This window comes from Stegostoma tigrinum, chromosome 19, assembly GCF_030684315.1.
Source record: "Stegostoma tigrinum isolate sSteTig4 chromosome 19, sSteTig4.hap1, whole genome shotgun sequence".
Lineage (NCBI taxonomy): Eukaryota > Metazoa > Chordata > Chondrichthyes > Orectolobiformes > Stegostomatidae > Stegostoma > Stegostoma tigrinum.
The window spans coordinates 29,049,512-29,171,407 of record NC_081372.1 but is presented as its reverse complement, the minus strand read 5'-3'; the positions used below and the strand labels follow the sequence as shown (position 1 = coordinate 29,171,407).

Sequence of the window (121,896 nt, the reverse complement as noted above, 5' to 3'; positions counted from 1 at the left end):
ATCTGTTAAAAGACATTCTAGTGATTAAACAGGAACAATGCAGCATTTCACTATGAGAAAACAGCCACTTGTGGGTATTGCTAATACAGGATTTTATGTCATCCAAAACAGAAGTCCTTGTACTGTCACAGATATTTAAATTTTAAAAAATGACTGACATGATTCTTTAGAAGTGCAGATTCCTGAGATAGAGCAAACTATGGTTCTCATTACATTAATCCAGAGCGTCCAGTAAATGATTCCATGTAGAAAATGGCTTCAATTTTCAAAATGCCTAAATTGAAACAATGGATTCAAAGTCACCTTTTTGCATTAATATAAATGCATCAGTGTGTAGATCAGCAATTTAGCTTGCACACGAGTATAATGTAACTGAAACAAAGATCAGTGCAACAGTAGAACCATCATGATACAAGACAATCCTTCATTATTTTACCCTGTGCAAATTCTACAGTTTGCAGTTTGTCAACAATTGTTATGTTACGTATGCTGTCAAAAGCAGTGCCTTATGACCACTCGTATAAAGGTATACATATGGCACTTTCATCGGCTCTGTATATTTTAGGGAATGTACTGCTCACATTACAGAAAAGCTTCAAAACGAGCAGAGAATTGGTTTGCTTTGGCAGCACTTCCCGGTTTATTTAAGATTGATTCGGGTGTGAGTATATCCAAGCTATTCCCAGCACATGAACTTTAGGCAGACCTTTGGCATGCCCAAGATACAGAAAGCATAATCACCTAAAAAAATGTAATTACTACATTTACAGAGATCAGTACAATGCACAGTCATCTTCTCCCACTACTCATAACTAACTCTGAATATTAAACACATCTTGAATACAAACACAGGTTTTATAATTACAAAGTCAGTATCATATAGAATAATATTCCAAGCAGAGAAGATTTCAACAGCTTTAAGCACTTTTAACAAATCCAGCTGAAAGCATGTTGAAAAAAAATAAATATATGAGAGCATACTCACACAGCACTCTTAAAAACTTTCATCAGGCAAAACTCCTAATGTAAAAGGCAGAAATCGGAAATACAATATAGATTTCTAAAAAGTAACCACAATTATGGCTTAATTTAGTAAGGATTTGCACGTTACCACTAACAAGCCAAAACATGATAAGATTTGATTTTCTGAAATATATTGAACAATTCCAGTTTTTTTTGCATCTTCTAAACGATAAACAAAAATTATCAGTAAAATATCCAAAGTAAATTCTATTAAAACATATAATTTGGTATATATTCAGTATTTAGTGTATATTATAACTAATAAAAAAGCATGTGCTACCTTTTTTCAATGCAACAAATAAGTTAACTCCTTACTTCCTTGTCTAAAGAGCAGAGAGATCTGGCACAGCTTTGAAATTTGTGAAAGCTTCATGTCATGACACAGCCAAAAATTAATCTCCACGAGGTCAAAAATATAGACATTGAAATGTTAAAAGAACAACGCAGCACATGACTCACACCCGCCACAGCCAAGCCCATTATGAACATTTAAAATGCACTAACTCAAAACTAAACCTATGGTAAAATTTGTGTGCACAGAGACGTTACAGAATGAAGGAATGTCTCATCAGTTTGCAAAGTGGAGAATCTTTTGTTTGGGAATGTACACCTTTCTTGTTTTAATGCATTAATTGTCAGTAATGGCTAATCTACCAACGCATATAATGATAGGATTTTCACAGCAATTTGCACTTTGGGCTGCCGGAGGGAATGATAATTTGCACTATTATGGATTGATAATTATGAAGCAAGTAGTTAGATAAAATTTTTGTTGCTCAATGGCTGCTTCATTATCTTGCAACAGTTAGCAATATGCTTTGGATCCTGTATACATAGTGGGCAATCTGGATCCAGATCCAGATAATATTTTAAAGGACAACAACAGCTCACAAAATGATTAGAAATTTCTAAATTTCCCAACATTCTTCAAAAATATTATGAAATTTAAGAAAGAAAGGTGTATAGAACCACTGGTAAAATGCCCCAGATTTTAACATCTAATCCTAAATTTCACAAGTGGACAATGAACCTGAAAAATCACTGGTGTAAATATCTTTCTGAATAGTATTCTTTGTAAATATAATGTTCTTGTAAAACTGCCCGACTACAATTTAACATGTACATTAGTGAAACAGCTAGCACTCTAAAGAACTATGGTGCACTCTAGAATGTAAAAGTAACCCAAAAGGTTACATTTCCTGCGAAATCCATCCAAAATCTTTATCATCTGTCACAGGAATTTCTTGATTCTCTTGGTCTTGCTGGGAATCAATCACCTCCTTATCATCTTCAATAACTATATCAGCCTGGGGAATAACATCGTCATCCTTCCACTTCATCTCCTCACCATCTGCCATTTCTTCATCAACCTCCCTTTCTCTGTCCTCATGATCATCAGGGTACCGATTTTCCCCATGGTCATCAGGGTACTGATTTTCCCCATGGTCATCGGGGTACTGACTTTCCCCATTCTCATCGGGGTACTGACTTTCCCCATTCTCATCGGGGTACGGGCCTTCCCCGTGATCGTCGGGGTACGGGCCTTCCCCGTGATCGTCGGGGTACGGGCCCTCCCCGTGATCGTCGGGGTACGGGCCTTCCCCGTGATCGTCGGGGTACGGGCCCTCCCCGTGATCGTCGGGGTACGGGCCCTCCCCGTGATCGTCGGGGTACGGGCCCTCCCCGTGATCGTCGGGGTACGGGCCCTCCCCGTGATCGTCGGGGTACGGGCCCTCCCCGTGATCGTCGGGGTACGGGCCCTCCCCGTGATCGTCGGGGTACGGGCCCTCCCCGTGATCGTCGGGGTACGGGCCCTCCCCATGTTCATCAGCATACTGCATTTCCCCATGTTCATCTGGGTACGGATTCTCTGCAGCAAACAATCCATCTGGAGACTCATCTGCACCATCCTGGTCTAGCTGAGACATCAAACTTCCGCCTGCACAATCCACACATATTCCATGGCGTCTAGAGCCGTGCTTAATGCCAACGCTGGCTGCTGACATAAAGACTCGGTTGCAGACTTTGCAAACATACTTTTTGTCTTTACTGTGGACCTAAAGAAATGAAACAAATTGTGTTTAGTTTTTCCTTTAAAAAATAATTCTACCTAAAATGCCTTTAGTGGAAATAAAATCTTGAAATTTACTTTTTTGAGTGACCTCCTAAACCTGATTGGAAAGAAAATTTCAGAAACTTTTTTTGCTAAAAGTTTGCTGCAGTGTGGTTTTACAGGCACCTTCCAAATCCCACAGATGCGGTAAACATTTAAATATGTCACTCAGGACATGTGCCAGCAGATTACTTGATCTCCTTGCCCTCAACATCCACAGGCACACTTAAGCAGGGTCATTAGATAATAGAATGAAGACTGGCTATTGTCCCACTCTGTAACCTAGATACAAGATCTGATTCAGCTACTCTCAGTATATTTTTTTGAACCACTGGATAAGGTGATAGCATTTAATAGTTGTAAATCTAAGCTGAGAAATACAATTTGTTTATCATCACTGAATGCAGCCCAAAAAAGAAGTGGACAAATCATAAAACGGCACCTACTGACCCTACAAGTAGTTTCCACAACTTGCTAGTAGTAGCAGTGGGCATTATAGCCAAATTGTTTCATCCCAGAATAGCCAGAATGATGGTGGGAGAGGGGAAAAGAAGAAAAAAAAATAAATAAGAATTCGGTTTCCAGTTTCATTAAGAAATATTAGTGAACAATGCATGTTGCTGTCAAATGATTAAAAACAAAAAAAAATGCTGGAAATACTCAGCATTTTAGGTCGTGAACATCTGTGTGCCGAATCTACCATTTGAATAATCCACCATAAATTTCCACATGAAAAACATGGAACAGGGAGGCAATGGCCTAGTGGTGTTATTGGTGGATTGTTCATTCAGAGACCAGCTTAACATTTTAGGGACCCGGGTTCGAATCCTGCCTGGCAGATGGTGGAAGTTGAATTCAATAAAATGTATTTAAGAATGTAATGATCGGAAAAACCCACCTCGTTCACTAATGTCCTTTAGGGAAGAAAACTGCCCTCCTTACCTGGTCTGGCCTACATGTGACTCCAGACCTACAGCAATGTGGTCAAACTCTTAATTATCCTCTGGGTGATTAGGGATGGATGACAAATGTTCATCCCATTAGTGAATAAAGAAAAACAAACCTTGGTTGGGTCAGTCCAATGTTCAGTTCTGGTCTCCTCACATGAAGGGAAACAGAGGCTCAGAGAGGTTTTAGAGGGCCACTGGAATTATACTCATTTTGAAAACTCCTGACTTTTGGCATTGATTCAACCAACTGGGTTCTTTTACTCTAGAATTACAAAGACGTTGGAAGACTTCATACATTTAAAATGATTAAGGGATTAAGCTGTTTATAGCTGACAGAATACTTGAATTAATAAGACTGGAGGATAAGTACCTGTTACTTAAGCAAGAGGTTAGGTTGGACACAATGAACCTTTATTTCCAGAGTCGGCGATATTTGAAACATTGCTGGCTTTTCTTTTGAGGACAAACTGACAAAGCAACACTCTAAAAGGGGAACTGGACATGCTCCGGGAGAACGCCTATCTCCATAGCAAGGTGGACAGAATATTGAATAACGTGCCCTGTAGTCACTATTATCTTGAGATCATGTTTGTTTTTGATCACCTTCCTGAGGGAAGAAGGAAATGTCTAGTTTTATTTTCCCCGAATTAGCACAATTTAAAAAAAAATTTATTCTCCATCAGGAGATCACATGGCTGATGGGTGAGGGTACAGTGATGCTTAGTTACAACATGCCTGAATGATATAGCTATAACACAGTGTGGAGCTGGAGGAATACAGGAGGCCAGGCAGCATTAGAGGTAAAGGAAAGCTGACATTTCAGGTCAACTTCCTTCATAACAGCAATGAGTGTTTCTACACACAAGGAGTGCAACACTTCAAAAAGGTACTATCTCCTCAAGGACAATCAGGGACAGGCAATGAATTCTGACTTTGTTCACAGCCCATAACAGAATGAAACAAAAGTATTGATCCAAAAGTAAACTACAAAATATTTAGTTAAAAGTTCTTGCAGCTTGAATTTTAATTCGAGACGCAACATAATTCACACATTTTACCATGAATCATAGACTCAGGTCATTCTTCCCAACTTATTTTGTTGATTTTACTTTCGATAACATGGAATTGAAGACTTTGAGCTAGTAGGGAGAGGCTGAATAGGCTGGGGCTATTTTCGCTGGAGCATCAGAGGCTGAGGGGTGACCTTAAAGAACTTTGTAAAGTCATAAGGGGCATGGATAGGGTGAATACTCAAGGTCTTTTGCCCAGGGTAGGGGTGTCCAAAGCAAGAGGGCATAGGTTTGGGGTGAGAGGAGTAAGATTTAAAAGGGACCTGAGTGGCAACTTTTTCCACGCAGAGGGTGATAAGTGTATGCAACAAACTGCCAGAGAAAGAGGTGGAGGAAGGTACAATTACAATGTTTAAAAGGCATCTGAACAGGAAAGGTTTAAAGGGATATGGGCCAAATTCTGGCAAGTGGGACTAGATTAATTTAGGATATCTGGTCAGCATAGACAAGTTCGAACTAAGGGTCTGTTTCCATGCTGTACATCTCTATGACTCTATGAGTTGTCTAGCCTAATCTGCAGGTTTAACAAATAACTTTAATTCACTATTCTTAAATAATATCTCAAGGTGTGAAAATGCTTAAGTGAAGCCAAAGATTGCAATATCTTAGTGCAAATTTAACCATAAACATTTTTTTTCAGGATTCAAATTTAATCTGCACATTTAAAAAAAAATAGCAAACATGAAAATTTCCCATGAAGTGGATGCTGTGTTTAATGTTCAATAGTCTAGTTTTGATCAATGCAAGCAAATGTTGAACATTTAGGCATAGCACCCATTTCTTTTAATAATTACTGGTTTTGTAATTTCACTGGATCAAAAATACCAAAATTTTTCAAATAATTCCCTGTGGCCACGCTCATGTTCTTGTAACACATCTGAATAACCTTAGAACTAATTTTAAAACTTTAATTATATAATCTGCACCTCATAAATTCAGTGCTGATGAAGAAGAATAATGCTTACCAAGGTGTGCCTTTTCATATGTTCTCGCCGTGTAAACTTCTTGCCACAAATTTCACAAGGGTATGGCCTTTCACCTGTGTGAGAGCGCATGTGCCTCTTCAGGATACATTGATGCATAGCAGAGAAGCTGCAGTATGGGCATTTGAACTTCTTTCTTATCACAGTAAATTCATTAACTGTAAAATTAGGAGAAAAAAATCATTTTTTGGACTTATTTGTAAGAAACATTATTAGGTTATTACTTTAGTCATTTTTGTAGAATGGGTTATTCATTGTTTCTAATTTGTAGGCAGTATCAAAATTAAATTGAAAGTAAAATTACATTTTCAATTACACTCACAACATTACAGATGTAAATTTATTTTCACAGCGACCTTTCTATTTCGGCTTTTAAGAAACTATAGGCAGTTCTCCTATAACACTATAGTTGCATTCTTTGCAACCCTGTGCTACAGAAAATCACCACTGAAATATTGCATTAAACGGAAATCGCAAGAGGAAAAGAATTGCTATATTGTACAGCAATACGTTCACATAATCCGAACAGCATCCACTATTCAATCGTGTTAGAGCCCATTTGTGCTACCAAAACATGCATTATAACAGAAATACCTGTACTGTTTAAGCACTGATGGGAATTTACATTGAAAAGTACAATTCCTCAAAAAAACTCCTTATTTGAACAGTAAATCCAAGGGTTACAGAACTGGCAGTGACAGGCACCTCCTCAAAAAATACACAAGTATAAAAAGTCTCTCTGAACAATTTCTAGTTGTTTTGACATGAATAACTGCCTGAGAGGAAACAGAACAAAAATCAACAAACTAAATTTCATATTAAGCACCTGCTTCAAATGAAAACTAAAAGCACAGAAATAATTCACGAAGCACGGGGAGCTGTTTTTTTTCCAGTTCAAAATAGAGCTAGTTTAGCATAGGCAAGGGGTAAATTGCTGCTGACGCAATCGATGCCCACAGTAGCACTGATAGATAATAGCCAAAGCCGAAAAGAAGGTTGAAGTAATTCATCTCATTTTTGGATAAACAAAACAACCCAAAAAATTGGTGCCAAAATGGGTCTTGTGGTACAGTAACAGTGTCCCTATGTTTGGGCCAAAGGCCTGAATTTGAGACCCTCCAATGCACTTAACTTATAATACTGAACTTACTGTGTGAAAAGTTACCTTGAATTATTATGCAGTATATTTGTTAAAACAGTTGCCGAGTGAGCGCCAACATTTAAAATGAAGTTTTGTACTGAACAGATTCTGTACAGTTTGGGCTCTCTCAGAGAATACGCAAGAGTAATTTTTTGGACTACATTAAACCAATTAGCTCTAAACTTGGACAAGGTACAATCCCTTAAGCATCTTAAACTTAAAAATGTTAATTAACATACTGTACAATAGAAACAAAAGTGAAAGGGAGACCTTGCATCAACAAAGCCTGTGTCCCTCAGGCATTCTAACACATTGCACATTATTTTGAAATTTTTTGTTACCAAGTTACATTTTGCTGCTTATGGCTGCACGATCAATTTATGCAAATTAAAGATTCCACATAGAGCAAATGAGATGGCCAACCTGTTTGTTTTATTTCGTAGTCTGAGGGAGGATTTTCATAAAATCCCAGAAGAAATTCAAACCCCTGCTTTAACTAGTACCAGTTGAACATTAACTTCTCATGTGAAGACGGCACCCGGGATATCTTGTGACACAGTGGTAGTGTCACGACTTGCGCATCAGAAGGCTCAGATTCAGGTCCCACCTATCCACAGGTGTGTCAAAGCACATCTGAGTAGGTTAATTAAAAATATTACCAAGACGGCAGCACACGTGGGGCTGCAACTAACTGTCAGCATTTACTGAGGTCCAAGAATCACAGAAGTACTGTTGCCAACAGAGCCAAACATACATCACGTATACATAACAGTCCATTGAAAGGTTGAAAGTAACAAAGTAAGTCAAGTAGAATTTTTGAAGCATTTAATCAATTCAAAACAACAGATTTGAAGATAAACTGCAAAGGATAATTACAGCAGAAAATTTATACTAGTTTTAGTACTCCCAGATTGTGCACATCAGCGCATAAATGTTGTGTGTGTACATGGGTACCTACAAAGGAACATGAATACAAGCTAGAAAATTATGAACTGCATATATAGTACATATTGTTTGTGGGAAAAAATAAACCTTGCAGACAATTCTAATACCATGCTCACATTCTAATGGACATATTTATTAAAATCAATCATGTCAGTCTCATTTAAATACTTGATTTTAGGTTGCAAGACAGACAGATTACAGGCTGCCCCAGAACTTTCATATTGATTCAGACATTCAATTATGACTGACAGAAACTTAGGAACATAAAGTGCGTGAAATCTTTGTGGGAGGTGGTGTAAGATTGGGTGGATAGATGGCTAGATAAATAACAGATTCATCTAGATATTCAAGACAAAAGGACAGTAACTATCTAACATGGAATAGTGAGGCAGACTAGAAGGAACAGGTGTGTAGAAAAATATCATTCATAACAAACAGAAGTGTCACAAGTACTAACTTCATTCGCACAACTTGACGGAGATGAACTCGTCAAAAAATGACGATACAGAAGAGGAAAAGCTCTTGAAAGGCTGTTGAAACACAGCCATGGTTTATTTCTCCAATTGACTTTTGGCTTTGATTCTATTTCCTTGATATTGTTGGATTTTGGCTTACTCAATGGAACAAAGTCCACCCTACTTTGGTCCCAGTGTAGTGTACTGGCTCAACAATTGTAAACGTTGTTAACAGATGTTAAATGACTGCTGCAAAGATGTGTTCAATTATTATCATGACAATCTGAAATATCTATCTTAGCACATGAACCCAAATGATTGCTTTAGGAACAGTGAAATTTGAAGATTCTTTGATACCAGATGTTTCAAACCTGAAATGATGCAGTTATGATCACAGCTGATGGTAATACTGGACAAGTCAGATTCCAGAATAAAAGATTACTTAATTTTTGCAGTTATTCCTGTGGTGGTGAGCCACAAACAACAAACCTGTCATGTTTATCAGGCAGTTGGAAAGATCTTAATAACGACAACAAAACCAAAATTTCAACCAGTTTCCCAACAATACGCTTTTACAGAGACTACAGGAGTTCTGTTATGCCCTTAACTGAGGTACATGCCTTCTTAGAACCAACACACTTAAATCACTGATACGAATGAATATCTGACCTGTATGTACGAGAAGTATCTTTACAGAACTGACCCACGTCTATCCACTCCAACTTTAAAACTCAAAATACCAAAATATTTTTAATACACCTTTCAATTTGATGGAAAACAAGACATATCAAAAAAAGTATTATTCTACTACACTTGGGAGACAGTTGGTCACCAAGTGGTTGAATTCACTATTTTATAGTTTCAAGAAACAAAAAGAATCAATTCATATTTTGCAACTACCACATCAAATCTGAAAAATAAACACTAATGATTTGTAATGCACAAGACAGAGGTATACGAGAAAAGATTCGTTACACTCGGAGAAGTCACAGCTGATGGAAAATAGACAGTAAAAGGCAAAAGGAGAAAAAAGCTTTCGAAGAAAATAATCCAAAACTATATTCCCTGTCAGCAGTAAGTTGAGAGTCAGCCTGTTGAGCGTGCTGCTCAAAGTGTTAGCCTTTATCACTGAAGCAGAATAACTTATTATGGACAATCCAGTGTACACTCTTAACTGTTGGGGTCGAGGCTAATGTTCTTCAATCAGCTTTCAGGGTATCTTTGAAACATTCCTGCTGACTGCTCCATTACCTTTGACCAGTCACAAACTGGGAATAAAGTACACTTCAAAAGGAAAGTGTTCGGCATTCTAATGCAATGACCTGACTGTTGCAGTTGCCGTATGAGACAGATCACTTGTATAATCAGGGCCCTTGCTTCCTAAAGGATGCTTAGGTACTTGTGCAGCAATCCATCTTGATTATGCCTGTAGAATTTTCCACGGTCAATGCTGGCAGTATGTTTCAAGCTTCCACAGAGTCAGCAATACATCACCTCAATTCTGCAGCCACAGGAGACTACCGGGAGGATGACTGGAGACTGTGCCCTTTCCTCGGTGACACTAAGTGAAGGCACTTCTAAGAAGTTTCCCAAAGGAGAAGCTCATGCACCAAATCTTGTGTCGGGTCTCCTGTTTATGGGTGCTAACTCAAATGGCTATCAAAATAGCTGAAGTATGTGACTGCCTCCAGGAACAATCGTAACCATGATACAAGACGTTATGGAGTCAAGATATTTTGTGCAAGCACTGGTTTTGGTTAGAGGACGACATACATCTTATTGGCATTCAGATGTAGTACGGAATGGGCAGTCAAGAGTTTTTGTAAACATCAATTACTAAGGGACGTGTTTAAGGTTACAGGGGAAAAAGTTCAAAGATGGCACGAGAGGCAAGTTTTGTTTCACACAGGGATGGTGAGTGCCTGAGGTGCACTGCCAGAGGAGGAGGCTGAAGCAGATACAATAGCAACATTTAAGTGGCATCTTGAGAGATGTGAGAGCAAGCAGGGCATGGAGGGATATGAATTGCACAGAGGCAAAAGTTTTTAAGTTTAGCAAGGTGACATGTGTCAGTTCAGGCTTTGTTCTGTTCTTTCATTTTTTGTACAGCTTGATAGGCTTCTTGTAACAGATCAAGGGACACTCTTTGGAGGTTGAATAACTTGCATCCAACTTGTAATAAATACAGACCTCAAGACAAAGGGCACCCTTGACTGTGCAGTACAGTCACTAGAAAGACTGAGACAAGGCAGAAGCACACATCTGCTGAAAAAGTTAAATTCCAATCCACAACCAAGACAATGGAAGTTACTTGGTCATGAACAGGTTGCACAACCCGATGTATTCACCAACAGAAGCCAGGATCTTCTGCAGAGCTTCCCACTGACTGAGGCAAGTCTTGATCAGATTACTGAAGATCATGGACAGAGCCTGGTTTTGTTTACAGCTTTTCCCTTAGATCTACTGAACTGTAAGTATATCTGCAGTTTCCCATGATACTTTGAACGCGCATTGTAATTCCTGCAAAACAGTTTACAGATTTGAAAGGAGGTAATCCAGTGACACCCCAGCAAAGATCTTGCTTGTGATAGATCGTAAATTTATAATTCATGAGTTGTCACAAGCTCACTTCCTTTTCAAGATTAATAAAATTTTGGTATCACTTTTATCTCCTGCAGGCTCACTTCCCAGAAAAATATAGGCTCTGCACAGCCAAGTATTCGTGGATCTTATTGGCTTGCTCTTGTCAGAAAGTGTTCTTGATCTCTCAGATCACATTCTGTCTTCAGTATTGGGTTGCCAATGGGAATTTTTTTTTAAAAAAAAGAAACTGTTTCTGGGTCACTTCGTCAAAGGCAGGAGGCAGCTTTCTTCTGTGTTCGCACTTATTGAACGGCAGTGTTGTTTCATTCAAACCAGCCTGGAGGCAGTGCATTTGAAGCCCACTATTTCAGTACAGGCTGAAACAGATGCTAATCTTTAGGCCAAAGGAGACAGGCCCACGAAATCCACTAGCAATGAGGAAGGTGATGAGTTTGGAAAGCAATGCCTGCTGAAAGAGCCATCAGGTAGTCTATTCATATTCAATCGCCCACAGGTGGTGTTCACCTGTGTTACAGGTGACGCTGGATGGCCCAGAAGACTTGTTGGTATCTGTATGTACCTAATACTTCCAATGATGCCCACCATGGACATTTCAAATTTGAAAATGTGTCACATAAATTGAAGCATTGGTCAATGGCAAATTTGAGATAGTTTTAGGGTTGGAATAAATTTTGAGTGCCACTCCAAAAAAAACAGGATTAGATTGTAATTCACTAACAAAAATCAGTAATTACCAATTAAAAAGACATACACACCATTGCTGCTGTAAAATATGTTCAACTTCATTAAGGACCACTACACTCAGAGGTTAGCAGTGCTGCTTCACAGTGCCAGGGATCCAGTTCGATTCCACCCTCGGGAGAATGCAAATTCACTCTAAGCCTACATGGGTTTCCACCCACAGTCCAAAAAGATGTACAGATTAGGTGGATTGTCTATGCTTAATTGTCTATGGTGTCGAGGATGTGCGCAGGCTAGGTGGACTAGCCATGGGAAAGACAGGGTTACAGCGATAGAGTAAAGGTAGTAGGTCAAGGTGGAATGTTCTTCGGAGGGTCAGTGTAGAGCTCAACGGGCCAAATGGCCAACTTCCACATGATAGGGATTTTATGATGATTCTATTCTGGCGAGTACATTGCTTAACTTGTAGTCAATTTTTATGGTTTGACCAAGTAATCTTGAAGCAGAGTACTTTTAAAGTTTCTGAGACTTGTAGCTCAGGTTGTGAATGGGGTGTTGATTTGTTTGCTGAGCTGATAGGTCGGTTTGCAAACATTTTGCCACCAGAGGTAACATCAGCAGTACGCCTCTGAAGAAGCATTGCTGGTCTGTCCAGCTTGTTAGTCGCATGGTCCAGTTTGATGTGGTCGTTGGCCTTATTTCTTGTTCTGCTTCGTAGTGGTTGGTGTATGATACATGAGCACCAACTAGCTACCAAGAAATGCAACCAACCATTATTTGTTTCCACACACTCAGACTAAGAAGACCACCAATTCGACTGGGACAACATAACCATCCTAGGGCAACAACCAAAGACATTTACTGGAATTCCTGGAGGCCTGGCACCCAAACTGGAACTCCATTAACAAACACCTAGTGCTAGACCCCATATACCAACCACTATGAAGTAAATTAGGAAATAAGGCCAATCACCACATCAAAATGGAACACATAAATAACAAGTGGGATAGATCAGCAATGCTTCATCAGAGGCGCACTGATGATGTTACCTAGTATGGTGACAAAACGTCTGCAAACCAACCTAACAGCTCGGTGAACAAAATCAACAACCCCAGTACTTTTAAAATTCTACCACTAAACAACCTGAATACAAATGTACCATAGTGACCACTCCATGGGCCTGACCTTTTAAAATTCTACCACTAAACAACCTGAATACAAATGTACCATAGTGACCACTCCATGGGCCTGACCTTTTAAAATTCTACCACTAAACAACCTGAATACAAATGTACCATAGTGACCACTCCATGGGCCTGACCTTTCCCAATGGTTGTGATCAGTAGTAGTTAGCAACTTGCAAATAAATAACACTAACGTACTGATTTTCCTTGTGAGAATGAGACAACTCATTCAGCAAAACAGCAGATGGCATTTTGGGAGAGCATAATAATTGTGGCATAACAGCATGAAGCATGAGCTGATAGTGGCTGGGTGTGCGAAAGATAACATCTGGGAACTTAGTAATCAAAAGTGTCTTCCTTAAATTGAAAAAAAAAACAAACATCGAAAGAATCAGGTTACCACGGTGGCTCAGTGAGCACTGTTGTGTCACAGCACCAGAAATCCTGGGTCAAATCCAGCTTCGAGCCACTGTCTGCATGGGTTTCCACTAGGTGCTCCAGTTTCCTCCCACAGTCCAGAGATATACAATTTAGATGGATTGGCCATGTTAAATTGTCCATTGAGTTCAGGGTTCGGTGCATTAGCTACGGGAAATATAGCGTTAGGGGATGGATCTGGGTGGGATGATCTCCAGAAGGCCTGTATGTTCTTGTTGTGCCGAATGGCCTGTTTCCAGGCTGTAGGAATTTTATGATTCTATGACAATGACACAGCAGGATGAATTAGCAGTCAAATCAGATACAGAAATAAACAAAGTGAATTAAATGAAAGTTAGACAAAGACAGATAAAGAAAATTCTGTCTATCATTCAAAATCTCCAACAATTGATAGTATGTAGAAAGGAGATTGAACATTTGGTGAGCTGTTATTTGTGCAAAGAAAACACAAGCTGCGAAAAATCGACCAACAAACTGTGGATATTCAAAACTCTCAGCTATCTCAACTCCCCCAGCCCAATAATAAAACTGGCTAGTTGTGACAATATGCATCATGAATCTAAACACTGGAAAAAGGAGAAACAAAGTGTGTTGTCAGTTGAGCTTTTCCACATGAGATCCACTTCGTAATGAGGTATTTGGGAGAGCAAACACCTTAGCTTTTTTCCAACCAAGAGTTGAAAAACAGGATGCATAACATGCTGATTTATTGAAATTGTCTTCATTTAAGCTACAACTGACTACAGAAAACTGATACAACAGAAAAAACATTTGGCAACACAAGTTGGACAAGTGGACATAATCTTCACAATCCCCGTCAAAAACTTAGGAAAGCAATTAAAAAAATACAAAAATGATTCCTGTCTCTGTACATATGCAGTACTTCAAACCAGAATACCAACAATACAGGAACTAATCAATATAACAGACAGGTGGGACTGATGACACTAACATGCCACACCAGTTGGAGATGTTGCCAGTTGCTAAAATTTGGGAAGGGATTAAAAAAAAAATGCCATCTTCACAAGCACTTCACAGCACACTGTGCTCATTTATTTACCACCAGCTGCACAATCAATGCCTACGATTCACCTCTGCCCTGACAGTGATTTGGAGATTTTTTAAAAATCCTTGCATATTTCACTTAGGTGACTACATATTGCATATATTCTTACTCAAACAATATTACAGCTTTATCACAGCAAAGTCCATAACTGGGAGAAAGTTACCCAATGTTTAAGCTAATTTATTACTAAGTATTTCAGCAATAGACAGAAGTTCTCAGGCAATCCGTTCGCGGTATCCAGTTAACTGATCTCATCTGTGATGGGGATAAAAGTGCCACAGTAGTCTTCTGTACACTTGGGTCAGGAAGGCATGGGTAGATAAACAGAGTCAAAACATAAAATTAGCCAGTTCTAGTTACTAACTAGCATCCCTTCCAGAAAGGGATGCAAGGGGATCTTGGGTTATTAAAACATTTGATTGCGATAAAAAAGTGTCCTTCCTGAAGTTCAACCAAAATCAACCACCTTTGACTGGAATTGTTGACCAACAGAACATTCTTAATTATCTTCCCCTTTTTTGACCAAGAATGCAAAGAATCTTTCTTGAATACATAAATAAATAAAACAACTACCACTGGTTCCTTGCTCTTTCATAGCCAACAGCTGATATTGACTGCTTATTACAGGACTATTATCTCAGCCCTAAGAACATCACTGGAGTTCTTCAGGGTAGTATCTTAGACCAAATCATCGGCAGCTACTGGACAATGATTGCACGGTATTCAGCATCATTCATAATTACTCAAACTTTAAACACTCTACATTCATGCGCAGTTAAGACCTGCAGAACATCCAGCATTGTGTTGATACGTGGCCAGTACCATGCATACCACACAAGTGTCAGGCAATGACCAGCTCCACAGAGAGGATCTAACAATATACCCTTGACATTGAAAACAAGGTTACCATCTGTGCAACATCCAGGGAATCAACTGAACTGAACAGCCAATGAATATCACAAGAGCAAGCAGACACTGGCAACTCACCTCCTGCAATCCCAAAGCCAAACACCATCTACGAGGCTCCAACAACCCAAGAAACTCAATGCTGTTCAAGGCAAAGCAGTCTGTTGATTGGCACCTTATCGACCATCTTAAACATTAACTCCCACCAAGGCACTAGGAAGTTTACCTTTTACAAGATACACTACAGGACTCGCCAAACATGCTTTGACAGCAAATTCCAAACTTGCAGCTTTTACAACCTATGAGGGCAGCAGGCACATGGGAATACCACCACTTACAAATTCTTCTCCACACCAAACACCAGTCTAACTTAGAACAATTTCACTCATCCTTCATTGTCACTAGGTCTAAATCCAAGAATGCCTTTTCAAAAGCAGCACTGTGAAAATACAGACACAATGGCACTCTATGGCAGCTCACTGTTACCTTCAAGGGCAATTAGGGGTGGGCAACAAATGCTGGCCTCACCTTTGATGCTCATGTCCCATGGAAGAAATTAAAAGCTTTAGCTACACTTCATAATCAATGGTGCTACATTATTGTTGCCATGTCAACAGTTTAAGATAACTTAACACGTTAGAAAAATCCAGCCTAAACTTCCAATTGTTGGTTTAGACAAAAAAGTTGATGCCATTTATAGACCACTGATGGAAGGAGGAGGAGGAACAGGTCATGAAAAAAAAAACACTAAGGCCAAGCCATGAAAACACAAAAAATATTTATTTGCAGTATGTCCTTGTAAAAAGTATATTTGTGATTAAGTTACAGATATAGACTGAAAACCATTACAGAAGTTAGGTTCAGGAAAGTTGACAAGGGAGTAGGAGGCAGCCAGAGAAAGATTTTTGGATAAACACATATATACAGGGAAATAAAAGTGAATGAAAGCAGACTTGTTTCATTTTTTTTTTAGAAAAAGGCTTATTTAACCCTGAAGCTGATTCAACAAAACAGACCAAATAAATTGCAACAAGTTTATAGGATGATTTATGAGTACAGTCATGCAATGACAGTTCTAAAGGAGGTCACTGGACCCAGAACATAAATTATACTTTCTCTCTCCAGGTGCTGAAGGACCTGCTGAGTTTTTCTAATCATTTCTGTTTTTGTATCAGTGACAGACTGGTGACCTATTCCAGGAATAACCACGATACAGAAACAAATGTAAACGCATGTTTGTCTACCTCATGTGTCAATTGGTCTAATATATTCTATGCAACTGACTTTCTGCTTAAGATGAAAATGTGAATTTGTGCACTCTAAATTGCATAGTTAGATGACACCATGCCTTAAGTTTCTGCAAAACCATTTTTTTGCAAATATCAAATTCTTCCATGATGCTGCAAATTGACACAGCCAAAATAGAAAACCAGAGTTTATTTCCTTCTATTAAAAATGTACCGCATATAATAGAAGCCTCAGGAGATCTGGTGTATGACTGAATGGGTTTATGACAGAAAGAATAAGCTTAGTGTCCAATAAACACACGTGCAAGGATTCATTTTCATGAAATTGCATTAAAAACATTGTGATTCATTTATTTCCTTAACTGGTGTGCATTAATTTATTCAATACTAAATAAAGTACTTCTTTGGATATGATGAGACTTTTAATGTGTGCTGCTATCTGTGCACCAAAGAAAATGAGTGAAGAGCCTTCGCCAGAACAACCTACAAACACACATCTGACAGGAGTGATTGAATCTTGAGAGCAGGGCACAACTGAATAATGAACATATGGAAGTGATCACAACAAGTACAAGAATTTTATTGGTAGTGCTCATTGGGCTTTCAATTGCCTCACCTTTTCTACTGATTTAAGGAAACAGCAGAACTGAAGGGGCAAAAACTCAAACCCGCTGTTTAACAAACTGACTGACAAGTTAATATTAGCTCTTAATGTTACATGTTGAACATGAAACTTTAAAATGGCAACTAATTTTGCCGTTTTCAGATATTAATGGCACTGTTAGGTATTTCCAATTTCAATTTCAATGGGTTAATTCACAAGGATCCTGTAAAGGAGGAAAGCACAAACTTGGTCACCTCAACAACCTCATTCCCACATACTGCAAGGTGGTAACGGCTACACTTTTCCAATCTCACTTTAAAATAAACCACTAACTCATCTTCAGTGAAGGTCCCTCGCAGACAAGGATGACTGCCAGCAGGAGTCCATACATGGTTTTTCAGTATCATGTGGCTTTTAAAGACTGTCACACTTGGGGCAAAAGTTGGTCGCGGCAAGGGGTAGTGGGGTATTAGAGTGAAAGTGTGCTCCTTATGCAGTTTTCACCTGGCTTCCACCTTTTTCCCCCACTGGCAAGTCTTGGAATGCTTGATACTTTCCCAGATGCTCCTCCTCCACTTCGGAATCACTGGCTCAAGAAGTTCAAAGTGTCGGTGAGAATGCCGCATTTTGCCAGTAAGGCCTCGAGGCTATCACTGAAGACGATCCTCTGTCCACCTGGCGCTCACCTGCTGTTTTGGAGCCGGGAGTAAAATGCCTCTTGGGAGTCTCGTGTTGGTCACGTGGACAGCCCATCACAGCTGATCAAAGATGGTCAAGTGCCTCGATGCTGGGGATGTTGACCTGTGGCATCTCTGAGCTCTCCTGGGATCCTCTCCTCCTTCCAGATAAGGTAGACAAAAGGTGTAGCTGCAGCAGGAACTCTTTGCCTCGACACTTCAATGCCTCATCAGGGATACTGCCAGCTCCAGCAGCTTTGTTGTTCTTCAGCCGGTGGACAGCCTTCTCTACTTCATGCAGGGATGGAGTGCTGCTGAGCTCATGGCAAGCAGCATACTGTGGGATGCAGTCAAGGACACTCAGATCGATGACACAGCCTTGGTTAAGGAGGTCTCTGAAACAGTTAACTATTGCACCAACAGCTGCATAAAAAACAAATGACTACAAAAAAAAATTCAAACAACCCAAGAGGAAGGAAAGTTCAAGTTTTTTTTTAAATATTGAAGCTCCATAAAGACTTGACATAGGACATGGAAAACATCGATCTATATTCCAACTAGGTAAAGTACCTCTCAGGTCACCGATGCTCAAAGATCATGACATTTTAATTCAGGCATTTTTCCAACATGAACATAACTGTGCCAAAAATGGCTTTTACCAAACCACATGGTCCTCAAAGTGCAAATGAGGACAACCCAGCGAATTAGAAATATAATGGTGCAGTGTCTACACTCGCCTCCCTACTTTGCACAATATAATTTATTTTGAAAAGCAGATAAATGACCTCGATAGTTGTTAGTCTTACTGACTTGGTTTAGTTCTTTAATCTAGTACAAATATACTACTAGAGGATGAAAGAAACAATCTTGTTTTCATGTAGTGCCATTCACAACATCAGAATGTCCCAAAGCACTGCATTTGTCTTGAAAAACCTAAGTGCTATTGAACTTTCTTTTTATTTTCTGTCAACCTGATTTAAGGGAAATTAAATTATTGCCAAGTGCTCCTAACAAATAATTTGTTCAAAACAAGACTAAGCAAAAATACTGTGCCACAGAGTACAATAACAAGCATCCTGTAACTAACAGTAGCAGGTAGTTGAATCTATGAAATTATTGGCGTTACTTCAACCTGCAGAAAACAGAGATGAACATACATATGTCAACTGTGTAGAAAACATCAGTAAAACATCAACAACTTCATTCCTATTTCATAAATCCAAATGTCAGGCTGTACCAACGCACTGAACATAATGTTAACTTGTAACATAAACAGCATTACTGCCAACATGACATAGTCAAATCCTAATAAAATACCTGGATGCAGTTAAAATCAGTTGCCCTGTTAAGAAACAAACAATTTAGGGAGGACAAGAACTGGAACTCATTACATTCAAGAAATTGTTGATTTCTAAATTTTATTGAATTCAAAGCAATTTAAAACAGCATGATCAAATATATCAGTGTACAGCAAGATAGATTTTGCTATTTCTACCAAAAAACATGACATTCCTTCCGTGAAGATAGATAGAGAATTTCATAATGTACATGTAACAACTTAAAATGCTGTGGCAAACACCACAGTCAAATATAAATTCTAACTTTTGTTGCCTTGCCTTAATTGCATAGCTATAGAAACAGCCATGTCCAGGTCACATTACTATTGCAAATAACGGACTAAAAATTAACTGCTTGGCTAAATTGTGGAAATAGACTGCAGTTCACAATAATAAAAAAAGTTAGCATAAACAGTTCTAGAACAAAACATATGACAGTCAACAAATTTACAAAACTTGAAATGCTGTCAATTACAAATACTCATTAATGTAAAAAAACTGTTGACATAAATGGCACAAAGTCAACTACTAGTTCACAGTTAATCAGTTTGGGGCCCAAAACACCATTTTCCAGCAAACCAACTCTAAAGTAGAGATTAAAGCAGAATCCTTACTTTGGTGACACTAAACAAAGGCAAGAGCTTAACGACAGAGATATTAATAAATTTAAATCTCAAATCACATTTACGAAAGGATCTGCACTAATAGGAAGATTGAACTTTGTGGATATCCCATTGAAGAAAACACAAAGAAGCCCCTGAATGTCAATGTAGCTAATGGTGAGCTTTACAAGAGTTTAAAAAAGAGATCACTTATAAATAACTAGAAACCACATTACATGGGATAAATATTATTCAACTAATGTACTGACAGCTACGTTAACAAACTGAACATATATTATACTCACTATTGAATTAAATTTACAAATTCTTCCTGCACATAATGTAATTTTTAGTCAGGAATTTGTGTACTGAATACCAGACTTATGCACTGGGTAAATATGCACTGAGATCAAAATTAAATATTTCAGAAAACCACTTTTTGTCCAAAACTTTGCATTTAAACAAGAAAGATTAACCAACTATTTAAGTGAATAAACAATATGAATAGTGAGGCAAAACATTATGCGATGCCCTTAAGTGCCATTTAATTAGGACAAAGATAAAACATGAACAATTCCTAACTACATAGTTAAAACCTAATAAAATATATCCATCTATTTCCAGCCATTATATAAAAGTGCTTAACAATTAAAAAATTACTTTGCTCTGCAAAGTCGATGTGCTGCAAGTACAAAGTGTACAATAAGAAAAGAATAATCTATTTCTCTTAAAATGATTTGTAAAGACCTCATTTTATGTCAAGTAACAAAATATAATAAGCATACACATGTTGAAGTCTTATCCAAATATTGACAAAGCAAAAAAAGAAATGCTAGAACAAAATTTAAGATATTATATATTAAGTTACTCTGAAAATTCAATTTCACTGGACTGTAAACTGGGCAGTTGCTGGAGAGACTCAAGTACCGCTGTATCATTGTAACATTCAAGCTGCTCCTCAATTTTTAGGTCATTACTAACCAAAGGTTGGTCAGGAAGTTCAATATCTACCTGGGTACTGTCCTGATGGCAAATTCTAATGTGATTCATTAAGTTTTTCTGTATACAAAAACTCTTTCCACAGTTACTACAAGCAAAAGCACGTTCACATGAATGTACAGATGTTACATGACGATTTAAATCAGTTCTGTCACGAAAAGATTTCAGGCAAAATGAACAGTGCAAGTTTTTGCGTTTGCAGTGGACAGTTTTCTCATGACGTTCAGCATTTGACTTCAATGTGAAGCTGGCAGGACACCTTGGGCACTGATACCGCAAAGCTTGCCCAGGAAAGATATGGATACCTGCAGTTGTAAGGGTTGGTCTTATATAACCAGAGGTATCAACTGATAGCATTATTAATGCATGCTGATACTCATGCTCCCTATGCTTTTCAGGACTGTCAAACCCTAATTTGCAGAATCTACAGGTTAGCTCTTCTTGATGCCAATCTGTAATTGGCAATGGGAAAACGAAATCCTTTAAAACCTTGTCTGGAATAAAGCTGCTCCCTATTTTTAAATCTTCACCTTTCAAGAAATCTGTTGCAAAGTTGACATCAAGGCCTAAGAAAGGAAATTCATGTATTAGACTGAAGTAATGTTTCAAAGGGAAAAAATGTGCAAGCTTAAAGCAATAGCGACTTTACCGGAATTGGAAAGTTCGTAATACTTCGATAATGTTATGATTCCCCCTGTGCTATCCATCTTGATCTGCAATTGCAAAATAGTGCAAATTAACAATATGAACCATGATTTATATTAATGAAAATAAATGCAGAAAGATGATATTACTAAAAATAATAATTCTTTGTAAAAAACCGAGTGCAATCTTACAGATTTTCCAAACATGCACATATTTACAAAAATTTGGGTACCACTAAGATTATTCGATGCTTACAAAATCTCAGTCCTCTCCCAAACTTCTTTACATTTTAATAACTCTTTAATCTAAAGAAATGTTTTGGTAACTCAAATACGTATTGACTCTTACCTGAGACGGTCCATCAGTTGAGTTACACGACATTTGTTTAAGTAACATTTCATCACATTGCAATATCCTGGGAAGACACTGTTCTGAAAACTGGGAAGTCAGTGGAGACAAGTCTCTCCGTTGGAAATCATGTGCATCTTCTGTGAGATTCAAGCTATTTCCGGGCCCTGAGGAACACAGGAAACGAGTCTCACCCACGTAAACTAGCACCAGCTGGCTTTCCACAAAAAGAACCACACTGCAGTAAAGTGTTTTTCAGTTTCTCTTCTGTCAGTAAGAGGAAAGGAGATCCTAAAGTTTGAAAGGAATTGCCCATAGCTTCAAAAAATACTAAGTGTCTTACAGCAGTCGAGGTGTTAAACTGTTATGATTAGAAGAACACAAATTGGCATGTTCAGTTTGCCAATACAGTCAAAAATACAACTATTCTTAAAATATTATATATTCCTTTTAAAAATTAGTTACCTAGATGATGCAATGACTTTTGAAGTAAACTTTGTACACTCAAGCATACAAATTTGACATTTCAACTTGGCACACAAATGCTTACAACAAATCTTTAGACGGCATCTAAAAGCCATGCTTAATTTTCATAATTTAAGAAAATGTTATGCAAATTCCAGCAGTAACCTTTGCCCAGCAGCCTAAATTAAAAATCACAAACTGAATGTTTTATCTAATAGATACGCTGTAGGAAACGCTAACAAAAGTTAGGGACATGGCCCAAATGTCAGTTATCAACCTGTGAATAGGAGAGTTAGCATTCAAAATTTCTCAACTGCCCTTGTATTCTTAACATAATAGAAAACATTCCCGAATAATGTGATCGGTCATTCAATTGCCACTAATTTATCTTTAAGATCCAATTGGTTAAACTATTAAAAGAGATGACAGATCAGGTTTTAAAAAACCACAGTTCAACAGAAGTGGTAACACGAGTCAGGCATTTTGGCCAGAGGAATGTAAATAGTACATACAATATGAGGTTTGAAATTGCTGAAAAGGTGTCAGTACGAACTTAAGCTAAAAGTTCCCTCATCTGAAATCAGAAAATGCCAAATACTTCCACACAAGAACATAATACAAAGTCTCATCAGTCTTTTATTTGTTACTTGCCAAAGTCTCAGCTCCACACAAATACATAGATATCAAACTGAGTATAGCTAGCATATTTCAGCCGAAAGATAAAGCTTCTGTCCTCAAGTTTCAAACAGATTTTCACAAAGGTCTTCAATAACAACCTGTATTAAAACATGGCCAATATACACATACATAAAATCCACTGCAGAAGAGCTTTAAGGCCGGGGAGGGTGAACTCAGCTGATTTAGCAACAACATTCCAGAAACGCTTTAATATATTTCAAATTTTGAAATGAGAATAATACTTTTTGACTATCAGCCAAATTGTGTGGACATTGTGCAACTAAGGAACATGAATAAAGATATTTTAGGCAATCTGCTAACACACTGTTTATAACAGTACACAAAACCATGTGCTTTTTGTAGATAAAGTTGAATTTAGACTGATATTGACAGTTGTCCTGAAAACGCTTTCATAAATTTAGCTTAGATTGCTTGAAGTTCACGTAAACTATGATCCACAGGATTTCAAATACTCCAATTCAAAGCAACTATTATATTTGGTTTGTGCACCTCAGTTTAGAAGTGGTTGTATATTGAAAAACATCAGAATAATACAATGATGGAAACTCCATTTGGAACATTAGTCAACGGTGTGCCACAAAGCAAATCTAAATGCCTCGTCCCAAATAGGAACGCCACCATAACAATTCATACTAAACACGTGACTTAATTTTTGTAACTTGCTTTTACCAACAAAAAAAAAATGCCCTGCCAGTAAAAGATGTTTGTACTAAAAGTGACTTGCAAAGAGAAAATCCTTTTGGCTTGATGTAACTGCATTTAACAATATTAATGGATTTAGTACCCTAAAGACAAAATCATTAACTTGAGAATTAGTTTCTGCCACTTGTTGTTTGCAGCAAAGCCGACCAGGAGATCTGCTGTCACATTTGCCTGTCTTGTGCCACCCTCACATGTCCACTGTAGCACATCTGCAACAACTCTGTGACATTTGTCATCCAACTGCACAGAGCTTGAGCCCTCTTTATTCTGCTCCTGACTTTGCCTTCCAGAAGACATGACTGCAGGTTTCTAACTCTGCAACCAAATGGTCAAAGTCCTTTTCTCTTGTCGTGTCACATTTTGTTCAATCTTGGGAGTTCTTTTTGCTCTTGTAAACTCAGGCATCTTTGTTTATCTTCGAAAGATCTGCAGAACTTTTCACAAATGACTACACAATCTACATTTCAAAAGCTTTTTTTTGTTCCATAGTTCTAACTTATTGTCTAGATTTCTGACAAATACAGTAAAGTCACCAATTAGTCACCTGGACTATAACCTACATTCTTATTTTCTGAAAAGGTTGTAGTATTCAAAACATTGATGCAAAGCTAGCTATTACCTATAATCAGCTGAGCTTTGTTTCGATCTGACTTTTACATGAAGAATGCTGATAATCAGACACACAATATGTCCAAGGAATGCATATACCAAAAGACACTTGTACACAGCTGACTTTTTAGAAATATGAACTGAAGATAGATTTACACACTTTGATATCAGCATAGTTGCAATCAACACAATGAAACACTAAAACATCATGAGGCAAAGTCTTCCACTCCTGTTTGCATGACAGTGAACTTCTGATTTGAGTATTTTCTTTTCATCGTTACACCATAACATGAAACTTCCTTCAAGCTGTCTTTCAAGTAAAGTATGCCTGTTAACAAATGACTCTAGTCCATTCCTGTTTGCACGTATAAGCCATATGTTGACCAGTACAAGCAATGAACATTTTCTAAGTTGGTCAAATAGTTTTTAAAAAGCCTAGAGCTCTTGACTAAGTACGATAAATAATTTGTCTCTAATATTTTTCAGTGGTTACAAGTATGGTGTAAGTGTTATATGCTACATTTGTTGATCAAAATCAAAGCTCCAATACAACTTCTAGTAATACAGTAGCTTATTTAAACTACCTTAGTGCGATTCAAATTATCACAAATTTGGGAGAGCTGTCGGTAATCATGGCAAGGCATTTAACAGGACAATGGCACCAAAACATTCAAGTAACCTGGTTTGATATTGTGGACAAGTTATGGTCCATTTTTACAAATTTGTCAGCAATGGTTGGAAAAATAAGACTTCTTCAGTCTCAGGGCAGGAAGACATTTTCAAAGTGACAGTATGGAATTAAGTTTTTAAAACTAGAAATTATATTTGAGCTGTAAATTTTAATCACTGAATGTAACCCAATCTCATCTATTCAAAATCAACAAAGGGCTATTATTCTGAGTATACTTCTCAGCTTCTTGTCTCTAACCCTATAGATAAAGGTATTTCAAGTCTGCATCCAAATGTTGAAAAACAATGGCAGTTTCTGTCCCTACCATTCTTTCAGGCACATAGTTCAGTATGTTTCCAGTCTTGGCGGAAAGTTTCTCCTCAACCCATTTTTTCTTTAACTGTTCGCTTGAAACCTATGATACCCAGTTATTGACCCTCCTTAAAGCAGCGAAAATTTTTCTTCCTTACCTATACCCTCAATTTTCAACAAAATTGAAAATTCTCCAGCAGCTTACAAAATCTTTCCTTATTGCTAGAACATCCCATTCTTGACAGTATCTTGCAAATCTCATCTGAAATGTCTCTTATCGCTCCTTGCTATAATGCATGACCAGAACACACTACACAGACTTCTAGCTGTGGCTTAATAAGTGTTTTGTCTATGTCCGGCATAAAATACCTGCTCTTCTAAACTATTACATGGCTTATAAAATAAAGCACCCCATAACCACCTAATCTGTCCTCTGACCTTCAGGGTTAACTCGTTAAAGGAATAAAAAGGCTTCATGCTGCTATTATCCAAATGACTACACGAATGATAGTAAGATGCTACCAGTCTAAAAGGGCATCTTGCCTACCATACAAAATCATTCATCAATGCACGTATAAATTTCAGTCACAGCATGATGCCAAGTGCATAGGCCACAAGTCTCAGCAATTTTCAAGTCAAACTTGTACCTTTAATTGTTCGGAATAGGCAGGATACAGATGATAGTCAACTGACCCAAGCTGGCAATAATCAAAACAACCACCTGTTGGGTGTTACTGTATGAATGGGTGACACTTGCTTGTGTATCATGCATGTTAGAATAACACTAGCAACTAATACAAGATAATACATTTCAAAGGTGGTTCATTTATGTTACAATTGACATGCATTCATACCACGCGACCCATTCTATGCAATTAAAAGGAATACGCTTTTGTACTATTTTACAGCTCAGGGAACACACAGCTCCCATTGGTATCTCTGCAGCAATACCTCAGCCAATCAATTTCAACTTGACAACCAGTCAACACTCTTTCTCCTTAAATATAAATTGTTAAGACTGTTTCAAATTTTGAAGTTTTGCATTTGCCTTGGATGTGAGTACGACATCAACCTTTGGCAGCTCCTCCCTCTTCTTGGCAATATTGAAGTTCTAGATGTGGTAGAATAGCAGGTCCATTGCAATCAAGTTATAAATTTAAAGCCCACTTTCATGTGCTAGGTTGAACAAATTTATGCATGCGTAAGGTCTGCTCATTTGTGTGCCAACTACAAAATGTATAACACTGTTAAGTTTCCTTCAGCTGGAGGAGAATGCATGGGGCCATGCAAGGAGATATAAGTACATCAGAAATGGACTGATTATGGCTGACAGACTAGGACATTAATAAGCTGACCGGTTGGAAACTGCAAAATCTATGCTTCCCACAGCAGGGCACCTCTGACAAGATGGCCATTTTCTTTTTGAGCTTAGGCACTTCACAAATTATACCAATTTTGCATGTTATGTCTGGGGAAGTTTTAAAAAGTCTTAAACTTTGCCAAGGCCAGAACTAAATCTTGGCAGAAAATTGTTCCCCCCAAGCCACTTTATCCCTACAGAGGGCCCCAAGCATCAACAATTGTCAGAAGTAACTAGCCAATTTCATCATATCCTCCTAACTCAAACGGAAGGATGGAAATTTGGGGCCAAGTACAATGCAGGGGTTACAGTTCCAAAGGAAAATAGCCACATGCCTTACACAATAACATTGCTGCTGCAGTCGGACTTTAAACACAATAGATTTTGTTCCTAATGTGACTATGGTGATTAATTATTCACAAACTCATTTAAACAATTAGTTAAAAGCCTTCCTTCAACAATAGAGAAATCCAATTTAAGCAAAGGACCAGATTCTTTCACCCCCGCACTCAACGTACAGAAAACATTTCAGAGTAATTTTCTCTTACAAGAATCTGATTCCACATTTGAAGCTGGTCATCATAGTAAATAAATTTTAAGGAAGCATTTAATTTTAAATATTTCTGTTCCTTAATAAAACAAACAAGCCTAAGTAATGTAAGTCATAGATGGCAAACTTAATTTTAAAAACTCATTAGTTTTTAACCTTGCATTCTGCAGTGCAAGTTCCTCTGTTGCTAGTCACAATCCTTCTTTTCCAAACCCACTTCCCAACTATCACTTCATCAAACCCTAGTCGCTCACAATGCTGCTGCTTCATGGATGATCCTGTAAAAGCAATTCCCTCTCGGAAGGAAACACCTAGACTCCAGTTTCTCTTGTCTAAACATGGAAATTCCACCATTCTTGCTCATTAGGCTCTTTTCCAGCATGGCTCCTGGAACTGTAATACACATGTTGTTGAATTTCTATCCTTATCTACCTTTGGTAGGGAACTTTTGACTGTTGCATTATAGGTTTCAAAGGCACAGTTTTGTTACCTACTGACCGCCTAAGCAAAGCTCACTCTTTCACCAGCTCCAGGATTGGGTCCCAGATCCAGCATAGCTTTAGCTGCTGCCCAGTTTAGCTTATCAAACACCATATCTTTTAGTGGTTTCTGAATCAAATATCACTCCATCAGTGGGCCCCAGATGAACATTTCATCTGAAAAATGAAGAAATTGTTCAGTGCGAAAAAGTAGAATCAACCCAGATTTGGTGCTCATTGACAAGTATAGCTTGAATGTACATCAGTTTTAAACTTAGACTATTACCTACCTGCCTCCTGACATCTCTTGTTCCACAGCAGCACTGTCCAAGACCTGAAGCAACCATAAATGAGACAGCCTTTCCAATGCAACTAACTTGGCATCCTTCAGCAAATCGTAAACCACAAAAGCCTTATCCGTAGCACTTTTTACTCTGAGCAATCAGCTCTTCCCTCTCAAGTATGCAATTAGCCTATTTAACAACATAACTGTGCCCATGGATCAACTCTCACCACAAACTCAGAAGATGTTTACTCCTTTATTAAGAAGGGCCATTCTGACCATTTTATTCATGGGCTGACCTATCAAAATTCAGCCCATGACTTGAAACACAGCCATCAGAACAGATGAAGGGTCTATGAAGGGTCGAGGCCCGATACGTCAGCTTTTGTGCTCCCAAGATGCTGCTTGGCCTGCTGTGTTCATCCAGCTCCACAATTTGTTATCTAGTAGAGACGAAATTCTTCACAGAAAAAAAATCTCTTATGCCACTTGGGCAATCCAAATAATCAGTGGTAACATATTCTTGAATACCAAATGCCTTGCATTTGCTCTTATCCCATTAGTCCCTTCTCTGCTTGCACCTCACCTCTTTCTATCCTTAAGAACTTTCATTTAAAGTTCTTGGAAAAGGTCCACGCGCTTCTGCATTAAGTATCAGCAAATTTGGCGACCAGCTTCCCTCTCCCTCAACTTATCAGGTTCTACAGCCATCCTTATGGCTGACTTTTTTGTGACCTCATCATTTCTGTGACGTCCAAGATTACCTCATTTTCTCATCAGCAAATATCTTACTCACCTGGACCTTCAACATTCACTGATGAGGGAAATAAGGTTTACTCAGCTTATTCACAAATTCACAGCCAAAACCTTTTCCCATGCCTTCTCTTATCTTTTTTCCAACACATGGCTTTCATTGTCATTTTTTGCTTAGTAAATATTCACCTCCCCCGACCCATAATTCCTTCAAGTAAGTCAGAGGATGATGATAAAAAAGGAAGATAGAGTGCACATCTGATCAACTACTTTATTTAAGCTATGTGACGTATAACTGCAATCATATCCTTCCACCAAAACAGTCTGTAAGTCCAGGGATTACTGGATTTCACAGATGTGTCTGAAATCCTTTTGCTGTCCTCACTTCTATTAGCAAATTCAAAGAAAGCATGGAACTCCATGTAACTATCTTGATCACCACAATCCATTTCCCCTACTCCATGAATGTAGTACCTATTCGGATTCCATTCATTAAACAAAACCTTTGCATTTCAATTACTCTAGAGATTGCGCAAAAATATTACTTCCAGAAACTTAATGTTTAGCAATGGACTCAAATGTTGCAAAAACACAAAACCGCTCACTGCTGCAATCACTAGAAAAGTAAGGAATATTTAATTTTACACAGTAATAGGAACTATTCAATAAATATGATATTATTCCAGCAAATAAATTTACATGACATTACTGACAGGCAAGAGAAAAAGCAAAGTACACATCTTATGTCACTTTTAAGAATAAGTAACAAATATGATGACTAAGTTAGCCTGATTAAATTCCCAAGCATTAATGAGATAAAAGACAACTAATCTGTTAGGGAAAACAGCAGGATAAGCTAGCTCATTAAAAAAACCAGGAGAGCTTTAGGAGCATTTCCAACCTTAAAACAACCAAATACAAGACGGAGCACCGTAGGGGTCCAATAATCAGAATTAATGCAAATAGATTCAGATGGCCTGCTGTAGTAACAAGCATCTTAACAGTCAACATATCGGGCGAACAAGCGAACACACCCTCTGGCTTATCTCTCAGGCTAAAATCAGTTATTACATCAACGAGGAGTGGCAGAATATCCAACTAGAGCAACAACTCTTTTTTTTGTTAGCTAAAGTCAAAAAACAAGTTTGCCTACAACACATACAGAGAGAATTTTAAACCCATTTCCTTCCATCACTTTTTAACAGGCTGTGTCCAATTTAGCATAAACTGTGATTTTTTTTAAAATGCAAGTTGTACCTTTAGGCAAGTATTCAAAAATAATAGGATTATCATCTCCTGGTTGATCAGACTTGACAGATAAGAAGTTATGCTTGCTCAGAAGTGCAGCTCTCAAATTGGCCACTGTAGATGCCTGCTGTTCTTCTTTAACGGATGCAACAAACTGAGAAAGGTAATTTGACTCTACACCGGTTAGTGGTTCCTCTGGATTCTGACAGAAATCGGATCTGTCTCCTCGATTATCTGAACTACTTGGTTCAGTGACATCTGCACCTAGGAAACACAAGCAAGTGAGTAAGATATGAGATTTTCTTAATTTACAGAAATTTAACTAGCCTATTTAAATTAATCTTTATGCAAAATATATTAATGCCGTTCAAGTAAACATCAAAAACATTAACATAAGAATGTCAAAGGATTATTGAGGTGGACAAGTTTGTGGTATGATTTGATGCATCTCTGAAGCACACTTGAATAATTTCTACATGAATGACTGCCAAAATGGAAGCAATTATCCACTTCCAGCATTTTGGTAGACAAGTCGGAATATTGGTGTCACAGAACTGCTGATTTAAAGTACTAGTTCTTGAGTCTATAATCAACTTTCCGCAAGAACAGTATGCAATAAATTATTATGTTTCTTGAGAGGATAAGTTGAAGACAATAAACAATAGGCGCTGGAGTAGGCCATTCGGCCCTTCGAGCCAGCACCACCATTCATTATGATCATGTCTGATCATCCACAATCAGTATCCCATTCTTGCCTTATCCCCATAACCCTTGATTCCACTATCTTTACGAGCTCTATCTATCTCTTTCTTGAAAGTATCCAGAGAGTTTGCCTCCACTGCCTTCTGGGGCAAAGCATTCCATATATCCACCACTCTCTGGGTGAAGAAGTTTTTCCTCAACTCTGTTCTAAATGGCCTACCCCTTATTTTTAAGTAGTTACTGTTTTTAAGTAGTGTGTAGCCAAGTTGCACATAGGGTGGCCCCACAAATAGCAAAGGATTGCAAATATTGGTTTGGAACTCCTTTCTAATGACGTTAATGAATCTTTCAGCCCCAAGGGAAGAGGCAACGCCTCGGTTTAACAAAGTGTGAAGCTGGATGAGCACAGCAGGCCAAGCAGCAACTTAGGAGCACAAAAGCTGACGTTTTGGGCCTAGACCCTTCATCAGAAAAGGGGATGGGGAGAGGGTTCTGAAATAAATAGGGTGAGAGGGGGAGGCGGACCGACGATAGATAGAGGAGAAGATAGGTGGAGAGGAGAGTGTAGGTGGGGAAGTAGGGAGGGGATAGGTCAGTCCGGGGAGGATGGACAGGTCAAGGAGGCGGGATGAGGTGAGTAGGTGGGAAATGGAGGTGCGAGGAGGGGATAGGTGAGAGGAAGAACAGGTTAGGGAGGCAAGGATGAGCTAGGTCGGTTTTGGGATGCAGTAGGGGAAGGGGAGATTTTGAAGCTTGTGAAGGCCACATTGATACCATTGGGCTGCAAGGTTCCCAAGAGGAATATGAGTTGCTGTTCCTGCAACCTTCGGGTGGTATCATTGTGACACTGCAGGAGGCCCAGGATGGACATGTCGTCTAAGGAATGGGAGGGGGAAGTTGAAATGGTTCGCGCTGGGAGGTGCAGTTGTTTGTTGCGAACCGAGCAGAAGTGTTCTGCAAAGCGGTCCCCAAGCCTCCGCATGGTTTCCCCAACGTAGAGGAAACCACACCAGGTACAGCAGATGCAGTATCCACATTGACAGATGTGCAGGTGACCATCTGCTTGACGTGCAAAGTCATCTTGGGGTCTGGGATGGGGTCAAGCAGATGGTCACCTGCACATCTGTCAATGTGGATACTGCATCTGCTGTACCTGGTGTGGTTTCCTCTACATTGGGGAAACCAAGCGGAGGCTTGGGGACCGCTTCGCAGCACATCACAAGCTTCAAAATCTCCCCTTCCCCGACTGCATCCCAAAACTAGCCCAGCTCATTCCCCCTCCCATTGCATCCCAAAACCAACCTAGCTCGTCCCCGCCTCCCTAACCTATTCTTCCTCTCACCTATCCCCTCCTCCCACCTCAAGCCGCACCTCCATCTCCTACCTACTCACCTCATCCCGCCTCCTTGACCTGTCCATCCTCCCCGGACTGACCTATCCCCTCCCTACTTCCCCACCTACACTCTCCTGTCCACCTATCTTCTCCTCTACCCATCTTCGGTCCGCTTCCCCCTCTCTCCCTATTTATTTCAGAACCCTCTCCCCTACCCCCTCTCTGATGAAGGGTCTAGGCCCGAAACGTCAGCTTTTGTGCTCCTAAGATGCTGCTTCGCCTGGTGTGTTCGTCCAGCTTCACATTTTGTTATCTTTGATTCTCCAGCATCTACAGTTCCCATTATCTCTGGCCTCAGTTTAACATTTCATCTAAAATACAATCCCTGAAGGCAGTTCAATGCTCCTTCAGTTTTGTGCTGGAGTGTTTGTCTCAACTATGCATTCAAATCTCTAAAGCTGGATGTGATGAGACAACCTTCTGACTCAAGGGCCAGAGTGTTACATTAAGTCTTAACTGACACCATAAATAAATTGAATGCATTAGTTGAAGAAAACAATGTAAACATTTCAGGATACGGCAGATACTGGATTTCATTATTTACCAATGGCATTTTTGTAAACTGATGACAAATATTGTCTATTTCAGTATTTATTTAAATGAAATAGATTCAGTACATCAAACTTGGAGAACATGTTTGCATCTTCTAAAAGTTCTTGGGAAGTCGGCATGCTTGCCAACATTACCACAGTAACTACGGGTAGTCCCAGGTGGCAAATGGGTTCTGTTCTGGAATGTGCAGGAGAATATAATGGAGCCAATCATAAGAAACGCTCATATTTCACAACTTTAAAATTACACTCCTGCATGAGATTGCCTTCTTCAGTACAAGCGTTCATAGACCGGGGACCCACTGTACACTTCAAAAAGGAAGACATTATATCCCAGTGTACTTCACAACTAATGAGCAGGGCTACAGCAGCGTTGTCCTAACTGCAGATTCCTTCAAATATGAGTGATCATTGCAGTGGCATTTAAATTGATGGTTTATAGACAAGACTTTAGTCTGTACTTGTGGCTTAAAATTAAGTTAAACCTACAGTACAATGTATTATACAATTACAGTTATCATTTTTTACAAAATTATGTCAGCTCTACAAAGAAATGAATCAAGGGCAAGTGGCTACCACTTGGCCCCTTTCACCTGATCCATTATTTAATAAGATCGTGGCTGACCCAAGGTGTGGCCTTAAATCCATATTCTTGCCTCCCTCTGAAAAATTTTGAAAACAAGGGGTCAAAAGTTATCTATCTCTGGCGAGAAAAGCAATGACACCACCTCAAACTCTTACTAAAGCAAAGAATTACAAAGACTCATGATCGGCTGAAAAACATTCCTCAGCATATTAAATCGGAAACCTGACTTTTTAAACTGCCCCCGAGTTCTGGTAATAGTTTACTATACATGACTGTTCTAAAATCCATGCAGTTGATTCAAGTGTAAATGAAGTTGAAGTTAGCATCGTCAAAAGTGCAAGAAAAAACACAATATCAATTAATTACAATGTGGGTGAGCATATGACAAATAAAGTCTAGTGTCAGTAACATGAATGATAAATGAAAAGCCTTACAGTTCTTCTTAAAAATGGATTCTTAACACTATTTGAATAATCCATCCCAAACTAAGCCTCAGAACATACAAATATGCCAGAATTTGATTCAAAAAAGTCTCTGTGTTGTACAACTAGGAGGTAATTACAGAAATAAGGAAGAGGAGATCCATACAGGAATATACAAAAAAGAATTAAGAGTGTTAAAAGTCTGATAATCAGTGGTTAGCTGGTAAACAATGAGCACAAGGGTGACAGATAATCAGAACTCAAGTTGAGATTTGGATAGATGAGTTTGGATGAGCTCCAATTTAAAGAGGATGGAACATGGGAGGTCTGGACTAAAACTGAAGGATAACAACAGCACAGATCAAGGCTTCAGCAACAGATGACCTGGGGCAGGGGTGGAGTTGTATGAATCCATGGAATAAAAGGAACACTGGCAGCATGGATAACATGTTGGCTGAATGACAGAAAACAGCAGTAGTGAATGGCTGTTTTCCAGACTGGAAGATAGTACAACAGCAGGATTCTCAAAGGATCAGTACTGTGGCCATGGTATTCTTGATCTGCACTCGGGAGTAAAAGACAGTTTCAAAATGGGTAGTTAACCACAAATTTTACAAGTATTTTGAACTATGAGAATGGATTGATGGTTAGATGGAGCCCAGAGAAACAGAGAAACAAGGCAGGCAGTCAAGGGGATTATGGATAGTCCTTGCAGCAAGGTGTGAAGATATATGGTTAAGCATAATCCAGTTACAAAATATGTTGCCTTTAGTATAACCAATACATTTTCAAGTACTCATTATCCTTTGTATCACCTACCCAGCTGCTCTTCCCTAGCCTACTATCAACAATCATTTGGCCTGCAAGTCCTTTTCGCGCTCTCTCTTCATCACCCACCCACCACACCACCTTCCACTGTCAGCTAGCTGCTTCTCATTCTGAAGGAGAACTCAAAATAGCATTCTCTCTCCACAAATGCTGCCAGACCTGTTGAGTTTCTCATGAAATAATTGCTCATGTACCTTTCAGATCTTCAGCATCCATAGTTCTTTGTTTTATTACCATCTTTGTCAAAGTATAAATATCTGATCACAGTCAAATGTAGTTATCAAAGTTACAACGTTGTGATTCAGCATCAGATCGTTCAAGGAAACAGATAGATTCAATGGCCAAATTTGTGACAAGGACCACAGAAAATAACTTTGGTCTTCTGAGTATTTAGTTGAAAGAAAATTTCTGTTCATCCAACACCAAAGCCATCTAACATATGAGAAAATTGAAGGGAAAGGAAAGGTGGTGGAAAGATATGTTATCACTGAACAAAAAGGAAGGCAAGTTATATTTCCAAGGCCAATTATCAAATTCCCACAAAATTATGGCACAAGTTCCTCAAGACCGTTTATCAACCCAACCATCTTCACCTGCTACCTCAAAATCTTTTCACCCATTAAGATGGACAGAGATATTCAGCATTAATTAGTGTTCAGTACCACCTGAAATTCCTCAGATAATAGTGCAAACAGGCACAAACTGCTATATGATCTGGACAACTTTTGCATTTCTGTTGGAAGTGTGGCAAGTAACCCAACGCGAGGCATCACCAAACACAGAATCTGACCAGCTTCCCTTAATATTTAAAAGGGCAGCTGCACCAAAGCACAGTTCCACCATCCTCAATGCATGCATCAGTGTTGTGATGGAACACTCTCCACAGCTCAATAAATTGAATACCTCATCTTAAATATCCACTTTCTCCATTAGAAAAACATGGTTTCAGTGTGCACCCCAACAAAATGAATTGCAAAAAACACAGAACTTTTTAGTGACTCAAACTCAACCCCTAACAAGCAGAATGGACTCACAAAACCTCCAGATGCCCCACATTAAATACTGTTGTTCATAGATCAAAGAATCCCTACAGTGTTGAAACAGGCCCTTCGGCCCAACAAGTGCACACCAACCCTCAGAGCATCCCAACCAGACCTATCCCCCTTCAACCCACCAAGCTACACATCCCTGAACACTACAGACAATTTAGCATGGCCAATCCACCTAGCCTGCACATCTTTGGACTGTGGGAGGAAACCGGAGCACCCGGAGGAAACCCACGCAGACACAGGGAGAATATGCAAGTTCCACACAGACAGTCACCCAGGGGTGGAACTGAATTCAGATTCCTGGCACCGTCAGGCAGCAGTGCTAACCACTGAGTCATCATGCCACCAGTCCTTCACTTTCACCTGGCCAAAATATCTAGAATATCCCCAAAAGGACTCCGGGCATATCTAACACAATCTGCCACAGTTCAAGGAGGTACTCACCCAATCACACTCAACGGCAATTGAGGATGCAAAAGTCATACTTGTGCTGACAACAAGGTCCACATCTGATCAGTGAATCAAAAAACTGATGCTGTTCTCAGATGATGTTGAGGTGGCATATAGATGACAACAGAAAAGAAAGGGGGGGGCCTAGGGGTGATCTGCAATAACATATGATCAGCTAAGAAGCCAATGCTGACATTTCTCTGGGCACAAGTAGTTTTTAAGAATGCAGCAAGGTGGGCCCAGTCACACTCAGAAGAATGACAGCACAGGAGGAAATGGTCAATTGTCGCAAAATCTGCAACCAGACCAAAAAGAATAGTTTGTCACCACTGTAGTCTGATGGATTGTAATTCATGACGTTGATTAGGGCAGTCTCAGTACCTAAGCAAGTGCAGAACCCTAACTGAAGGGATTTGGCAATGAGTTTCAAAGTAAGTCAGGTGTGGAAGCCAATAGCATACCCACAAGCCGATAGTAGAGTTCGATTGAGGTGGATTCATAAGTTGAAAGCAGAGGGATGAGGAGAAGTTTTCATTCAATTCTGAGACTGCAGTAAGATATGATATCCTGTAAGATGTACGCTTTGGCACTACCTGAGCAGAAACAGCGAGAGTCAAGGATCAAACTATTGAGAAAATAATCGACTGACATTGAAGTCCAAATTATAAGCTGTCAGTTTACTTCTGTCTGGCATTAAGGATCCCAGGCCTCTCCTGAACATTCTGCATCCAAATTACCTTTGACTCTACTTTTTTTTCCCCATGCTTATCAACTATTTTCCTTGACATGTCATATTTCAGTAAAGTCTCAGCTTCAGTCCTTATGACCAACTCAAGTCACATGAATTTCCTCATGTCAAACCATTTGCTTCTTCCATGCCATTTGCTTCTTCCATGCCATTTTTCGCCAGGAGAATTTCCTGACCACGAACTCTTTCCCACTTAACAATTCCCAATGGTTTCATCATTTTGAAGCGTTATAAATCTATTCTAAGTCGAGCTCAGAAGTCAGCACCAAGCAGTAGAAATAGTCTTATCAACAAACTAACATTGCTGTTTGTGTAGTTCCTACTGGCAAACCTGAATCTATCAAAAGTAAAAATTATTAACAGACTTGCTTTCTGCTCACTGAACAAGCAACATAAGGATACATGCCATAGTTGAATATTAAAAAGACAATATAGAGGGGCTAATACTGCTGCTAAAAAGCTAAACAGAATTTATACTTGCCATGTGAAAGGGATTTCAGATATCAATTTTCCAAATGAAGCCAATAGGGAGTTTGGCCTTTTCTTTGAGCATTTACGTCAATGAACTTAGACTTTCTCAGCTTCAAATAACCAAACATTTCTGGTCTGGAATTTTTAAACTAAACTCCTTACAGAGACAAACTATTTCCCAACACGTCTAAGCTATCTCCTTTCTTCAAGGAAAACTGTTGCATATATTTAACATCTACCAGGACTTACGGAAACTGAAAATTAAAAGGCCTTCCAAGCAATGGGTGATTTCCCCAAGGCAAAAAAGAAAGGATACTAGATCCTGCAACTAGAAATTTAATGTCCTTCATTGTTTACTTGGTCTGGCTGTAAAATACACACACTGCAAACAATGCTCCATTACATAGAAAGAAAGTCTCCCTGAACATATTTTCAAAACAAATCACTATTCCAGACATACAGACAAGTTAATGCTTAAATTCCCTTACACACAGACCAAAATCCACATGCCACTCATTCAAAATCTCTTCACTAAAAAGCACAAGATTAAAATTATACATATAAACATTACACAGTGAACAACTACGATCTTCATCAGACCGAACTGGATGCCTCAAAGAAAATGGAGTTTTGCAAGGATAGGAAAACAAGTCAACAACAGGATATTCTGAATTTCAATTTCAATTTGAGGAAGCCACTCATGTCAAACTGTTACCCTCAACTTAAATCAGACCAATTACACACAGATATCAAGAAAGAACTGTCTAAAGCGGGCTGGGGAAACAGACAAAGGAGAAAATCATTGGCACATAATTAAACAGATATTTCATAATGCTCAGCAAATATTGCTTCCAGTCAAAAAGAAGAATTCTACAATAAGGATAAGTCACCCACTATTCACAGTGGTGGAGGAGATTATCTAATCAAAAACTGAAATAGATAACACGAAGAAAAGTAGTGCTAGGCCAGAGGATGGGAACTTTTTGAGGAACCCAAAAACGGTAACACAAGGCTGAAAATTAATGACGAAAGTAGATTGGCAAGAAATAAAAGAACAACCTGCAAGACCTTACAGCCATCGAATTCTATAGCACCAAAACAGACCCTTTGGACCAACCCAGCCATACCAACCAGATAACCTAAAATTAATCCAATCCCATTATGCCAGCATGTGGCCTACAGCCCTCTAAACCCTTCCTATTCATGCACCCATCCAGGTGCTTTTTAAATTTTGTAATTATACCAGCCCCCATGACTACATCTTTACACCACAAAAGAAGAGTGGCTGAAGTGACTGTGGGGCCCTTGGAGAACATGGCTAGGAAATTAATAACAGGAACATTACAGAAAATTTAAACCAGTATTATGCTTTGGTCTGGACATGGACAACACTATGAACATTTTGAAGGTATTAGATAAGCCAAGGTGCTAATGGAAGGAAAGGTCTAACAATTTCTATCCCAAGACACAAAGTATTTGACAAACTAATGGGACCGAAGGCAGACAAGTCACCAGGAATGGCTGGCTTGCATTCAAGGGTTTTAAAGGAAATTACTGGAGAAACAGTGGAGGTATTGGTTGAAATATTCCAGAATTCACTACGTTCCAGGAAGATCCTGGAGGACATGATGCCCTGTTCAGCAAAGGAAAAACACAGAAAGGAGGCCAGTATAGGCCTGCTTGGTGGCAAAATGTCAAGAATCCATTATGAAGGAAAAAAAAATCATCACAGCACATTTAGATATACTTAACACAATCAGAATCAACATGGTTTTGAAAAGGAAAACCATGTTTGACACATTTTCTCAAGTTCTTTGAGGATATAACAAGCAGAGTTGATGAAATAGAATTGGTAGACATATTGTGTTAGGATTTTCGGAAAGCATTTGATAACATGCCATATTAAAGGCTGTTGAACAAGATTGCAGCATCGGATGCAATTATGGCCTCAATTATTTACTGTCGACACTAACAACTGGTAGAAGAGGCAGACAACATACCCAAATTGGCTGGCAATATAGAAATAGGTGGCAGGGCATGTTATGATCAAGCCATTAAGGTATGTGCAAGGAGATACAGATAGCTCAAGTGGGCAAAAACTTGATAGATAGACTTAATCTAAGGAAGTGTGTGGTTATGCACTTCGGTACGAAGAATCAAAAGCATACTATATCTGAATGAAGAGAGGACAAAGTGCAGCTGTGGGTGTCCTTGTGAATGAAACACAAAACAGGTAGGAATGCAGTAAGACAGAAGTGGTGGGAGGCGATTAAGGATAGGGAAAGGGAGCAGAGACAGAGAAGAGGAGGTGGCAAAGTGTGAAACCGTTTAGTGTCAGAGGAACTAGGTCCAAAAGAATTAGAAAAATAGACACGGACTTTATTCACAATAAAGACAAGTTGGAAACTGGCAAGACTGCATGTGCACCATTCATGATAAAATATTGGTTTAAAAAACTAATTTCACCATCTCAAACTGTCATCAAACAACTTACTGTATATTGCGAGAGTGAAACAAAGGCTCTTACAAAAGAAACCCTGGAGGAGTGCATAATCAACTGCATTAATGAAGTACTGTGCAGGAATATCTCAAGTACAAGACTTTGTCAACTATTTCAGATAGTTGTACCTGACTGAATTACCCTAGCAATGAGTGAAATTCTGGAATTATAAATTAGGTAGATTATCGATTGTTTGGGAATTGCAGTACATCTCAAAACAAATCAGCAAAACACAAGATTCTAAGTACGAGCTAAAAGCACATTTTTGGAGGGGCATTCCTGAGCAGCTGTTGTGATCAGAAAATTTTCACCATATGCAAAAAACATGCCTAAATATTAGTCAAAGTCTTTAAGACTACACCTGCATATATTGTATTTAATTGCTTCCAATTAGAACAGATTTGGGTCAATATTTTGAACTCACGAAAACCTTTATAATAATTTGCCTATCCTTAAGCAATACAACACTGTTCAACAATTCAATCAAATATTCTGCATTTTGCCACTACTGGATGCTGAAAAAACATTGAAGTCAAAGTCCATGTTCCTATTTCCAGGTTTAACTTTTATCAATTTAGATACTTGACTAACTTAGATATCCATGTTTCCAGTCTTGACAAAACTTCTACAATCAGAGCAACTGTTGAGACAGATGTGCTAATTCTGTTAATCTTATCGTCTGGAAACGAAGGACATGATTTAACAATGAGACATCAATGTCTTTATCGATAAACAATTATTGATTGAGACACCAGATTTTTTTTTCCCCCCTCACAATAGCCAAAAGCTTTCTTCTAACTGGACATCAAGTAATATTTATTCACTCATGAGATGCAGAAATTAGTAACCAGCCTTTACTGCTCATTCCAAGTTTCCTCTTGAAATATCAGTGGGTGATCCATTTGGATTTCTCACCAATCTGACTCCCAGGAACAAAATCACAAAATGAAGGAACTCATCAGGTCTGCCGGCATCTGTGGTGTTTCTCGAGCAATTTCTGTTTTTGTTTCAGATTTTCAGCATCTGCACTTCTTGGCTTTGTTTTAATGACTTCCAAGATTTGATGTTGAGGTCTTCAGCAATGGTAATACGACTGAATCAGTCGAAGTTGGTTTGAGACCCCAGTTGTCAGGAAAGTTCAATACTTGACACTTAAGTGGTAGGCAGCAATTACTCCACACATCATAGCAAGGACAGATGCCTCCAGGTTACTTCGTTTACCGATAAAACAGCTGAATGAAGATGGCTGGGCCTAGGGCACTGCCCAGAGGAATTCCTGTAGTGATGCTCTGCAGCTGCAATGAATGGCTTCAAAACGACAAGCAGCTTTGTGCAAGCTTTGACTCTGATTAATGGACAGTTACATTGCTTGATCATATCACCAACACATTTAATCAGCAGATTGCTCCAGAGTAATTTCACAGAGCACACATTGGCTAGCTTGATTTTCCTCCTTTTCTTGGGCACAAAGCATGGCTGATAAATACTGAAATCGTTTTGAGCAGAAGCAAATGTTGTACACCCGATTCTGACATAACGTGATAATTCTGTTCTCATTCAATCTCACGTTATAAGAAAATTGCACAATAACCAGATATAACGTGATGGGGGCGGAATCATTTTATAGCCAACACAGGTAGGGAAAGTTCAGAGTCTACAAATATTATTCCATAATTCTTCAATCACATTAAAATGCATTGAAGAAACACAACTTATTTCCAAGCCGATTTGCCTGTACAACTTTGCTAGAAGCACGGCATAACTCTGAAGCATTGAACTTCAGCACAACAGCAGGGACATTTATGGGTCTCTACACCCTTGGCTACATCCAACGTGATATGCGGTCACTTGATTTAACTTAGTGTGAACCAAACTGGCTGAAGTCTGGCATCTGCAATTATGGTAATTTCCAAAGGAAGCCAAAATGGATTGATCAGTAAGCAATTCGGGCTGAAGGTGGTTCAGTCTCATCTTTTGCATTCACTTGCTATTTTCTTTCCCAGACAGGAGCAATGTGAGGTTTCCTCTCAATCATTTATTCGTGTCATTCTATTGATACAATTAGGAGGGCAGGGTGAATCTGCTACCATACTTTCACTTTCTTGGTTGGCTACACCAAACATCTTCAATTCCTTCCGCAGTGCAGCCATTCTTCGTGAAAATAACAATGTAGCTTGCTAGTCCACCAGAATCAAATAAGGAACCAACTACAAGGATTACTTGAATGAAAAGAAAATCCATTTTATTGGTAGCAAATGCTTTAAAAATTGAAGGCATCAAACTCACAAGAAACGGTGTAAAGTCTGAAACTGGGATATGCCAAGCACTTTTAAGTATAAGCAATTATAAAAGCCCTTAGTGAATTTGTAGTGTTAGGTTTTAACCTAAGACCATGATTGTTCAATTGACGTTTTGCTCTTGGTGGATTAATGTATCTCCAAATTGCTCTATCACTCGGTCATGTCCTTTGAGAGGGAGGCAGTAAGATGGAAGATTACCAGCTGTTTCACGGAACTAGGCTAGGCATGGTCAGCTGGTTGCTGCATCGTTTTAAAAGTGGTTTTAAAAAAGAATAACACTACTCCATACATCAAAGTCCCAGATATGAAAATCAGATGACAGGAGTCAAAAAAATGATGAGTTCGGATGAAGAGTCACTAGATTCGAAACATCACTGAATTCTCCCCATTAATCCTACTGAACTTCACCCAGTTTATTTTTGTTTCAGATCTCTAGCATCTACAGTTCTTTGTTTTATTCAAGAATCGATTGTTCATATTTTACCACTATCATAACATTACATCTTCCTCACTATTCTTTCAAATGAGGCAAATCTATTGACTGACATAACAAACACACTTATTTCACAAAAAGAACTCCTAACTTAGATGTTTCCTCAATCGCATGGCAAATTTGTACAAGTTCACTCGGAGGTGGCCTGACATGTACTAATTACCATTGCTGGACAGCTTTGAACATTATGACATACCCTCTCCTCAGACAAACAACAAAATTGAAACGACTGGCTCATTAGGCACTAGGTTAACTCAACACAGGTGCGACTTTGTAACATATAAATGGTACTTGCACACAGCTACGTCAAATATAGAAGACAATTTAAGCACCCGGTCATAAACTTTTTCCTAGAGCAATGAATACAAACTTCTTGCTGCACTGGACTTCCTAATAGTTCTCCATCAGTTGCCTGAAAACCAAATTTGTACTTGCAGGTTTCCTCTGGCCATTAATCAAACTGACCTTCATAGGTTTCCATAAACTTTCTCATGTCTCATATATAATTCTTCTGTTTTTATTTACAAGCTGAATGTCTGTCTTTCCATTGAATATTTTGCCAACATGCTTTGCCTCAGTGGCTGAGATTTTGTCTTTCAAAGTGTAAGTGATTCGTTTTTCAGGACCTGGATCCGACATTCATCCAGACAGGTCCATAATTCTGCTTGTATGCCATCCGACCCCACTACTTTGTCATTCTTCAATTCTTGGAATGATGCTTTGACCTCTTCCTGATTGATGCCCTGTCATTCCTTGATTTGTTCTTGTATTTTTCTCAGTCTGTGGTAAAAGTATTGGCCTCATTTCACCCCGATTACCTGGCTTGCATCATAGAACATAGAACATTACAGCACAGTGCAGGCCCTTCAGCCCTCGATGCTGTGCCGACCTGTCATTGAATATATATACTGTACATCAAAACAAATTGATGAGATCAACTAAAAGTAATCGTTACCAGGAATTAAAAACCAAAAACAGTGCATGCTCTAAGTTAGGAAGAAAACCAAAGTTGCTGGAAAAGCTCAGCAGGTCTGGCAGCATCTGTGGAGGAGAACACAGAGTTAACGCTTTGGATCCCATGACCCTTCCTCAGAATTAATTCCCATCATCCAAGACCTCAATCACTCAAAGTGAAGCACCTTAGTACTTAGTCAAGTACTTTGAGTTTAGTGTATCATGCTCACAGTGTAGTCTCCCATACACTGGAATGACCAAATGCAAACTAGTCGATCAATTGTTAAACAGTTCTATTCATTCAGATGAGAGATCCTGAGTTACCAATCTCTATTTTAATATGAGCAAACTGAAAAGATTTATTTGAAATAACTTACTGGCAGAACAAAGAGAGTATTTGAAATAAAGTCTGAATATTTTCATCACCTGAAAACAATGAATCAAGATGGAAATTCATAGAACATTCAGACAGGAAGAGCTTCTATGGTGTTAAAGAATTCATTCCTGGCTGCCTAGCCCAGAGCTATTTCCGAGAAAACAAAAAACAGCAAAAGATGTGACTGCGGGACTCAGTTTATTCCATGCGATTAAACTGATAGGGGAGGTAATTATTTAAACAGAGTAAAGGAGATTAAAGAATGCGTATTTTGCATACACCAACTCAACATCAAGACGTTTATGTACAAACTAAAGTATATAAATGAAGCAACAAACAAGTCTCAAAACCAGTTTAACAAATATTCAAAATAAATCAGTCACTTGTTCAGCTCAAATCAACACAGGTTAAAATATCTCACTGTGATTCATTGTAGAAGAGATAAATATACGAAGCATGAATAATCAAATGACAATCTCACACATTTGAACTTAACTTCTGTAATAACCAACAGTTGTCCAGCAGACAAGTAAATGGAATTTCCAAATTTCAGTCCGCTTCGACAATGCTAACACTAAACTTTGGACACCTGAGTGTTTTCAAAGGAATGGTTAACAATCACTTCATTTAAATTTTAAAATAGGATCCACAAGAATTCAACACATCAGAATTTGGGCAAGTTAACAGTAAGTTGCAGTCCAGACAACATACCCCATAGTGAAATCTTTTCACATGCTGAAATGACAAAAAATTCAGTTTGCAATCTTTAAATGGAAAATTGAAAATCCCTACCATGATTCGTGTCAAATTCAATAAATTAGCCATTAGTCATTTGGTAGTACAGAACTTGTCTTGTTTCAGCAACAATTATTTTCTCTATGCAATTTAACTTTAACTCATCGGGAGAATTTGCAAGAAAACAAATGCAGGGACAACCAACAGTTATACCATATATAAATAGTGCTGAATTGCTGAGCATCTTCACTAATTGGAATCCAATGCTATCACACAGAAAGCATCAGTTAATGACTGATATTAACAGCCAGGTTTTCCTTAACTTTTAAACCAGCCAGGTTGACTCTGATTGCTGAAGGTATTTCCCTAAGACCCAAAATATTAAATGGCTGTCAGTTATTTTCTTGAGTTGAAACAGGCACTGTGCACATATGTTGTTTGCAGTCACAAAAACAGAGTGTTGTGTGTCAATGTGTGTAGCTTCAATGGAACTTTTCTATTAATGTGCCAACTTTGTGCCTAGCACTACAGATGTTTCATCAATTCTTACCACGAGGACATGGTTCAACTGTTAAACTTTAAAGCTGCAAAATTAACATATTACTTCAGATTTAGTGTAACATAATATTTTGTAAGGCATGGGGATGAGGAGCTGCGCTAGTTTAACAATAATTAAAAAGCCCAAGTATTACTCAACAAATAATTTTGCTCTGTGGTGTAAGATGTAGTAATTGGTAATAACGGTTGCATTTTAAGCAAATATTGATTTATTTTAGTCTTTAGCTTACCTGATCCATCCCGGCTGTTGTACGGCCATCCTGTAACAGTAAGCATCGATGGCATTGGGGAACTGGCTCTACTGTCCACTTCAATATGTTGTGTGATATGGCGCACAGTTTGCTTATTTTTACGATTCTTTTTTCGACCGGGCAGCTGCCACACCTCAGGGGCCTGATCAGAAAAGGCGTTCTGTGAAGTGATGGTCTTGCCAATGTGAGATTCTCTCAGTTCAGCACCTCCATAATGCGAAGGAGATATCTGCTCCTCCTTGACTCTAAATGAATTGTAACCAACATCACTGGACCAGAGCGACTGCGATGAGATGTCATCATGACTGTCAGTTTTCTGCTCGTGTTCCTCTTTGCTATAGCTGCTCCCACCATCATGACAGCTTGCAATCGCCGAATCTCCAGAAGAATTTGCAGGGCTTGTTCGTCGTCTTTCCAACCAGGGAGAAGTGCTCCTGCCCACTGCTACTGGTGTCACAATATCAATGCTGCTGCTTGAGGGAGCTCCCATATCATACTCCATAATATCCTCTGATGGCTCAGTCTTAATACTGATATCTAAAGCTGCCTTGATAAAACTGTGACATGCCTGAACTATGTCTGTCATCTGCAAATAGCTTGCAGCCGACATCACCTCAATGACATTCTTGCTAGTCAGTGCAAGGTGTGCTGAATACATAAAATCAATGATTACTTTGAAACCTTGCGCAGTGACTATGTCCAAGTGAGTCACAGTGGCCTGGTCTGAGGACATCTTCTGCACCTGACAGTATAAAGTTTTGAAGTAGCGACTACTACCAAGCAGGACATTTTTATGTGCTTTGAAGATTTTTCCCTCCACAATGATGCAAACATCGCACAAGATGCCATGTTGTCGCTGTTCATTCAATTCCTGCAGTAAGTGACGATAATGGGAAGTGATCTCCATGTCATCCTTCCGATTGTTCATAGACAGATATTGCTGTTGCTTTTGAATCCTAATATCAGGAAAGAGTGAAGAAAATGAGTATCAACTTTGCACACCATGAATGGTAAAATAAAATCAGAATTCTAATCCAAACTCCAAGCAGGCAAGGACAAGAAAGCTTCACATTCGGTGAAAATTATGTCGCATGTTAAACAGAATCAACTATAAATTCACACACTGAACATTACTGAAATTACTGAACATTTAATAATCTACCATTCAAAATGCATTCCACAGCAAGACAACTTGTAGTACTGCAGCATACAGTGCATTAAAATCAATTTGCTATTCAAAACAACATGAAAAGCAACAGTCCCTTACACTGTTTAATGGTAAGCATTTAGAAAGCAGATTTTAGCATGGCCCATGAAAGAATTAGTAGGACAGGGTAAACTATTAGGTGGGAACGCACCCCAACAAAACTTCAGCTTTGCTTCAAATCTTCACCCTTCTCACCTTTGAACGATCAATCTAATAGCTCCATCCCTTCCTTGACCTCTGTTTCTGTTGCTTGGGAATAGGCTATTTGCAACTATGCTGACAACACTTCCTCACACCCAGCCTCCTTCAGCAATTAATCTACTATTCAAGTCTCTCCACTGCAACTCTTCATGTCACCTTCTACAAAAGAGGTTCTGACATGTCTTCTTTTCATCTCACTGAGGATCTCACCAACCACGGTCGACAGAGTCCTCAACTGTTTCTGACCATTTCCTACATTTCAGTTCTCATGATTTCCATCCCGTTGTAGTGTTCCCCTTGTAGTGACTTTCAAACTCATTAGCTTCCATATTCAACACATCAACCTTTGCTATTTCAGTCATCTCCACTCTGCTGCTTGTAACACTTTTCGTCCAATTAGCATTTTGACAGCACTGTTGGCTCCCTGGCAGCTCAATCACCCTCAACACCTTGTCCCATTCCCATAGCACTCAAAGGTGTTATAATACTTTTCCCATTATCTTCTCTCTCTTCATCCAAAGCCTTAATCACTGCTTTCCTACACCGCTGCAACTTACCTTACAATTTATGATGCATTCACTCATCAAAAAATGTTTTACCCCTCTACATCGCCGAAATCAAATTCAGACACAATAACCAATTTGTGGAATACCTTTGTTCAATCTGCAAACATCCAAGTCTCCAAATTCTTACCATTTTAAATTCACTACTTTGCTTGCATGGTCACTATCATATCCTTGGTGTTGTATGTTGACACAGTATGTAATCAGTCCAACCAGGGAAGGGATTATACTGGACCTAGGTTTGGTAAATGAGGGCCAGTGAGGGAAGTTTCAGTGGGAGAGCATTTTGGGAGTAGCGACAATAATACCATGAGTTTTAAGATACTCTTAGACAGAGACGACAGCAATCCTCAGGTAAAGGTGTTAAATTGGGGAGGGCAAACTGCAATAATATTAGGCAGGAATTGGAGAGTATTGAATGCAGGGAGCTGTTTGAGTGTAAATCTACATTGCCATTTGAAATACTCCCACATGTCCAGTTGGTAAGGATTCAGGAGCAGCATGCTCCTGCAAGAATGAAGGACAGGTAAGACAAGTTTTGTGACCCTTGCATGACTTGGTCAAAAAGAAAAAGGAAGCATACGTAAACGTCTAGGAGGATGGGCACTGACAAAGACCTTGAATCATACAAGTAAAGTAACAAAGAAGGAATTAGAATGGCTAGAAGTGGTCATAAACTTGTCAGCAAACAGGATTAAGGATAATCCTAAGGCTTTGTAGACATATACAAAAAGCAAAGAGAATAGCCAGGGATAGAGTTGGCCCATTCAAGGACAAAGGAGGGAATGTATGCATGGAGCCAGAAGAGGTAGACGAAGTCTTACACAAACACCTTGCAGCACTATTCACTGAAGAGAAGGAATTGGTGAAGGATGATCTCAGGGAAGCAGGTATCTAATTTCAAAGCCAAGTTGTTATTAAAAAAGGAAGAGATGTTGTGCATCTTAAAAAGTACTAAGATAGCTAAGTCCCCAGGCCCTGAGGGAATCTGTCCCAGAATATTTAGGCAGGCAAGAGAACAAACTGTCAGTGTCACGTCAGTGGTAGGGAAGTTACTGGAAAAGATTCTCAGAGACAAGATCTTTAAGCATTTAGATGGAAATGGACTGATTAATTATAAAGTGCATTGTTTTGTGCAGGGCAGGTCATGCCTCACTAACTGGATCCAGTATTTTTGAGGAGGTGACAAGATGATTGACAAATGCAGTCTAAATGCACATCAGTAAAGCAGTTGACAAGGTCCCTCATGGCAAACTGGTGCAAAAGATAAAGTCACGTGGTATCGGGGATGAGCTGACACAACTGATACAGAACTGGCTTAGACATAGGAGACAGAGTAGCAGTGGAAAGGTGCTTTTTGGAAAAGAGCGGGCTGTGACTAGTGGCATTCCACAGGGATCAGTACTGGGACCTCTGCTGTTCATGATCTACATAAACAATTCGAAGGAAAACGTAGCTGGTCTAATTAGTAGAGATAGCAAGGTGTAGAGCTGGATGAACATAGCAGGCCAAGCAGCATCAGAGGAGCAGAAGGCTGACCTTTCGGGCCTAGACCCTTCTTTGCAAACAAGACAAAGATTGATGGAGTTGCAGATAGTGAGCAGGAATATCAAAGAATACAGCAGGATATAGATCAGTTGGATGTTTGGGCAGAAAAATGGCAGATGGAATTTAAGCTAGACAAATGTGAGGTGATGCATTTTGGAAGGTCAAGTACGAGTGGAAATTACAGTGAGTGGCAGAACCCTTAGGAGTATTGATACCTAGAATGATCTGAGTGTGCAGGTCCACAGATAATTGAACATGGCAGCACATGTAGATAAGGTAGTTAAAAAAAAACCTATGCCATGATTGCTTTCATTGGAAGGGGCATTAAAGACAAAGATAGACAAGTTATACTGCAACTTTACAGAACTTTACTTAGGCCACCCTTGGAATATTGCGTACAATTCTGGTCACCATAGTACTAGAAGGATGTGGACGCTCCGCAGAGGGTACAGATAAGGTTTACCAGGATGTTGCCTAGGAGAGTGGATTTTAGCTATGTATTAAGGTTACATTGGCTGGGTTTGTTTTCACTGGAACAAACGATGTTGCGGGGTGGCCTAATACAAGTTTAGAAAATTGTGAATGGCACAGATACAGTGGAAAGCATGAAGCTTCTTTCAACAGGGTGGAGGGGTCAATTACTAGGAGACACAGGTTCAAGGTGCCAGGAGAAGGAAGTTTGAAAGAATTGTGCGAGGTACATTTTTCACATAAATGGTGGAGAGCGCCTAGAACACATTGCCAAAGGTGGTGGTGAAGCAGGCATACCAGCAGCACCTAGGAAGGGAATAGAGGGATACAGCTCCTGCAAGTTAAGACAGTTTTAATATCCAAGAGCAAAATGTGTCGGTGCAGGCTGAGACAGCTGGTACCAGTGCAGGCAAAGACAGTTCTTTGCATTGTTCAAATGAAGCTCAACACAAGCTGGATTTCAGATGAAGAGCATTTCAGCTTCTAATTTAACACAAATCACAGGAATCTGTTTGGTGAACCTTTGGATGGCAAGTATGCATTTTCTTAGGTAAGGAGGCCAAAACTGCACAAAATACTCCAGGTGTGGTCTCACCAAAGGTACATATAGCTGCACCAAGACTTGCTTGCTCCTATGTTCAAACCCACTAGCAAGAATGGCCTTTCCTTCCTACACATTGATTAGGCTTACATAATCAGTTCTGAACCTTGGTCACCTTGCAGCCATGTCCTGTAATCACAATCCTAAATCTATTTAGGCTTGTGCTGTAAATTCACCCATTTTATTACAAATATTCTGTGGACTCTAGATATAGTGCCTTGTATCTTTTTAATATTTTTGTACCATGACCGTATTTTGCTGCAGGCTCTGGTTCCCTTCCCTCCACTTTTGCTTTCTATTTTTCACTCCCATCTCTGTTTCCTTCATTATTGTCACTGTCCCCTTCATGTTCCCATCTCCCGGCACTCTATTTTCAGCCCTTCACAATATGAGCAAACAGCTCACCAGTCAAAAAGTAAAAAGGAGGTGGGATTGTGTTGGTAGTGAAAAGATGAAATTAGTGCAATAGAGAGAAAGGCTTTTGGTTTAGAAAATCCAGAATCACAACCAGAGATAGTAGCAACTGCAGGGTCTGGAGAATCTGAGATAATGAGGTATAGAGCTGGATGAACACAGCAGGCCAAGCAGCATCAGAGGAGTAGGAAGGCTAAAGTTTTGGTCCTAGGCCCTTCTTCAGAAATCAGAAAATTTCAAAACGTCAACCTTCCTGCTCCTCTGATGCTGCTTGGCCTGCTGTGTTCAACCAACTCTATACCTTGTTTATATCACAACTGATCAGTCTGGGTAGAGCTCAAATGCAAATCCTGCTTGGATAGAACATGTTCAGTCTGTCTAAGTCCCAGCTTTGCCAGATCCTGATCTTCAAGTTCTGAGAAGTTATATTCCATAACACCATTCATTACGGCAGCATAATTAGGTCATTTGGCTCATTGAGTCCGCTACATTGTTCGATCATGGCTAATTTTTCTCAAACAGATTCCCCATAGACCTTGATCGGCTTACTAATCAAGAATCCATCCTCCTCTGTCTTAAATACATTCAATGGCTTGGCGCCCACAGCCTTCTGCAGCATTGAATTCCACAGATTCACCACCCTCTGGCTGAAGAAATTCCTCCTCAGCTCAGTTCAAAAGAATTGCCTCTTCATTCCAAGGTTATGCCCTTAGGTCCTCGTCTCTACTACTCGAGGAAACATCTCCTCCAAGTCCCACTCTATCCAGGATTGGCAGCACTCTGCATGTTTCAAGAAGATTTTCCCCCCCTCAGCCTCCTAAACTCCATCCAGTACAAAGCTATGGTCCTCAACCACTCTTCATACGTATCCTTGTGAACTTCCTCTGGGTGCCTTTCCTAGGCCAACTCATCCTTTCTTAGATACCAAGGCCCAATACTGCTCACAAAATTCCAAATACAATCAGACCACAGCATTATTCAGCCACAGCAGTACATTCCTGCTCTTCTATTCTAGCTCTCTTTAAATGAATGTTAACATTGTATTTGCCTTCCTAAGTGCCAACTAAACCTGGATGTTAAAATTAGGAGACTCCTGAACTAGGAATTTTAAGTCCCTTCGTGCTCCTGGCTTTAAAAGCCTCTCCCCATTTAGAAAATTTTCTATCCCTCTATTCTTCGTAGCAAAATGCATAATCTAACACTTGCCGACAATATATTCCATCTGCCACTTCTTTGCACACTCTTCTAGCCTGTCCAAGCAATTGTGCAGCCCCCCGCTTACTCAACATTTCCTATCCCTCCACCTACCTTTCGTCATCAAGATTTGAACTGTACCACTCTCCATAGCTGCTTCCACACCTGAATATTTGTTGCATTTTATTATTGAGGCGGACATTTTACAGTTTATGCACATCTAATTCAACTGTCCACCTGAGTATAAACTAATTACCTAAGACCATTGTGAAGTTCTCAGTATAAATAATTAAAGCATTTGTAGCTCAGGTTGAGGTTCTGGATGTGAGTTTGCTCGCAGAGCTAGAAGGTTCGTTTTTCAGACGTTTCGTCACCATACTAGGTAACATCATCAGTGAGCCTCCAAAGCAGCGCTGGTGTTATGTCCCGCTTTCTATTTATCTGGTTAGGTTTCCTTGGGTTGGTGATGTCATTTCCTGCATTGGTGATGTCATTTCCTGTTCTTTTTCTCAGGGGATGTAGATTGATTTGGAGCCAATGTGTTTGTTGATGGAGTTCCGGTTGGAATGCCATGCTTCTAGGAATTCTCGTGCGTGTTTGGCTTGTCCTAGGACGGATGTGTTGTCCCAATCAAAGTAGTGTCCTTCCTCATCTGTCTGAAAGGATACGAGTGATAGTGGGTCATGTCGTTTTGTGGCTAGTTGATGTTCAGCGCTTCGTCGGAGGCTCACTGATGATGTTATCTAGTATGGTGACAAAACGTCTGATATCGAACCTTCCAGCTCAGCGAGCAAACTCACATCCAGAATAATTAAAGCAAGAAAATCAAGTCAAAGCTTACATGTGAAATATTCACATTTGAGAAAGCATCAATGCATTGAACAAAACAAACAGAATGAACAGTCAACTGGTAGTAGAGAACTTGAGTAGTGCTGGGAGGAGAGATGTTGCTGAAGTTTTTCATTTTTCACTCATCAGGACGAACGGAAGAACACCGATTTCAAACAATCACAACAATCCATATTGCAGGAGGAATCACTGATTGATTGGCAAGTCAATTCTGATTCATCCAGGCATTTCCATACAGCAAATGATGGGGACTTACTTATAGGTTCCCCAAGCTCCTGGGTAATTCAAAACAAGTGGAAGTCTTGAACTTGCTCGTGGTTTGGACAGAACCGATTCCTACATATCAAAGTCATGTCTAACAACAGTGAATGAGCCACAGGACAGAATGAAACAAGAAATGCAAATAAACAAAGCATTCCAAAATACTAGATATTTTGAAATAATTCCGCACTTGAAAGACATGAACAAATATTACATTTGACAATTTGTGCAGCCATTTCTGATTATAACAAAACATTGCATACTTGTTGTTTTAGGCTGACCCACTGGCTGGATACATTTTGTATTTTCTTTTATAAGCATAACAGGGAACATGGACAATTTTACACTGATAATATGAATACAACTATGGCCATTTGGCTCCAGACCTCATAATGGATTTAGTCCCAACAATGGAGTTAAATTTAAGGAGAGAGGAGCCACTTAAGAGAGTGGCATCAAAGAAACATAGGGAAATTGAAGTCAACGGCAACCAAAGGAAGGCTCTTCATTGGTTGGAGTCATTCATTGCACCAAGAAAGATGGTTGCGATTGTTGGAAGCCAATCAGCTCAGCCGCAGGATGTCACTGAAGGAGTTCACCAGGATTATGTCCTCAGCCCAAGTGTCTTCAGTGATTTCAAAAATTAAGGTTCTTTCCATTGTGGGACAGATGTGACACTGGTCGCAACCTCTGTGCAAATCAAACAGATTTACCACCATTAAGAACACTAATTAGCATTGTTGCTTGCAGTAACGCACACCCAACTTCCAAGAGCCTTACCAACATCCACCAGGAAAACATTAGGAATGTGATTAGGTGTCAAACTTTGTTTGATGACACCCTTCAGAACACCCTTCTAGCATCTTACGAAACTGAAGGGGCAATATAAATATGAATTACTGTTGATATCAAAGATCAAGTAAATATGACAGCTCAATTAAGGTCATGTCCATTGGTTCTTGTGGATGTAAAAAGGTCCACATATCACACTTCTAAAAATTAAAAGTATTGTCTTGGTATACTGTTCAACACACATCCATCAATCATCAAACAGACTGATAATGGGAACTGCAGATGCTGGAGAATCCAAGACAACAAAGTGTAGAGCTGGATGAACACAGCAGGCCAAGCAGCATTTCAGGAGAGCAAAAGCTGACGTTTCGGGCCGAGACCCTTCATCAGAGAGGGGGATGGGGAGGGGGAACTGGAATAAATAGGGAGAGAGGGGGAGGCGGACCAAAGATGGAGAGAAAACAAGATAGGTAGAGAGGAAAGTATAGGTGAGAAGGTAGGGAGGGGACCCCTACACTCTCCTCTCTACCCATCTTGTTTTCTCTCCATCTTTGATCCACCTCCCCCTCTCTCCCTATTTATTCCAGTTCCCTCTCCCCAACCCCCTCTCTGATGAAGGGTCTAGGCCCGAAACGTCAGCTTTTGTGCTCCTGAGATGCAGGCCTGCAGTGTGCATCCAGCTCTACACTGCGTTATCAAACAGACTGAACTGGCTTTAATCACTTCTTCCTTTAATTTTCCTAAGTGTAACTAGGCAGAGTTTGCAGCCAACGTTACTGATGGAATAATTTACAAACAAATTGTGATCACTTTTCACATAGCTTTGCTACAATGAGGAGATTTTTCTTATTTAGACTAGATTTCAGAAAAATTCACCACAAATGCTAAAATGATTTACCAGTAAGCTTTCTAGCCTACATTTTCCAATTTTAACTCCAACAGGTAATTGTTTTCCTTATAAATTCCAATCCACACTTCATCTCTGCTTACCTTTAAACAGGTATGGCACTAAACTCTAATTTCAGACACAATGATTTCAGAATCTGATCATTAAACTAAGCTATCCAGCTTTATTTCACCCATTTACCATATATTTAAGTATATGGCTTGTGCTTTAAAAAAATGGCAACAGCATCTATACTGGTACTTCCTTAAAATTTGCCACACTTGTATGGATAAGAAAGGATTTGCATACAAAAATGATTTATTTTGCCAAACAGTAGTATCTTCAGGTCAGAGTCACAACCATATAAGAATCATGTCTATTTACTTATGCATCTTTGAAAATGGTGAACTGCAAAGAGAAAGAACTGTTTTTATAAGCAAGGGTGTGAAAATTGCAGCATTTCATACTTATTGTGTACTCTATTTCGGCATCTCTTGGATACTACAATGTGTAGACAAATCAGAAGCTGAGAAGTTGTTTAAAACTGGAGCCAATTGGTTCTCAACTAACTGAACAAGACAGAACTGGAAATAAAGTGTGGAGATACACGTACAGAAAGATGAAGAGTGCACAGTTGTTCTTCCCAGTAGAATCTGCCAGTTCTCTGCAGTTTAAAAATGCTTCAACTTGAAGAAAACAAGTTACCTTTCCAGTGTCAGGTGAATTGATATATCAGAGACATTTCCCAGATGAAAAAGTTGCTCTGTGGGTCTTATAAATCAGTGAAAACTTTGCAATAAAGACCTTCATCAGATGGGCCATCTGTCCCTCCCTAGCCTGCTGGAGTTCAATTTAGATAAACATGAGATGTTGTATTTTTGGAAAAGGCAAACCAGGGCAGAGCTTATATACTTAATATTAAGATCCTGGGGAGGGCTGCTGAACAAAGCGGCCTTGGGGCACAGGTTCACTGTTCCTTGAAAGTAGGCAGGGTAGTAAAAGCAGCATTTGGTACACTTGCCTTTATTAGTCAGTATGTTGAGTTTAAGAGATAACCAGGTGTAGAGCTGGGTGAAAACAGTAGGCCATGCAGCATCAGAGGAACAGGGAAGCTGACGTTTCGGGTCTAGGCAATTCTTCAGAAACTCCAGTATAAGAGTTGGGACATCATGCTGCACATGTATAGGGCTTTGCAGGTTACGTGGAACAGTCCCTCTTCCGCACCTACACTGGCCCCCAACCCCACCTCTTCCTCTGTTACATTGATAACCGTATTGGTGCCGCCTCTTGCTCCCAAGAGGAGCTCGAACAGTTCATCCACTTCACCAACACCTTCCACCCCAACCTCAAGTTCACCTGGGCCATCGCCAACACATCCCTCACCTTCCTGGACCTCTGTGTCTCCAGCTCAGGAAACCAGCGAGAAACTGATGTCCATTTCAAGCCCACCGACTGCCACAGCTACCTAGAATTCACCTCCTCCCACCCACCCTCCTGCAAACATTCCATCCACTATTCCCAATTCCTTCGTCTCCACCGCATCTGCTCCCAGGATGAGGCATTCCACTCCCGCACATCCCAGATGGCCACGTTCTTCAAAGACTGCAACATCCCCCCCCTCCGCCACCGCAGTGGTCGAGAACGCCCTCGACCGTGTCTGCCGCATTTCCCGCAAAACATCCCTCACACCCGCCCCTGCAATAACCGCCAAAAGAGAGTCCCCCTCGTCCTCATGTACCACCCCACCAACCTCCAGATCCAACGCATCATCCTCTGACACTTCCGCCATCTACAATCCGACCCCACCACCCAAAACATTTTTCCGTCCCTACCCTTGTCTGCCTTCCGGAGAGACCACTCTCTCCGGGACTCCCTTGTCCACTCCACATTCCCCTCCAAACCTACTACACCCGGCACCTTCCCCTTCAACCGTAGGAAGTGCTACACTTGCCCCCACACCTCCTCCTGCACCCCCATCGCAGGCGCCAAGATGACTTTCCATATCAAGCAGACGTTCACCTGCACATCTGCCAATGTGGTACACTGTATCCACTGTACCCGGTGTGGCTTCCTCTATATTGGGGAAACCAAGCGGAGGCTTGGGAACCGCTTTGCAGAACACCTCCGCAATAAACAACTGCACCTTCAAGTCACGAACCATTTTAACTCCAACTCCCATTCCTTAGACATGTCCATCCTGGGCCTCCTGCAGTACCACAATAATGCCATCCAAAGGTTGCAGGAACGGCAACTCATTCCGCTTGGGAACCCTGCGGCCCAATGGTATCAATATGGCCTTCACAAGCTTCAAAATCTCCCCTTCCCCACTGCATCCCAAAACCAGCCCAGCTCATCTCCTCCCCACACTGCATCCCAAAACGAGCCCAACTCGTCCCCGCCTCCCTAACCTGTTCTTCCTCTCACCTGTCCCCCCCTCCTCCCACCTCCAGCCACACCTCCATTTCCCACCTACTAACCTCATCCCGCCTCCTTGACCAGTCCGACCTCCCCGGACTGATCTATCCCCTCCCCACCTATATTCTCCTCTCCATCTATCTTCTCCTCTACACATCTTTCCCAGTCTTTCCCTATTTATTTCAGAACCCTCTCTCCAACCCCCACTCTCAAGAAGGGTCTAGGCCCAAAACATCAGCTTTTGTGCTCTTAAGGTGCTGCTTGGCCTGTGTGTACATCCAGCTTCACACTGTTATCTAGTGCATTCATTTGGCTACTTTTCGAATACTGCGTTCAATTCTGGTCGCTCTGCTATAGCAAAATGTTGTGTAACTTGAAAGGATTTAGACAAGATATACAAGGATATTGCTGGATTCGAGCAAGAGGGAGAGGCTGAATTGGCTGGGGCCATCTTCCCTGGAGTGTTGGAGGCTGAGGGTAACCTTATAGAGGTTGAAAACATCATGAGATGCATGGATAGGGCAAATAGTCAAAGTCTTTTTCCCACGGTAAGTGAATCCAAAACTAGAGGGCATAAGTTTAAGGTTGAGGGATAAGATTTAAAAAGGGATCTGAGGGGCAACCTTTTCATTACTGGGTTCTGCATTGTCTAGCATAAGCTGCCAGACGTGGTAGTGGAGGCTAGTACAATTACAACATTTAAAAGGCATCTGGAATAGGAAAAGTTTGAGGAGGTTGTGGGCCAAATGCTAGCATGTTGGACTAGGCATTGATCAGTTGGACCAAAATGTCTGTTCTTGTGCTTTACACTTCTATGATTCTAAAACTGAACACAAAAGACCTGGCTAGCCAAAGTAGGTTCATGTCAACAAAGAAATCAGGAAGCAAAGACCATTTTCCAACCTTCTCCCCCTCCAGGAATAATCTATCTTCCCTATTTGTGTGTGCACGTGTGTCTGCATGTGTATGTGTAAGTAAATGGGGAGTTTATAAGGGATTAGAGTTTTAGTTAGAAGTGGTATATGCCATTATCATATCTGATAGCTTGCTTGTAAATACACTCTCAATGCACAGAAGTAACAATTCTTGTTCAAGACAGAAACCTGTTCCATGCTTTCTACCAAACTTTGACCGTAAGATATAGGCCCAATTTCACGCCTATCAGCCCATCAATTCGACTCCACGATTCAATCATGGCTGGATTGTTTCTCAACTCTATTCTGCCTTCTCCCCCTAACTCTTGATCCTCTTCCTAATCAAGAACTTATTTGCCTCTCTCAAAAACATTCAGTGACTTGGCCTCCACAGCCTTCTGTGGTAGTGAGTTCCACAGATTCACCACCCTCTGGCTCTACACAAAGCTCAGGCCCTGTAACTGAATACACGTAGCATTCAGAACAAAACAAATGAACTGAGAGCGCAAATCAAAATAACTAACAGCTGATAGCCAGCACACAGGTAACATAGTTGGCACCGCAGTATTGACAGGTTTGGAGGCATTAAAGCATTAATTAAGTGAAGGTCGCAAGATGTGATAGGATAGACCTGTTAATTACTGATGGTATAACCACAATAGAGAGAGAGATGGCCTAAATTCAGGACTCTTAAAATGTAAGAAGTGGTCGAGGGAGAGCAGGGAAATGCTAAAGACAAGTCATCAATTAGGGGAATGGAACGCTGTAGGATGGGTTACAAAAGAAGAAATAATTGGAGCTTGTCAGAAAGGCATGTGATCATTGTGGGAATTTTAATCAATGTAAACAATCAAAAAAATCAGGGCTCCAAAAAGGTAGCTGGATCAGTGGTTTATCCAAGGTTTTGGAGTATTTTCAAAGAAAATACATCCAGGAACACTCAATGATAAAATAATGACCTCAGTAAAGCCACCCCTCTCAGTGTCTATTGACTTCTACCCAAATACAGAGTGATGTCCTCAGAGAGGAAACAGGAAAAGGGCATTTCTCCAATTATAACTTTGAAGAGATTTACAGTCTGTTCATCTTTTCCCCCCAAAGTCACACATGCATGGCCTGTATCTCTGTCTCTGTCTCCGTCTCTCACACAAAGACTCTCTCTCACTCTCTTCATTTCAAAGTGAACTTGGTAGAACAATAAGTCACTGCAATACCAACATATGTGGATAACTGAACACCAAAGGAGGGAGATCATGCATCAGTTATACAGGGTATTGATAATACCACATCGAGAGCACTGTGTACAATACTGGTCACCTTATTTAAGGATTAACATAAACATGCTGAAAACAATTCAGATAAGATTTGCCTGACTAATACCTACTGCAGGTGGATTTCTTACCAGCGAAGATCAGACAGATTACACTTCTAACCATTGGAGTTTAGACAAGGAAAACATGACTTGATTGAAACATAAAAGGTCTTGAAGGGCCTTGATAAAGTGGACGTGGGAAGTAGTTTCCTCATGTGCGAAAATCTAGCACGAGGGGTCAGTGTTTAAAAATAAGAGAGTCTTGAATCTTTGGAACTCTTCCTCAAAAGGTGGCGACTGAGTTATTTTTAAGGTAAAGATGCAGAGGTTCTGGATTAAGTGCTAAGTAGTCAATGTGGTGTTCTGATCAACTATATTGTTAACTGGTGGAGCCATCTTGAAGGGCCCAGTGACCTACTTCTGCACCCAATTCCTGTGTTTGCATTTCAATACCTTGAATTTTTAATAGATGAACCTATTCAATACACATGAAATTCACACAAGAATTAAGCAGTGCTTGGTGTACCAAACATAGCTCAACACGAAGGATGAGCAATAGCATGTATCAGAAATACACACAATGGGAAGAAAATTATTTAAACTGGGGATATTGCCAAATATTTAAAACATGCTCATTAGCTCATTAACAAAATACTTGAGTTTAGTAGGGACCCCAACTTTCAACTGAAGGTTTAATTGGCAATTTATGAAAATGCATTAGCTTCACAATGCATGTTATTTGTGGGTGAGCTGCTGTCATTGCAAAGCATAAATGACAGCACAAAATCTTCCACTAATTTGTAGCAATTCACATTGCATTGTTTTCGTTGCCATAATTGCTGGATAGAAGCATTAGGTAAGAGTCATACAGCACGGAAACAGATGCTTTCGTGCAACCAGTCCATGCTGGACATATTCGCAAACTAAACTTGTCCCACCTGCCAGCTCCTGGCCCACTCCCTCCAAACCTTTCCCTTTTCACATATGCATCCAAATATCTTTTGAATGTTGTAACCATACCGACATCCACCACTTCGACCCCAAGTTTAGTCCACACACAAATGACTCTCTAAAATAAATTGCCTCTCATTGTTTAAGGTGAGAGGAGAGAGACTTAAAAACAATGTGCCCTCTGGTCTTGAAATTCTCTATTTTAGGGAAAAGACAACTACCCTATTAAATCCATCCATACCTCTCATTATTTAATGAGCTTCTATCAGGTCACCTCTCAAACCCCTACACTCCAGTGAATAAAGTCCCAGCCTATCTAGCCTTTCTTTGTAACTCAATCCTTCCATCCAGGCAACATCCTGGCAAATCTCTTCAGAACCCTCTCCAGCTTGATCATATCCTTCCTAGAAGTGGGCGAACAGAATTGGACAAAGTACTCCAGAAGAGGCCTCACCAATTTGCTGTCCAACCCCAGCATAACATCCCAACTCCTACACTCAAAGCAATGAAGACAAGTGTGCCAAACAGATTTTTAACCATAGATAATGGGAACTGCAGATGCTGGAGATTCCAAGATAATAAAATGTGAGGCTGGATGAACACAGCAGGCCAAGCAGCATCTCAGGAGCACAAAAGCTGACGTTTCGGGCCTAGACCCTTCATCTTTTTTAACCATCTTGTCCATACGTGACAAATTTCCAAGAATTAGGTACCTGCACCCCTCTGTCCCAAGGCACTACCATTAATTGCGTAAGCCCTACCCTTTTTTGTACCAAAATGCAATACCTCACATTTACCAACACATTGACCCATTTGATCAAGGTCCCTTTGTAATCTTAGAAAACCTTCTTCACGGCCTACTATGCCACCAATTTTGCTGTCGTCTGCAAACTTACTAAACATTTCTTCTATATTCTCATCCAATTAATTTATATAAATTACAAACAAGAGAGGACCCAGAACCATTCCAGTGAAACACTGCTGGTCACAAGCCTCCAATCTTAAAAACAACCCTTCACCTCCAGCCATTCTCTCCTACCATTAAGCCAAAAATGTATCCAATTAGCAAGCTTGCCCTGAATTCCATGTGAACAAACTTTACTAATTAGTCTACCACATGGAACCTTGACAAAAGCTTTACTAAAATCAACCACCTTTCTGGTAACGTCCTCAAAAAACTCAATTAAGTTTGGGACATGTCTTTCCGCGCACAAAACCATACTGGCTCTCCCTAATCAATTTTTGCCTCTCTAAATGTCCATAAATCCTATTTTTTAAAAACAGGTCAACAATTTACACACAACTGCAGTCAGATTCACAGGGCTATAACTCCCTGGTTTCTCTTCACAACCTTTCTTACAAGTACAACATGATAAACCTCCAGATATCAAGCACTTCACCCGTAGCCACAGATGTTGCCAATTTTTCTGCAAGGGGTCTTCTAATTTCCTCCCCTACTTCCCACAACATTCTGGGATACATCAGGTCCTGGAGATTTAACCACCTTTATATTCTCTAAGATCTCCTGAACTTCCTATTCTGTAATGTGGACTGCTTTTAAAACATTAAAGTTTATTTCTCTGCATTTGCTAGACTCTATTTATTCTCCACTGTGAAAGCTGATGCAAAATATTCACTTAGTATCTCTCTCATCTCTTGGGATTCAATACAAAGATGACCTCCTTGATCTTCCAAAGGCTAGCCCTCTCTCTCGTTACCCTCCTGGTCTTAACACACTTGCAGAATCGCTTTGGATTATCCTTACCTTTATTTGCCAGCGCTATCTCATATCTGCTCTTTGCCTTTCTGACTTCTCTCAAAAATTCTCCTACACTCTTTACACTGACTAAGAGATTCAATTGAACCAATTTGTCCATATCTTAAAAAAGCTCTTCTATTCGTGAAGTGAACCTCAATATCTTTATTGATCCATTGCTGCTTAATTTTACCAGCCTTACCTTTCACTGTAACAGCAAAAATGCTTCTGAACTCTCGTCATCACACTTTTGAATGCCTCCCACTTGTCAGACATCTTTTTACTTGTGAGCAGTCTACTCCAATCAACTTTTGAAAACACTAATCTCTTTCCTGGGATCTGGCTTAACTTTGTCATTTGGATTTTAAAATGTTTATTTCGGTGTCCACTACAGTACATAAATAGTACAATCCTAAAGCATCAACAGAAAGTGATGTCATTCCACTTCCAAAATTAACATCTATTAATTCCATAGAAATCATCCCAACCATGAATCCTCTTCATTTGGGCCACTCAAATGCCAAGCTACTCAGCATTTTCTGGCTGTGTCTTCATAAAGTAGACATGGGTTATAACTGTAGTATTAGGATAGACAGCCAATAAGCTCAGCTTTCACTACACGCTTTTAACCTAAAACATCTCACATTTTACTAATCCTGTACAACTTCTATCTTCTCCGAGTTACAATATCTGCCATTGAAAGCAAAATTCAATATTTATGAAATGAAGCTCTGAAGTAGCATCATAAATAAAGCACTAATCTTGTGTTTGTTTTTAATTTAGTTCAGCCAAGTCTGAATATTTTTAACCACAGACAATAAAGTCAATCTTTACGTCTCAGAGGCTTGCTGGCATGGGTGATTATCACACATTCTTGAATTAACCAATATTGCTACTGGCCTACAAGTATTCAATGCTGACCACAAACAACCGACATCAAGTAAAAATTATGCAATTTCCCAGCATTTTAGAAGGGCATAAAAGCAATTTTATTTAAATCAAATGTTCATGTTGTGGAATATTTGGTTTCTTTTCAGGCATAGAGCCTGTTTCAACTGTGATGAGAGGCATGGGCTGGCAATGAAGTTCCCCGACTCGACCAGATAAAAAGACTTGCACCAGGCTCCTTGAAATAACTCGAAATAAGATTATAAAACAAAACTATTTAAACTTAGTGGAATTGGCATTATATCCCCTTTTCTCAAACACACATACACCTCAAAAGGATGATCAGCTTTGCAGATTAATATTTTCTTAAAAAAGACCAAAATAAAAAACACCTGCTTCAGACACTTAGCCAGAGGATAGAACTTGAATCCTCAGAGCCCATGGGCATCTTCTCACAAAATGAACATTGTTAACAGCCGTATACTGAAGAAAGATGCAAGTATTCAGTTTGAATTGAAATCAAAAGCTGGACCAGCATCTTGGCTCATCAGCAGTAAGGTCGTTAACATACTGATCAATGCAACTCTTTGGTTCCAAGAATCAGCCACTAAAAGAGGGAGACACACTTGCAGCTCTTGGGGTTTCTTCTTGCGCCAAATTTGTGATCTTCTGTTTTCACAGATCCAAGACTAGAAAGGGCTGCGAAGCAAATACTGGAACAGAGGCATGGTTTTCCAGCAATTAAAAGGGCAGAGAAACATCTTTCATCTCCCTAAAAACTTTATTTGACTTTTATCCAAAGTAATTTCATTTTGTTTAACAGCAGGTAGATCACAGCACACATTAAACTCTTGACCTCACTTTCCAAAAAGCCAAATGATAAAGGACTTCAGTTTCACTGAGTGTGCAAACAATTGCATATCAGGCAACTTTTCACACTCCATAATTCCCAACAATCTTTAAAAATGGTCAAAGTCATTTTTTTATTTATAATTCATTCATGAGTTGTAGGTGTCACCGGTTGTGCCAGCATTTATTAACCATGCCTAGTTTCCCTTGAGAAAGTAGTGGTGAGCTGGTTTCTTGGGAGTTATGCAGTCCATATAGCGTAGGCAGACACACAATACCAATTAGGAGGCAGTTACAGGACTTCCGGTATCAATGGATGAAAAAAGTGATATTTTTCCAAAAGGATGGAGTGTGGCTTGGAAGGTAACTCAAAAGGTAACTTGCAGGTGGTCATGTTCCCACATATCTGCTGCTCTTGTCCTTCTCAATGGCAGTGTCTGTAGGTTTGGAAAGTGCTAAGATGTCTTGGTGAATTTCTGCAGGGCCTCTTGTAGGCAGTACAAAATGCTGTGACAGAGTATTGCTGGATGGAATGATTTTTGAGAATGTGGTGCCACTGATGCAGCCCAAGCTCAAGGTCTTGCTGCAGTTGGGCACAGACTGCTTCAATAATCGGACTAGTTATGAATGATGAACATGACAAACATCAAAAATAATTTCAATTTCTAACCCTGTAATACAGGGAAGCTCATTGATGAAGCAGCTTATGATTGGGCTTGGTTTACCCTGAGGAACTCAGGGGATTTGAGTTGCAGTAGTAGAATCCCTTCCTCTGAACCAGAAGAACCAGGTTCAAGTCCCACCTGCTCCAGATGTGTGTAATAGCATCACTAGGCAGGTAAATTAGAAAACATCGACCCTGAGGACCATTACCTCTGAGTCATGTCCTAGGTTCAAGTGCCACCTGCTCCAGAGATGTGTAATAACATTCCTGAAGAGGTCAATAACAATCAATCTACCTTGAGGAACCCGACAGATATGTCTTGCAATGAGATGACTGACATTCAATAACAATCACCTTCCTTGGGCTAGGTATGACACTAACCAGTGGAGGGATTCCCCTCTGATTCCCATTGACTACTTTTGTTCAGGATCCTTGATGTCACAATTGGTCAAATGTAGCCTGATGTCAAGGAAAGTCACTCTCACCTCACCTCAACTATTTTTTTAAAAAATTCAAACTATTCTGACATGTGGGAGCACCTCTCGGCAGGTGGAATGTCACCTTTGTCCCAGACTTGCACTGTTGATAAGATGAATGCGTTTGAGATGATATCATTGACCGTAGTTTAATTTAGTTGCCCAATTGAGGTTTATCATACACAAAATGCATCTGAGACACATCTTTACAATGACTATCACACGGGTTTAATAACTTGTACTTGGTCAAGCATTTGGTTATTTTCTGCATTAATACAGACACTTCCTGTGGCCATGATGTTTGATTACACCATTGTTAACTTGGGAAACTGCCTGAGAAAATATTAAAATTTGTCACTAACAACACAGCAGGCAGTGTTGCAGATAACATTTCTGATAATCATTCATTTCCACATAATATAACAGTAACAACACAAAAAATATCACTGGCTCGAAGGTACTATCAGATATCCTTCAAATATCCCAAGGCCATGAAAGCACCAAAAGAAGGCAAATCTCTTTACCTTTCTAGAAAAGTAATCAACTGCAGCAAACAGTTTACCTTTAAGTTAAAACAGCAGCATATATTTATATAACATTCTTCATGACCCAAGGGGGATTCCCAAAGCACTTTACAGCTAATGAAACACTTCTGAAGTGCAGCACTGAACTGTATTCCAAAAATGATCAATGTCAACACTTACTAAAAAATGTCAACACAGAAGTATGTAGCAGGATGATGGCAAGCTCCCAATGCGCCATGATTTGTATTCCACAGGAACTGTTACAAAATTAATTTGTTTAACCCTTGTTTTCTTCGCACTAACTGTAAAGCAATTAATGCCTGGTGCACCAGTGCCTACCCCCAGTGATCTCAGTCCAATTTTCTAATACCATTCATTCCAATTTCACACATCGCAGACTTCACCCACATAACGTACAAGATGGGAAAAGTAAAATGAATCAATAAGAATTTTTAAAGACTCATTAAATCAGAAGATCCCATACCTAATCAAATCACATACAGACAGAATCAGGATTAGCCATCACCTGACGGACTGACAAGGTCAAAAGTCTGCTGACAGCTCAGGGTTAATTCACAACCACTATGATAAACTGCTAGGCCACACATACGGCAGAGTTTGAGTAAAGGTTGTGATTTGAACAGTCATAAAGAAGAATCACGCATTTTTAACAAGTCCTTAAAGTCTAATTTTTAACATCTTAAAAGCTGGACAACCTATAGCTCCTGGGCTACAGAGTTATTTTGGCTTGTACCTGATATTGACCTTGAACAGCAACAGAATTCTAAGAGCCCCCGGAGAAGGCTTAGCCAGACTATGCAAAACCAAGCCTAACCCTTGAATGTAACTTTTTTTTATGCTTTCTGGGCAATCCAAATGCAAATACATTTCCTAATATATTCAAAGTTACTTGTCTTAAAATTACATCAATGGTTTTCTGCAAACCAAGTCTATTCAGCTGCTGTTAGATGGATCTTAAGAGGACTGCTGTCAACAGGCAGGTCTGGTAACAAGCCCACCTGCCAACTTTTCAAATTTGCCACGTCAAATCTCCCTCCCCCCCCACCCCACCTTTAAGGCCAGAAAGAAAACATCTGCAAAAAATAGCACCCCTTAATTAGTAACTTAATCAATGAACATTGCAACATGTACACATATTCGTCTCTAGCCCCCACTGTTTCACATTTTTAAAATGACTAACCAGAGACCACATGGGGATTGGACATTTTGCACAGAATTTGACATGGACAGCATTTTGATTCCAAATGTTACTGCGACAATTTGAAAATAATATTTGTAAAGGAAAAAAGTCAGAATATCTGATAAACAGTACCTCTAGTGAGCACATTTAAAACAATACCAAAAACATGGGATGACAGTCAATGTTCAGTTCTCATTTATACGGCTCAACCACAAGCGATAACGGAAAATTATGAACAGAGGGAAAAAAATCATGATTTCTTCACAACTAATGGACATGAGAAGGTTTTTTTTTCAAATCCAAGAAGGACTGTATAAAGTTATGATTAAAACAAGCATCAGTGTCTGCAAGCTTCATGATTCAATAAAACGCTCACGTTCAATCCAGGTTACAATTGGAGCTGTTTTGTCACAGATTAGTAACAAGGGTATGAAAGGTGGCCTGTACATGGTCAAATTACAAGGAAGGAAAGAAAAAAAGTTCAGTGTTTCCACTCTTGGTTGTTGTTCACGAATTCCTGGCTATCACTATTGGAAAGTACATGTTTGGGGCCAGCATAGGATTGTTCTCACACATTTCAGAGTCAAATATTCAAAGCCAGGTCACACACCTTAACAGCCACATCAACAAAATATTTCTGAAAACATTTCTCTATTCAAAGAAACAAGCAGAGTTTTAACTTCAAACTTGAGGGAAAAAAAAAACCTGCCTAGGTAATGCTAATATTCTGTACATCAGTTTGATATACGCCCTCTCAGTGGAAACAAAATGAATCCATATGGTTGTGTGGAGAAAGAGAGGATTATTTCGTGTTGAAATATGCATTGATCAGTTAGCTGTGCCAAATTTCCTTGGCGGCGACTTAGAATTTGATGCTTTCTGTCTTTGATACCAAATGAAAGCAGCTATGGACTCATCTAGAACCAAGCTCAACAAAAGTGAACGGCTATTCTCGTATAAATAACCCATAAAAACATTGTACGTTAAGTTTCCTAATGGTAGCCTCCATTTCAACAATATTCTCAGAAATTCTTCATGTGGCAAAGCATCAATTTGGTAGCTCACAACAGTACCATGCATCTGTTCCAATGAGACGTTATACCATTTCCAGCAAACAGCTTTGTAAGCTTTAATGTCTACTCTGCCAACTAGCTGATCATTTCCAACAACATAACTGTCGCGGCTGGTCTTCACTTTAATGCATTGCAATCCTTTAGAACACATGGTTGCGTACTTAAGAAATGGATATTAGAGCCATTTCAGTATATATGAATGAATAGAGGATAAATGTTTAGAAGTAGCAAATCTACTTGAATTATGATCGAAACTTTCCTGGTTTTCCGGTATTTTCTGCATTAAAAAAAAAGCCACTTAGTTTAAATAATATTGTAACTTCTTCACTGTACTTCAACTTATTTATTATACTTACTGTCTTTCTTTGTCTCGCTGCCCCTCTCCTTCATCAACATAGTGCCAGTTTCTCCCCATTGTGTCCCAGGATTGTTCACAATCTACTAGTGCTTTGAAATGAAGAGGACTCCCACCTGGAATGAAATGTATAATCAGCAAATATGTCATTTTTGTACAATAGCACCAACGATACAACGTCAATCAGCAGTCATGCACAAAGTAACAAAAAGCTGAGTATGCTACAGGTTTCAGTTGAAGTCAAATTTGAACATGATATTAAACATGTTACTAACAATGCCGATTATCGTGACCATCTTTTGCTTTTATTCTATTTCAATTCAATGTATCAGTTGTTTTACTCTTAATGCAAAGTATAAACAATGAAAATTCATCCATAAAGAAAATAACAGCAGCAAACAGTATCTAAACAAAATGACTGACACATTTTTATTAACTAACATTGTTGAAATATTGAAAATTTCATTAATGTATGCAAAGTATAATTACTACAAACAACTGCAAAAATGCCCTGAATATTTCTATATTCAGGTTTACTATCACAAGGTTAATCATTTCAGAGGGAGCACTGAAGAAAGAAGTCTGAGTAAAACTGAAGTCTTCATGCATTGGCAGAAAGCTACCAATTGTTGGATCGGACCGGTGTCCATAAATAGTGCTTATTGCAGATCAAACATCCCTGCTCCAGGACACTGTTGTAGGACTTCACTGGACAAGTGTGCACCCTTCAAATCTAGTACAGTCCGGAATGGACATCCGAAACCAAATGGAAATTGGAAACAGGCGAAGGTAATACGCTAATTAAGGGATAATTAAGTGTGAACTTTATTCCGTGTAGATAAAAGGGGAACAAGCAGTGTTGTTGGAGTTTATGACATGAGAGGTTAAGTAAAACTCTTTCGAGAAAAGTATATACTTGGACTCTGCCTAACCTCATTAACATCAAACATTCACTCCCTTCACCATGGGCAGATGGTAGCTGCAGTGTACCATCTACAAGATATATGGCAGTAGTCACAGAACTCTCCTCACCTGTAAATTTACCACCAAGAATGAATAAGGCAACAGCAAACATGTGGGAATGCCACAACCTGCAACTTTCCCTCCTAACTATTAACTACCCCCAAAACCCACTCCTTCACTGTCACTGCCAATATTTCGGAACACCCTCACTAACAGCACCATGAATGCACCCACATCAAAGGATTGCAATGATTCAAGAGGCAGCTCATCACCATCTTTTCAAGAGCAATTAGGTATGGTCAATAAATGTTGGTCTTGCCAGCGAAAGCCATATTCTATGAAAGAATTGAGAAAATAAAACCAACATACTACAGGCTAACCTGAAAGCACAAACTTCACTTTTCTTCCAACAGATTTTTTTTGTTTTACACTGCGAATATTTTCTCAATATTAAGTCTCTTCGGTTAAATCTACACTACTTTGACAACATAGTCATACAATATATCTGTATACAAAACTAAGAAAATCAGCCGAAATCACCAGTAATCTGTGCTAAACGTCCTTTAATCACAATAAACTTACATCTTATAACATAAATCTCATGATTTCAGGGAACCCCACAGCACTTTATAACCTAGAAAGGTCCTTCTGAAGTTTTGTAATGGAGGGAAATGTACGAAACAATTATTAGAACGCATAAACACAGCCATTTTAAAGTTTTAGAAACGACAGAGGAGACTAAACAGTTTCCATGTGTAAAAAAATGTCTTTACGCTCCTATCTTCAAACATCAATGCCTTGCATGATTAAGATACTTCTAAAATGCGACTAAATCCACAGAATCCCCACACTGTGAAAACAAGCCATTCTGTCCAACTAGTCACACTCAACCCGTCAAACAGCATCCCATACAGGCCAACACCCCCACCCTATATTCCCCATGGCTAACATACACATCCCTGGACACTAAGGGGCAATGGAACATGGCCAATACACTGAACTTGAACATCTTTGGTCCATGGGGGTAAACCAAAGCACCTGGAGGAAACTATGCAGATACGGGGAGAATGGGCAAACTCCGCAGTCACCCAAGGGTGGAATCGAGCCTGGGCCCCTTGTGCTGAGGCAGTGGTGCTAACCATGAAGCCACCATGCCACCCTTTTCTTTAACATCCCTCCCAGACCCCACCTCACCTTCATAATCTGCATTTCCCACAGCTAGTCCACCTGGCCTGCACATTCCTAGATACTATGGGCAATTTAGCATGGTCAATCCACCTAAGCTGCAAATTTTTGGACTGTGGGAGGAACTGGAGCATCTGGAGGAAACCCACGCAGACACGGAGAGAACATGCAAACTCCGCACTGAGAGTCACCTCAGGCTGGATTCAAACCGGAGGCACTGAGGCAGCAGTGCTAACCAGTGAACCATACTAAACATACACATATCCATGGTCCCTCAAAGTGCAATGTGACAAATGTCCAAAAGATTTGCTTGAGGGGTGCTGGTTTAAAAGTAAATGCTGGCTTCCATGTGTTTTCTCAAATTATGCTGCACAATCTTAGACATCCAACCAACAGGACAGAATTAACCTTGTATCGTAGTGACATCCAAATGAAATATTTTGCTAAAACAGTAGATTGCAGTCTTCCGATTATCCTTGCTTTGTTTTAGGCATTTCAGAACGTGTCTGAATATTAAATGTTTGTTTAGAATTCACCTACAGTGAGACTGTAATGTTGTATTTCAAATTTCAACAATGGGCTATTCCAATTAAGATTTCTAGTCTGCTCCTGCTTCAAAGCAAAAACATAACTGAGGAAAAATCGACTAAGCGATTGCGATGGCTAACCTTTCCATCAACTAACATTACACAGCTCTGCGTAAGAATAAGTTTAACCTTTAGGAACAATTTCCTCCTCTAGCATCAGCAATGTGCCAATGTGGTCACAAGCTAGCTAGAGAGGATAAAATTAGTTCTTCACTCACATTTGTGAGGTGTACAATGAGGGCTATTTGTTGATGCTCAAAAATATGCTTCCAGCAAGCTAATTTTACTACACCACTCCAAGCATTCAAAGATACTCAAGTGTTTGTTTTTTGTTATATACAACAGGCATATTCCAAGTAATGTCATTTTCCTTGTACACAAGTAATGTTTCCATTCAGTTAATTGCACTAAAATTTGTAAATCCTGACAAAACCAATACCATCACCGCCAGAAAATGATCAGCAACATTTGATCCATTCCGGGCGAACAGGCTGGACTTCAGGGGAAGGCTGAATATGTAAATAGAGAGAGAAAACAAACTTCCTTCAAGCATTATACCCATCATTACATTCCATTAGAGATAATGGGAACTGCAGATGCTGGAGAATCCAAGATAATAAAATGTGAGGCTGGTTGAACACAGCAGGCCAAGCAGCATCTCAGGAGCACAAAAGCTGACGTTTCGGGCCTAGACCCTTCATCAGAGAGGGGGATCGGGTGAGGGTTCTGGAATAAATAGGGAGAGGGGGGGAGGCGGACCGAAGATGGAGAGAAAAGAAGATAGGTGGAGAGAGTATAGGTGGGGAGGTAGGGAGGGGATAGGCCAGTCCAGGGAAGACGGGCAGGTCAAGGAGGTGGGATGAGGTCAGTAGGTAGATGGGGGTGCGGCTTGGGGTGGGAGAAAGGGATGGGTGAGAGGAAGAACAGGTTAGGGAAGCAGAGACAGGTTGGACTGGTTTTGGGATGCAGTGGGTGGAGGGGAAGAGCTGGGCTGGTTGTGTGGTGCCGTGGGGGGAGGGGACGAACTGGGCTGGTTAAGGGATGCGGTGGGGGAAGGGGAGATTTTGAAGCTGGTGAAGTCCACATTGATACCATTAGGCTGCAGGGTTCCCAAGCGGAATATGAGTTACTGTTCCTGCAACCTTCGGGTGGCATCATTGTGGCACTGCAGGAGACCCATGATGGACATGCCATCTAAAGAATGGGAGGGTGAGTGGAAATGGTTTGCGACTGGGAGGTGCAGTTGTTTGTTGCGAACCGAGCGGAGATGTTCTGCAAAGCGGTCCCCAAGCCTCCGCTTGGTTTCCCCAATGTAGAGGGAGCCACACCGGTTACAGTGGATGCAGTATACCACATTGGCAGATGTGCAGGTGAACCTCTGCTTAATGTGGAATGTCATCTTGGGATCTGGGATAGGGGTGAGGGAGGAGGTGTGGGGGCAAGTGTAGCATTTCCTGTAGATGGCAGAATCCGACCCCACCACCCAAGACATTTTTCCATCCCCACCGCTGTCTGCTTTCCGGAGAGACCACCCTCTCCGTGACTCCCTTGTTCGCTCCACACTGCCCTCCAACCCCACCACACCCGGCACCTTCCCCCGCAACCGCAGGAAATGCTACATGTGTCCCCACACCTCCTCCCTCACCCCTATCCCAGGTCCCAAGATGACAAGGAATCACAGTCTAAGTCACATGGGACTATGAATTGGACAAGGTGATCAGAATGCAATACTCCAGAGTAGGTAAACTAGAACAAAGGACCGAATACAGAGGTGGCCTGAATGAAAATGAAACTTTAAAAGGTGTGAACCTTTGTAAATAAGCTGTTCCTGCCCAAAATAAACATTTAGATCGTCTTACTAGCAAGTCTGAAACTGACATCAATGCAACGGAATCATGGCTAGTCCTTTTGGTCAATATAAATTGCTGCCCATTCAAACACAGACTTAAGTGATGGATGTATCAGTTACTTTTAAACACTGCTTCACCACAAAGCAAATATTGTATGGTTGCAATAAATTCTCCACCACGACAAGGGTGCCATACAATTTACCATTTCAAAGGATCACTCAGGTTTTTTTTGTGAAAGCAATAAAGGGAGATGTTTTTCATAACAATCTGCTATAATCCAGGACTTGACTGATATGACATTACAGTTGTCTCATTAAGTAGCTAAACCAGTGTCTTCCTTTCCTTTGCAACAGAAAGACATTGATTCAGACAAGAAACAGTTGCGTGGCTGTTGGTCATCTTCTGAAGCCTTGCCAAGGGCTATCCCTCCTATTGACAAACAAATATGAAGACATAACTTTGAACAGCCCCAAAAGAGTATTCAAAGCTTTGACTCATTCAACACCATTCTGAACATTTTGGCAGGAGGCAGTGGATAGTGAACGCTTGGCCTGCATTATTCAATATTGCACCAGATGGTGTATTTACAGTTATTGACAGCTGTTATTTTCAACATTTTCACAATACTGCCCAAGTTCAAAAGTAAAGCACAGAAAATCAACACTCAAATTTGACTACAAATCTCTGAAGGTGTAGCCTTCAGCTTTGCTAACATTAACTTACATCACCTTCACATGAAAAGATTAGACAGGTTGGAATTTTTAGAAGTGTATCCAGGAGAATATTTTCATGCCATTACATACATGGTTCTCCTAAAGATAGGCAGTGTTAGGCCTAATCCTAGGGAAAGAAGCCAGTCAAGTGGGTGAAGCATTGGTGAGAGCACATTTTGTGGGACAGTAACCATAAGACAAAGTTTCAAAGTCATTTTGGAAAAGCGGGTGTATAGTGTCGAAGTATCTAAATTGGAAGACGGCCATATTATATATCATTAGACAGGATTTGACAGCAGACTGGGAGCAGATACTTACAGCTAAGTCTACATTTGGAAGGTGGGAGCCTTTTTAAGTATCCTGAGAGTTTACGACAGTGACAATTCAGGATCAGCATACTCCTCAAAAAGTGAACAGCAAGGGCAGCAAATCTATGGAACCCTGGACACCAAGAGTTCATTAAAGTAAAATGTTAGGTGCAGCGCACTAAAAACAGGGAAACCCGAAGACTGTGGATGCAGTACATCAAAAACAAAAACTAATTGCTAGAACAGCTCAGCAGGTCTAGCGGCATCTATGGAGACAAATCAGAGTTAACCTTCCTCAGGGTCACTCGACCTGAAATGTGAACTCTGATTTGCTCTCCACCAATGCTGTCAGACCTGCTGAGCTTTTCCAGCAATTTCTGTTTTTGTTTGTTATTAAAAACAGGGAACCCTTTCAGGAGGGGACTGCAGGGGGTGTACTTAAAAACTAAATTAAAAGAGGGCAGGGAGGGGGATGCACAAGATATCTTTGGCAGGTAGGATGAAAAAAAAACAAGCCATTTTATAATCCCCACAGACTGATGAAATGCAGCTCAGACTGCTATAGAAGGCAAGGGAGGAGACTTTTGGGGACCTGGCAGTGATATTTAATACTTCACTGGCCACAGGAAAACTGCCAGTTGACTGGTAAATAGCTAAGGTGGTTCCTTTGTGCTAGACGGCCAGCAGAGATAGGCCAGGTAGTTACAGACCAGTTAGTCTGACGTCAGGGGTAGGAAAATTATTGCAAAGAGTTCTGAGAGGCATGATTGATCAGGGACTGTCAGCACAGATTTATTACAGGGAAATCTTGTCTAATTTAATCAAGTTTTTTGAAAAAGATAATGAAATATTTGATGAGGGAATGCAGTTGATGTGGTTTACCTGGACTTCAGTGAGGCGTTTGACAAGGTCCAAAATGTCAGAGGTGTTGGGATCCAAGCTATGCTTGCAAACTGGATCCAAAATTGGCTTGTAAATTGCAAGAAAGGATGACGATACAGGGCTGTTTTCGTGATCCTGCGACCCAGTGGTATAACACAGGGATCTGTGCTGGAATCCTTGCAGTTTATTATCATTAGCGACTCTGACACGAATGCGGACAGTGTAACTGGTAAATTTGCAGACAGCACAAAAATTGGTGCTGTCGGTGATAATGAGGGGAATAGTCTCAGGCTATAGTCCGATACTGATCAGCTGGTAGTTTAGGCAGAACAGTGGCAGATGGAATGTAATCCTGTCAAGTGCAAGGTGATGCATTTTGGGAGGTCTAATACGGGAAAGGCATGCACAATGTACGATAGGTCCCTTGGGAATTTTGAGGAACAAAGGGACTTTGGTATACAAGTCCATAGATCCCTGAAGGTGTCAGTACAGGAGATACAGTAGTGAAGAATGCATGAAGGATACTGGATGCTTGTCTTCATTAACCAGAGCATAAAATATAGGAGTAAGGAAGTCTAGTTACAACTGTATAAAACATGGGTTAGGCCACAGATAGAATACAGTGCGCACTTCTGTTGCCACACTATCAGAAAGGCATGATTGCACTGGAGAGGATGCAAAGGAGATTCACCAGGATGTCCCCACGGATACAAAGTCGCAGTTATGAAGACAGACTGGATAGGATGGGTTTGTTTCCCTGTGGCAGAAGAGGTTGAGTGGGAATCTGACTGAAGTATACAAAATAATGAGAAATATAGATAGATCATGAGAATAGTTTCCCCATGGCAGATGTGTCAAAGACCAGAGGTCACATTTAAGGGTGAATAAGTGGTATAGAAAAGATTTGATGAAACATTTTTCACCCAGACGGTGGTAGAGATATGGAATGTGCTGAGAGGGTGAAGAGGAAGGTACTCTTGCAACATTTAAGCAGCATCTGGACCAGCACTTAAAATGCCAGGGCACAGAAGACTATGGACCAAGGGCAGATAAATAGTTTTAGGCTGGTTTGGTGTTCGTTGGGTGGCAGAGAAAACAAGCTGAGAGGGCAGGTTCTGTGCTGTATGACGCTCACCATTAATAATTACTGATGCTATCAGACTGCCCTTGTCTATTTTCTTGTCCTCATTGAAAACTTTCATCATCTTTCCTGTTCTAAAGCTAAGAATTAATTATGATGTGATGAGGAAGTACTAGTGTTATACTGGGGTGGGCAAGGTGAGAAAACACATGACACCAGGTTATAGTTCAACAGATTTATTGGAAAACGCAAGCTTCGGAGCATTGTCACCTCACCTGAGGAAGGGGCTAAGGAGCACAGAGTTCACAGAATTTATGAGTAAAAGATCAAAAGGTCACACAATTGATGACGATGTACTAAACAAACCTAAGATGCTGTTTAATCCTCAGTTAGAAGGTTTTAATGAATTAACATGTACAGGTAAATCCTCGAATTTCTTTTTAAAGGTTTTATCAGTATAAAGAGGTGGTGACATTTTAGGCCAAACAAACCACGTTAGATTTTAAACAGGGTATTACACCGGTTTGTGTTTTGGTTGGAGTCAGATTTGTTTTATTTCTAGAGTAGGAATTTATAAAATGCCATAGTGACTGTCTATAAATTGATTCAGGGCACCCTAAGTTTAGATGCAGATTAAGGCATCAATCCAAAAGCAAATGCAGGCTAAAATTCTCCCACTCATCAAATCCAGAATTTTCTGCATCACTGAGAAGACTTTAAAAGAAAAATAACACATAGAAATGGCTTTTTGTCTAAAGGAAATTGTTAACCACCTTTTTAACAGTAAAACATATCAGAGCACAAAATTAGTTTTAGTCCCTTGTATGGCCTATTGAAGTGGTCATACTACAACGCCCCTTAAAAACAAAGCTTTTTCAATTACAAGAGGTCATTATATTCGAGGTCAGTGACTAGGTGTGGAATGTGAACACGTGAGGAGGACCAAAACCAGATTTCATGTTAATGAATTCAATCAATGACCTTTGCTTGGGTGCAAACATACAGACACATGTCAGCTGTGTGCAGAATCAGGCTCAGTTATGAAGTCCTCAGATCACTGTTGAAGCAGCCTGTTGACTTTTACTGTTTTGGTTCATATATGAAGAAAGCTGACTGGGAAGGGCATTGGGGACTTACCAGAACATATGTAACTGTACCCAAACATAAGTTCTCTCAAGACGAGAGAAGAAACAGCCTTACAAACTATTCCGATCAAGGAAAAAGCTATATTTTTCCAAGCAATCTACCCAATAAATGAGATTACGTATTTGCCATAACAGCATGATGCACGTAGTCCACCCATCTGTCATTACAATAAGTAAAGCTCCACAACAGCTCGTCATGCAACCAACCAGGAGCTATTGCAGGTCCAGGCACCCAAGAACTTTATGCAGTCTGTTGGTAATGTCTGCAACCCATCTTCTCCAGATTGTTCTGAAAAAGTCGAACAATTTAATACATGTTCTCGAGTAAGCATTTTAACCTTCCAACCTTAGAAACCGCTTGAACTGTCAAAGAAAATAAGTTCTTTTTTTAAGAAGCATTTCTTGCCAGACAATGACAACCCTTGTAGAATATGGTCAGAGGAACAGACACTTGTGCAATATGCACATCAACTACATCACACAAGCATTCCATACTGGAGGCTACTATGTACATTTATAGCAGAATGATCATACTGTCACCTCCCATCTTTGGGGAACTCAGTTGAAAACAAATAACGATCAGAAGCGAGGCACTGAAAACCATAAATGAACTGATTTAGTTCCTTAAAAGAATATAGATTAAAATTCGGCAATCCAACTTACAAGGCCACAAATATCCAACGAGAAACACCAATTTCACTTCTCCAATATTGACCAAGAAAGCACTAGCTTCTACAATGAGTTCGGGCATATTAAAAAAAAGGTAACTATTCAAAAGTTCACTTTGGAAAAAAACGCAACTGACTTCAGATTTAATGACTTGTTTTTCCAATTTACCCTCTTCAAATACGTCTTCCAGAAAAATTTCAGAAGAAATAACAAACTTGAGACACGCTGGGGTCAGAGTTATATAGCATGGAAACAGACCTTGTGGACAGGTTGGACTACACAACGTTACCAAAATAAATTCACCCAATTGCATGCAATTGGCCCATATCCCTCCAAATCCTTCCTATTCATGTGCTTATCCAAACATCTTCTACATGTTCTAACTGTACCTGCATCCACCACGTACATAGAACATTACAGCACAGTACAGGCCCTTTGGCCTTCGATGTTTTTCTGACCTGTCATACCAATCTGAAGCCCATCTAACCTACACTATTCCAAGTACGTCCATATGCTTGCCCAATGATGACTTGAACGTACTTAAAGTTGGCGAATCTACTACCGTTACAGGCAAAGCGTTCCATTCGCTTACTACTCTCTGAGTAAAGAGACTACCTCTGACATCTGTCCTATATCTTTCACCCCTCAATTTAAAGCTATGCCCCCTCGTGCTCGCCGTCACCATTCTAGGAAAAAGGCTCTCCCTATCCATCCTATCTAACCCTCTGATTATTTTATACGTTTCAATTAAGTCACCTCTCAACCTTCTTCTCTCGAACGAAAACAGCCTCAAGTCCCTCAGCCTTTCCTCCTAAGACCTTCCCTCCACTGACAGTTCATTCCACATCTTGAAATTTTTTTCTTCTCACCTTAGAAATATGGCCCCTAGTTTTGAACTCACCCACCCTCATGATGAATAGCAGTGGACTTTTCCTATTATGCCCCTTATGGTTTTTAAAGCTCTATAAAGGTCACTATTAATCTGCTACCCTCCAGTGGTCAAAGGTCCCAGCCTATCCAGCCGATTCTTATAACTCAAGTCATCTGATCATGGCAACATCCTGGTAAATCTTTTCTCAACCCTCTCCAATTTAATAATATCCTTCTTAAAGCAGAGTGACCAAAACTGCACACAAATACTCCCGACAAGGCCTCACCCTGTACAACCTCAACATGACATCCCAATCCCTACATTTCAAAGATCCAACCAAATGAAGGCAAGCATGCTAAATGCTTCAACCAGCCAGTCCATCTGTGACACAAATTTCCAAGAATTATGTACCCGAACCCCTCTGTCTCACTGTTCTATAATACTATCCAGGGCCCTACCATAAACTCAGTCTTATCTTTGTTTGTTTTACCGAAATACAATACCTCAAATCTATCCAAATTAAACTACATTTCAGCCAATTGGTCAAGATCTCTTTGTAACCTTAGATAACCTTGACTGTCCTCTACACCACCAATTTTGGTATCATCCACAAATATCTAATTGTGCCTCCTGTGTACTCATCCAAATCATTTAGATAAAACTGCAAAACTGGGCCCAGTACAGATCCTTGCAGAACCACTGGTCACAGGCCTCCAGACCGAAAAACAAATCCTGTACCACCACCCTGTCTCCTATCAGCAAGCCAATTTTGCATCCAATTAGCAAGCTCAGCCTGAATTCCACATGATGTAACTTTACTTATTAGTCCACCATGTGAAACCTTGTTAAAAGGCTTTACTCAAGTCCATACAGACAATAGACATTGCTCTGGCCTCATTCATTACTTCCTCGTAAAACTCAATCAAGTTTGAGACATGCTTTCCCTTGTGCAATAGATTACTGAAAAGCCTCGCAAAATATTCATTTATATTTCTCTTTTCCCTTAATTAGAACTATTGATCTTTATTGCTTGTTTTCCCCTATTCTGCACTTTATCCTGGAGATATTCAAGCAACAAGATGTGACATTCTTAGCTGCCAATTTCCATTAACACAAAGAGGGTGATGGCAGAAAAGTTTGACCCAAGGGAAAAATCCAAGAATTTCAAAATGGTTTTATAGTGAGCTGTTAAACACTTGGTTTAAAAAAAAAGTAATGATACATCATAGCAAACAAAAGTACAAAGTAAGAAGAACAGCAGAAAGACAATACTGGTCCAAGAATTTACAAAAATTTCTACAAAATTTCCACAGTCCTGACCCAAAAAAACCTTGTTTAAATTAAGAAATTAAGGTAGTGTTACAATTACTTTAAACTCCAATTCACTTTGCAACATTTGCCCGGACATAAAAATATTAATTTATCTTTGGTTGACTGAATAAGTGCTTGTAATCATTATCTAACAAGTTTGGCTTAATTGAGTAGTTGGAGTGATTTAATTACATATCTGAATCAAAGATTACATCTACGTTTCTCCCTGAATCACAGAATCCTACAGTGTGGAAACAGGCCATTTGGCCCAACTATTCTGCACCGACTCTGAGCATCCCACCTCGACCCATCCCCCAATAACCCACTTATTCTACACATCCCTGAACATGACAGACAACTTGGCATGGCCAATCCACATAACCTGCACATCTTTGAACTGTGGGAGGAAACCGGAGCACCCATAAAGAAACCCACGAGAACATGCAAACTCCACACAGACAGTCATCCGAGGGTGGAATCGAACCTGTTGCTGTTGCCCAAACAAGTAATGACCCGTAAGCAGTTATTCAAAACCACAGAAAATTTTAAGCTTCCTATTGATAAATTGACATTATTGTAAGCCCCAACTAACATGAAAAACTAACACTTTAACTTGTTAGTTCTTCAAAATATTCATGAGTTTAAAAACTGAACTGTCACAGTTAGCAGGGTCTTATTAGTGTGATCCAGTCACAATGGTTTCCTCCCCCACTCCTTCCATTTTGAGCAGGAAATTTGTAATGGGAAACTCCCAGTCACACACAATTATAAGATATCTTTACCACAAAGTCCCAAAGTGGAAAAGATTTGGGCGAGTATTTGTACATTCATCTGTCTTTATTTTAACTCTAAGAATTTCTTCTTCAGCATGACCATAGAGATTAAAAATGGCATGGAGAGTCTGAAACATCACTGTTCATAGTCAATGATCCTCTCAGAGATAGTGGTAGTTAGCATTTAAAGTTGCTGTGTCACAGTTTGATGTATCAAACAACAGATGACATGACATGGAGTATAAATTAAAGGCTGCTGTGCTTTTGTCAGAATTTACACTAAACCTTGAAGGTGCTTTAAGGCATACTAAAATTGACACACTACAGTAAGTGTTGTTTAAAATGTGCTTACTTCCACAATGACAAATAGGGCAGCATAGTGGCTCAGTGGTTAGCACTGCTGCCTCACGGTGCCACAGACCCAAGTTCAATTCCAGCCTTAAATGACTGTGTATGGAGTTTGGGCGTGCTCCCCATGTCTGCATGGGTTTCCACCATGTGTCCGGTTTCCTCCAATACTCCAAAGATATACAGGATAGGTGGGATTAGAAACGCGGGGTTACGGGGTAGGGTAAGGAAGCATGATCTGGGTGAGATGCTCTTCAGAAGGTCAGGGCAGATTCAATTCAAGCAAACACAGAGGACACCAGGCTACTGAAATCCAATGTCAACAATCTCTCCAAATTCTTATTTCAACGAGCCAATCTGATGACTAATTCTTGTCTTAAATACAATTGACACTTGATAGTCACAGTTCAAATATTTTGTAATGATGCAGAAATGTATCAAGCCAAAACGTAGGTGCAGCATACACCTTACTTCATCACCTGAAAACGAGAGTCAACAGCCATTACTACCTGTGGGAGTAAAAGCTGGAATAAAAGCCAACAGTTGCACAAATATTGGAGGGGGGGGGGGGGGAAGAGTTGGAAGTAAAATATAGATTAAAATGCTCAGAAATTTGTAATATTTACATCCTCATGTCAAAAACATTTAGAATATATTTGTTCAAATACTCTGCATTCCAAACATATTTCCCCCCCTCCTTTATCTGGGAGTATTATTGGATCACAAAGTTCTCATTCTACTCACTTATTAATTTATTTAGCCAAACGTCTGTTGCTCTCACTGCACAGCACAAATACCAGGTCAATATTCTCATCATAAACATAGAATAAAATATGAAGATGTACACAGTTTCACAACATTTCAAATCTTGGCACCAATTTACTACATTCATTTTTCAACAGCATCCACGGGGCAGCTTCAGAACCACACCGTGGTCTCCCAAGCTTCTGGCAGTTTTGTCATATAGTATATTTGTTAATGGCAACAAACGAAATAATACTTCCAATGGTGCAATCATTTCAGCAGTTTTCACACGTAGAATGAAAGAAATTGGTTATGGACAAAAAGTTATACAGTAGATCCTGCGTTTAGGCACATTTACTTGATACCAACAGCCTAACTGTGATCTATTGACAAGGCCTTCCGATGTGCGGTACAGATCAATATTGCTGGTCGGAGGATCCTAAACACCATCATAAACGCTGTGCCAACTTTGCTGAGCAAGCAAAGTACGGAAGTTTGTTTACTTCTCAAACTCTGCTAGTAGTTCCTTAGTCCATTTTTTTTTGGAAAAAGATAACCACCACATCCCATCTCCTGTAAACGTACTTCTGTTGTTTGAGTTTATAATCACCTGTACGTGAGTACCAGTATGTTACATTACAGTGGCCACATTTTCCAAAATCCTCAATATATGAAGCTTAAACAAACATTCACAATGCAAATTACACAAAATTACTACAAATTTCAAACCCTCCCAAAATTTAGTCCACAAGTTTTGACTTTTGTATACCGATTTGCACAAATTACTAGTCAAGAGGTGCCTGTTGAAGTTACTTCTATTGTGTTTAGAAGATCCTCAAAGACTGAAATTTCTGATAAATTATTAAAATCAGGTATCACAAAACAATATTCCTTACATAAAGCAGTACTCAAAAGGTATGTTTTTCATTAAATATCAACTGTGAAATCAAGAATATTTCATGAATTATCTCAGGTCTTCAACACAAAACATTTCATAGAATAAGGAAGCCCTTTCAGGGACATGTTTTGTCACTAGAAACTCCAACCAGGAAGTGGTTGAATAGGATGCAACTGCCTCCACAGTCCCACAAATGTGTGCATGAACTGCTGGAACACATTTGCACCAACAGAATGAAGGATGTGGGCAAACAGCACCCAAGCTAAGCCCAGCAGCCAAAGTACCAAGTTTTCCTACGAAACTGGAAACCCCCAAGAGACAGATTCGTGTTTTTTTAAATACTTTTGTTAACACAGTGAAACTCCTGCAATAAAACAATCAAACCTTGCGAAGTGTATAGCCATTACAGTTCCTAAAGTAATCTTCATTTTCTTTTTACGGATACGATTTGCAACGTATTACTACGTTATTAAACATTTCCAACACTTTAAAGCTTTATTTTGTCATGAATGATCCACTTGTGAGCAACGTAATAGTAAAGCAGTGGGCACCGATTATGTAATAGAATCGCGCGTATAATCAAGAGGATTAATAATTTAATAACATCGTGAAGGTTTAATCTGGGGAAAAAACACATTAAACCAATCTGCATTTTTTTTTACAAAAAGCGGTCTTCGCATTTCCCTCATGGTGGAAAGCAATGCGTAAATACATACATCTGACTTTGCTCTTTACGTTTAAACACCATCCTCGCAAACTAGGATGCACTTCAAGATGTTTTGCTACCTGTTACTCAGAGATAGCCCACCTTTTCCAGCCCAGATTTAAAGCAAAAGAAATTAATTCCCCCTCTATTTACGATCAACAAAGAGGAAGCGGCACATGGGCGAAATCATGTGTACAGACTAATAGTTACATCTCCAACTCTTCCAAAAATCTGGAGTTTTGCGGAATAAAAACTGAATTTGAAAGAAAAAGTGGTTGGAGTTTCTTCCCCAAAAATATTTTTTTACAAATCTATTAACCGTTAGAACTAAAAGTCACAAGACCAAACAAGGTGACGATTTGTCTTCCAACAGGCAGACGATTAAGAGGTTTTGCTGGTTTAAATCTGGGTGGTTGGAATAATCTCCCCCAACCCCCTTCCGACCCTCAGCCAGCAAACCCCCACCCCAGCTCCCTCCAAACAAAGTCAGGCCTGGGTGGGAGACAATGCCCAGGCCAGGCCAGGCCGCACACTCGGCCTCATAAAGCCATCTCCCCCTCACTCTGCAACGTTTCGACCCGCCCCGGGGCCGGAGAGAGAAGGGGGCAGCAGAGGACGGTGGGGGGAGGTGGGGGAATCAAGCCGAGGGGAGAGCTGGCTCCAGGTCGACAGGGGGGTTATTTCTGTGGAGCCGAGAGACGGGCGTTGACGCAGCAGGAATGGAGCCCTGGGCCTCGCTTCACCCCACCCCCCAAAACAAAAAAAATCCCGGGGCTCGGGCTGCGCTCATTCCGGGTCTGAACCCGCCGCCCACCGCCAGAGCGGAGCGGATAAAAAAAAACCACACAGACAAAATAATAAAAGAGCGATCGCCGCCCAACTCACTCACCGATCAACCCATGTATGTGTGTGTAGCAGCGGAAAAAGGGCCCCGAAACCAGTGAAGAGGGAAAAAGAAATGATCCCGAGAAGCTATCTCTGCCTCCTCCTCCTCCTCCTCCTCCTCCCAGCCCTGAGTAACCAGGAACCTACTCCCCCTCACCAGCGGAAACCACAGCCTGGTATTGTGGGTAAGGCAAAGACCCAGCCCTGCCTCCTTCAACTCAATCTCTCTCACACACACAAATACAACAGTCTCTGCCTCCTTCAACACAATCTCTCTCACACACACAAATACAACATCCCCTGCCTCCTTCAACTCAATCTCTCTCTCACACACAAATACAACAGCCTCTGCCTCCTTGAACTCAATCTCTCTCTCACACAAATACAACAGTCCCTGCCTCCTTCAACTCAAGCTCTCACACACACACAAATACAACAGCCCCTGCCTCCTTCAACTCAATAACACACACAAATACAATAGTCTCTGCCCCTGCCTACTTCATAACACACAAATAAAACAGTTCCTGCCTCCTTCAGCTCAGTCTCACACGCACAAATATTTTATTCATTCATTAACGAGATGAGGGCATCATTGGCTCGGCAGCATTTATTGCCCATCCCGAAATGCCTAGAGGGCAGTTGGGAGTTAACCACATTGCTGTGAGGTTGGAGTCACATGTCAGCCAGACCAGGTAAGGATGGCAGTTTCCTTCCCTGATGGACATTAGTGAACCAGATGGGTTTTTCCTGAAAATCGACAATGGATTCATGGCCATCAATAGATTCTTAATTCCAGATATTTATTGAATTCAAATTCAACCATCTGCCATTGCAGGATTCAAACTCAGGTCTCTGGAAGATTATCTGGGTCTCTGGGTTAATAGTCGAGCGATAATACCACGAGGCCGTCACCTCCCTACAACAATCCCTGCCTGCTTCAACTCAATCTCACACAAATTCAACAGTCCCTGCCGACTCCACTCAAGCACACATCAATAAAAGAATTACTGTCTTTTTCAACTGATTTACAGCATACAAACACATACTAAAAGAGTCCCTTTCTTCTTCAACTCAGTTATATACTCTTTTATGCTAGATCCCAGGCAATGATCAGTTATTGTTGCAATAGACAATTCCATGTTCCCAATTTAGGAGAGATAACCCGGCTCACTTTCTTTAATCATCTGTCTATACGTTACAGAAAGGTTGGTTGCAACAGATGGTTTCAAGTTCCTTAATTTTGTAGATTGATCGACATTCCATAGTTCTGATTCCTTTTGGTCATGATTGAATTCCCCAGTTTTAGGGTGAAACAAGCGTGTTTTGTTGCCATGTTTGGTTTTAAACTGGTTTTCAGTACTTTGGAGTGAGAGAATATCTTTACCTGCAATACAGGTGTAAACTAGTGAACCAGATGGGTTTTTCCTGAAAATCGACAATGGATTCATGGTCATCAATAGATTCTTAATTCCAGGTATTTATTGAATTCAAATTGAACCATCTGCCATTGCAGGATTCAAACTCAGGTCCCCGGAAGATTATCTGGGTCTCTGGGTTAATAGTCAAGCAATAATACCACAAGGCCGTCACAGGACAGTTATGCTTTAAGTCACACTGGTACACCTTAGAGTGTTCATTCTGACAAGAACACACTACTAGATTTGAAATTGGCTTTTTAACCCCGGTGATTGTATATTCCTCAAGAGAAAAGGAGAAAAATATGTCTGCAGTTTGCAACATAGTGTACAGGGAGTGGCTTGCTGTTGAGCATCAGGTCAGCAGCCCCTTACTCTCTCAAGTGATCATCTGTTTTGACTTGCCTCTTCCTTCCATTGAAAGACTGTGTGAAGTTCCATTTTTATCCATATATGTGAAATTCTGTGGGTTTGTCTCTCCAGATAACCATTTACTCCACATCTATAGCAATTTTGGCTGCAGCAACCCTCTTAAAAAAGGATGGAATTGCGCATTAAAAATTTCCATAGTATATCTGAATTCTGACTTGCAGTCCTGACACTTCCCTTGCATTAAGAAAAATTCAATTACATTTATTCGCATTTCATCACAAAGAGTGAAAAATAATTAAATATGCATAAGTAAAACACAAACACAAATTGTCTGAGCCTCGGTCAATATCTTCTTTCCAGTTCTAACTAGGTCTCTCAATTCTGGACAGGTTGTCTGCAATCACATTTGATTTTGCAACAGTTTACGTGAACTGTTTCAAGGAATGAACTCCAATTGAATAATCTCGCATTCTCAGTCTTAAAACTTTCCGCAAAAGCTAAAAAGTTGTGGTCAGTATAGACTGTGGTCTCTCTGCACCCAGTTTCAGACATACATCTCAAAGTGTATGGGAGCCAGTAATAAAACTGCAGGCTTCCTTCTCTACTGTGGAGAACTGTGTCTAATGTTTGTTTAGCTTCTGGAGATGTACCGATTGGTCTATCAGTTCTCGGATAGTCTGTCTGACAGTGTATAACCCCTACCCTGGAGTCACCTGCATCATTGGCTATTTTAAATGCTTGCTGTAAGTTTGGACCTGCAAGCACAAACACAAATGTTAAAGTGACCTTCAGCTTTTCAAAAGTAGGTTTGCATTTCCCAGTCCATATTACCTTTTCTTTGGTATTGTACGTTTGTCAGTATTGCAGCTACCATACTGAAGTTTGGGACAAACTTTCAGTCGGACTCTCACATTCTCAAGAACCTGGTAATTTCTCATAATTTTGTGGGAATGGATAGTTATTTTACAGCTTTTATATTTGCTGTCCTGAACAGTACTTGGCTTTAACCCACTACATACCTTGGACAGGTAAATAGGATCTTAGTGAACTCATCCTCTCTGAGATTGACCACTGCTACGTGAGCTGACTGTATTTTCTGGAAAAGAGCTTCCAATTGATTAAATTGCATTTCTTACACTAATATGTCACCTAGGTACTGACCTCAATTAGGTATATTTTCCACTATCTGGTTCATCAATCTTAGAAAGATGGTTGGACATTTCAGAGTCCAAGTGGCATTACTTGGCACTGGTATGATCTATCCGGAAGGTAGATATTTCCTTCATGTGGTCATGTTGGGGAACATGCCTTGTAACACTTGATTAAATCTGTCTTTGTATTGTAAGGTGGCTTTAGTTCCCAACTTATGCCACTTCGCAACAGGTGAATCAGATTTCAGTTAACTGCATTAATTTTTCAATGTAAATGCAGAGTCAATGCAGAGCATGTGGCACTGTCCAGCTTGAGCATGAATACAACTGAGGAGCTCCAGCTCCTGCTGCTAATCTCCATTCATTGGTGCTCTGGCAAGAAGTTAATCCCCTTCCAAACTCAGGGCAGCTTTTCTGCACATAGCTGATTGGGATGTTGCCTAATGGGAGAGGTCTCTCCTACATCTACATCACTACAGGATTGAGAATGGGTTCCACTCTGGAGTAAACAAGACAGAAGATAATGCAGGAGAAAGTAAAGCAGCCTTTGTAAGTAAAGAAAACAGCCATACGTCAGGTCTTTAAAATTAAACCGGTGTATGGGTTTGCATTCCTAAGTAAATGCTAGTAAGTCGGATGTTCATAGATCATGGACCTCTTCTACATCCTTAGCGTTTGGCCAGTGAAAATGCTGGTTGATGCAGGTTTGTGTATACTGACATGCAATCTGAATTTCATGAGTAAGCTGCAATAATTTCCTATGTATTTTGACGGCACCATAACCTGGTGGATCACTGTCAACGCTTTATTTGCAGGACTGTGAGGGGATTTCCAATTCCACATCAGCACTTCATTTTTGAGATAGCTGCATTCAGGCAGTACTTTTATATCAGCTTCAATGTGAGCCCCCCAATTCAAACGCTTTTACAATTGAGTTACCAAGTAAGTTCTATCTTTTATCTCCTTGGCATCTTCCAGATTTCCTGAAAAAAATGTTTTGTATAACTAGACAGAAGCATGTCTGCATGCACTGCCACTCCAGCCGTCACTGGCTGAGCTTGTCAGGGTATAGACTGTGTGACCACGCATTCAGCGTAACTGTCAGGCAGGGAAACTGTTCAGTCACCCTGAGCTCAATGGGCTTCTTGCGACCTTTGATCCCTCCAGGTCATTTCCAAGGAGCAGGTTGATCCCATCCACAAGTAAACTCTATAACTCCCATGATCACTAATATCAACAAAAGATCACACACCAGAAACACCCAGTAAAGGAAGGAAGACATGTACCCTCCTTCAATTACTTTTATAAGCACGATGGCATTTACTGCATTATCTGGTGAGAAGTTCATATCTCTTCCCAGCTGTACAGTTTGGCAGACCCCAAAATCACAACAGGCTTATTTGTTTCACTCAGAAATATGGTCACCCTTTTAGATGCGAAATTCATGTAAGTCAGCAATTGTTTAACCTTATCTTGAGTGTTTTTACAAGAATCTGCTATGCCATCTGCACTGGGATTATGTACCCTGATAAATCCCATTTGTTTTTCCTATGGTTCGAGCATTTGGCCCAATATGCCCGACCTAACAGCAGTTAAAATGGACAAACTTCTTGGTGTCAACTTTCACCTCAGCATCCCCTTTCTGTCCCAAGAAGAGCCACCAGCATTTTCCTGTTCCATCTCATGAGTAGCTAGTTTCCTATTACTCTCTCCACCTCTATCCTTTCCAGTTGGTTACGGGTGATTAGGAAAGGTTTCTTCTGGAGCAGTGGTTTGTGGAATAGCTCATATTCATCAGCCATTGTGGTTCTGCTTGTTTTGATTCAATCTCTCTGTTCTGAGGTATATTCTTATTGGAAAGGGGTTGACATTTTTAAACTCCTTAAGCAGAATTATTTCAGAGTTTTTTTGGAAGTGGCCTCTGTCTCCAATGCTCATACCCACCAGTCAACAGCAAGCTACCTCAGCCTTTCGAAATCCAGATATATCTCATCAGACCATTGTCAAAAGGTATGGAATTTGTGCCAGTATACTTCTGACCCTAACTTGTACATACTTTAAAAACCCATAGATCTGTGACATTTTCCTCAGGCAAGAGCAAGCAAATGATGCTTACTCTGGAGTAGTAATGTTGGAAGATTAAGTTTAGATGCTCTGTCACCCACATGCAAAATGATGAAGAAAGATGTTATCCCTGCATCCTCAAAATGAGGAATTAAATGAGAGAACCAAATTGTGTAGGTCCTCAAAATTGAGCCAATAATGTCTCTGTGAGACACAGTTGGGTTCCGAAATCTCAGCTTGAGCTATTTTGGCTTTACATCCTTTCCAGTGGTTATCCCTGAAATTTCTCCTCTCCTTGCTGTTTCCCATCTCGTTCATATTTCTGTTTTTGATCTTCTAATTTCTGCTATTTCAGTTTTAGCTTCTCTACCACTACTCGGTACTTTTATCTCACCTTCCTCAATTTCTGTCCATAGCCATTACCCACTTCTTTAAACATTTTAGATTTTGTGGATTTTGGGGAAGTTCCAATCCGAAGTGCCTCACTAAATCCTCAAAGTTAACTTCTAATTCTGTTTGGTACCCTCTGGCGTCAAACGTAGACACAACTGTACTTTAGCAATGCCATCTCAAAGCACTTAGCAATTTTTTCCTTTAAAATTAGTTTCACAACAACGCGACACATGAATTCTTTTGCTTCAACTGTTAGATCAAACCACAGTCCCAAATTTACCACCCAAAGACCCCAGTTTGTAACTGATCCAGGTGGGATACCTCAAATCATTAACCTAAAGAAGGATAAACTGGCCTGCTTCATTTGGTCACAACAAGTTTAATTTAAAAACAGATCTGTTTCTTTGTAGATACCTTTCTCCCAAGCTCAAATAAATTTATGTTTTAAAAGGAGACAATTTAATCTTGCTTTGTTGAATTAACAAAATTAAGTAGTTTATTAACTACTAAACATGAGGAAAATTCAGGGAGAGCTTGCCAACTGGATTCAAATTGCCCTGATAGTAGGAGATAGGGTTTGGTGGTGGAGCTTTGTTTTTTGGACCAAAACTAAAGGGCATAGTTTTAAGGTGAAAGGAGAAAGATTTTAATAGGGACATTAGGGGCAATGTTTTCACACACAGAGTAGTTCATGTGTGGAACGAACTGCCAGAGGAAGCGTTAGATGCAGGTACAGTGAATGGGAAAGGTTTAGAGGGATGTGGGCCAAAAGCAGGCACGTGAGACTGGTTTAGTTTGGCAAACTTGGTCAGCATGGGCGAGTTGAACTGAACGGTCTGTTTCCATGCTGTCTGACGCTTTTACTCTGTGGCTGATCATCCAACTCAATAGCCAGTTCCCACTTTTCCTCTAACCTTTGATCGCTTTGGTCCCAAGTGCTATATCAAACTCATTCTTTAAATTGTTGCGATTGTAACGAGTTCAGTCAGATGGACTTCATAGAATATGAGTTCCCTGATTTGAGCTGATAACCCAGTCCAATCAAGGAACCCTGGCTGACAGATAAAAACAGGACAATCAGAGAGTTCTGAGAGGAGCTGGATCAGTGTTAGTGCTCTCCACGTATCATTAAAGGGCAACTTAGTGCGCCTGTAAAATTTGTTATCACAGAAAGCACTTGAGGCCAAAACATACTGGCCTCTGTGGAATGATTTCAAAAATCATACCATGTTTCAGCCTCAACTGCTTTCTGTAGTAACAAATTCTACAAGCTCACCACTCTGGGTAAAGAAATTTCTCCTCATCTCAACAGTTTACCCAATATCCTTTGACTGTTAGACCTGGTTCTGGACTCCCCTGCCATCAGGAATATCCTCTGTCTGCACATGTCCAATCTTATCCTGTTAGGATTTTATAGGTTTCAACAAGGTACCCCCCCCCCAACTGTTCTGAATTCCAGCAAATAAATTCCTAGCTGTTTTAATCGCTGCTCATATATCACACCAATTATCCTAGAATCACAGTGGCAAACCTATGCTGCATTCCCTCGATAGTAAGAACATCTTTCCTCAGATAAAGGAGACCAAAACTCTACACAATATTCCAGGATGAAACAAAAGGACAGTAGATGCCGAGAATCTGAAACAAAAACAGAAATTGCTGGAGAAACTCAGCAGGCCTGGCAACATCTGTGGAGAGAAAGTGGAGATAATGTTTTGAGTCCTTTGACCCTTCTTCGGAACTGGAGCTGGATAGAGCACTTTGGCTAAAGGGATCAAAGGATATGGTAGTTCCAAAGAGGGTCACTAGACTCAAAGGGTTAACTCTCCTTTCTCTCCACAGATGTTCCCAGACCTACTAGTTACTCCAGCAATTTTTGGGTTTTTTCCCCACAGTATTCCAGGTGTGGTCTCATTGAGATCCTGTATAACTACCACAAGACATCCCCCCTCCTGTACTCAAATCCATCTGCTATAAAAGCCAACATACCATTTGCCTTGCTGCACCTGAATACTTACCTTCAGAAACTGATGCATGCAGATACCCAGGTCTCATGCCACATTCTCCTCTCTCAATTCATAGCCATTCAGATCATAATCTGTCTTCCTGTTTTTGCTACCAGAATGGATAAACTCAAATGTATCCACATTATACTGTATCTGCCATACATTTGCCCATTCTCTCAACTTGGTCAAATCACACTGAAATTTTCCTGCAAATTGCACAAAACATTTAATCACTGTTCTCAAAGCAAAAGTCAATTCTTGACTGTCCTGAACAAAAAACAAGCTAATGGCACTCAATGTTTACCACACTGGCCATAAATCACTACAGTAAAATCAATCTTTCATTAACATTCCAGATACCATCTTGCTCTCAGACATATACTGGATTAGGTCACTGTTCTGGGAAGACCTAATTTTTACTTAAAGCATTCAGAAAAGTGACCGGCTCCATATACCCGTATTCTGAAATCCAAACACTGTATATAAAAATCTTATGTACAAAAATCCCTGCCTGCATCAACTCAGTCTCTCTGACACACACACACACACACACAAGTCTGTCATGGTTACAATGGAAGGAGTTCACCTGACTGATTACTCCACAGGTTGTCAAATGTAAAAATGACCATTTGAATCATCAAGCTGGTTAAATTTGCCTAACTTTGTTTGATATTTAGGATAAAGGAAATTCCCATCTCATTTCATCAGTATACAAAAAAATTATAAATCAGCTTCTCATTTTACAAGTGGCAAACGGAATTATTAGCTACTATCACTACTATGCCACAATCTTAAACCATATCTGAAATAACTCTAGAGAGGCCGGTATTCCTTCACCAAGCCACTCTTTATTTACATGTGGAAAGACCTGAACACTGATTCCAGCTTCTTCTGACACTCCTGTTTGTATCTGCCAGCCATGGCTCCCTGATTAGACCAGATTAACAAGCCCAATCAGGAATTCATATTCTATGAGTTCTTACCTGGCTGACCTTATTACAATGACTTCATCCCTCACTCTGAGCCTGAGGACTTAGGCTGGTTCTTTTTTTGTTGTAGATCCTGCTGGGGTGTAGTAGCACCAGCAATTTCTGTTTTTGTTCCTGATTTACAGCATCCACAGTTCTTTTGGTTTTTGTTTTAGCACCAGGTCAGGTTCTTCCAACTGTGCCTCGGATACAGGCAGTGTATAATGTACATTATATCGCCTCTCATTCCCAGACTGTCCCAGAAGAAATTCGTTCTCCTCTTCAAGTGGAAAAGGTGTCAAGGCGGTGACATTCACTGTGTCCATCTCAGATTCTGAGGTATCTTCAATGCTTGACAGAGAGGAAAATCCCATGGGTTCGAGAACAGCTGAAAGACAGTCAAGGAGCCAGGCACGTGTTGATCCTGCTCCATTTTGCATATTTTCAGTTTTCATATGGTCCATGCGTTTGTTCAGGACTGTTGCACATACCCAAAACTTATACGTCACTAGACCTGACCTCACATCGACTATGTCTCTTGTCCAGGCAGAGCCATTCCCATAGTTCCTACACCAAACTCCGCCCCTTGAAGTAAACCATCTTTTTCATTTAGCAGTGTCTTGTGTCCAGCATTGGCATTCCTGATGTCATTTCACTCTCCCCCCACATGGGGTCTGGAGAGATTAGATTTAACCTGGGTTGGAGTCTTCTCCCAATTTACTCTGCAGAAGCTGTCCCTGTAGTTGGACGAGAGTTGTCCCATAATCAAATAGGACCTAGGACAGTTTGTTATCTAGTGAAGCTGTAGGTCGTTTGTTTGAACCTGCCTTCAAAGTTTGGACTGCCCATTTTGCCAGATGGTTGGATGATGAATAGTATGGAACTGTCCTAATATAATGAATACCATTTGACTTTAGGAAATGTTCAAATTCCCCGCTGTTAAACAATGGGCCATTATGTATGACCAACATTTCTGGGAGTCCATGTATTCTAAAAAATATGTGCAGATTTTCCAATCATTATCCCCACCTTTGACGAATGAACTCTATATACATCCAGCCGCTTTGAGTGGGCATCCATAATGACTAAGAACATTGAGCCCATGAAAGGGCCCTGCATAGTCAATGTTTAATCCACTCCAAGGTTTATCTGGCCATTCCCACTCATGTGGGGGAGCTGCTGGTGGTAATTTTTGTCCTTCTAGGAATTCTGGGCACTGCTCCACCAAAGCAGCTATATCTGCATCCAATTCTGGCCACCACATGTAACTTATCATCAACATTTTTAAAACCCCTTGATGACCTTGGTGGAGTTCAGCCAGTATCAGGCGGCGCCCTTTGCTCAGGGCAATCACTCTTGCATCCTACTCTCATCGCCACTGAACTAATTCCAATGGGACCCATCACCAGGTCACGCTATATTTATTCATGGCGAGTCCTTGACACTGATCTAGCATCCTCAGAGCCAGTTGTCAGGGTGAACAGAACTCTGACACTCCTGTTTATATCTGTCAGGCAGGGCCCCCTGATTAGAACAGTTTAATAGCTCCAGTCAGGGAACTCATATTCTATGAGGTCCACCTGGCTGGCTACGTTACAATCACTACAAAGTTCACTTTAAAATCAAACACGGACACATTGATTCATGAATAGGAATGAGACAGACAGCACTGCAGAAATATTAAGGATGGAAAAAGAGGCAAAAAGGATCAAATTCTGTGAATCAAGCATCTAAACCATAAGGCTCAAATGTTATGATTTTACTTTGGTTTTTGATGATGATACCCAATTGTTGTTAACTGTGGAGCTATAGATGATCTATAATTCAGTAGCCAGATAATTGCATCTCAGTACATTAGTGAGCGAGTGGTTCCCCTTTTCAGAATCTTTCAAAGTTGATTTTTTTCAGCCATAGACAGTGAGAAAGAGCAAAATTTTGCCTTTGCTTTTAGGCTTTCTGGCAGTCTGTTTCATCAGCCCTTTCTCACGTCTGTGATAAACTGTATCTTAAATATCCAAAAGCTGTTGCTAGGCATCTTTTCATATCAAGGGCACCTGGTGTCTGATTGTCAGGTGCAATCAAATCCTGCTTCTCTGAAAGTAACATGACCTTGTGTAACAAATAAGTGAACATCACACAGTTTCATTTTTGAACTTTAAATTTTAGATTAAGAAAACCTAGCATATTCTCTGCAATATAGCAGTGTCTGGAGGTTCATTTTCCCCAATTTATGTTCTAAAAGCTATCCTTGCCTCCACCTTTGGAGAGATGAAATGCCTTTACAAAGTGGCATTTGAGCACAAGGTAAACATGACATATACGTAAGAAAACACAGGAAAATTACACCCACTCACTTTTTATGCAGGAACTACACAATTTTTTTGTCCAATTCTCATATTTTCAAAGTATTTCAGCATTATTACGTTCTTCATAATACATCTATAATTGTCATCTTTTTCAGTATTATGAACAATTCTTACAAGATTGAATTAACAAGCTTTCTTGGCATAATCTTGCATTTCAAGTTTTAAATTTCTCTGCAAATGCCAAGGGATTATGTTCAGTGTATATTAGCATGTCTTTGTGGCTGCTGCAAACATAAACGTTAAAATGCTTAAGAGCCAAAAACCATTTCAGAGTTTTATTTTCCACTGTAGAGTACTTCTGCTGAAACTGATTCTATTTCTGAGAAAAGTAGCACACTGGCTCCTCAATTTCTAATTTATCATCTTGCAATAATCTGAAGTTCCTTGCTACCACTATAGCAGCATGACTTAAAATGTCCCTTATACAAATATTGATAAGCATAACATTCCTACTAAGTTATGCATCACAGAATTCTTATCTGCTACATCTTTTCGCCTATTCCATTGGCGGAGGTCTATGCCTCAATTTAAAAAAAACTTTTGCTTCTCAGAAGGCGTGACTTTATGGAAGTTTACTGATCACGACGGGCATAGATAGGGTGAATGGCTGAGGTCTTTTCCCTGGGGTAGGGAAGTCAAAAACTAGAGGGCATAGGATTAAGGTAAAAGGTGAGAGGTGAAAGATTTAAAAGGGACTTCAGGGGAAACTTCTTCATGCAGAGGGTGGCATGTGTATGGAAGGAGCTGCCAAAAGAGGTGATGGAAGCTGGTACAATTGCAACATTTGAAAGGTATCTGGATAGGTACTGGAACAGGAAGGGTTCAGAGGGATATGGGCCAGATGCTGGAAAATAGGACAAGATTCATTTAGCATATCTGGTTGGCATGGATGAGTTGGACTGACGGGTTTGTTTCCATGACGTACAACTCTATGACTCTATAAGACTGAATCCACACCAATGTCACTAGCATCAATTGCAATTACACAGTTTAGTAAAGTCAGGGGCAGCTAAAACCAATTCAGTCATTAGGATTGTCTTCAGCTTCTCAAAAGCAATTTGGCTTTCTTTTGGCCAGACAACTTTTTCCTTTTTTCATGATAAATATTTTAGAGGTGCAGTTATGGGTGCAACTAAGGTGCTGAAGTTAGGCACAAATTCCTCATACCAATCACACATACCCAGAAATCTTATTGTTTCCCATTTAGCTTTTGAAATAGCAAATTTAATCAGAGCTTTCATTTCCTTTTCACATGGCAGTTCTTACTCTTGCCCTACAATGGGTTCTAGATAATAGAACGACACAATCCTGACAGTGTGAAAGCAGATCATTCTGCCCATTGAATTCACACCAACACTCCAAAGAGTGTCCACCCAGACCTGTCCTATTCCTGTTATAGTACACGTCCTATGGCTAATCCACCTAAGCTACACATCCCTGGACACTAAGAGCAATTTAGTACCTAAACTGCTCGTTTTGGACTGTGGGAGGAAACCAGAGCACCTGGAGGAAACCCACACAGAGACGTTGAGAACTTGCAAACTCTACACAGACAGTCACCTGACACTGGAATCAAACCTAGGTCCCTGGCACTTTGAGGCAGCAGCACTAACCTCTGAGCCGCTGCACCAATCCAAAGTTGCCCTTGCTTTCATGAATCCAAGAGATAGTAAGAACTGCTGATGCTGGAGTCAGAGTTAACACAGTGTGGAAATGAAGGAACTCAGCAGGCCAGGCAGCATCAGAGGAGCAGGAAAGTTGACTTTTTGGGTTGGGACCCTTCTTCAGAAATGGTGGGAGGGAAGGGAGCTCAGAAGTAAATAGAGAGAGGAGGGGTGGGGCTAGGAAAGGTAGGTGGGATGGTGGTAGGTGAGTGCAGGCAGGGAGTTGCCGGGATTGGTCAGTGGGTTAAGAGGGAGAGAAGATGGACAGATTGTGTCAAGTCAAGGAGGCGGGGATCAGAGGGAGGGTTGGTCATGGGATGGGGCCGGAGGGGGAATGGGAGATTTCAAAACTGGTAAAATCCACATATAGGTCATTGGGCTGGAGGCTCCAGAGGCGGAATATGCGGTGCTGTTCCTCTGGTTTCTGGGTGGCGTCACTGTGACATTGCAGGAGGCCCAGGATGGACATGTTGTCCACGGCGTGGTAGGGGGAGTTGAAATGGCTCGCCCCCAGAAGGTATTGTCATTTGTTGCCAACAGAATGCAGGTGCTCTACAAAGCGGTCTCTGAGCCTCTACTTGGTCTCACTGATGTAGAGGAGGCCATATTGGGAGCAGTGGATGCAGTAGGCCACATCGATGGATGTGCAGGTGAACCTCTGTCTGATGTGGAAGGTTTGTTTGGTGCCTAGAATGGAGATGAGGGGGAGGTGTAGGGGCAGGTGTAGCACTTTCTGCGGTTGCAGGGAAAGCTGCCGGGATGGTGCGGCTAGTGGGGAGCCTGGAGCGGATGAGGGAGTTGTGGACAGAGCCATCCCTGTGGAAGGCAAATAGGGGTGGGGAGAGAAATATATCTTTGGTTGAAGGTTCGGATTGTAGGTGGCAGAAGTGGCGCAGAACAATACGTTGGATATGGAGGTTAGTGAGATGATATGTGAGGACAAGGGATTTCTGTCTTTCTTTTTGTTGGGGGAGTGGATTTGAGGGCAGAAGTGTGGGAAATGCAAGAGATGTGGTTGAGAGCATTTTTAACCACCGAAGGGGGAAAGTTGCAAATAAGAGACATCTGGGATGTTCGGGAGTGGAATGTTCGATTTTGGGAGCAGGTGCAGCCGGGCAGAGGAATTGGGAGTCGATGATTGCATTCTTTTAGGAAGGTGGGTGAGAGGAGGTGTGTCAAGTTGTCTGTGGGAGTCGTGGGCTTGAAGTAGATGTTTGTTTCGAGATGGAGACAGAGAGATCCAGGAAGGGGAGGGAGGTATCAGAGATTGTCCAGGTGAACTTGAGGTTGGGGTGAAAGGTGTTAGTAAAGTTGATGATCTGTTCAAGCTCCTCACAGGAGCACGAGGCAGCACTGATACACACATTGATATAGCAGAGGAAGAGGTGGGGGATAGTGCTGCGGAAGAGGGACTGTTCCACATGCCTTACAAAGAGGCAGGCATAGCTTGGGACTTAAGTTCTTTAAGGACCGCAACTTCCCCCCCACGGTGATTGAGAACGCCCTTGACCGCGTCTCCCGCATTTCCCGCGACACATCCCTCACACCCCGCCCCCGCCACAACCGCCCCAAGAGGATCCCCCTCGTTCTCACACACCACCCTACCAACCTCCGGATGCAACGCATTATCCTCCGACACTTCCGCCATTTACAATCCGACCCCACCACCCAAGACATTTTTCCATCCCCACCCCTGTCTGCTTTCCGGAGAGACCACTCTCTCCGTGACTCCCTTGTTCGCTCCACACTGCCCTCCAACCCCACCACACCCGGCACCTTCCCCTGCAACCGCAGGAAATGCTACACTTGTCCCCACACCTCCTCCCTCACCCCCATCCCAGGCCCCAAGATGACATTCCACATTAAGCAGAGGTTCACCTGCACATCTGCCAATGTGGTATACTGCATCCACTGTACCCGGTGCGGCTTTCTCTACATTGGGGAAACCAAGTGGAGGCTTGGGGACCGCTTTGCAGAACACCTCCGCTCAGTTCGCAACAAACAACTGCACCTCCCAGTCGCAAACCATTTCCACTCCCCCTCCCATTCTCTTGATGACATGTCCATCATGGGCCTCCTGCACTGCCACAATGATGCCACCCGTAGGTTGCAGGAACAGCAACTCATATTCCGCCTGGGAACCCTGCAGCCATATGGTATCAATGTGGACTTCACCAGTTTCAAAATCTCCCCTTCCCCCACTGCATCCCTAAACCAGCCCAGTTCATCCCCTCCCCCCACTGCACCACACAACCAGCCCAGCTCTTCCCCCCCACCCACTGCATCCCAAAACCAGTCCAACCTGTCTCTGCCTCCCTAACCGGTTCTTCCTCTCACCCATCCCTTCCTCCCACCCCCAGCCGCACCCCCAGCTACCTACTAACCTCATCCCACCTCCTTGACCTGTCCGTCTTCCCTGGACTGACCTACCCCTCCCTACCTCCCCACCTACACCCTCTCCACCTATCTTCTTTGCTCTCCATCTTCGGTCCGCCTCCCCCTCTCTCCCTATTTATTCCAGTTCCCTCCCCCCATCCCCCTCTCTGATGAAGGGTCTAGGCCCGAAACGTCAGCTTTTGTGCTCCTGAGATGCTGCTTGGCCTGCTGTGTTCATCCAGCCTCACATTTTAATAGCTTGGGACTATGCAGGTTCCCATGGCCACCCCCTTAGTCTGTAGGAAGTGGGAGGAGTTAAAGGAGAAGTTGTTAAGGGTAAGGGTGAGTTCAGTTAAGCGGATGAGGGTGTCGATGGAGGGAGACTGGTTAGGCGTGCGGGAGAGGTAGAAGAGGACAGCTTTTAGACTATGCGCGTAGAGAAATACAAGTGTACGTGAATTGGATGCCCATAGTGAAGATGAGGTGTTGGGGGCCAGGGAATTGGAAGTCTTGGAGAAGGTTGGCGGTGTCTTGGACATAGGTGGTGTGTTCCTTGTCCAGGTGAGAAAACAGAGTCAAGGTAAGCGGCGTTAAGTTCAGTGGGGCAGGAGCAGCAGACACAATGGGTCAGCTGGGACAGTCAGTTTTTGGAAGCAGCTAGAAACGGGTGGATGGAGGCTGTGGGTGGGTGGTCATTTGAGGTGATGAGGTTGTGAATAGTTTGAGATATGATGTTTTGGTGGTTGGGGTGGGGTCATGATCAAGGGGGCGGTTGGAGGAGGTGTCAGAGACTTGGCACCTGGCCTCGGTGGTGTAATGGTCACTGCCTCATACCACTGTTGCGCAACCCCCCCTTTATCCGCTGGTTTGATGGTGAGGTTAGGGTTGGAGCAGAGGGCTGCACATTCCGTGGGAGAGAGGTTGGGGTGAGTGAGAGAGGTGGAGAGGTCGCAACAGCAGTTGGAGATGAAGAGATAAGTCCTCCACTTCCTACAGACTAAGGGGGTGGCCATGGGAACCTGCATAGCGCCAAGCTATGCCTGCCTCTTCATAGGACACATGGAACAGTCCCTCTTCTACAGCTACACTGGTGCTATCCTCCACCTCTTCCTCCGCTACATCAATGACTGTACCAGCACTGCCTTGTGCTCCCACGTGGAGCTTGAAAGTTCATCAACTTTTGCCACCTACAGTCCGACCCTTCAACCAAAGATATATTTCACCCCTCACCCCTATTTGCCTTCCGTAGAGACGGCTCTGTCCACAACTGCCTTGTATGCTCCACACTCTCCACTAGCTCCACCACCCCTGGCACCTTTCCCTGCAACCACACCTGCCCCTACACCTCCCCCCTCATTTCCATTCTAGGCACCAAACAAACCTTCCACATCAGACAGAGGTTCACCTGCACATCCATTAATGTAGTCTATTGCATCCACTGCTCCCGATGTGGCCTCCTCTACATCGGTGAGACCAAGCAGAGGCTCGGAGACTGCTTTGTAGAGCACCCGTATTCTGTTTGCGACAAATGTCAACACCTTCTGGTTGCAAACCATTTCAACTCCCCCTACCTGCACTCGCTATCACCATCCCATCTACCTTCCCCACCCTACCCTTCCTATCTATTTACTTCTGAGTTCCTCCCTCCCCCACAGTCCCTGCCATTTCTGAAGAAGGGTCCCAACCTGAAAGATCAGCTTTACTGTTCTTCCAATGCTACCTGACCTGCTGTGTACCTTAGCTGAGCACTGTATTATTTTCATGAATCCAAACTTGGCAAGATATGTCACCAAGCCAGCTAACTGTAACTGCTCAAATAAGTTATCTAATTGCTTCACATATTCTTCCCTGGTTTTGCTGTATATTATAACATCAAACCCATTAACTCTTACAATTATCTCAACTACACCTCATCTCACTGATCCTCCTGCAAACTGCTATCCCATAGTCACAATTCCCCTGCCTCTGCCACATCTGCTCCCAGCAAGAGGCATTCTGCTCTACGACTTCCCAGATCTCATCCTACTTTAGAGACTGTAATTTCCCCTCCTTTGTTATTAAGGATGTCCTCAACATATCTCCCCCATTTGCCATGCTTCTGCCATCAGACAATAAAGATAGAGTCCCCTTAGTCCTCACATACCACTCCACCAACTTCCAAATACAATGTATCATCCTTCAACATTTTCATCACCTCCAATCAGACCCCACACCAAAAAGATATTTCCCTCCCCACCCCTGTTTACTTTCTGCAGGGACTGTTCAGTGTGCAACTCGCTCATCAGCTCCACACTCCCCACCAACCCATCCACCATACCCGGTACATTTCTCTGCAACCACAGGAGGGGCAACACCTGCCCCTACACCTCCATTCTCACCTACATCCAGGGCACCAAACAATCCTTCCATATCTGGCAGAGATTCACCTGCACTTCATCTAACCTCATCTACTGTATCTGTTGCTCCCAATGTGGTCTCCTCTATAGCAGGGAGACCAAATGCAGACTCAGGGATTAGTTCGTGAAGCACCTGTGTTCTGCACGCATGGACCAAATAACCCAACCTTCTGGTTGCCATCCACTTTAACTCCCCCTCCCACTCTCCTGGTGATACGTCCATCCTTGGCCTCCTCCGTTGTCAGAGTGAGGCCAAACCTAAACTAGATTAACAATACCTGATATTTCACCTCAGCAGCTTACAGCCCAATGGTCTGAAGATTGACTTCACAACTTCGAAATCTCTCCACCCCCAACCTGTCCATTTTCCTACTCATCTATCCGCTCCAACTCTTCCCACTGACCAACCACAATAACCCACTAGCTACATCCACCAATCTACATTCCACCTAGCCTCCCCCAGCCCCAACCCCTTCTATTTATTTCTGTGCTCCCTTCCCCCTCCCCCGAACTGACAAAGAGTTTTGGCCTGAACCATTGACTTGCTGCTCCTTGGATGCTCTCTGATCTGTTGAGGTTTTCCAGCTCCATATTTATTGGCCCTAGCTTCTAGCATCTGCGGTCCCTACTGTCTCCATGTCAACTAAATAAACTACTGGCTAAGGCATACTAGTGAAAATTTTATGCTTAAGCTTTTGGAACATTACTGGGCATTTTAAAGCCAAATGGAAAGACTGAACATTGATGCAATCCATGTGGCTTAATAGTAGCTGATACCTCTAAAGCTTTTCATGTTAATGGTACTATTCAGTACCCCTTCAAAAAAATCAATCTTGGTTGGGAATGAGGCACTTTGGATATCATCTTCCAACTAATGAAATAGATATGATTCTTTTTTCATTAATGCATTTACTGTTGCATAATCTGTACAGAATTTAGTTGACGCATCCAGGTTCGGAACTAATAAATGTGAACTCCAACTGCTTTGACTAGGTTCAATGACTTATTTGCAATATTGAATCCCTGTTCATACCTGATCTTGCTTTTCCAGGCTTTAATGATAAGGATGTTGTTTTATTTGTCATGATTCAGGAACAGGAGTAGACCATTCAGCCACTTGAGCCTGTTCCATCATTCAGTGAGATCATGGCTGATTTGGAGCCTAACCCAATGCACCTTCAGGACCCTTGCTGAACAAAAATTTATCTGTCTCAGATTTGAAAATGCCATTTTTGAAGAGAGTTCCAAATGGCTACAACCTTTCATGTATAGAACTGTTCCTAACATCTCTCCTGAACAGTATAACCCTAATTTGCACAATATTGTCCCCTTGTTTTAGAATCCCCGAGCAGTGGAAATAGTTTATCTCTATCTACTGTCTTTTCATGTTAATATCTTGAAGACTTAAGTCAGATCATCTCTTAAACTTCTAAATTCTCGAGAAAACATGATTGGGTAATCTCTCCTCCTTATTTAATGACTGAAATCCAGGTATCTTTCTTGTAAACCTATGCAGTACACCCTCCAAGGCTAACATATCCTTCCTGAGGTGTTGTGCCCAAATCTGCTCACAGTATCCTGGGTGGGGTCTAACCAGGATTTTATATAACTGCACCATAACTTCTGCATTGTTGCATTCCAGTACTCTAGATATAAAGGCCATTTGCAACATTTTAAAGATCCATGCACCTGAACCCTCAAGTATCTTTGGACGTCCATTGTATTCGACTTTGTGCGATTTAGAAAATACACAGATTTATATTTTTTCAGTCCAAAATGGATAACCTCACACTTAATTACATTGTACTCCATCCACCATAGTTTTGCCCATTCACATAGTCTATCAATATGGCTTTGTAAATTTATTCCCCTAGACTGACATTATGTCACATTAACTGCGTACATTCCAGTATACGTCTACATTTTTTTTGAATTTCCTAAATAACCTCACTAAATCTTCCCATTGTCCTTCCTTAAATACAAGAATATGGTGCCTCTCTGTGCCAGTTTTTCAGTATTGGCTAATTCGATTTCATGAAACTCATGCTGCGAACAGCCTACTTCTCATTCTACCTGACTCTTACTTATTCTGTTGAGCTCCACCACTCTTACCATCTGACATACTTCTCATCTTCCTTCCATCAATGATATCACTTTAATATGTTGATGACGCATAATCAATTCTTTTTCCTGTGATCAGGAATATCTACCAGATACGTCACAATATTCACCCTTTTAATTACCTTCTATGGACCACCGAATCTGACTTTCAAAGATTCACTTTGCAAAATTTAGAACACAAACATTCTATGTTCTGTTTGAAATGTTCTTGTTGTAGCATGTTTGTCTGCCAATTCTTTCATCTTCGCCAATGAAGTTTTCAAATGGTCCTGTGCGTATCTCTAGAAATATTGGCATGTAACGCAACATTGTCATCTTTCCGTCTTCAAAAACATTTCCTTGATCAATGTTGAAGGACCACTTATGTCACAACCAGTATTCAATTTGAATGAATTAAATCCAATAGAGCCACTGAGGGAATCTCTGGTAGCAAACAACAAAAAAAATTCAATCCTTTGTCCTAATCTATGCATTCACATCAATATTCCTGAACCATTACCCTGACAGTATGATAGTATCTCACCAAGGCTCTGTATATTTGTGGATGATAGACAGTGGGCTTCAACTGTTCTATATCCAAATTACTTAATGTGTACTAAAAATAATGTGCAATTAAAATAATGTTGGAACTTTGGTCTGACTGTGTTTCTGTTGGTAGTCTTCAACTAAAAGTTTTTAAGTAAGAAAAGACATAATTTACCAACACTAAATCACCTACATCACTCATGAAATTAAAATTATGAGAACTGCAACAGTAGCACTATACCAACAGCGAAAAACCACATCTTCGGTCCTCATGTTTCTTTTTATTTGCACGTCGGGTGCATGAGAGTTGTAGGCTTGGTCAGCATTTATTGTCTCTCCCTAATTCTCGTGAAGAATGTGCTGGTGAGTTACCTTCTGTGACCTCTGCAGTCCTTGGCATGTAGGAACCGGTGCAGTGCTATTAAGAAATAGAATTCCAGGATTTAGATCTGGCAATAATGAAGGAACAGTGATACATTTCTCTGCCAGGATGATGTGTAATTTGGAGGGCAACTTGCAGGTGGTGAAGTTCTTATGCATCTGTTGCCGTTGTCCTGTTATGTGGTAAAGTCGTTGGTTTGGAAGGTGTTGCCAATGGAGTCAGGATGAGATATAGCAGTACATCTAGTCAATGTTAGTCACTTCTGCCATAGTGCATCAATGGCGGTGGGGGTGGGGGGGGGGGGGTGTGTTAAGTGAATGTTGGAGGTATTAGATGGATGGTAATTGAACAAACTTCTTTGTCCTCACTGGCATTGAGCTTCTTGGGTATCGTTGGAGTTGTACCCATCCGAGCAAACGGACAGTAATCTGTCATATTTCTGACTTGTGCCTCACAGGTGATGACAGGCACCGGTGAGACATGTCAATTACTGACTTCAAATTCCAAATCTCTGACCTGCTCTTGTAACTTTGGTATTAATATGCCCAGTCCAATTCAGTTTCTGGTTAATGGTACATTCCAGTGATGAGCATTGAAGTTCTCCACCAAGCCCTCATTCTGTGTCTTGCCACCTTCACTGATTCCTGGGTGGTGTTCATTGCTTCACTGGCTGGATTTGGTTGGTGAGAGGGGAGTGTCAGTTGTTCACAAACAGCAGGAAGATTCCTTGCCCATATTTGCCAATAACATGAGATTCCATGGGGACCAGTTCAATGTTGAATACTCCTCCCTGACTGAAACCTACTGCTCTGCTACCTCTGATGAGTCTGTGCTGCTGTGGATTGGTGATGCTGGTGTATTGGATATTATTTATACGGTATGAATTTTGAGAGTATGACTATATCAGGCTGTTGATTGACTGTTGTTCCTCTTGGAAACCCTACAGCCCTCCAGACTTAATATTGGGATCAATAATTTTAGGGCCTAAATTCTCCCATGTCCCAGCCCCCCACCCCACACACCAGGCCTTGTTACCACATAGCCTGCCAATACACATCCCCTGTTGTTAGTCACTAACAGTCTCCAGTAACAACTATTCACTCTCTCAGCCTGATCGTTAGCAACTCCTCTGTTGGTCCAACTGTCTTTCTCTCTCTTTGGGCTCTATCCTTTCATTTATTCCCTACCCCACCCACCTCCCTATTTTCAACATATAAACTAACGTTTTCCCAGCCACCATTAGTTCTGAGGAAGGATTATCGGATCCCAACTGTTAACTCTGTTTTTTTCCTTCACAGTTACTGCCAGGCCTGCTGGGCTTTTCCAGCAACTTTGTTTTTGTGTTGTATGACTAGTTTGTGCTGATCTCCAAATTTTGGCATAAGCTGCCAAATGTTCTTAAGGAGAACTTGGCAGTGTCGAAAGGCTGTGTTTGCCATCGTAGTTTCTATGCCTAAACTGACGCCAGGTAGTGCATCTGTTTCACTCCTTTGTTTAGACTTTGTAGCAGTTTGATACAATGAGTGACTTGCCACTTTAGAAGGCAATTAAGAATCGACCCCACATTACTGTGCGCCTGGAATCATACGTTATCCAGGGCAGATAGGATTGCTGATTTGCTTCCCCAAAGGAAATTCGTGAATCCAGAGGTGTTGTTAATAACATGATTACACTGACCATAGACTAGCATTTTATTCCAGATTTTATTGAATTCAAATTTCACCATCTGCCTTGATTGGATTCAAATCCACATCCCTAGAATGTTAGCCCATGGGTCTTGGATTATTAGTCCAGTGACATTGCAACCAACCTTATCTTGGAAGAAAGATCATTGACAAAGCAGCTGAAGATGTTTGGACCTCGGGCACTAGCCTGAGGAAATCTTCCAGTAATGTCCTGGCTTGAGACGATTGGTTTCCAACAGCCATATTTTGCTTCCTTTGTGCAAGGTATGACTTCGACCAATGCAGCCTTTTCTCCCTGATTGCAATTTAGCCAGGGCTCTTTGATGCCATTTTCTACAGAATTGCATTATTTCTACAGCAGCCACTACAAGGAATATTTCTCTCTTTCTTCAGTTTGTTTTCAAAGAATTATTCAATTGAAATCCTCTTTGGGAATGATAGAGCCATTAGAAATACAACTGCACACAACATGATGCATGATGTTAAGGTCAGCCTGACAAGTGGTTTCTCCACCCACATCAGTATCATTAATTTTCAGCAACTGAATTGAATTCTATGTGTATCATTGGAAATGTTATATACATGTTAATTTATTTTTTACCTCTTTTATACAGTCTAAGCTCTGTCACAGTTTCTGTGTGTTCAGCTTTTTGCTGCATCAGTATCTAGGTCAATTACAACACCCAGCACATTTCTGTCCTCATTGTGTCCACGTTTATGTCCTGCTTTACACCTTACTCAAAGAGGGCAATGTTGCTTTGCACTGGCAACAATCTCAGGCTGTGGGAGCTGACACATGAGTTACATAGTAACAGACTGGGATACTTCCAACTTCTAATATGCTCCATATCCTTCACTCTTATTTGGTCCACTGAGCTCTCTCCCCAAAGCTCAATCGTCCCACAATATATGTTGCCTGTAAGTGATAATAAGTGAGGAAGGGGTGAGTGGAGGGTAATTTCAGTCAGAATCTTTGGTAAATCCTTTGAATCCTTCCTGTGCATTCCTCTCTTGCCTGTTTCAGAATGCCTGTCCTATCATATTTACCATTGCAGGTTATGTAGGAACATGATGTAGGAACATTGGGATGGCACTGTGGCACAGTGGTTCGCACTGCAGCCTCACAGCACCATGGACGCAGGTTCAATTCCAGCCTTGGTTAACTGTCTGTGTGGATTTTGCATATTCTCCCCATGTCTGCATGGGTTTCCTCTGGGTGCTCCGGTTTCCTCCAACAGTCCAAAGATGTGCAGGCTAAGTGGATTGGCCAAGCTAAATTGCAAGTAGTATTCAGGGCTGTGTGGGTTATAGGGGGATGGGTCTGGGTGGGATGCTCCATGGGACAGTGTGGACTTGTTGGGCCAAAGGGCCTATTCCCACACTGTAGGGAATCTAATCTAATAATTGAGTGAGACAGATCAAACAGATTAAAGTACTAATTCTCTTAAATGTTTCAATAACTTTAAGAGCAGTTTACAGTTGAAATAAAACTTAAAAAGAAACACTCCCTGAACATTAAATTTTTCTGTTCAAAATTTCATGACCATACTGGCAGTTATAGCTCATGGCTTTAGTTAGGAAGTTGTAGGTTCAAATGCCACTTGACAAATATGAATCCAAAATCTTGGCTGGCACTAGTGTGCAAGATGAAGAAGAGCTGCACATTTTGAAGTACTTTTTTTGGAAGAAATGTTAAGCACAAGTCTAGACTAACTTCTCAAATGGGCATAAATCTGAAAGGAAAATCCTGTAAAGCTTGTGAATGATTCATCTTGTATATTTTAAAATAGTATTTCAGTATGACCAGTCCCTTCATTTCCAATTATTACTTTTTTTTAAACTTAGGTTCTTCCTCTTGGAATGATCCCATGGCACTATTCCACGAAGAGCTGGGGAGTGCTCTTGGTGCCTATCCAATATTTAGTCATAACTGAGATTATGATAAAACAGGTTAATTTGTTATCACATTGCTATTTGTGAGAACTTGCTCTGCACTAATTGATGCCTCATTTCCTACTTTGCAACAGTGACAAAGTTTAAAAAAGTATTGGTTGTAAAGCACTTTGAGACATCCTGAGTAATAAAAACATTAAATCAATTTAAGTCATTTTCAAACAAGAGTCGGGCTTTGTCTGTCTATCTCACAAATAAAACATTTTCATGCTAATTTGAAAGATTCGAAGAAGTGCGGCCAGCACCAGTTTGACAAACATTAGTCTTAAAATATATAAAGGCATATGACCAACATACCCAGTTGGTTTTCAGTGACTAAATGCCCCAATAGGAACAAGTTAGCTTGGGAGAGATTACTATTGTGCGTTAATCTTTCTTTGCCATTAGATTTGGAGGATTTTGCAAAAGCGCTGCTTTCGCGCTTTTTATGGACTTTGACGTGCCAGCTGTAGGTTGTCCAAGCTTATGACGCATATAGCAATGTGGGAATTTTGACTTCCTCAGAAACCATGATTATAGTCTTAGATTTGAGGTCCTGTTCCTCATTTAGCTACAATAAAGCACAGATCAGAATTTATATTTTTCTTCATGAATATATTCTTAACATGGTGATAAATTTGCATACAATATAATTTCATAAACTTGACTAGACAGTCAACAGCCATAATTTACAGATATTGATGAAAACAGAGATTGGCTGCATTTGAACCACATAGTTAATTCAAGATGACAATGAAATTGTAAATGAAGTTTATCATAGAATCAGAACAAAACAGAAGGCCAATTAGCCTGTTGAATCTGCAGTGGCTCTTTGCAAAAGCACCTGAGCTAGTTCCATGCTTTGTATTTTCCTAGTAGCCATGCAAATTCCTTCTGTTCAGGTGCATGTCTAATTCAATTTTGAAAGCAATAATTAGATCAGCCTCACTCACATTCTCAGATGCATTCCAGATCCTAATCACTTACTGTCTTAAAAGATTTCTTCTCGTGTGTCAGAAAGTTCTTTTGACAAACAGCTGAAATAATTATTCCAGAGCCCCACCCATCCCCCTCTCTGATGAAGGGTCTAGGCCCCAAATGTCAGCTTTTGTGCTCCTGAGATGCTGCTGGGCCTGCTGTGTTCATCCAGCCTCACATTTCATTAGCTTAAATATGTGTGACTGGTTCTTGACCCTTTTGCCGACTGGACAGATTCTCTATGCCTATTCTAGAAACTTCATGAAATCTTGGATCTTCTCTTCACTGTCTCTTCTACAGGAGAAGAAACTTAAATTATCCAAACAATTTACGTAATTGAAGTTCCTTATGCCTGGAGGTGTAAATCTTTTCTGTATCTCTTCTAAAATCTTCACATCCTTGCTAAAGTATGGTTCCTATAATTGGACACAATACCCTATTTGAAATCAAACTAGTGTTTTGTAAAGGTTCACCATAACTTCTTTTTAATCACTTTCTTAACCTACCCTGTAACCTTGAAAGTTTAGTGCACATGTACCCACATGTCTTTCTAACTATGCGCTCATTTGAGAAATGATCCCATATATTACATTACTATGTTTTTGTTCTTCCCACCAAAATGTACACTTTCCTGCATTGAATTTCATCTGCCACGTAGCCAGTTTATGCCCTCTTGAAGTTGATGACTATTTTTGTCACCATTCACAATACTTCTAAATTTTGTGTCCTGACTTTGTGCTACAGTGTATGTAGGTGGCAGTGAATCAAATACTGGTTTCTTGCAGTTTTTATTTATTTGAAGCCATCAAGAATAAATCAGAAATGAAATCAAAAATATGGCCAGTGAACACAGTCCCGCTCCTCCCAAGACTTCAGATATATACTTATGCACCATCATAGCTGGCACAATATAGGAAATCAGGGTTTTCTGGTCTGTCACATTAGGTTTGAGGTTAATTAGCTTACTAGCAGTTTGGTGAATGTGATTCAGGATTGCCTCAAATGGTGAAGGAAATTAGTACCTTGTACTACTTTGACTTTAATAATTTGTGTACATTATTTCTTGAATAAATAACACAATTCTGCAAGATATACAAAATTAGTATTTTTGTACAAATTACCACACATAATTGTGCACATAATATCTCTGTACAAAGTAGTGAAATCTGATGTTATGGTGTGGTGATGGTGGGAACTGGGAGGGAACAAAAACAGAAGTTGCTGGAAAACCTCAGCAGGTCTGGCAGCATCTGTGAAGAGAAATCAGAGTTAATGTTTTGAGTCCAGTGATCATTCCTAGTATATGTGGTTTATATGCAGAAGACAGAGTGAGGTTAAGGAGTAAATGATAGATGGGGATACAGCCCAAAGAAAGAGAAGAACACTTGAACAGACAAAGGAGTTGACAACAATGTGGCAAGGAGGGTGAATAACTGTTAATGGGTACTGTTGGTGATTAACAATAAGTTGTGTGTAATGGCAGATTGTGTGATAACAAGGCCTGATGTGTGGGATAGGGGACTAGGACATGGGAGAGTTTAGGCCCTAAAATTGTTGAACTGGATATTGAGCCCAGGGGGCTGCAGAGTCCTCAAGTGGAAAATGAGGTTCTGTTCTTCCAACTTGTGCTGAGATTTGCTGGAACATTGCAGCAAGCCTGAGACAGAGATGTTGGCCAGGGTACAGGGTGTTGTGTTAAAGCTCAGGGTCTTTCTTTGCAGGCAGAGCATAGATGTTCTGCAAACTGGTCACCCAGTCCACACTTTATTTCCCCAATGTAGGGGGGACCACATTCTGAGCAGTATATGCAGTAAACTAGATTGTGTGAAGTGCAGGTAAAGTGTTGCTTCACCTGGAAGGTACGTTTGGGTCCTTGGATACTGGAGAGGGAGGATGTAAATGGACAGGTCAACGGTTGCAGGTGGAAGTACCATGGGGCCGTGGGAGGTGTTGGGAGTTAAGGAAGCATGGACCAGAGGCAACAGTCCCTGCAGAAGGCAGACAAGGCAGAGGAAGGGTGTAAGTGTCTGATTTTGGCATCTCGCCGAAGGTGACACATCTGGTGCCTGATGATATTCTGGGTGTGGATGCTGGTGAAATGATAGATGAGGATAAGGGGAACCGTATCAATATTACGGGAGGGAAGAGAGAGATTGAGAGCCAAAGTGAAGGAGATGGGTCGGACCCAGTCGAAGGCCCTGTTGACAACGGTGCTGGGAAATCCTTGGCTGAGGAAGAAGATGGACATTTCTGAGGCTTCCTTGTCTAAGTTGGCCTTATCTGATCATATGCAATGGAGATGGAGGAACTGGGAGAATGGAACAGAGTCTTTACTGGAAGCAGGGTGCTAGGATGCATAGTCCAGGTAGCTGTGGGAGTCAGTGGGCTTATAGTGATATTAGTGGCCAGTCTATGCCCAGAAATGGAAACTGAGAAGTCAAGGAAGGGAAGGGAGGAGTCAGGTAGACCAGATGACAGTGAGGGCAGGGTGGAATTTGAAAGAGAAATCAAAGATCTTTTCCAATTTCAGATGAGAGAGGGAAACACTACCAATAATATCATTGATATATCACAGAAAGAGTTGTGGCTGGGGTCCAGAATAGGACTGCAACAAGGAAAGTTCCATATACCCCATGAAGACATAGACATAACTGGGTCTGATGCAGATATCCATGGCCACCCCTCTGACCTGAAGAAAATGAGAGGAGCTAAGAGACATTGGTGAGTGAGGATAAGCTCAGCCAAGTGGAAGGGGGGTGGTAGTGGGTGGGGACGGTTCAGGCCTTTGCTCCAGAAAGAAGCAGAGAGCCCTGAGACCATCCTAGTGGGGGACGAACGTGTGAAGGAGTTGCACGTCCACGGTAAAGAGGAGTTGGCTGAAGACTGCAAACTGGAAACTGTGAAACTAGCGTAAGGCGTCAGAGAAATCACAGATACAAGTGGGCTGGGACTGGACAAGGGGAGAAAAGACTGAGTCACACTGTGAGTGTTAATGCAAAAGAGCGATGGCAAATCTGAATGAATAGAAAGGGTGGTAGATGCAAAGAGAAAAGGAATCTGACTTAAAATGTGATGGCATGTAGGGCAGAGTCATAGAGTTAAAGAATTGTACAGTACAAAAACAGAGCCCCCGGTCCAATTCATCTGTGTTGACCAGATATCCTAAACTGATCTGCAGATATTTGGCCCATATCTGCAGCTCATTTCACACAAGAACCACCCTCTGTGTGAAAATATTACCCCTTTTACATCTTTTACATCTTTCCACTCTCACCTTAAATCTATGATCTTTAGTTTGGGACTCCCTTACCCTGGCTAAAAGACCTTGGCTACTCACCCGATCCATGCCCTTCATGATTTTATAAATCTCTGTAAAGTCACCCCTCAACCTCTGATACTCCATGAAAAAAGCCCCAGCCTACTCAGCCACCCGCTATAGCTCAAACCCTCCAATCCCAACAACATCCCTGTAAATCTTTATTGAACCCTTTCAAGTTTAACATCTTTCCTATCCTCGGAGAAGATCGAGAGGAGATCTGATAGAGAGACATTCAAAACCAGGAAGAGTATGGACAAAATAAGTTGGAAAACTTGTTTCCACTCGTGGAAGGATCAAGAATCAGAAGACACTGATTTAAGTTTATTGGTAAAAGAAGCAACAGCTGTACAAGAAAATGCAGCACTGAATGCTACTAGAAATGCTGTCTTCCACTTTCGATGTTAAATCAACCTTAATCTGCCCTGTTAGTTGGATGCTCAAGATTCCATGTCACTACTTCAAAGAAAAGCGGGGGGGGGGGGGGGGTTAAACCTACCATCCTATCAAATTTTTACCCCTCATTCAACATGATCATTATCCCACAGCTGTTTGTGGGGACTTGCAATGTTTAAATTGGAGGATGAGTGAATTGGAAATGCATTTTAAATGAATTATTTCCCCTGAATAATAATGTCGCAATATCATTTTACACCCAAAATGAGAATAAAAACAAGCTTACCAAACTATTCGACAAGTACAAGAAGTGGTAAAGACAAATAAAGGGAAATTAAAGCACCAATTCAACAGAGAGAAAGCCACAGTGATCGGTCATGGTTCCACTGCGTTTCATAATTTATGTAAATGATTTGGACGTGAACATAGGAGGTATGGTTAGTAAGTTTGCAGATAACACCAAAATTGTTGGTGTAGAGGACAGTCTAGAAGGTTATCTCAGAGAACAACAAGATGTTGATCAAATGGGCCAATGGGCCGGGGAGCGGCAGATGGAGTTTAATTTAGATAAATGTGAGGTGCTGCTTTTTGGAAGGGCAAATCAGGGCAGGACTTATACACTTAGTGGTAAGGTCCTGGGGAGTGTTCTTGAACAAAGATGCCTTGCAATGCAGAGATAATGGGAACTGCAGATGCTGGAGAATCCAAGATAACATCGTGTGGAGCTGGACAAACACAGCAGGCCAAGCAGCATCTTAGGAGCACAAAAGCTGACGTTTTGGGTCTAGACCCTTCATCAGAAACGGGGGAGGAGGACAGGGTTCTGAAATAAATAGGGAGAGAGGGGGAGGCGGATTGAAGATGGATAGAGGAGAAGAAAGGTGGAGAAGAGAGTATGGGTAGGGAGGTAGGAAGGGGATAGGTCAGTCCGCGGAGGACGGACAGGTCAAGAGGGCGGGATGAGGTTAGTAGGTAGGAAATGGAGGTTCAGCTTGAGGTGGGAGGAGGGGATAGGTGAGAGGAAGAACAGGCTAGGAATGCGGGGACGAGCTGGGCCGGTCCTGGATGCAGTGGGGGGAGGGGAGATTTTGAAACTTGTGAAATCCACATTGATACCATTGGGCTGCAGGATTCCCAAGCGGAATATGAGTTGCTGTTCCTGCAACCTACGGGCGGCATCATTTTGGCACTGCAGGAGGCCCAGGATGGACATGTCGTCTAAGGAATGCAAGGGGGTTCGTGACTGGAAGGTGCAGTTGTTTACTGCGAACCGAGCATGGATGTTCTGCTAAGCGGTCCCCAAACCTCCGCTTGGTTTCCCCAATGTAGAGGAAGCCACACTGGGTACAGCGGATGCAGTATACCGCATTGGCAGATGTGCAGGTGAACGCACATCTGCTTGATGTGGAAAGTCATCTTGGGGCTTGGGATGGGGGTGAGGGAGGAGGTTTGGGGGCAAGTGTAGCACTTCCTGTGGTTGTGGTTGCAGGCGAAAGTGCCGGGCGCGGTGGGGTTGGACGGGAGTGTGGAGTGAACAAGGGAGTCCCGGAGAGAGTGGTCTCTCTGGAAGGTAGGCAAGGGTGGGGATGGAAAAATGTCTTTGGTGGGGGGGGGGGGGGTGGGGGGGGGGGGGGTCGGAGGTGTATCCTAGGTGCACTCTCCTCCCACCCACTTTCCTGCAAAAATTCCATCCCTTATTTCCAATTCCTTCGCCTCCGCCGCATCTGCTCGCAGAATGAAGCATTCCACTCCCATACATCCCAGATGTCCTCGTTCTTCAAGGACCGCAACATCCCCCCCCAAGGTGGTCGAGAACGTCCTTGACCGTGTCTCCCGCATTTCCCGCAACTCATCCCTCACACCCCATCCCTGCAATAACTGCCAAAAGAAAATCCCCCTCGTCCTCACATACCACCCCACCAAACTTCGGAGAAAACGCATCATCTTCCGATACTTCCGCCATCTACAATCCAACCCCACCACCAAAGACATTTGTTGCCTTGGAATGCATGTTCATAATTCCTTGAAAGTGAAGTTGCAAGTTGATAGGATAATGAAGATGGTGTTTGATACGGCTGAGTTTATTAGTCAGTGCATTGAGTATAGAAGTTGGGAGGTCATTTTGGCTGTACAGGGCATTGGTTAGGCCACTCTTGGAATACTGCATGCAGTTCTGGTCTCCTTGCTTTTGGAAGGATTTTGTGAAGCTTGAAAGGGTTCAGAAAATATTTACAAAGTTGTTGCCAGCATGAAAGGGTTTGAAGTATGGGGAGAGGTTGAATAGGCTGGAGCCATTTTCCCTGGAGTATCGGAGGCTGAGGGGTGACCTTATGGAATTTTATAACATCATGAGGGGCATGGATAGGTCAAATACACAAAGCCTTTCCCTGAGGTGAGGGAGTCCAAGAGTAGAAAGCATAGGTTAAAGGTGAGAGGGCAAAGATTTAAAAGGGACCTGAGGAGAAACGTCTTCATACAGTGGTTGGTCTGTGCATGGAATGAGCTTCCAGAGAATGTAATGGAGGCCAGTACAATTGCATCTTTTAAAAGGTATCTGGATGGGTATATGAAAAAGGAAGGGTTTAGAGAGATATGAACCAAATGCTGGCAAATGGGACGAAATTTATTTAGGAAATCTGGTTGGCATGGACAAGTTGGACTAAAGGGTCTATTTCTGTGTTGTACACCTCTGTGACTCTAAACATTTGCTTGACTGACCGTGTGCCACTCCAGGTATGTACTCACTGCTGGCCTTATTCTGACATTTGAAAGTCTTTTCAGATCCAACTCCTAATTGCTGAGCTGAGCTCCCAGCTTTTGCCCCGACTCCATACTCTGCTGCATTCTGGCTAGCCCCGTTTGAAATGGAAAAAAGTTATATGCATTTTCCGTTACTTAATTTTAACCACCCACATATCACCGCAACTTCTTTTCCATTTACCATTATCACAGCTGACATCCATTCTTTCCTTAAGATCATTCCATTTCATAGGAGGAGTTTATGCAATTTGGAGCATAATGAAACGGGGAATCAGATTCAGTTATAAAGTGTATTTTTTTTGTAAAAGTTGCATTGTGACAATTGTACGAAACTTTCTGAAAAATTCAGAAAATGCTCTTGAGATTTTTGTGTTAATATAGCTAAGTACTCACAGAGTTAGAAGTACAGGGTTAGAGACTGTACATAAGAACTTGAAAAATGGAGCAGGAGTAGATCATTCAGCCCTTTGAACTCACTTCACCAGTCAATGAGATTGTGTCTGATAGCGAGTTTTGAGAAGATTTGTAACTCAGATTGAGGTTCTGGATGTGAGTTTGCTCGGTGAACTGGAAGGTTAGTTTTCAGACATTTCATCACTTTTTTTTGAAAAAATATACTTTATTCATAAGATGTACAAAAAATAAAACATATTTATACACCTACCCAGTCATGCAAGCCGCTCCGGGTTACCCAGGGGTACGTACACCAACTAAAAGGAAAAAAAAAAGAAAACAAAGCAAAGAAAATACCCTGGCAGTCCTCTCCCCGTTGGCCCCCTGACCAGTTAGGGAAGGCGCCAGCTGGGCCCAGTTACCAGATCGGGCCCTTTTTGCTATTCTGGACGAGGGGTTTCATACGGTGGTCTTTCCGCACCGCACCTTGGTGGCGGCTGCCCCAAGCTTTAGCGCAACCCTCGGCACGTAGTCCGAGACCTTGGAGTGCGCCAGTCTGCAACACTCGGTCGGGGTCAGTTCTTTCAGCTGGCAGGCCAGCAAGTTGCGGGCAGACCAAAGAGCGTCTTTCACCGCATTGATGGTCCTCCAGGTGCAGTTGATGTTGGTCTCGGTGTGCGTCCTGGGAAACAGCCCATAGAGCATGGAGTGGCGCATCACGGAGCTGCTCAGGACGAACCTCGACAAATACCACTGCACCCAACTCCAGACCTCCTGCGTATAGGGACACTCCAGAAGGAGGTGATCGACAGTCTTGTCCCCCACGCAGCCGCCTTGAGGGCAGCGTACGGTGGCGCAGAGATTCCGGGCATGCATAAAGGACCTCACTGGCAGAGCCCCTCTCACCGCCAGCCAAACAATGTCCTTGTGCTTGTTTGAAAGTTCTGGCGATGAGGCATTCTGCCAAATGACTTTGGCAGTCTGCGTGGGGAACCACACGACGGGATCCACCCTCTCCTTTTCCCAAAGGGTCTCGAAGATACTACGTGCTGACCACTGCCTGACGGCCTTGTGGTCAAAGGTGTTTCCTTTCAAAAATTTCTCTACGAAGGACAGGTGGTACGGGACGGTTCAACTACTCGGAGCGTTCCGCGGCAACGAGGCCAGGCCCATCCTTCGCAACACCGGGGACAGGTAGAACCTCAGTAAGTAGTGACACTTGGTGTTTGCGTACTGAGGATCTACGCACAGCTTGATGCAGCCGCACACAAAGGTAGCCGTCAGGGGGAGGGTGGCGTTCGGTACGCCCTTTCCCCCATTTTCCAGGTCTTTGTACATGGTGTCCCTGCGGACCCGGTCCATCCTCGACCCCCAAATGAAGTGGAAGATGGCCCAGGTGACCGCAGCGGCGCAGGTCCAGGGAATAGGCCAGGCCTGCGCCACAGACAACAGTACCAAAAGCCCCTCGCACCTGACAACCAGGTTCGTACCCGCGATGGAGAGGGACCGGAGTGTCCTCCTGCCCAGCTTCTGCTTCAATTTGGTGATACACTCCTCCCAAGTCTTAGTGCATGCCCCAGCTCCACCAAACCAAACACCCAGCACCTTCAGGTAGTCTGTCCTGACAGTGAAGGGGATGAAGGAGCGGTCGTCCCAGTTCCCGTAGAACATGACCTCGCTCTTACCCCTATTGACTTTGGCACCTGAGGCCAGTTCAAACTGGCCGCAGATGTCCAACAGTCTACTCACTGACCGACGATCGGTGCAGAAGACGGCGACAATGTCCATGTACAGGGCGGTCTTGACCTGAAGGCCTCCGCTGCCTGGGATAGTCACGCCCTTCAGGCTCACGTCCTTCCTGATGGATGCGGCGAAGGGCTCCACACAGCACACGAACAAGGCAGGAGAGAGCGGGCAACCCTGCCTGACTCCAGATCTAACAGGAAAACTGTCTGATTCCCACCCGTTGATCGAGACTGCACTAACGATGTTGGTGTAGAGCAGCCGGATCCAATTGCGGATGCCCTCCCCGGACTCCAATTTGGAGAGGACGTCCCTCATGTAAGCATGAGAGACCCTGTCGAAGGCCTTCTCCTGGTCCAGGCTGACGAGGCAGATATCCACCCGCACGATGTACGTAGGCGATCGTATCCCTGATGAGCGCGAGGCTCTCAGCGATCTTCCTGCCCGGCACAGCACAGATTTGGTCAGGGTGAATCACCGACTCCAGGACAGACCTGACCCGGTTGGCTATGACCTTGGCCAGAATTTTGTAGTCCACGTTCAATAGTGAAATGGGACGCCAATTCTTAATTTCTTCCCTCTCCCCCTTCCTCTTGTAAATGAGGGTGATGATGCCCTTCCTCATGGACTTGCACATTTCCCTTGCCCGAAGCGCACTAACGTACACCTCCAGCAGGTCCTGGCCGACCAGGTCCCACAGAGCGGAATACAGCTCGACCGGTAAGCCATCACTTCCGGGAGTCCTATTCCTCTCCAAGGACTTGAGGGCTCTGGTCAGCTCGTCCAGGGATATCGGCCGGTCCAGCCACTCCCTCGTGCCGTCGTCTAAGACCTCCGTGATAGATGACAGGAACGACTCGGAGGCCGTGCTGTCTGTGGGCCTTGTGTCGTACAGTCCAGCATAGAAGGATCTGCTGATCCTCAAAATGTCGGGCCGAGATGACGTCACCAAGCCGTCGTCCTCCTTCAGCAGGCTAAGCACAGAGCTCTCTTTGTGCACCTTCTGAAAGAAGAATCGCGAGCACGTCTCGTCCTGCTCCACGGAGCGGACCCTGGATCGGAAGATTATCCTGGAGGCCTCCGCGGCGAAGAGCGAGGCTTGCTGGCCCCTCACCTCGCAGAGGTCCTCCGTGACATCGACCCCCATCAACTGCAGAAGGAGCAGTTTCTGCACCCTTTTCTGGAGTCGCGACAGCTTTCCTCACCTCTCTCTCGCCTTCCGAACACCCTTGAGGACAAAGAACTTCTTGATGTTCTCCTTCACCGTCTCCCACCAGTCGCCCGGAGACTCAAAGAGGGGTTTCACGGTTCTCCAACTGGCGTACCCCCTCTTAAGGTCCTCGACGTTCTCTAGGGTCAACAGAGTCGTGATGAGCTTCCACGTCCCCTTGCTGGCCGGCTGGTCGTCCTGTAAGTGACAGTCGGCCAGCAGGAGGCAGTGGTCAGAGAAGAACACCGGCTCAACGCCAGTGGACCTGACCGAGAACGCCCGTGACAAAACAGGAAGTCTATCCTTGAGCGGATAGACCCGTCTGGCCGCGACCAGGTGTACCTCCGCTGCGCTCCGTCTGCAGGGGTGCTGAAGACGTTGAGCAGCTTGGCGTCCTTCACCGTGCCCATCAGGAATCTGGACGTGACGTCCAGTTGACTCCCCCCACCCGCTGTCCCTACGCCAGATCTTCCATCTGCATCGATGATGCAGTTGAAGTCTCCGCCTAGGATGACCGGCCTGGACGTAGCCAGCGGGGGTGGAAGCCGCTGCAGGACGGCAAACCGCTCATTCTGTACCGCTGGGGCATACACGTTGATCAGCCTCAGGGGAGCGTTCCTGTAGGTGACGTCAGCCGCTAGGAGGCGCCCCCCCCCACCACCTCCTGAACTTGAGAGATGATGAAGTCGCGCCCCCGCAGCAGAATAGCCAGGCCCGAGGAGCGACAGTCGTTACCCCCCCGACCAGATCGAAGGCCCACAGGTCCAGGCGCTGGACCATTTCCCATATCTGCCGAGGTGCGGTATCCCGCACTCCTGCAGAAACAGGAGGTCCGCCTTGATGGTGGTCAGGTAGGCCAACGTGGATACACATCTTGCGGTGGACTTGAAACTGTGCACATTAATGCTCGCAACTCGTACCCCCATTGTGGGCAGTGACCGCAGTACCCTCCCCAAGTCCAAGGTCCAGCCCCTCCATCTGTCCCTTCATGCCCATTGCCCGGGCTAACTGCTGGACGCTCTCCGGGCTCAGGAAACCGTCCGTGCTGCCTTCCGGGTGGCATCCCCCCATCAGGGGTGCGGAGGCAGGAGGGTCCGGCTCTGGGTCAGGCTGGGGACGCGCTGTTTCCTCCTTCCCGCCTGGAAGCTCTGGGGGGCCCTCCAGTGCCCCAGTGGCACTTGACTGGGTGTCGGAGGGAGCCTCAGGACGCCTCCCATCACCTGGAAGTGGGGTGCTGCTTTCCTTCTCCCTCGAGATCTTTAACTTCTGCTTCGGGCGGGCCCTCTCCGAATCCCCCTCGTCAGAGGAGCTCTTATAGCCCCCCTGTAGCTGCCTCTTCCCGCCTGATGGTTGCGGTTCCTAGGCCTATCGACGCACCTTCCTCCTCGCTTTCTGGACCGTCATCCACTCCCCTGGGTCGCCTGTCGCCGCCTCCATCGACTCCGGGTTGTCGGGGGGGAGCAGAGCCTGCAGGAGCGCTTTGCTGGCCTCGGGCCCATCCTGCGGGGCTGGGCCCCCCTGCACGTCCTGGCCCTCCTGCACATTAGTGGGGTCCCTGCAGGGCCCTGGTGCCTTCCTCTCCTCCGGGGGTGCTGGCCCCGCATTGCCCCTGCCGGCGACCTGGGTGTAGGTGGTACCCCGCTGCGGGCATTCCCTATAGAGGTGGCCCGCTTCCCAGCAAAGGTTGCAGCTTTTCTCTCATGGGCAATCCTTTGCAAGGTGTCCCTCCTCCCTGCAGTTCCTGCAGATGGTGGCTTTGCAGTCGGCCGCCACGTGACCTGACCTACCACAGGCATAGCAGACTTTAGGTTGCCCTACGTAGGTCAGGTAGCCCTGGACGAGCTGACCAGAGCCCTCAAGTCCTTCGAGGGGATTAAGACTCCCAGGAGAGACGGCTTACCGTTCGAGCTATATTCCGCTCTGTAGGACCTGGTCGGCCAGGACCTGCTGCAGGTGTACGATAGTGTGCTTCGGGCAGGGGAAATTCGGGCATTCGCAATCGGATCCGGCTGCTCTACACCAACATCGTTAGCACAGTCTCGATCAACGGATGGGAATCAGATAGTTTTCCTGTTAGATCTGGAGTCAGGCAGTGCTGCCCGCTCTCTCCTGCCTTGTTCGTGTGCTGTGTGGAGCCCTTCGCTGCATCCATCAGGATGCCGTCTTCTGCACCGATCATCGGTCGGTGAGTAGGCTGTTGGACACCTGCGGCCAGTTTGAACTGGCCTCGGGTGCCAAAGTCAATAGGGGTAAGAGCGAGGTCATGTTCTTCGGGAACTGGAACGACCGCTCCTTCATCCCCTTCACCGTAAGGACAGACTACCTGAAGGTGCTGGGTGTTTGGTTTGGTGGAGCTGGGGCGTGCACTAAGACCTGGGAGGTGCGTATCACCAGACTGAAGCAGAAGCTGGGCAGGTGGACGCTCCGGTCCCTCTCCATCGCGGGTAAGAGCCTCGTTGTCAGGTGCGAGGGGCTTTCGGTACTGTTGTATGTGGCGCAGGCCTGGCCTATTCCCTGGACCTGTGCCGCTGCAGTCACCCGGGCCATCTTCCACTTCATTTGGGGGTCGAGGATGGACCGGGTCCGCAGGGACACCATGTACAAAGACCTGGAAAATGGGGGAAAAGGCGTACTGAACGCCATTCTCCCTCTGACGGCTACCTTTGTGTGCGGCTGCATCAAGCTGTGTGTAGATCCTCAGTACGCAAACACCAAGTATCACTACTTACTGAAGTTCTACCTGTTCCTGGTGTTGTGAAGGATGTGCCTGGCCTCGTTGCCGCAGAATGCTCCGAGTAGTTGGACCGTCCATACCACCTGTCCTTCGTGGAGAAATTTTTGAAACAAAACACCTTTGACCACAAGACCGTCAGGCAGTGGTCAGCACGTAGTATCCTCGAGACCCTTCGGAAAAAGGAGAGGGTGGATCCTGTTGTGTGGTTCCCCATGCAGACTGCCAAAGTCATTTGGCAGAATGTCTCATCGCCAGAACTTTCAAACAAGCACAAGGACATTGTTTGGCTGGCGGTGAGAGGGGCTCTGCCAGTGAGATCCTTTGATGCATGCCCGGAATCTCTGCGCCACCGCAGGCTGCCCTCGAGGTGACTCCGTGCTCTATGGTCTGTTTCCCGGGACGCACACTGAGACCAACATCAACTGCGCCTGGAGGACCATCAATGTGGTGAAAGACGCTCTTTGGTCCGCCCGCAACTTGCTGGTCTGCCAGCTGAAAGAACTGACCCCGACCGAGTGTTGCAGACTGGCGCACTCCAAGGTCCAGGACTACGTGCTGAGGGACGCGCTAAAGCTTGGGGCAGCTGCCACCAAGGTGCGGTGAGGAAAGACCACGGTATGAAACCCCTCATCCAGAATAGAAAAAAGGGCCCTATCTGGTAACTGGGCCCAGCTGGCGCCTTCCCCAGCTGGACAGGGGGCCAATGGGGACTGTGCCAGGAGACGACTGCCAGGGTATTTTCTTTGCTTTT

The 121,896-nt window shown here is 41.7% G+C and overlaps 1 protein-coding gene across 3 annotated transcripts; it reads right to left on the bottom strand.

Moving 5' to 3' along the window:
- Positions 1-612: 612 nt before the first annotated feature.
- On the bottom strand, positions 613-84,084 carry LOC125461405 (zinc finger and BTB domain-containing protein 46-like). Of its 3 annotated transcripts, XM_048550150.2 has the most exons (8): positions 83,804-83,980; positions 67,882-67,996; positions 45,495-46,471; positions 30,158-30,412; positions 22,019-22,185; positions 21,675-21,738; positions 6,122-6,297; positions 613-3,080 (listed from the first exon to the last, which is right to left on the bottom strand). In XM_048550150.2, the coding sequence occupies exons 2-8, from the start codon at positions 67,938-67,940 to the stop codon at positions 2,214-2,216; spliced, it is 2,565 nt and encodes an 854-aa protein (XP_048406107.2). In that variant the 5' UTR covers positions 67,941-67,996; positions 83,804-83,980; the 3' UTR covers positions 613-2,213. The 3 variants fall into 3 exon arrangements, with proteins under 3 accessions (XP_048406107.2, XP_048406109.2, XP_048406108.2); XM_048550151.2 differs by lacking the exons at positions 613-3,080; positions 6,122-6,297 and adding an exon at positions 19,489-21,591 and having other exon boundaries at positions 83,804-84,084; XM_048550152.2 differs by lacking the exons at positions 21,675-21,738; positions 22,019-22,185 and having other exon boundaries at positions 83,804-83,977.
- Between the last annotated feature and the right edge of the window lie 37,812 nt (positions 84,085-121,896).

Bases quoted from the DNA above. Each gene is read 5' to 3' on its own strand.
- LOC125461405 (XM_048550150.2), bottom strand. From the start codon at position 67,940: ATGGGGAGAAACTGGCACTATGTTGATGAAGGAGAGGGGCAGCGAGAC. The intron at 22,186-30,157 runs GTACAACTTGCA...TGTGTTCCTCAG, and splicing joins TTTTGAATACTTGCCTAAAG to GGCCCGGAAATAGCTTGAAT. The intron at 3,081-6,121 runs GTAAGCATTATT...TCATTTCTTTAG, and splicing joins ATATGAAAAGGCACACCTTG to GTCCACAGTAAAGACAAAAA.